The sequence below is a fragment of the Equus quagga genome, chromosome 11 (assembly GCF_021613505.1).
Source record: "Equus quagga isolate Etosha38 chromosome 11, UCLA_HA_Equagga_1.0, whole genome shotgun sequence".
In the NCBI taxonomy this organism is placed as follows: Eukaryota; Metazoa; Chordata; class Mammalia; order Perissodactyla; family Equidae; genus Equus; species Equus quagga.
The window spans coordinates 58,208,517-58,327,298 of NC_060277.1; the positions used below are offsets into that span (position 1 = coordinate 58,208,517).

Here is a 118,782-nt window from a genome sequence, read left to right on the forward strand (position 1 = left end):
TATGTGGCACAGAATTCAGCTCACATTTTTCAAGTAGCCAAAGAGCTAGGCTGATAGCATAAAACCTTATACGAAATTGTTCCAAGGGGCTAATAAAATGTTTTTAGGGACAAACATGAAGTTATCAGATAATGGCAAGTGTCGTGTCATGCCTGGGGCTGCTTTTAATCATCATGGCCACCATTTATTGAGCACTCAGAGTAAACTGGAGGCATGGAACCTTTCATCATAATCCTAAGCAAGAAAGAAGATATCACACCTATTTCACCGAAGAGAGAATGGAGGCTTGTAAGAACTTTTGTCCGGGCTCTCGCAGTTCATAGGTGGCAGAATCAGGACTTGAACCCATGCTTGGCAGGCACCAAAGTGCAGGCTCAGTCACCCAGTTGATACCATCTCCCTGAGAAGTGAAAGGCACACCAAAGCTACCCAACAGGAAGCAACATAGTCCATGGCCGTTCCTCACAGCAGAGCCCCCTCCCAAACGTCCTGAATCTCATTACACAGAGTGTTCTAACCAAGCTGGGGATCTGGGTTCTCAGGCCAGGGCTGTTTAGACATGTAGATGGAAAGAGGTAGGATGAGGGAGAGAACTGTGGTGGACAGCAGCAAGGACAGACGCTGATTAGAAGAAACAACCCAACTCACAATAGCACCCAAAAGAAGAAATGAATTTAAAAATAAATTTAACAAAATTTAACAAAAGAAGTGCAAGACTGTACACTGAAAACTGCAAGAGATTGTTAAAAACTAAGGAAGATCTAAATAAATGGAAAGAGACCTCACAGCCATGGATTGCAAGACGCGATATTGTTAAAATGACAATACTCCCCAAATTGATTTACGGATTCAGTGCAATTCCTGTTAAAATCCCAGCTGGGATTTTGCAGGATTGCAAAAGCTGATCTTAAAATTTGTATGTAAATGTAAGGGACCCAGAATGGCCAAACAATCTTGAAAAAGAGGAACAAACCCGGAGCGCTCAATTCCAATACTTACAACAAAGCCATATAATCAAGATTGTGATGCTGGCATAAAGGCAGACATGAAGATCTATAGACTAGAACTGAGAGTCCAGAAATAAACCCCTACGTTGTGGTCGGTTGATTTTTGACAAGGATGCCAAGACAATCCACTGAGGAAAGAATAGTCTTTCCAACAATTGTTGCTGAGATGAGTGGATATCCACATGCAAAAGAATGAAGTTGGACCCTTACCACTGTAAGCAAAAATTAACTCAAAATGGATCATAGACCTAAATGTAAGAGTAAAACTATAAAACTACTACAAGAAAACATAGGAGTAAATCTTCACAGTCTTGGATTAGGCAATGATTTCTCAGATGCAACACTAAAAGCACAAATGACAAAAGAAAATAAATAATTGGACACATCAAAATTAAAAGCTTTGGTGCTGCAAATTATACCACCAAGAAAATGAAAAGAAGGAGAGTGACGTCAGCAACATGGCAGAGTGAGCTGTTCCCTTTGTCTGTCCCCCTTTTAAACTACAACTAAATGGACATTCACTGAACAGTGGAGGAAGCCCCAATAGCACCACAGGACGCCTGAGAGACACATGCAGCTATACACCTGAGGGTGGATGGATTGGCACCGCAGGAAGGCGCAGAGCTAGGTGAGCAGCCCTGCTGACTGCCCGCAGCCCTGTGCATGCACACGAACTCTTTCCAGCCTGGTGCGGGTGCCTGGAAAGTGGGAACATGCACCAGGGTGACCGTAGGAGGAGGCAGTGGTAACCCTTAGCCTTCACTCACAATCGCTCTCCCAGGGGGGATGAGGAGCCCACCATGTCCCTGTGCCTCCAAGGTGCTACCCTAGCTTGGTCCAATGAGGTATGCCCACCAAGCATAGTGGCCCCACAAACTGTAAACAGAGAACGCAGCTGATCTATGCGCTGGGGCAAGGACACCCCAGGCCCGCGTGAACACTCATAGTGCTGCTGAGCCCCAAAAGAGGGAACATGTCCTGGGCAGCTGTGGGGAAAGGTGGCATCAGCTTTGAGCCGGCTCATGTTCACTTTCCTGGTGGGGAGGGGGAGACCACCATGCCCCTGTGCAGCCAAGGAGTAGCCTTAGCTCGGGTCCCAGTGAGGAAGCCCCTCCCACCAAGCACAGCAGCCCTGTGGACCTCAAGCAGAAACTGCAGCAGATCTACACACTGGAGCAAACACAGCACAGGCCCGTGCACAGGCACTCATAGTGCTGCTGAGCCCCCAAAGAGGGAACATGTCTGGGCAGCTGTGGGAAGAGGCAGAGGCAGCTTTTAGGCCTCCAGTGATCACCTTCCTGGCAGGGAGGGGGAGTGCCCCTGATGTGCCAAAGAGTGTCCCTGGCTCAGATCAGAAAGAAAGGCCTGCTTGCCAAGGATGGTCCACACAATTGCCTGAATGCACCCCAGGCTGGGGCAAGCACCTGTTAGTACCCCGACAACTTCCAGCAGATGGAGTGGGGCCAGAAACTCTGCTCCTGCTTCCCCCTAGCGTTGACAGGTGGAATCTGCATCCTAAGAATACCACAAATGCCCTCACAAAAGATTAGCTCATCAAACATCATGCAACAATTCAGACCAGAAGGAAAATGACAATTCTTCAGGAACCAACCCTTAAGACACAGAAGTTTACAACCTAAAAGACAGAGAATTCAAAATAGCCGTCATAAGAAAATTCGACAACTTACAAGAAAACATGGAAGGACAATTCAAGGAGCTCAGGAAGAAAACGGATCTCTTCAAAGAGATTGAAACTGAAAAAAAAAAATCAAGCAGAAATTCTGGATATGAAAAACACAATTAATTAAATAAAATGTAATCTAGAATCATTAAGAAATATAATTGATCTTACGGAGGAAAGAATTAGTTTTCTAGAGGATAAAAATGTAGAAATTCTACACGTGAAGGAGGAGACAGAGCTAAGTTTTTTTAAATGAAGGAATTCTTCAAGAAATAGCTGACTCAATTAGGAAAAGCAACATCGGATTATAGGTATTCCAGAGGGAGAAGGGCGGGAGAAAGGAGCAGAGAGCTTGTTCAAAGAAACAATTGCTGAGAACTTCCAAAACCTAGGGATGGTTCCAGATTTACAAATAAATGAAGCTAATAGAATGTCTAATTTCACCAATGCTAAAAGGCCTTCTCCAAGGTATATAATAGTAAAGATGGCAAAGTTAATGATAACGAAAAAGTAGTAGGAGCAGCAAGGCAGAAGAAAATAACCTACAAAGGAAACCCCTATCAGGCTTTCAGCAGATTTCTTGGCAGAAACCCCACAGGCTAGGAGAGAATGGAATGATATATTCAAAATACTGAAAGACAAAAACTTTCAGCCAAGAATACTCTATCCAGCACAACTTTCCTTCAGATACAATGGAGAAATAAAAGCTTTCCCAGGTGACATCAGCATCATGGTGGAGTGAGATCTTGCATAAATCTTCCCCCTCCAATATACAATGAAAAAACCCCATACTCCAACAGAGGACATCCAAACCCAACACAAAAATCATCGGAGAGATCCATGCAGCCATGTGACGGAGGGCGGAGAGGCTGGAGCCCCGCTCAGAGGTGGAATAGGGTAAGAGAAATCTTCACTCCCTCCCCTAAAGACTGCGATCCACAACCACAGGAGGCTTCCTAGAGGGAAGGAATAGGGGAGGGGACGTTCATTTGTGGGAACATCAAGGACTCCCTAGGACCCTTGCAGCCTAGAGGGAAGCCCTCTACTGAGGCAAAAGCTTTTGCAGGAGATGAAGAGGAGCATATCAGCATAACTGAAGATACACGTATTAAAATGCTCCAGATAGAGGAGGTGAGAGAACTAAGACTAGAAAAAAATGAAGAAAGTCTCCAAGAAATGTCCAACTCAATTAGGAAATGCAACATAAAAATTATAGGTATTCAAGAAGGAGAAGAGAAGGAGAATGGAGCAGGAAGTGTGTTCAAAGAAATAATAGCTGAGAACTTCCCAAACCTAGGGAAGGAAATCCATGTGGAAGAAGCTGCCAGATCTCCTAAATATGTCAATGTAAAAAGACCTACTGCAAGGCATATAGTAGTGAACTGGCAAAACTGAATGACAATGAAAAAATACTAAGGGCAGCAAGGCAGAGGAAAATAACCTACAAAGGAACTCCCATCAGGCTTTCAGCAGATTTCTCTGCAGAAACCTTACAGGCTAGGAGAGAATGGAATGACATATTCAAATCATTGAAGGACAAAAACATTCAGCCAAGAATTCTCTATCCAGCAAAAATGTCCTTCAGATATGATGGAGAAATAAAAATTTTCCCAGACAAGCATAAACTAAGGGAGTTAATAGCCATGAGACCCCCACTACAAGAAACCCTCAAGAAGGCCCTCATACCTGAAAAACAAAAGGGGGAGAAAAGGGTTACAAAACACGGAGTAAGGAGTTAAATAGGTAGACAGACTCAGAGCAGGATAGCAAATACTCAACTACAGCATTAAAGACAAAGGGAAGGAAAACACCAAAAACAAAGACAATCTTGTCATTTTAACCACAGACTCATAACACAAGATTGAATAAGATGTGAGGAAACAACTTAGGAGGGGAAGAGGAAAGGGACTGAATTGGTTTAGTCTAAGGAAATTAGAGGTCATCAGATAGGGGACTATCTTATCCACGAGATCGTGAATACAAACCTCAGGGTAACCACTAAGCAAAAAAGCAGAACAGAGACACAAATAATAAATAAGGAGAAAATAAAGAAACACAACATAGAAAAGTACATAACTTGCTTGGTAGACCAAAATACACAGGACGAGAAACAAAGGAAATGCAGGAGAACCAGAAAACGAGTGATAAATGGCAGCATTAAGCCCTCAAATATCGATAATCACCCTAAGCGTAAATGGATTGAATTCTCCAATAAAAAGACACAGAGTGGCGAGCTGGATCAAAGAACAAGACCCAACAATATGCTGCCTCCAGGAAACACATTTCAGCTCCAACGACAAACACAGGCTCAGAGCGAAGGGATGGAAGGTGATACTCCAAGCTAATGGCAAACGAAAACAAGTGTTGCAATACTTATATCAGACAAAGTAGACTTCAAGATAAGACAAGTAAAGAGAGACAAAGAGGGGCAGTATTTAATGATCAAAGGGACATTCCATCAAGAGGAAATAACACTTATAAATATCTATGCACTCAACACGGGAGCACCAAAGTTCATAAAGCAACTATTAACAAACCCAGAAGAAGACATTAATAATAACACAGTAATAGTAGGGGACCTCAACACCCCACTCACATCAATGGACAGATCATCCAGACAGAAAATCAACAAGGAAACAGTGGAATTAAATGAAAAGCTAGACCAGATGGACTTAATACACATATACAGAACACTCCATCCAAAAACAGCAGAACACACATTCTTCTCAAGTGCGCACGGAACATTCTCAAGAATGGACCATATGTTGGCAAACAAAGCAAGCCTCAATAAATTTAAGAAGACTGAAATAATAACAAGCATCTTTTCTGATCACAATGCTATTGAAGCTGGAAATTAATCACAAGAAAAGAGCTGAGAAAAGGACAAAGATGTGGAGACTAAACAACATGCTATTGAACAGGCAATGGATTGTTGAAGAAATTAAAGGAGAAATCAAAAAATATCTGGAGACAAATGAAAATGAAAACCTACCATGCCAACTCATATGGGATGCCGCAAGAGCTGTATTAAGAGGGAAATTCACCACAATACAGGCTCACCTTAACAAACAAGAAAAACCCCAAATAAATAATCTCAAACTACACTTAATTGAATTAGAAAAAGAAGAACAGACAAAGCCCAAAATCAGCAGAAGGAGAGAAATAATAAAAATCAGAGCAGAAATTAATGCTATTGAAACAAAAAAGGTAGTAGAAAGGATCAATGAAACAAATACCTGGTTCTTTGAGAAGATAAATAAAATTGACAAACCCCTAGCCAGATTTACAAAGAAAAAAAGAGAGAAAGCTCAGATAAGTAAAATTAGAAATGAAAGAGGATAAATAACAATGGATGCCATAGAAATATAACAGATTATAAGCGAATACTACAAAAAACTATATGCCAACAAAATGGACAATCCAGAAGAAACGGATAAATTCTTAGACTCTTACAACCTCCCAAAGCTGAATCAAGAAGAAATAGAGAATCTAAATAGATCAATCCAGGTAAAGAGATTGAAACGGTAATCAAAAGCATCCCAAGGAATAAAAGCCCAGGACAAGATGGCTTCCCTGGAGAATTCTACCAAACTTTCAGAGAGGATTTAATACCTATCCTTCTCAAGCTATTCCAAAAAATTAGGGAAGATGGAATGCTTCCTAACACCTTCTACAGGACAACATCACTCTGATACCAAAGCCTGACAAGGACAACACAAAAAAGGAAAACTACACGCCAATATCACTCATGAACATAGATGCAAAAATCCTCAACAAGATGTTGGCAACCCGAACACAGCAATACATCAAAAGGATCATAGATTGTGATCAAGTGGGATTTATTCCAGGGACACAGGGATGGTTCGACATCCGCAAATCAATCAATGTGATACACCACATCAACAAAATGAGGAATAAAAACCATATGATCATCTCAATAGATGTAGAGAAACCGTTTGACAAGACCCAACATCCGTTTATGATAAAAACTCTGAACAAAATGGGTATACAAGGATATTACCTCAACATAACAGAGGCCATATATGACAGACCACAGCCAACATCATACTCAATAAGGAAAAACTGAAAGTCCTCTGAGAACAGGAACAAGACAAAGATGCCCACCATCACCACTCTTATTCAACACAGTACTGCAGGTTTTGGCCAGAGCAATTCGGCAAGAGAAAGGAATAAAAGGAATCCAAATACGGAGTGAAGAAGTGAAACGAAACTCTCACTGTTCGCAGACGACATGATCTTATATATAGAAAACCCTGAAGGGTCCATTGGAAAACTATTAGAAATAATTAACAGCGACAGTAAAGTTGCAGGGTACAAAATCAACTTACAAAAATCAATTGCATTTCTGTACTCTAATGAACTTACAGAAAGAGAACTCAAGAATACAATTCCATTTATAATTGCAAAAAAAATGAATAAAGCACCTAGGAATAAATTTAACTAAGGAGGCAAAAGATTTATACAATGAAAACCATAAGACATTATTGAAAGGAATAGATGGTGACATAAAGAGATAGAAAGAGATCCCATGCACATGGATTGGAAGAATAAATATAGTTAAAATGTCCATACTACCCAAGGCAATCTACAGATTCAGTGCAATCCCAATCAGAATCCCAATGACATTCTTCAGAGAAATAGAGCAAAGAATCCTAAAATTCACATGGGGCAACCAAAGACCCCAAATTACTAAAGCAATCCTGAGAAAAAAGAACAAAGCTGGAGGCATCACAATCCCTGACTTCAAAATGTACTACAAAGCCATAGTGATCAAAACAGCATGGTACTGGTACAAAAACAGACACACAGGTCAATGGATCAGAACTGAAAGCCCAGAAATAAAACCACACATATACGGACAGCTAATCTTCGACAAAGGTGCCAAGAACATACAGTGGAGAAAAGACAGTCTCTTCAATAAATGGTATTGGGAAAACTGGACTGCTACATGCAAAAAAGAGTGAAAGTAGACCATTATCTCATGCCGTACATAAAAATAAACTCAAAATGGATCAAAGGCTTAAAGATAAGTCCTGAAACCATAAAACTCCTGGAAGATGATATAGGTAGTACACTCAGACATTGATTTTAAAAGGATCTTTTTGAATACCATGTCTTCTCAGACAAGGGAAACAAAAGAAAAAATAAACAAGTGGGACTTCATCAGACTAAAGAGCTTCTGCAAGGCAAAAGAAACTATGATCAAAACCAAAAGACAATCAACCAATTGGGAGAAAATTTTTGCAAATCATATATCTGATAAGGGGTTAATCTCCATAATATACAAGGAACTCACACAACTGAGCGACAAAAAAACAAACAGCCCAATCAAAAAATGGGCAGAGGATATGAAGAGATTTTTCCAAAGAAGATATACAGATGGCCAACAGACACATGAAAAGAGGTTCAACATCACTAATCATCAGGGAAATGCAAATCAAAACTACACTAAGATACCACCTTACACCTGTTAAAATGGCTATAATCACTAAGAGTAAAAATAATAAATGTTGGAGAGGGTGTGGAGAAAAGGGAACCCTCATACACTGCTGGTGGGAATGCAAACTGGTGCAGCCACTATGGAAAACAGTATGGCGATTCCTCAAAAAACTAAAAATAGAACTACCATATGACCCAGCTATTCTAGTACTGGGTATCTACCCAAACAATTTGAAATCAACAATCCAAAGTAACATATGTACCCCTATGTTCATTGCAGCACTATTCACAATAGCCAAAACATGGAAACTATCCAAGTGCCCATCGACTGATGATTGGATAAAGAAGATGTGGCATATATATACACACAATGGAATACTACTCAGTCAGAAAAAAAGACAAATTCATCCCATTTGCACCAACTTGGAATGACCCGGAGGGAATTATGCTTGGCAAAATAAGCCAGACTGTTGGGGCCAGCCCTGTGGCTGAGTGGTTAAGTTCAAGTGCTCTGCTTTGGCGGCCCAGGGCTTCACCGGTTCAGATCCTGGGTGTGAACATGGCACCACTTATCAAGCCATGCTGAAGTGGCATCCCACATGCCACAACTAGAAGGACCCACAACTAAAACATATACAACTAGGTACCGGGGTGGTTTGGGAAAAAATAAAATCTTTTTTTTAAAAAAAGAAAGAAGCCAGACTGAGAAAGACAGACACCAGATGATTTCATTCATATGTGGAATATAAACAAGCACATGGATGAAGAAAACAGTTCAGTGGTTACCAGGGGAAGGGGGGTGGGGTGGGCACAGGGGGTGAAGGGAAGCACCTATGTGGTGACAGACAAGAAATAATGTACAACTGAAATTTCACAATGATGTAAACTATTATGAACTCAAATTTTTTAAAAAAAGCTTTCCCAGATAAACAAAAGCTGAGAGAGTTCATCGCCACTAGACCTCCCCTACAAGAAATAATCAAAGACGCCATCACACCAGCAGCAAAAAGGCAAAGGTCTACAAAGCTCTGAGCAGAGATAAATACAAAGACATGATCCAAAACCTGCAGCTCTCTACCAGAATATGGAGGAAAGACTCAATTACAACTTAATAGAGAAAGGATTAAGAAAGCATCAAAAGTAATACTACAGAAATACTGTACTACAGAAATACAAAGGATTATAAGAGAATACTATGAAAAACTATATGCCCACAAATTTGATAACCTGGAAGAAATAGATGAATTCCTACACTCATACAACCTCCCAAAACTGAATCAAGAAGAAACAGAGAATCTGAACAGACCAATCACAAGTACAGAGGTTGAAACAGTAATCAAAAACCTCCCAAAAAACAAAAGTCCAGGACCAGATGGCTTCTCTCGAGAATTCTACCAAACATTCAAAGATGTAGTGCCTATTCTTTTCAAACTATTCTGAAAAATTGAGGAAAATGGAAATATTCCTCACACATTCTACGAGGCCAACATCACCCTGATACCAAAGCCAGATAAGGATGACACAAAGAAGGAAAATTACAGGCCAATATCGCTGATGAACATAAATGCAAAAATCCTCAACAAAATATTGGCAAACCAAATACAGCAATACATTAAAAGGGTCATATACCATAATCAAGGGTGATTCATACCAGGGACACAGGGATGGTGCAACATCTACAAATCAATCAATGTGACACACCACATTAACAAAATGAGAAACAAAAACCACATGATAATCTCCATAGTTGCAGAGAAAGCATTTGACAAGATCCAACATCCATTCTTGATAAAAACTCTCAAGAAGATGGGTATGGAAGGAAAGTGCCTCAACATAATAAAGGCCATATATGACAAACCAACAGCCAACGTCATACTTAATGGGGAAAAACTGAAAGGCATCCCTCTGAGAACAGGAACAAGTCTCAAGGGTGCCCACTCTTGCCACTCCTATTCAACAAAGTACTGGAGGTATTGGCCAGAGCGATTAGGCAAGAAAAAGAAAGAAAAGGAATCCAAATTGGAAAGGAAGAAGTGAAACTTTGGCTATTTGCAGATGATACAATTCTATATATAGAAAACCCTAAAGAATCCACCATAAAACTATCAGAAAACCATTAGAAATAATTAACAACTATGGCAAAGTTTCAGGGTCCAAATTAATTTTAAAAAATCAATTGCATTCCTATATGCTAACAATAACCTAGCAGAAAGAGATATCAAGAATACAATCCCATTTACAATTGCAACAAAAAGAATAAAATACCTAGGAATAAACTTAGCCAATGAGGTGAAAGACTTGTACACTGAAAACTATAAGACATTACTGAAAGAAATTGAAGAAGACACAAAGAAATGGAAAGATATTCCACGTTCATAGGTTGGAAGAACAAACATAGTTAAAATGTCCATACTTCCTAAAGTAGTCTACAGATTCAATGCAATCCCAATCAGAATCCCAATGACAATCTTCACAGAAATAGAACAAAGAATCCAAAAGCGTATATGGAACAACAAAAGACCCCAAATAGCCAAAGCGATCCTGAGAAAAAGGAACAAAGCTGGAGGCATCACAATCCCCAACTTCAAAATATACTACAAAGCTACAGTAATCAAAACAGAATGGTACTGGTACAAAAACAGAGACACAGGTCAATGGATCAGAACTGAAAGCCCAGAAATAAAGCCACATATCTATGGACAGTTAACCTTTGATGAAGGAGCCAAGAACATACAATGGAGAGAGAAAAGTCTCCTCAATAAATGGTGCTGGGAAAACTGGACAGCTACAGGCAAAAGAATGAAAATAGACCATTATCTTGCACCATACACAAAAATTAACTCTAAATGGATTAAAGATTTGAATGTAAGATCTGAAACCATAAAACTCCTAGAAGAAAATATAGGCTGTACACTCTTTGACTTTGGTCTTAGCCACATCTTTTTGAATACCATGTCTACTCAGGCAAGGAAAACAAAAGAGAAAGTTAACGAATGGGACTACACCAGACTAAAAAGTTTCTGCAAAGCAAAGGAAACCATGAAGAAAATGGAAAGACAACCCACCAACTGGGAGAAAATATTTGCAAATCATTTGTCAGACAAGGGGTTGATCTCCAAACTATATAAAGAACTCATACAACTCAACTAAGAAAAACTAAACAACCGAATCAAAAAGTGGGCAGAGGATGTGAACAGACATTTTTACAAGGACAATATACAGATGGGCAACAGACACATGAAAAGATGCTCAACATCACTAATTATCAGGGAAATGCAAATGAAAACTACAACGAGATATCACCTTATACCAGTCAGAATGGCTATAATTACCAAGACAAAAACCAACAAATGTTGGAGAGGATGTGGAGAAAAGGGAACCCTCATACTCTGCTGGTGGGAATGCAAACTGGTGCAGCCACTATGGAAAACTGTATGGAGATTTCTCAAAACATTAAAAATAGAAATACCATACGACCCAGCCATCCCACTACTCAGTATTTATCCGAACAACTTGAAATCAATGATCCAAAGAGATTTATGCAGCCCTATGTTCATTACAGCATTATTCACAATAGCCAGGATGTGAAAACAACCCAAGTGCCCATCTATAGATGAATGGATAAAGAAGACGTGGTGTGTACAGACAATGGAATACTACTCAGCCGTAACAAAAGAAAACTGTCCCATTTGTCTCATATCCACAACTGGGATAGAACCGGAGGGTGTGATGTTGAGGGAAATAAGCCAGACAGAGAAAGACAGATACTGCATGATTTCACCCCTATGTGGAAGATAAACACATGGATAAAGAGAACAGATTAGCAGTTACCAGAGGAGAAGAGGGTTGCAGATGGGTGAAAGGGATAAAGGGGCAGATACATATGGTGATGGATAAAAATTATAGACTACTGGGGGTGAGCATGATGAAGTGTATCTAGGAACTGATAAACAATAATGTACACCCGAAACTACACAATGTTATAAGCCATTATAATCCTGATAAAATTACTTGGAAAAAAAAGAAAATGAAAATGAAAAGAAAAGCCACAGAATGGGAGAATGTATTTGCAAATCACATGCCTGATCAGGGACTTGTATCACAATATATAAAGGACTATTACAACTCAATAACACAAAGACAAATAACCCAATTTAAAAATGGGCAAAGGATTTGAACAGACATTTCTCCAAAGAAGATAAACAAATAACCCATAAACACATGAAAAGATGCTTGCCATCATCAGTCGTTAGGGAAATGCCAAATAAAACTACAATGAAATCCCACTTCACATCCACTAGGACAGATATATATTTTTTTAAAAGACAGACAAAAAATGTTATTGAGGACGTGGAGAAATTGGAATCCTACATTGCTGGTGGGAATGGGAAATGCTGCAGCTGGTTTGGAAAACAGCCTGGCAGTTCCCAAAAGAGTTAAACATAGAGTTACGTATGACCCAGCAATCCTACTCCTAGGTGTGTACCCAAGAGAAGTGAAAACATATGTCCACATAAAAATTTACGTGTGGGTGTTTACAGCAGCATTATCCATAATAGCCAAAAAGCGGAAACAAGCCAAATGTCCATCAACTGATGAACAGATAAACAAAATGCGGTCCATCCTTACAATGGAATGGTATTCAGCCGTAAAAAGGAATGAAGTTCCGATACACACTGCAATGTGGATGCATCCGGTAAACAGTATGCCAGGTGAAAGGAGCCAGTCACACGCGAGTACACTGTATGTGATTCCGTTCATATGAAATGTCCAGGAAAGGCAAATTTATAGACGGAAAGTAGACTAGGGGCTGCCTAGGGCTGAGGCAGGGGACTGGAGCGGGAAGTGGGAACTGACTGCTAATGGGAATGGGGTTTTTTTCAGGGGGGCCAAAAACGTTCAAGACTAGAATGTGGTGATGGTTGCACAAATAACTCAAAACGTTAAATTGTGCACTTAAATGGGTGAATAATATGGTGTTGAATTATATCTCCATAAAGCCATTAAACTATTTATATTACATTCAGTCTCTTCACTCTAAGAAAATAGGAAAATAAATTGAAAATACTTTTAGAATCTCCCTTATAGAAGAATAGTTTACATAGATAGTTTACGCACTTTACTATAAAAAATTACATACTATCTCCGTAAACTACAAAATAGTTTACGTAGATAACGCCCCCTGAGGGAAGCAGAGCACAGCCCGTCTCCTTAAGGGTGGGATGCGTGTAGTGACTTCATTCCAAAGAGGACGGTGTGGACAGGTCAGAGGAGTAAGTCTACGCAGGAGAAACCTGACGAACACGACCTCAGCCGGGCGATCGAGGTCGACACTATCAGTGAAAGTCATGGCGGCAGCATGTTCCCTGGAAGGGACGTGAGGAGGATGGCATTGTTCTGTGGTTCTCCCCAAACTTACAACCTCAGTCTAACCAGGAAGAAAAAATCAGACAAACCCGAATCGTGGGACAGTCCACAAGACACCTGCCCAGTACTAATCAATACTGTCACGGTCATCACAAATGAGGAAAGTCTGAGCCAAGGGGAGCCTAAGGAGACGTGGCAAGAAACATAAGGTGGTCTCCTGGATGGGGTCCTGGGCCAGAAACAGGACGTTAGGTGAAAACTAAAGAAATCCAAATAAAGCATGGACTGTAGTTAATAATAATGACCAGTTCAGTAATGGTGACAAACGAATCACACTGATGAAAGATATTAACAATAGGGGGATCCGTGTGCAGGCTACACAGGAACTCACTGTAACGGTCTTTGCAATTTTCTGTAAATCTGAAACAATTCTAAAGCAGAAAGTTTAGTTAAAAAACTCATTTGGAGGCAGCATGTAGCATCTAGCTTCACGGCTCTCTAGCTGTGTGAACTAGGAAAGATATTCACCCCCTCTGGACCTGATTTCCCCATCATCAGTTAAAACAGTTATGTCAAAATCTCAAGCAGTTGTTGCAGGATCCTAATGAAGCAAACTGCAGGAAAGAACTTTGGGAAGTGAAATTCCTTCCAAAATAATCCACTGAAAGAGGCTTAGCTTCGGTGAGCTACAAAAACACGCTTGTTTCCCTAAGTTAGTACATTCAGCGGGCCTATGCCTCCAGCCACCTCCAGGCAGGCTGCCTTTCTCTTTCCTCCTTGCCGTCCATACACACAGCCTTCCCTCTCAGGACCTGCGGTGGCTTCCCCTGCAGTCTGCTCTCCCCACATCCTCACTGGAAGCCAGCTGTTGCACCCTCCAGCTGGTCGGGGGGCCTTCGCATATCAACTTCTGGACGAGGCACCAGTGGTGGGCTTGCTGCCCCAGGCTGACGGCCAGGGCTTGCTGGAGTGAGGATGGTGAGGGATGGGCTGGGGTGGGCTGAACTTGGCTTCACCCAGCTGCACGTCATTTCTGACCTAGGAGCACCCCCGTCCTGGGTCCCCTCCAATCCCTGCAGTTGGCAGGCAGGGTCCTGGCCTGCAACTCTTAACTGCCCAACGGTGAGCCACAAGAGGACACTAGTTTTCCCCAGTCAGTCAACTGTCTACAGAACCTCTCCTTGGAGAGGAATAGAGTGAGCAGAGCTGGCCCTGTCCCAGCACCTGCCCCAGCTGCAGCTGCCCCTCCAGGGTAGACGCGGGGAAGGATGCCCAGGGTCTCTTCATCTCTCTTCTGCTGCTCCTCGCTCATCACTGCGCCTTGGGTCGGAGAAGCTGCAGGTTTACTGCCCAGGGCATCAGCGGGAGTGAGAGGGAACCTCCCCCAAGGATGCGGCAAAGGTCCCAGCTCTCCCTCTGACCCCCTGGCCTTCCTGCCATGCCCACTCCCAGGCAGCGCCCAGGAAGCCAGGGCGGAGTCAGGACAAAGGGCCACGGGTGCTGGCGCACCAGCTGGGGAGGCAGTGCCAGGGCTTCCTGGCGGAGGCTGGGCTGGGCAGGACACCAGCAAAGTGCAAGTCACGGTGAGCTGGGCACTGGCAGCCTGGCAGCAACCCACCCGAGTCACCGCCTGGTCTGGACCCAGCCGCGGAGCCCCCCGCCAACCACCCCACCGCCAAGAAGGGAGACAGCTGGGCACGCGGAGGGCACTCCGAGGCCCGCCGGCCACTGCTCTCCTGCCCTCCCCGAGTTTGGGAACCACACCAACTCACAGCAAACCTATCAAGTACGACCCCATCACACTTGAAGTATATTCACTCTAAAAATGGCAAGAATCTTCCCATTTTATTTCTGCACAATAATCGCACAAATATAATTCTACAAACGTGCATAAATGTGATGAATGTTTTTTAGAGCAGCCTTTCTTTTCCATGCTCAGCTGCCTCCTCCTCAATGTCAGTGCCTGGTAAAATTCTAGTATGTTTTCCCTGAGTTTTTCTCAATGCTCCTATAATGTACGATGATAAAATTAAAATATACGACCCATTGGGGTTGTCATTCTTTTCAAAAATAGAGTCTGATCAAACTCACGCTTCTGCGCCTTCTCTTCCCGTTCAGTGGTGTGGGCACAATCTCTCCAAGGCCGCTGGACAGCGGGAATCCACTCCACCCATTCTGGCGGCTGTTTAATATTAGTACTAATAGTGTTTAATAAGCACATGGCCGTAACAGTCTCTGCTGATGGGAAAACACTTTGCTTCGGGTTTTTCACCAATGCTCCATCAACTGCCTTGAGCTTACCGGTTTTTATTTCTTTGTAATAGATTCACAGGGAAATTGGCTTTTTAATTTCACAGGTGCTGCCAGATGGCCTCCCAGGAGAGCACCCCTCTTCGGGGCCCGCAAGGCCGTCAGGGCCCACGGAGGCCCGGTCAGCCCGCCGGGTGCCACGTGCTCCCTGTTCCCTGGCCAGGGTTTCCCCGCCCTGGGCGAGCCGAGCCGTCCCACACGTGCCTTCGTGCCGAGACGCCCGGCTGGCCCGCATCCTCTGGGTGCTCTGTGCTATCCTCTGGGTGCTCTGTGCTGTCCTCGCCAGTGTTTAAGAGCTCTTCGGACTATAGCCCTCTGAGTTACTGGTATTTTCCTTACTCTGTCATTTGTCCCCAGACTGTGTCTGTGGCTCCGCGCGCTGTAGAGAGTCACACAGAACTCTCCGACCCTAGTTTGGGCAAGGAGGGCCCTCTGCAGTCCTAGGCTGTTCCTCCCATCTCTAGATGGCCTGGTAAGACTTGCATCATTTTATTATTTACTCCGAGCTCATCGAGAAATTGTTTTACATGCAAAGCAAGATGGAAATCCACGTTTATCTTCTTTTAGATGGATAACCTGTTGTGCCAACACTGTTTAATAAAAACACTGCCACCAACAGTAAGGACAGTGCTCACTGAGCCTTCATGCCGTGCACCTTCCAGGCATTCGTTCTTCTAATCCGCACAACCACCCAAGAGGTGGGAACTGTTATTATCTCCATGGTATGGAGGAGGAAACTGAAGCACAGAGAGGCTAAGTAATTGGCCTAAGGCCACACAGCTCGTCGGTGATAGAGCCAGGTTTGACCCAAGGCATCTGACTTCAGCGTGCCCCTTTGGGAGGCTCAAACGCTTCTGCCTCCTCCATTTCCTCCGGCTTTTCTAACTTGTTGCCAAAGCGTTGAATAGTTTCCTCAAAATTCTTTTAATCTCTCCTGAATCTGCAATTATGTCTGCTTCTCATTGCTAACCTTGTATGCTCCCGCTATCTCGTTTTCCCTTTACCAAGAAAAGTGCAAGTCACGATGAGCTCGGGTTTTCCTGTTTATCACATTTGCAAAGCCCAGTCCACGCTCAGCCTTTCTAACAGAAAGATGAATGTAAACTTGAATTTGGTTTTCTAATTCATTAATTTCTGTTCTTATCTTTATCAATTCCATCTCCTTACTTTCTTTTCGTACTTAAACTGAGTAAGTAGGTCTTTTTATTTTTGTCCTGTTTTAATACCAAAGGCATTTAAGTCTTTAATTTTCCACTGAATGTGGTTTTGCTGTATCCCAGAGGTTTGGGAATGAAGCGTTCTTATTTTCATTGCTTTCCAACAGTTTTCAATTAATTTCCCTCTTACTGTCCTCTCTACGTGTTTTCTAGAGGTATGTTTCCTAATGTCAAAGCAGTTAATATTATATTCACATCTTTATTATCTATTACCAATTTTATAAGATTATGATAAAAATATGGTCTTTTTCTTTACTTTTCTGTATTGGTTCGGGTTTTCTTTGTGGTCAAACAGATAACGTTTGTAGCAGGTCCAGGGACCTATGAATAGGATGTCTGTTTTCTCTTCATAGAGGAAAGAATCCCCACCTATTAAATCTAATTTAGTGACCATTCCTGCATATCGTTCCTTTTTATTGACTTGGCCTAATGCTGAGAAATGTGTATTGAAATCTCTCACTGTAAACATATTTTTGTCCAACTCTCTGTACAATTCTAGTACTTTTGTGTGTTTAACCACATTTTGCTTAGTTCATACAGGTTTAGACTGATCTTTACAACTTTTGCTTTTCATGTTCACATGTCCGCCTTATCTGATGTTAACGCTACTGGCCCCACCTGATTTCTGTTTGCTTCTGTCTGCACACCTAATTACTTCCAGCCTTTCTTCATCCTGCTGCTTTGCATGCATTTCTTGTAAACAGCTTAGAGCTCAGGTTTGTTTCATCCGCCATTCTGACAGGCTCTCCCTTTCAGTGGAATGACTGACATACTTGATACGATTCTTTCTGTTTTCTTCATCTTTACTACTTACATTGTTCTCTTCTCTCAGATGGGTACCACTCATTTCCGTTCCCCTTGTTAATTTGGAAGCTATTCTCCACTTTCCTATGGCACAGATGGTTCCCTCCCCTGTCCTGCTCTCAAAATCAGATGCTCACTTTTCTACAATTACGTGAAAGCAAAATACCAACTGTTTCCCCGCTCGGCTGCCCTGTGCCTCCCCTGACCCAAGAGAGGGCTCTAGGATCCCCTCCCTGCCTCCTCCTCTCCCCACCCCAGGCCAGGGTCATGACATTACTGCTCCCCAACCCCACATCTGTACCTTTGGTTTCTCATCTCCCCTTGGAGAGTTTCGTATTTTTAATTCTAGATGAGTATTTGGACCAAGAGAAGTATGAATACAAAATGAGTTTCAAAAATTTGTTTTCAATTACTGCCTCCAACTGTGCCTCATCAAATCTTTATTTTCCATCCCTTCAAATATTCCAAGCAGCTCCCATCACTTCCTGGTCAATTTCCGGTATCAAAAAGCTCAGTCCAGACTAATTTAACACTAATCCCAGCAAATGCTCGTCCACCTAGCTTAGGTCTGGCCTGTGGCCCCAAGGACGGGGTCAGGGTCTCACATCCCCTCCTCACACCATGCCTCCCCAGTCTCCCTCTCCCCCAGGCCACCGGGGCTGGCAGGAGGAAAGTGGACAGGGGCCAAGTCTTCTCACTTCACCGGTGCTCCTGACGGCCTGTGCAGGTGGACGTCCCCGGGCTCGCAGGAGCCCCTGCAGCTCTTGCCCACTGCACAGTTCCCACGAAAGGGAGAGAGCTTTCCGCAGTCCCTCAGCTCCTGCCCCACGCTTCACAGTCCCATCCACTGGCGTCCCCTCGTCTGGCCAGCAGCTCCCCAGGATCAGGAGGACAGTCAGCCCCAGCAAGAGCCGGCACCTCTCCTTGCCCAGCCATGTCTCTTCGGTACTTTTTTCCTAGCTAAAAGACACAGAGGGGAGCTCAGCAAGTCTCCTGCATGAGGAGACATCCCAGCAGGCAATGCAACGCCACTCCCCTTCTTGTAGGCACCCCGATCTCTATCAGGGACTCTCTTGGAGCCCCCTCAGTTGGCCGGGAGGGGTGGCAAATCCATCTGTTGAGGGAGGGCTGGGGAGGAAGGAAAAAGGCCACAGCACCCTCCCCTTAGCCTCATGATTCCCTCAACTCTTACAAATGCTCCAATGTCTAGTTTTCTGTTTGCACGGCAGAGAGATGCTGGAGATGGAGGGAGCCAGACCTGCTCTCTCACCCTTGGGAAAGGTCTCCACAGGGAAGAGGGCCCAGAGCTCACAAAGGAAGGATGGAGCCCAAGAGGATGGGGCATTGCAGGCCCTGGGACCCTTGGTTGGGGCTGGAGAGCTGGTGAGTCCCGCAGGTGACTCCCAGCCTGGAGCATATGCCATTTTCTCCTGTGTCTGAGGAGCCGGCAGCTGCTTGCGGGACCACTGAGACACCTCCAGAGCACATGGCCCATTCCAAACCATGCGCACAATATACACACAACGGAATATTACTCAGCCTTAAAAAGGAAGGAAATTCTGACACATGCTGCAACATTTGAACCTTGAGAACACTCTGCTAATGAAATAAGCCAGTCACAAAGGGACAAATACTGTATGATTCGCTTATATGAGGCACCTAGAGTCGTCAGATTCACAGAGACAGAAAGTAGAAGGGTGGGGGCCAGGGCCAGGGGGAGGCAATGGGGAGTTAGCGTTTAATGAGGATAGAATTTCGGTTTGGGAAGATGAAAAGAGCTCTGTGAACAGGTGGAGCCGATGGTAGGACAACAGCGTGACTGTGCTTAATGCCACTAAACTGCACATGTTAAAATGGTTAAGATGGTAAATTTTATGTTGTGAAATAAAAATTTAAAAAAAAATTTTTTTTAATCCCATCCACATGGACCCAGTAACGCAGTGAATCCGTCAACACCATTCACTGAGCTCCCGCTGGGTGCCTGTTGCTCAAGCTACAGTGGAAAACAGGGCAGAGGTGGCCCCTGCCCTCACGAACGTGCCACCCAGCAGGGAAGGCAGAGGTGGGTGTGCCAAGAAGTGCAGAGTCACCCAGGGAAGGGCCGGAGGACCAGCACCACACCGCCAGCATGCCTAATACAGAAACCCAAGACTGGAGAGATGCACCAGAGTCAAGGAAGTGGCCCAGCACATATCCAGGTGCAACCCAACTCCAGCATTAAGGGTGCAAGGCTGGACTTGCCAAAGACACGCGTGGAGAATGATACAGCCAGGACAGTGGGAACCTCAGGGGCAGGGAGCGAACAGACCAGGGGGACGCACAGAGGGCTTTCAATGTATTTAATTTCTAAAGCTGGGTGGAGGGAACACAGGTGTTTGTCAAATATTTTTTATACATAGTCGTACGCCCGAAACATTTCATGTTTTATAATTAAGATTAATTTTAGAGCAGTTTTAGGCACAGCAAAATTGAGGGGAAGGTATAGAGATTTCCCATGTACCTCCTGCCCCCACGCATGCACAGCCTCCCCCGTTATCAACATCCCCCCCAGAGCCGGGCATTTATTACAGCTGATGAACCCACCTGGACACGCCGTCATCACCCGGAGTCCGTAGCTGACATTAGCATTCGCTCTTGGTGTGCACATTTTGTGGGTTTTGACAAATGTATAATGACATGTATCCGCCGTTATAAACATCACACAGAGTATTTTCACACCCGAAAGAAGAAAAAGGGAGGTTTTAAGGTGTGTGCAGGATGTCCAAGTCTAAATGTCCGGACACGGTCATTGAAGTGTGAGCTGAGTCAGAGCCCCAGCATGAGAGCAGAGACATGGTCTGCACTGCGGAGTGAAGCCAAGGTGGGGCAGCCTGAGAGCCAGAAGAGAAAACAGAACAGAATTACAAAAGCCAGGGAGAGAAAAATTCCCAGGGCCGGGGTGTCAACTGGCTGGAAATCTACTGGTGGGCCAGGTCAACCAAGCCCAGAGAGGGTGCACAGAGGCAGGTGCACAGAGGCCGTGGGAAGAGCGGCTTCAGCAGACCAAGCCTGCGGTGATTTATCGGATGGAACCCAGGAAGTGAGAGAAGACCCATTTAGGCACCAGCAGCCTCGCTGGGGCATCACTTATGCTAAACACAAAACTGGAGAAGCCCTCGGGCAGGAGAGGACGGGTCATTAAATAAATGAGATACAGCCACTGACGAAGCCTTCAGACCCTTAGAAAGGGCAGGTGTTGTTCACAGTATGTTCATTCGTAAGAGAAGCAGGCTTTAAAGTAGCATATTTTCTATGATGCCATTTTTGTAAAAATGTTTCCCACAGGGGAAAAATAATGTGGGCAAGATGAACTAAAATGTTAATACAATCTCTGAGATTATGGGAAGTTTCTTCTCTTTTTGCTTATTTGTACTTGCAAAGGTTTCTGCAAGGAACACAAAGTGCTTAGAAATGGAAAACGGAGGAGGAGGAGAAAGGGGAGGAGGAGAGCCTTCCAGGTGGAAGCAGGCCCCCGAGGGTTCCCGCTGTCAATTCCCGGGACGCTGAGAGAAAGGGGGCCCGGGGTGGAGCGGCGCTGTGCACCCCGCCAGCCAGCGCCCGTCTCCCGGGCCCTCACGACGCGCCGGGTCCTGGCAGAGCGGACCGGTCAGCTCTGCACAAGCCCCACGGAGGCGGGCAGGCCGGTCAAGAAGCGGCGATCTGCGGAGGAGGGGCCCGCGGGCAGCCTGGGGTGGAGACGCCGAGCGCAGAGCCGCAGGGGCCGGGAGGCTTGGGGCTGGGGGCGGCGGGAAAGGGGCCTGGGCAACGAGGGCACCTCCGGGGAAGAAGCGGGGGCGAGGCCGCTGGCCACACCTGCTGGGGCGCCGTCGGGGGGCGCGGGGACCCGGGCGGCCTGACGCCGCGGGCGCGCTGCCCTCCCTCCCTCTCCAGCCGGCGGCTCGGCCTGTCCGCGCCCCGCACTTCCCTCCTCTCTCCTCCGCGGCTCGAGGGGGACACCAGCCACTGACCTCCCCTACCTGTGCTCAAGACAGCACGCCCCAGACACACGCCACACACGCAGACACACACTCACACAGACCCAAAGACACACACCACACACGTAGACACACAAAGACGTGCACACACCACACACACACACACAGATGCATACACATGCACACCCACACTCAGACCACTCATGCACACATCACACATATCACACTCATACACCACCCACACACACCCACACACACCATACACAGACATGCACAACAGACACACCACACACAGACATACACACTATACACACATAGACACACACCAACAGACACACACACATAACCCAAACAGATCCATAGACACACATACCACACACAGAGACACACACAACACACACACGCAGACCCGTGCACAAACTCACTCGCACACCACACACACAGACCCACACTCACACAGATGCCCACACACAACAGAGACACACACAAACACACATAGACACACACCAGATACCCACACCCAATACCCATACACCAACACCCACAATATACACACACACAACACAACACATAGACACACAGCACACACACAGGGCCACTTGCCCTGAGGCCCTCTTACCGTCCAAATGAGGACTCAGACACCACTTGAGCTGTTCACCTCCTCATGGCCAAGTATCCTTGGAGCCCCAGCTCATCCACTACCCTGCACCCGCACCCACCTGCTCAGCGCTGCCAGCCCCCTGCCCAGCCCAGCCGCCCAAACCTCTCTCCTGGGCCCTCTGGAGAGCACGGGCCCCCTGCTCCATGTCTGAACCGGAAATCCAGTTTGCCCCCAAGGCAAAGAACACATCCCCTGCAGCCCTCGCACCCTTGCTTCGGGGGAGGGTGGGGCTCCTCCTCCTGGCTCCTCCCGTGCTCCAAACCTGGGTTAGTGCTCTTCTCCCTCACAATCCCAGCTCCTGGGCAGCAGCCTTCCCTCCCTCTTCCTCCCAGGGTCGGCCGTCTGGGCTCCGGGGCTGCGCACCGCGGGGGCTCCAGCCAGCCCCTGGGCGCTGTGGCGGCTTCCATCTCCACCCTAGGGCTTCTCGGTTCTTTCATTGCATGCACTGACCTGTTCCTCCATTCCATCTTCGCCTCTCACTATCACAGTCCTACTTTAGAACGTTTCTCTTTTTACTGTGAAAACTAGGATAAAAAGAAAAGATACGTTTTGTTCTCTCATAACTGATGATGCCTATCTGGGACCAGGCTGGAGCCAAGGGACCAACACTGGGAAACAAGCACCCTGTTTTTCCATGTATACCCACTGTGTGTGCCTGTGTGGGTAAAGCACACAACATAAAATTTACCATCGCAACCATTTGAAAGGTACTGTTCAGTGCTGTTAAGTACATTCACATCATTGTCCAACCATCACCACCAATCCGTCTCCAGAACTCTTTCCTCCTTCCCTGACTGAAACTCTGTCCCCATTAGAGAACTCCCCTCGCACCCCGCCAGCCCCTGGCCCCCAGCCCTCTTCCTTCTGTCTCTATGAATTGACGACTCTAAACACCTCCTATAAGTGAATCATACATTGTTTGTCCTTTTGGGTCTGGCTTTACTCACTCAGCATAATGTCCTTGAGGTTCATCCATGTGTCAGGATTCCTTCCTTTTTAAGGCTGAATAATATTCCAGTGTATACATACACCACATTTTACTTGTTCATCTGTTGATGGACACTTGGGTTGCTTCCATGTTTTAGCTACTGTGAATAAGGCTGCCATGAACATGGGCGTACAAATACCTGTTCGAGTCCCCACTTTCAATTGTTTGGGGTACACCCCCAGAGCCAGACTTGCCGGATCGTATGGTAGCTCTGAGTTAAACTTTTTGAGGAACCTCCATACTGTTTCCCACAGGGGCTGCCCTGTTTCACATCCCCACCAGCAGCGCCTCGGGGTTCCAACTTCTCACATTCTCACAAACACTTGTTTTCAAGCAGATGATTCACTCATTACAGTGGACCGGTGGGGCTCAAGCTATTGAAAACCGACTCTCCTCTCCTTTCCCCACCACCCTGGGGAGCTGGTTCTTCCTGGGGCAAGTCCCGTGACGTTCGCGGTTACTCTGACCATGAATGACTACCCCATTTCAGTTGGGTGGGAAAATGCCAGGTCAGGTAATCCGTTGGCCCTCCGTTGTTGGTGGTTGTGACAGCCATTCCCTTGCACAGCGTGGGCCCACCTCAGCCGCAGATACTGGTGTGCGGAAGGGGGCCGGGTGGGCTTCTCAGGCATCCCAGCTCGCTCCTTCCCCTCCTCCTCCACACCCTGCTGACCTCCGGCCCCACCAGGATTGCAGAGTGAAGACAAGCAAGGAGTCAGGGAGAAGCTTTCTTGTCTGCACGGTCTGAGGGGCTTTCCTCTGGCAGATGTCAAAAGCTTGCTTTCTCTCAAGTGGCAGATTTGGAGTGCTCCCTGACCCCCTCTCCCGGGGACCACTGCTCCCCTTTCCCTTGACGGAGGAGACTCCATCTCTCTGGCAGATGGCTCTACTCCTCCCCCTGCCCTTAGCCTCCGACGGAATGCCTCCATTTTATCTGCCAAGGACCCCTTACACCAACCCAGACAGGATCCCAGCTCTTCCCATCAGGCCCACAGCCCACATATCTCCGCGTGACACGCCCATGCAGCCTTTGGCCATACGAAGTATTTCAGAGCAGCTGGCCACGTTATGAACTCCTGGCCATTTGATTGCTCAGGTGTCAGACACTAGCATGTCCCCCAAGCTTCAGAAGATACACAGGTCCCCCACAGGTCCTGCTGGACAGGGGTGCGAGCAGCCCTCGGGCCTCCATCTGTGACAGGTACTCAAAGCAGTCTTGGCCGAAGCTCCCTCCAAAGGAACCTGAGATAAAGGCTCATGGGCAGCGACTTCACTGCGGACCATGATGCCAGGGGGAGGGCGGGCCAGTGAGTCAGGGAAGGAGGAGAGCCGACCAAAGGACGAGTTGCTGAGTTGGTGACCACTTGATCCTGGCTGCTGGTCTCTGTGGGACCATCTGAAGACCACTCTTCTTGAAATGCATCAGGACCAGCCTGGCTGGCCTCCTCAAGGGGTGTGGCACACTGAGGTCAGCGGTGGTCCCTGCTGCTAGCAGGCTGAGCAGTAGCAAAATCGGCCTGCTGGCCCGTGGATACCACCACCAGCTTGTTATGGGCTGATGGTGCAAGCACCAGGCAGGCCAAGGACAGAGGCTGGTTGACCTGCACCAGACTCTCTACTGGTTTGGTTACTGCCCCCTCTGGTGGCCACTGACATGAAATACAATTCTTCGCGCCCACTTCCTGGGTTATCCATATCCCCCTTCTCCAGATCTCCTTGACTCCAGTTTTCCAGTCCTGCTTCTTCTAAGGCCTCTGACCACTCAGTAAAGCCATTCACCACTGTCCATGTGTCTGTGCGGGCCCTTACCTCAGACCTCTTCTCTCTATATACAGAGACAATGACCAGGCACGCTGCTCGAAGCTCTGCCCACCCTGCAAACAGGGTCTTACCTGTGACCCTGTCACAGAACCACACTGGACCTTAAAGGAGAAGCAAAGAAGTGGGGACCTCAGGGGTCTTCCTCACTGGCACCAGCAGTGGTTGCCACAGATCAAACTCCCAGAGCCGCTGTGGATGCAGGGTACAGCAACACGATGATGTCCTTCCGATGGCAGTTCTGTGGCCCAATCTCTGCTTTTGTTCCCAGTTCCCCAGGCCTCCCCCAAATATTTTTTTACCAATTCCTTTCTGCTTAAATCAGCCAGTAGTTTCTATTTGTGGTCAACTGCAAAAATGGCTGCAGGACTTGCTCCCATCGCTGTGTGCACACAGTTTTGCAATGTATCATTGCCACACTTCCCACCAAGAGATGGAATCTATTCTTCCACTCCTTGAATCTGGATTTGGCCAATGGGTCATTAGCAAATATGACTCAGCAGGGGCTTGAAGAGTGCTGGCATGCTGTGGCTTGCTCTCTTATCCCCTGGAACATCACCACGTAAACGAGGCTAGGCTAGCCTGCCAGATGATAACAGACAGGTGACCAAGTCATCCTTGACGCCCCAGCTAAACATCAAGCAAACCTACAAACACAAATGAGGCCATCCCAGACCACTGAGCACCAGCCACACTGAGCCAGACCAGAAGAACTACCAAACCCCACCACAGAATTATGAGCCATTAAATTTTGGAGTGGTTTGTTACACAGCAAAAACTAACTCATACACCACCTCTAGCAATGGAGAACCATCTGATACACTCCCACATCCTATTCCTCTCCAGGTCACATTGATTTTAACTCTTCATTCTCTCTTGAAACCATTCATTTTCCTCATTTGAGTAAATTTCAGCTGCTGCCCCTGCCTCCACGTGTGTCCCCTCCAATCTTTACTCCAACCTTACTGTCGGCTCCACCCGCCAATTTAATCCAGCTCCACCTTCTACTCAAAGCCTTTTAATGGCTGCAAGATGACCTGCCTCAACATACCTCTCCCTCTCACTTTCCACCCACTCTGACCCTCAGTCACACAGTGGTGGTGCCTGAGAGCAACATTCCCTCATGGATAGAACCCCCTCCTTGCTCACACATGCACAGACGTGTGCACAGATATGCCTGAAACAGTGTACGCATGTAAGCAGTCATCAGCTTTATTTGTGCTGGGCTGGGTGTGAGGGCCTGGAATATTCACTGAGCACCTAGTATTTACCAGGCACGATCCTAGGAGCTGGTGACACAGTTAACAAGACTTAGTCCTAATTAATAAGATTCCTGGCTTTAGAGAGCTTACATTTTAGTGAGGTGAGTAGAATAATAAACAAGTAAAAATATAAACAAGATAATTTCAAAAACAGATTACTGTGCTTTAAAAAGCACCAGAGTGCTGGGATAGAGAATGACTCTATTATAGCTTTATAATCTTCATTGTTGTATGTTTCCCCTGCCACAGGGCCTTTGCACATGCTAGTCCCTCTCTTAAAACACTCTCCCCTCCTTTCTTAACCTGGTTAACCCCTACTTATCTTTTCCCGACTTTCTCGAGCCCCCAGCACAAGCTTCCATAACAATAACATCATCCATCTCTCTTTTGTGGCATAAATCACAATTGTCATGTTATCAGTCTTATCTAAAGTACGCACCCTGTGAGGGGAGAGCCAATCCTCTTTTGTTCACTGCTATATCTCCAGTGGTTAGCACAGTATCAACGGCCCAGTAGGGGCTTAACAAACAGTTTCAAATGCATGAATGAAGCAGGAGAAAAGTCCAGATTTGAAGCCAAACATTACAGTTCCTTGAAATTTATCCATCAGCCTCTGGCATAGGAAACATCTCACAGGGGAGGAACTCCTTCCCTAGACCCTGCCTCCCACCAGACCCCTCTTCCCTAAATTCTAGGCCTTCACTTCTAAATTCAGTCATAGAGCAACTTGGGGTTTCTCCTTCTACACCCTAGTTGGCTGGAGGCCTTGCCTTTCTCCCCTAGGAAAGTCCCCCCAGGGCTTTGTTTTGTCCTCAACGCAAGAGCATCCCCTGCCTGACTGAAGAGATGAAGGTCCTTGGAGGCAGAAGGCAGAGGGAGATGTCAGGGCAGCCCTCTCCCTGGGGGACCCTCCGTTCCCTCCTTCGGGACCAGCCCGACTCGCTACCCGCTTCTCAACGGAATCAGCCCAGGAGGAGATTGGGGGAACCTGTGGGGTGAGTTTCCTTGAGGGAAGGGGGCGCTGGGGCCTCACCTCACCACTTCCCTTAGGAAGGGAGCTGGGCTTCTGGGGAGCCAGGTGACGCGGGCACCAAGGCAGTTCCCGCACGGCGCCTCGGGCTCACGCAGTCTCTGAGGTTTCCCTGGGCTATCAAGGGGCCCTGACAGTGACCAAAGCCGTCGCCTTACTGTCCACTTCACCTGCCGGGCTCCCCTCACCCTCACCAAGACTTTGTTCCCCTCTTGGGGGGCAGTGCAGGAAGCCAGACCCACCCCAGGACCCCACGGGTGCCAAGGAAGCCTCATTCCTGAGGGTGGGCGCCCTCTGTCAGCCGAGGACTAGACTCCCCCAGTGGGATCTGGTCCTGCTCTCAGCCCCGGGACAGGGGAGGTGGGCACCCGCAGAGGGCTGCTGTAGGGACCAGTGGGCGAAGGTCGTCTGGGTCTGGCACAAGCTCCTTCTCCAAGACCTGAGAAGCTGCCGAGGTGCGGCCTGCTGCTGACAGTGTGTGGCTGTGGGGATCCAGAGACATATGCTGTCAAAGGAAATTGTTGTTTCAATTTACATACACACCAGGGCTAAAATATACATTTACTTCATGTTTTAAATGCATCAAGAAAATAGAGCTAAGATGTTTATGGAGGATGCGCCCCACAGCAAGGCACTGGAGCTGCGTTCTGCAAAGTCAGTGCACCCACGCGGCCCTGCTGAGACGAGGCAGGGCCTGAGGACAGGCTCCCGGCCGCGTCTGGAACAGATGCTCACCGTAGCAGTCAGGGCAACTCCAGGCAGCTGTCTCCAAGAACAGGGCACCCAGTCCAGCCCGAGAGAGGAGAGCAGTGCAGATTTTCAGTATTAAAAGCAAAACTATCACCACTGATTGAACATTTGGTAAGTGCCAATGATTATGCCGAGGGTATTTTCCCCAAAAAAATTGAATTAGAAGGTACTACTTTGCTTTCCCTTAATGAATGAAAAAAAAAAGAGGCTCAGGAAGGTGAGGTGACTTGCCTAAGGCCACACAGCAAGAGTAAAAAGTAGAGTACCTCACTTGTCAAAGAACCAGAAAAACAAAATTGTTCCAAAACTAAGGATTGTGCAAATTTTGCACCCTGTATATTTGCTAACAGTTTAATGAATTGTTTAAAAGCAGAACTGTCACCCAGTACTCTGCTTCTGACCCACTGACACTTCACATGCATGTTGACGGGACCCACTGGACACCATGGATAGGCAGGGAAAACCGCCACCAAGAGGGTACCGTGGACGCATCCCTGTCATTCTCACTTGCCTCTGGAGGCCTGTCTCTTCTGCTAGTAATCTTGTGCCGGGGGCCGGGAAACTGCCGTACAAATTAACAATAGTTTTTATATTTCTAAATGGATAGAAAAAGTAAAAAAGTATTTTGTGACACCTGAAAATCATATGAAACTCAATTCCAATGTCTGTAAATGAAGTTTTATTGGAACACAGCCATGTTCCTTTGCGTGCTGTCAGGGCTGCTTTTCACTGTCCAACAGCAGAGCTGACTAGCTGCAACAGAGACCAGACGGTCCTCAAGTCCGAAAATACTATTTGGTCCTGAACAGAAAAAGTTTGCAAACACCTGCTATCTTGGACTGTCCTGTCCCAGATTTTCTCTGCAACATAATGTTATGAGGAACATATGATGTTTTTGTGACCATGTGAAAGGAAACTGATTTTTACCAAAAAACTGCTTACGTAATAAGCACCGTTTCCCAAATATACTTGTTTTCATATCCTTTCTGAACTGACATGCTTTCGTCACACTGCTAGCTCCTTTGTTAGCGAGTTAATAAATGTTGGTATGTGCTTGAGAGCAACTTGTCTAAGAAATGTTATTTTTGCACATTCTCAGCAGAAAGGCGGGTTCACATCTCCAAAAACCAAATGCGACAAAGAGAACGCAGCATGTGACTGATGAAAGGAAGAAACAGAAGTCGCTTCTGACCAGTCTTTGTCGTCAGTGGAGAAGAAAGGATGCACCCAGGTCCCTCAGACCTCAGCCTCACCCCATGGCCGCCATGACGACCACCAGTCACACCACCAGTGTCTATTCAGGGCTCAGCACGTGTCAAGAACTTGTGTAAGCACTTTCCATGGACTGTTTCATTTAATCCTCACAAGAAACCTGAGAGGCAAGTTCAATCACGGTCTCCATTTTACAGACAAGGAAAGTGAAGCCCGGAGAAGCTCAGCATCTTACCCATGTCACAAAGTCAGTACACATGGGATGGTGACACGGGGACATGTGGCCAGGGAAGACAGGGACACCAAGGCCTCTTGAATCCACTTCTCTATCCTGAGCTGGGTGACTCAGAGGGTTATTCTCGGGCCCGTTGGCCCGTCCATGCTGGGGGCTTATTTATTCTGCTGCTCACCACTAGGCTTTGACCGGTGATGGGGGGGGAGGGGGTCAGAAGCAAAGGGAATTTCCTTATTTTCTCCTCACATCTCCCCCCACCTTAACTTCCCTTCATATGTTCTATTTATTGCAAATACCTTTCCTAGTTGCTTATTTGCCTTTTAGAGCTTTTTTCCTATACCTAAAAAATCTTGTTTAAAAAATTACATAATTATCTAAGCTCACGTTTAAAACTACCAACATCATGGACTATAAAGTTAAACATGAGGTTCCTCCATCCCCTACAACAATCTCTACTTTTCAGGGAAGGAGAATGTTATCCCGTGGGACAGCCACAGATATGCATCTTTATCATCTCATAGACACTTCAAATGTATTCAGATCTTCTCTTTTCTAAGTTTTTTCATCATATTTAGGTTTAGAAAAGTCCTACCTAGGGTACAGGTGTGTGGGACTGCTGTTTTCTCTTCACAGTAAAAGGGATTAAAAAGAAAAAACTCATGCCCAAAATATTCTGGGTTTCCACTAGAAACTGTAAATCTACTTTCTACCTTCGATTCAAGGCATTCTATCCCAATTCAGCTGCCTACGCTTTCTGCCCCTATGGGAATTCCTAAATTAGCCATCATCTGGTTTATTTCCAGTGTACAATCCATTCACCCATCGCCTCTCCAGAGACCCTCCAGCTGGCACAGAGCATAGCCTCCGTCAGGGCCCATCAGAACCCCGTCTGCAGGTTTCCTATGGCGCTTCCTAACAGGTGCAAATGTGCCAGGTAGGAAGTCATTTTGTTGCCCAGATGGATGATTCAGGAAAGGCCTTCTGGAGGTCTGCCCCTGCCCAGCCCACTACCTTCCCTCCCCAACCTCTCCTTGCAGTAGGGGCGGGGCCCAAATGCTAATGGGTACTCCTGCAACAGACCCTGTGGGCACAGGACACTCAGAGCTAAGTAGGCTGAGGTGGGGAGGGCAGGACAGGACGGTGGAAGGAGCAGCAACTGGTGGTTTGAGACAAAGAAGGCTCTAGTGCCATCCTCCTCCTGGTGCACGCAGGGTGCTGGTGCTGTGTGCTGGCAGGTCTGAGTTGAGAGCGTGAGGCTGCATGGTCACCGTGGGGGCAGACTAAGGAGTTCCCTGTGGAAAGGTCTGTATCTGCCGCCATCCGGGAAAGAACTGCTCCCAGGACGTGGCCAGGGCCTGTGGAGGTCCCCTTGGCAAAAGAGGGGTTGAGGCTCCTCCCATCTGGGACTTGCCCAGTTCCCTGTTCAGTCCCCCTGGCACATGTAAAAACAAACAGGGACGCTGCAAAGTGGGTCGGTCAAACACACAAGTTTATTGATCTGTCGAGGAAGCCCTCTCACTGGGGGTTTCAACGGTGGTTTCTGAAACCGACTGCTCCTGAGCTCCAACTCCAGTCCGACAAGCGAGCGGCTGCACAGAGCTGCTGACCTCACCTGCTCTTGAAATGTGCTGCCTTCCACTAGCGAGAAGATGGGTCCGGCATCAGACATCTGCGCACCACATGGCATAAGACTGCCTTCTGTCCCTTCTTCCTGTACACCACGAGAAAGCCGGGACAGAAGGACGCGGGAGTGAGCACATGTGGGACTCCAGGCACACGTGCAGAGAGGACAGCGCTCCCAGCCCAGCAGCGTGGCTGTCCAAAGCCTGGTAGCAGGCTGCTTCCAGCACCATCGGCCCTGTGGCCTTTCTCTTGGGGAAATTACTCTCCAAGACTGTTTTTTCCATCTGTAAAATGAGGCAAATTAGGGTTAACATGAGGATCAAATGAAGTAACAAACATTAGATTAATACAAACATTTCATTAAACTGCATTTCATTAACTTAAAAGGGTAATTACAGGATGTCTGAAAGCAGCGTGCCTGGTGGGTCAGCTGGAGAAGGAGCTCTGTCCTTTCAGAAGTTATCTGAACGAGATAAGAGCAAATATGGTTCCAGTGAGTCCTAAATCCAGGCCTTGCCCCAAAGAAACGCAAGACAAATTGTTCTCCTCCTTTCCCCCAAACAAAACAGAACAGCAAGGAGCTGCAGACCAACGATCCTACAACAGCTAACGTCACCAAGGACGATGTGCCCAGTGCTGTTCCAACTTCACACTTGCTTCATTTTCACCCCTACTCTATGAGCTCCGTGCCGTTCCCACTGTCTGACAGATATGGAGAGGTCAGGGAACCTGTCCACGGACACACAGCTAGGCACAGGGGAGCTGGAGCCCCAGACTAAGTGGACCCTTACGCCAAGGAGGTAGAGAACAGTTTTCCACAAACGAGTGCTCAGCTGGTCTGTCTTGTGATGTAAGTAAACTCTCAAAGAGCAGGGCAGTCTCAGAGCAGGATGGTCTCAGCGCTGGGCAGCGCTCATATGGTGCACCCAAGCGTTCTTGCCCAGGACAGGCCAGCCCTGTGTCTCCCTTGTGTACGGACTTCAGGAAAGCCCCTAGGCCAAGGGCAAGGGGAAGGCCCAGTGCTCAGTCACCTCCACAGCCTCCACAGCTCAGATCCACTCCCAGGAAGCTCCTTGGAGGCTGTCGAAAGAGGACACACTAAACAACAAAGATCCTTATGGCACGTTAAAAACTGGGCTAAGAGGCCCTCTGTAAAAAGGGGAAAACCTACAGATTAGTTTCACCTGCACAGAGTGCAGACCGGCCTCACTCGGGACCACGTGTGCCCGTGTCCTTGCCCTGCACAGCCTCTGCAGGTGGCTGTGTGTGGGGCCACGCTGCCAGCAGGCCCTCAGCCTCTGATCTTTTCTCTGCTATAGTCTGGTCACTGAATTCACATCGACCCTGCACCTGTTTGACTTCGCCTCTTTCACAAAATCTGAGATTTTAGGGCTGTTGTCAGTGTCCTGTAGCGCAGGGCTTTTCCAGGTGGATTGCTTCTGATGAGGTTTCCTCTGATTCAGGTGAGGAAAATACCATCTTGACCCCTCTCCCAAAGAAAGTCTTCTCACAAAGGCTTTGACAAAGAAGAAAGAGACTTGGGTAGGCCTCAAGAGCTTCCCTGGCTGAAGATTCAAGGGTCTAGGACCCAGAAGTAAACTGTCTCAAGGCTGTGGAGAGGCGGGCACACATGCTTCTGAGGACATCAGGAGCTCTGAGCAGCAGCTACTCCCAGTCAAGAATGTCAGCAGGCAATCTTCCTAGAGCAATATGATTTGGCTTTGTTCCAGAAAGAATTTAAGACTGATGATGGAAACTACAAGGAGGGAGCTTCCATTAAAAGTGGAAGTCTTGCCCCAAGGCCTGTGCTCAAATGACTTCTATCACCTCAAGGATTTTTTCAGGTACTGAGTCAATGGCCTCAGGTCCACTGTGTCCAACTCAACTTCCTCCTTATTACACTGTGGAGATTGAGGCAATAAACTCTCCTAGCTCCTCTCACGACTCCAGGAGGGGCAGAATAATCGCTCTCTAGTATTCCTCATGGCCGGGAGAAGGGAGCATGGGACTGTGGGAGGCATCAGATTCAGCACAGAGCACGGCACAGCAAATCCTTACAGCAGGAACAGCCACTGAGCAAATCCACTGATTACTCCTCTACTGAGATGCATATGGTCAATAACGTTCCAAGTTATGGCTTGAATGTAAGTGTCAACTCACGCCTGTGTGGACTGGCTCACTTCTATTTTATGAAATACATGATACGAAATTAAAAAATACTCATGGAAACATAAAGCGTTTGTTTATTATTGCTATAATCAAGGCAAAATCTCTTAAAACAATTGGCCTTGATAACGGAAGTATAATCAGAATCATTATTCATGAATTTACAGTTTGTTCTCCTCTGCTGTTCAGACTTCTCGGTTTCACACACACTATCTACCACAGACCTTTATTACACAAGAGGAAGAATGAACTTGGAAGTCACAAAGCATGGCTTAACCACTTCCCCAGTTACCTGACTTCAGACCAATCACTTACTCTCTATGAACCTGTTTCATCCTGTGTTTAAAAAAAAATGGAAGGGGAGGAAGGGTCAGAATCAACCCACCCACTTAAAGGATCCATTGAGATAACATGGGTGATATCTGAGAGAAAATAAAGAAAATTGCCCTGTAGACTCAAAAAAAAAACTATACAAAATAGAGTATCACTAACAACAGTGCTTCGAACTCTGAGGGAGGGGCAGGAACCCTCACTAGTCTACATTCCTGGCAGCCTGTGTGACAGTCACCGAGAACCTGAAATCTGGAGCAGGACAAAGAATATTAATGACCAAGCCTCCAAACTCACTGAGGAAGGACCTGGCCTAATAAGCCACGTAATACGGACCCAGTATTACCCTAGAAACACTTTGTCAGTTTTATTTTACCTTAATATATATCTGTACAGGCAATAATAAAAAGGTTATTACACAACAATTCAGTGAGTTTTACCTAGTTTCAAGAATAATGCATGCAGTTACAAATGAGAGGTAGAAACACTGTATTAAAGACCTAAAAATACAAACATCATATAAATAAATGTTCAAATTAATTGCTGGAATTTCATAGAGATAAATAAGGTAAAAATTACATTACTTCGTCAAAGTAAAGGAAAACCATGTTTTTGTTTGTTTTAATCAGTACACTAAAATTAGATTAATGCCAAAGAGCTTCTGTGCAATTTGTCAGAGTTCAGATTATATTACCTAAAAGGATTAAAATAAAAAGATTAAAACTGGAGAATGGTTTATTCAAGTATTCAAGCAGATAAGTAAAAAAAAAAAAAAAAAAAAATCAAACAATATACAATGGAGGAACCATTCCTGGAGGGGTGTTAACTGCCTGCATTCTCCATGACTAGCTATTGGGTGAACTGTCAGGATCAACCTAAAAAATACACAGTAGGCTGAAGAGAGCTGCCCGCTTTCCTAAGAGAAAACAAACTTGATTTTTCACTAACCTCATGTAGAAACTTCACATCACCAACAAGCCTTTTAGATCACCAGCTTTGTTTTGGCCCTATACAATTCTTGAGAGACTCTCTTGATTGGTATTTTTTCTACTACTGCCCAAATAAACCTAGAGGTCACAGCATCAATGCACATTCTACATGCACAAAAAATGCAACCAAAAGCAAACCACCAGCAACTCAAAAACATCACTTAGCAGATTTGCAGGTGTAGATGAATAGGTCAAAAAAATTCGAAGGTTCACATGAACACAAGCTTTTACCAGAGAAAAGTCCATACAGATTACATGTGAATTCTGGAAAGGGGATGTGTATATAACCAAGTAAAATATTTTAAACAAGTCTATTGTGCCTCAGTTAGTTTCAAACTGTAAAATCCAATACACAGTTGTTTTAATAAATTAGTGCAATATGAAAGATTCTGGAAGATTAACGTGTGTCCATATTAGATCAAATTGAAGATTTCACAATTTCTTCCAAGAGCCATCTTTCGCTGCTTCTTAAGCTATCTCTTCCTGAGCTGGTTAAGGACGCGTGCTCAGATTTAGACAAACTTACCCACGTATCAAACTGCCTGGATGAGATGTAGGTTTTTTCACTTTTATCCCTCAGTAAACATGTGGAATTTCACACATTGCTCTGGTGAACTGAGTGAAGAGCCACTCACTTTGTTTCATTCTTAATTATCCTTAAGCATAACTGTACTGATAATTCTAGTTCTAACGTACATTTATTTACCAAGTTCAAAGTGAGAGCCAAGTGGAATACTCTTGCTTCTGCCGCTACAAAGAAAGGGAAGGGGTAGCATCTCTGATAAGGCAGATTTCCTACAAATATGTAGTTTTTGAATTGTTTTTCCTTTTTGAAATGACTGCTTGCTCTTTGGTAATCACCAGGTAAGAAACTACAGTTTCCTGGGGATGGGGCAACCGAATCCAAGCTATACTCGCAGACGCATCCCTTCACATCCCACCACTGGTCTGCGGACAAGCCTGCTGCCGCTCACATGGCCGAGGCGCTATAGCAGAGTGCCGACAATCTTCTTTCAATACTAGATTTATCTGGAAATAAAAAAATTAAATTCATAATAAAAACCATTATATTTTTTAAACCAAGGAAAGAAGAACTAATTTTAAAACATCACTATTTCTCTACCTACATCCTCATCTCTGTTCTATCTTTGCCCCAGAGTTAACAGGTCTGAATATTCCTCTTCTTTCTGCCTGGTAATTGTTTAGATATGATTTCTAGCTTAGTGCTGCACAGTAGTAAAATTTAGATTAGCAAGTCAAATAAAGAACATTTAGATTTCAACAGCTAGCTTGCTCACAATTGCAAATAATTTGAGACCTACCATCCCCATGTGGCTCTTCAAAATGTGGTATGACCACATATACTCCATGGAGTCCACCACCTCCTCCTCAAAAATCCTATCACTGGGCTTCTATGTGATAAGTAATAATATTATCCTGGTACGCTATCAATCTCCACTCTGCAGTCTACCTCAAATCTGAAGTACCTAGGCTCTTCATAGGATTCTTCAGTCACTAAGCCCATGAAGCTTAAAATAGTTGCATTTATTGTTATTTAATAACAAAGTTCTCTACATACACGAACACACACCCACCACCACAGTAACACAGTGTAGAAATCTAAAGACTGATGACAAAAGCCATCAGCACTTTACCAGCATTCTAATTCTCACTACAACTATGCAAGTCAGGCATTGTTCCCTCATCTTTTAGAAGAAGAAACTGAGACCAAAGAAAGGGTAAGTGATTTGCCCAAGGTTGGAAATCCAAGATTCAAACCCAGGCAGTATGATTCCCAACTCCAGGCTCTTCCTACTCTACCTGTAGGAGACAACTAGACTGCAATCAATAAACACACTTGGTTTATTGGTACGTCAACTTACATTTATGTACATTTTCAATATCTGCAGGGTCCTGGAGAATCTTAGTTAGGCCTTCCAAAAGAAGGGCTGCTTTATGGTAGCGATAAACAATATCTTCAGTCTGCTGAAACATCTCATCCAGGGCTGCAGACTGAACCTGGAGCCAGTCAACAAAAATGAGAAGATTCTCAACTTTTCCAAGAAAAAACAAATCCATTTGGTCAATACAGCTTTAAATGGAATCTATCCAAAATTAACACACTTTGACAAAATGATATAATCCACTGAACTATATAAAAATTGAAGATTCATCAGATGAGTGATATAAAGAAGGAGCTTCCTGACAACAGTTATTCTGTGTTTAAACAGCCTTTTCATACTCAGAGATTCATGACTCATAAAACTTACTTCTGAATTGGCTCTTCTATGACTTCACTAAAAACCTCGTCTTAAACATATACTTTTACACTGGAGTAACTAGAGCACACTAGAGCATTTCATTAAAGTAGATTTTGTTACAGTAAAATAATTAAGTAATGTTAAAAGCCACTTATCAGCCTCTTCTTTTAGTCAAAGGATTTTCTGCTGTAGTCATTCATTCATTCAGAGATAGTGACTGAGCACCTACTGAGTTCCAGGTGCTGAGCATACAATGAAGGAACGCTCACAGTCTGGAGGGAGATACAGGCCTGCAAAACATGCCATTCAAATTCCAAGGGATACATGGCATTATAGGAGGAAACCCGAGATGGTACAGAATACACAAGAGGTGCAACTAACCCCACTATGGAAGGAAAAGAAGATTAGGGAAAGCCTCCAAAAGTGATGCTTAGGCCAAGTCCTAAAGAAAAAATAGGAGCTATCTAGGTGATGGAAAAGGTGGATGGGGCTTTCCAGAAAGAGGGGACAGCAGTATTATTCACAGGGTTATCAGTATTTCAGGAGTTTTCCCAATAGCTTTCTAATTTTCTCTTTAATCATTAAATGCTAGGGACTGTCAATAATCCAGTATCCTAATTTACTTGTCAATATGCTCTGTCTCTTGGAAAAAATAATTTGAAGCCACCTACAATAAGATAAATAAAATGGACACAGAACATCAGAGCCAGGAGGAAGAGAAGGAGAAAAGGAAGGAGAAATAAATAACATAAGTGTTAATATCTCTAAGCATGCTTACAATGGGGTTCAGGGCAGGCTGCCCTGAAATATGCCACTTCAGCACATTGATTATTTTGAATTAAAGTTACTTAAAAAACAGCCAGTGCAAGGCCACTCTGACCCTCCTTTATCCCCCTGGAAGCAGGAAATAGATCTCCCATGTGAAGGTACCCTCTCTGCACCAGGAGGTAGAGAGACATCCGTATCATCAGAGACAGGGAATGCAAGGCCGACAAGGCTGTGTAACAAACTGCTTAGTCTCTTCGCTAATTAGCGCCCAAGCCTAAGTCTCCCTGTCTCGTCACATCTTCACATATTTATTGCTTGTCTAAAAGGTATAAAAGCTGCCTGCTTTGGTCACTTCTTTGGGTCTCATATTCTTATGGAGCCCTTGTACGTAAGAATTAAATTTGATTTTCTCCTGTTAATCTGTCTCATGTTGTTTAATTCTTAGACCAGCCAGAAGAATCTAGAAGGGTAGAAGAAAAATTTTTCCTCCTCACCCTAAGCAGCCAGAGCAAAAGGGGGAACTTATTGAAGTTACATGGCTCCATCGTCAGAAAAGAAAGACGCATCCTAATTCCTTACGAGAGGGCATTTTTCCTGGCACAAATTTCTAAAAAAAAAATTTATCATATGAAGCCGTAATTCGGTACACAGTGATACAATGCATATTATTCACGTCAATAGTTTGTAGTAAAATACTGTGTACTATTCTTATCAATAGTTTATATTCCAAAGTTGTTTTCACATAACTTTTTATTATAACGGCTTTCAAAATAAGACTAAGGGTGTAATATAACAGTACAATTCAAAGTAGACAAATTTTGAGGGGAGGAAGGAAGTTTATGATGTTAATGTGGTAAAAATAAAGTTGGCCAATAATAAATTTTTCCCCCACTTAATACTTCTTTAACAGTCCCTAATTTCATCTATACTTCAGAGGAATTTTTTCCCCATGAGACAGAAAAATTATTTCCAAACATACAACTAGATAATTGGAAGAGTAGATTTTACTTTGTGTCTATATTTAAATAAAGTCAGTAAGCAGAATCTGAGCACATGAATTTTTGTGGTTAACAGGGCAGTATTTTTTCTAATGTTTTATCAAGCCAAAATTTCTCAAATAGTAGAAAATGCAGAAAGAGATTTAGCTAAAGCTTTTAGATGCAAACTATGAAAAGATTAATCACACCTAATTTAGCAATTTTTAAGAGATATAATATTTTACGAAATGTAACCAATGTTACTTAATGTGCACTTAAATGTTAACTAAGTCCAATTACTCCTTTAGTAAGAGGTAATCACAATACTTGGGACTTGGGAGCGGTAGGGCATGAACTCTTTTTAAAAGGATAGATAATGTCAAGTAGGGATTCAATTCAAAGGATATTCTTAAAGATAAGTAGTACTATAGAACCTTAAAGTAGTGCTATCAAAACCTTAAAAAGGGTTACCATTTCTACAGCACAATTATAGATGAGTTTCTCTGCAGTCACGCTGTTGATTTCATCAATAAATCTCTGTTTGTCAGAGAAGAAACGATTCAGCTTTTCTGTAAGCTTCTTGCACATGGTGATGCAGAATTTATATCGTTCATTCAGATTTTTGACAACTGAAAAAAGTTGAGATGAGAATTTTAATTTTCCTCCAGAAATAAAGTCACAGTGACACGCACCTTTCCTACTGATTTAAAGAATGTGACCCTAAATGATCACTGAAAACTATGACTGGAAATCAGATTGTTTCATATGTCCTCTCTTTCAGTTATGAAAAGATTGAGAATAAAAGCACTTCTGGACTGCTCTCTATATCAACTAAATGGCAAAAACAAAAACCAGAAAAGCCAGCATCTTTTCTCATTTAAGAATATTTAATAACACAGTGATTCCTCATCAAAAATTTTCTTTCTTAGTGTAATGGGGAAAGGGGCAGCTCCAGCACCCCAGGAGTCGCGTGTTGTCACGCTCCACCCTCACCTTGTTTCACAGCTGTGGATGGGCTCAGTTTCCCGGACTTGATCTGGGCTTTGGCGAGATGCAGAGATGCTGCCAGCAGCTGTGCTGCTTTCATGTATAACACCAGCTGCTCCACTCGCCTGCACCCAGAAGACAGCAAGCTGAGTGTTATCCTGTGAACCATTATGCCAGACTCGGCTCTCTACACATCAGGTCACCATTAAAATAGCCTTATCTAAGGGAATATCATTATCCTTGATATTTTTAATGCACAAATAACTCCTGAAGGGAGAAGGTTTGGCATGTAAAAAGACATGTATATTTTGAATACAACAGATACACTGAGATAAAAATCAATACAATCTCTCTATTGTCAAGTATCTCCAACAGTATAAATTACAGGGAAAAGGCAATGCTAAGGTTGAAGAATCTCTAAGTCTTGGCTCATACAGTGAAATCTAGCACAATGGAACACCATGGACTCCCTTGAAGCTTTTAATAATGAGATATGATCTCCAGTGGATGACAAGGCCTCTAACTCAGACATGAATTTACAGAAGGCAGGAAGAATCTGGAAACGAATGACAAAGGGGCACCTACCCCCAGTCTTTGCTCAGTTGGCTGATCTGGTCCACAACCACACTCTCCTGAATCTGGTACAAGGAGACAGCGGATGTGCACAGCTCTGGGTTCCCTCCCCGCACAGCTGTCAGGTCCAGCACACACTCAGTGAACATCAACATCACATTCAGGTGGCGTAAGGTGTCTGTGTGTTCTCGCTGTGGCAAAGCCAATTTGTCTTAGAAACTTCCAGGTTAAGAAGAGATGCATACTCATTTCTGCATATAAACCATGGCCACTGCTAATGTTTTTCGATACTTATGAATATCAGAATGATCAAAGGAGATTGAGATTTTTTAATTCCAGAAAACTAGTGAGAAAATAAACACAAATGAAACCAAACGTAGGCATGTGCATGTGTTTGTGTGTATGAGAGCACCCACAAAATTAAGCTTCAAAGATATGAAGTCACTGTGCTTTTACCAGAAACAAATCAAGTACGGAATAAGTAAACCAACATACATGAGACAAAAACATGACAGAATAGATACCAAGATTATAAGGATATTCTGCACACTAAACCATACTTCTTGTTTAGTGAATTCCACTGAGTTACAATTTCAGAGATGCTTTATTTTAGTTTCTGCTGGTTTTTCAGTTAACAATGATTCCTAACACCAAAACTTCTGTGATCTTTTCAGTTAAAGAGGGAGTACAGACAGACAAAATAGTATGCATTAAAAACGGGTATTCTAAAATTAATACTGAGATTTGTTTTTAGCTACAAACTTTTTTTTTAAGATTTTATTTTTCTTTCTTCTCCCCAAAGTGCCCTGGTACCTTGTTGTATATTTTTAGTTGTGGGTCCTTCTAGTTGTGGCATGTGGGATGCCACCTCAGCATGGCTTGATGAGCAGTGCCATGTCCGCGCCCAGGATCCGAACCAGCAAAACACTGGGCAGCTGAAGCGGAGTGTGCGAACTTAACCACTTGGCCATGGGGCCGGCCCCTATAAACGTATTTTGAAATCTTAAATAAGACTAAGTTTCTCATTCCCCTTTCATGGTTAAAAAAGGATGAGAGGGCCGGCCCGGTAGTGCAGCAGTTAAGTGTGCATGCTCCGCTTCGGCAGCCAGGGGTTTGCCAGTTTGGATCCCAGTGCAGACACGGCATCATTTGGCACGCCATACTGTGGCAGGCGTCCCACATATAAAGTGGAGGAAGATGGGCATGGATGTTAGCTCAGGGTCAGTCTTCCTCAGCAAAAAGACGAGGATTGGCAGCAGATGTTAGCTCAGGGCTAATCTTCCTCAAAAAAATAAAAATAATAAATAAATAAATAAAACATGTTTGAATTTTAAAAAAAAGAAAAAAAGTATGAGAATCATATTCCTAGAGACTTTTGAAAGCTCTCTGTTCAATGACACAATATTGGCCTGTATGTTCCAATGCACCAGAACACATAGTGGAATATAATTTACGTCTAATTTGATGCAGATTGAAAAAACTCTCAAGATTGTTTTTCCAATCTTAAATTGGATTACACATATTTTCAAAATTGCTACTAAACTTACTACAAAATGACTACTAAAATTTTGCATGCAATATTTTATAAATTTTATGTGAAATATTCCTCATTCACACAAAATAGAATGTTAGAGGTCCAGCATGGAGAGAGAATTTGTTCTTTAGTTGGTCTGGAGAATTGATCATTTTAATTTAAAATGTAGGCTAAGTTAGCATTGTACTCAGGGACTGAGGATACAATGTAATCCACTGAATGCTGTCCTAGAGTCAAGATAGAGGAACTGAGCTGGCAGAGCCTTTGGAATCATAAAATTAACTTCTCCTGTTCTGGATTTGCGCTCAGTATGCTTCAGATTATAATGTGTTTTTCCTTGCAGAACCAGCTCCATGGAGGGAAGGTACTGGTCTACAAATGTGAGCATCTAGTCTGCTTGGCAGGTTTCTTTCTCAATGTTAGTGACTAACATGGCACTACGGCTTACTATTTTTTTAAACCTAAGTTTAAGTGTATTATTTGTATCTTATGAAGAAAAGCAAGCTTTGAGAATAAAAAGTTATGGTTTTAAGACAAAGATTATGCATTACAAGTCCAATAAGTAGTACATAAACTTCAGACAAAAAAATTAAGAACCCAAAATCTCTGTATGTCACTTCCTATCAACCAAAGCTTGTTATGGATGAGTGTCAATGTCAACATTATTCTGAAAATACATCAGCAAAGTTTTTCAAATAGAAGGAAAGATAAGAAAGGCAATGTCAACATTATTCTGAAAATATATCAGCGAAGTTTTTCAAATAGAAAAGAAAAGGTAAGAAAAGCAAGGAAAAAACCTCAGAACTTTCAATAGTATTTTGCTCTCTCACCATCACTAGAACTTTCTCTTAGGGTATCAGTATTACAATGACATGTCACAGTGGTCATTCGCTACCTCCATCAGTGTCTCCTCTGGCAGTTCCGGGGCTTCAAAGGTGATGAGCCCCTCTAGGCTAGGGGGTGAAGCACCATAAGGCATGTATCTCAGGCTGGGAGCTATCTCTGCTCCTGGAGGGGAAGACCCTGGGCATGGCCCAGGCGGGGAACCCACACACACACGGCCACTTGCAGAGCACAGGGAACCTCCGGAGCTGCTGGAGCCCACTGCAAGGAAACAGGACAGGCAGCACCATGCCCGGGTGAGTGCACAGAGTTAAGGACTTTGGTGCCCACTCCTACTATCAAAGAAACAAAGGAAATGTTCAAAGAACAGTCACTGACCCCCATTTGAGCATATGGACAGGTTTTATTTTTCCATGTTCACTTTTATTTCTTTCTATATGTTTATTTTATAGACATCATAGCTAGTTTTAAACATTCTATTTTAAACGAATTTATAGCATATGTTTCTCCCCATTGCTTCACAGTATTCATAATTATAAAATTCAACGGATGCCTAGTAGTTCACTAAATTTATACATGTAATGTTTATCTGGAGGCATGTATACTATTTCTGATTTTTTATATCAGAAATAATACTGTAATGAAATCCAAAGTTTTCCTTTGTTTGAATGATCTGTGATAAATACTCCAAGTGGTATCATAAACAGGAATGGGATTACCATAGATTAAATATTATACACATTTTTATAGGTCTTTGTAAGAGCTGCTACACTACTTTCTAAAGTAGCCATGAGTAAGCACACAGATCTCACTAAACCTCAACAACACTGGGCATTATATATTTTTAATGATAGCTTAGTTAACAGGTATAAAATGTTACTTGCTTAAAACGGTATTTTCTTATTAATACTTTTAATAATCTTAAAAACAAGATTATTAGCTCTACTTCCTGTCTTATTATCTATTTATACTCTTTACTTATTAATCTACACATATCTTGATTAATGACTTATTTAGCATAAGAGGATTTAAAGGACACAAGCTACAATATATAAGATGATGTCAAATTAGACTTATTTCAAGTCTAATCTAAATACTTTCTTAATTTTTGGTGTTAGAAACCTACTTATAGAGTATGGATGATAAAATCAATCTATTAGCCTGTCTAAATATATACAGGATTAAGTGCAAAGACTGAAACCCAAAGTACAAAAAAAGTTAAAACTTAGGTTTCTTATAAAACAAAACAAAGATAAATAACCACCTACCATTTTCAAAAAATTTACTGGCTGTGCACACCATATATGCATAGCTACTTCATCATGGAGAAGTCACATTGACATTATAATGCTATAATATTATACATTATTATAAATATACAATGTAGTACTTTTATAAAGTTTTTTTCACCCACAAATATTGCCTCATTTACTCCTTATAACCCATTAAGGTAAAGAAAATAGTCACATCCACATCATCGGTAAAGAAACTGAAATCCAGAGAGGTTAAGTGACTCGTCTAAGTTACATCAAGTCATTATCAGAACGCTACACTCCAAACACTAGCCAAAGGCTGTCATAAGACAATTCCTCACCTGACGTTGTTCTAGTTCGAAGGACCATGTGGGTACAAGTGGGGGCAGTGGCACTGTGTGGAGGAGATCCTACAGTGAAGAGGACAGCCCTGGAACTTGCTGCTGTTCCTACAGGAGGTGCCAGTACAACACCACAGGCTCCTGCAGGGGCTGCAACAAAAAGTTCACAAAATGCTTCATTACTTTGATAGTGCTTATATGTGAGGGTGGGATTATACCGAGACCTTCACTTTTATATTAGGGTCGGTTTCTTTTTTTTACAATAAGCATTTATTACTCTTAAAAATCAGAAAATTCAACACAGATCTCCATAAAAAATATTTTATAGTACTCTCTTCATAGTTGTGAACCTTCTTGACACCAAAGCCTAGTATTTAGAGTTATTTCTGTATACTCCTAAAATACACAAACTGCAGTCACATCTGTTGAGGATAATTTGAAAAAGTGGAAACCAAGAACTGGGAATAAAAATGTGAGGTAAAGCTGAAGGGAGATGAGCAGTTACCACGGCAATAGAGCTTTAGAAAGAGTCCAGTACACACACTCCTTCGAATTGCACTCTATATCTATCAGGAAGAAAAGGAGGTGGGAAAAACGTCACAAGGGCCCAACAGGCTGAGGCTGGGCAGGATGAAGAGAATGTAAAAACCCCCATCTACCCCTCCAGGTTGAATCAATAAAAGCTGTCCAAAGCTTTTTCACATCAAGCATCTGAAAAACATTCCATTTCTGAGACTACAGAATGGAGGTAGGAGTTAATAACACAAACCATAAATTTAAAAGAAGAGCCACTGAATCAGATATAGAAAAAATTGCCTCTCAGTGTCCATGTTATGTGCAACAGAGTATAACAAACTCAAAGCATCTAATTAACAGCAGAAGAGAGAGTTCATAAAAAATCTTCTAGTGAGCAAGCGAACAGTAAGTGGGAATTAATTAAATAGTACCCATTGTTGCACAAGATGTATAAAGTGACACAGATATTCTCTTTATTTAATGTAATATCTTTATGATTTTATTTTAGTATTAGCATAAAAGTATAGCATTAGTAAAAGTAGTAAAAGTATTAGTAAAGTACTAGTAAAATTATTAGCATAAAAGTATTTAAAGATGTTCATGGGTATATTTTAAGAGACAATGACTCTATTTTTTCCCTACGGTCTTAAATGTTTTTCTTACTATCAACAGTTTTTATTTTCAGAAACTGAAACTTCAAGATTAGAAAGAGAAATTTATAATTTCAAATGATGATGATAAAGTTCATGAGGAAAACAGAAAGGAAAAAGACAATAAAAGTAATCAAAGATGTACTTTATGCCTTAACATTCTTTAAGAAAAACACCTGGTTTCACATCCATAAACTTGGCCTTAAATTATAACACATATTCACATAGAATTTATAAGCTCTAAAAAATTTAAATTTACTTCTAAAGGAGAATGAGACGTAATACGGTCATTTAGGCAAGCTGTTTTGAAAAATTATCCTAATTCCTAGTAACTTAGTGACTTTTGGTAAAAGGTACATGGAAGAAGAATGACTTCCAGAATAGCAGTGTGAGGTATGGGGAGCACTGCAGACCTGCTCCCCAGTGAAACAACCATAACTGGTGACAATTATTTTTTAAAAAAACCATTTAAAGTCTCTGGAAATTGTCCTGAGGCCATACAGGAAATGAAACATTTATTCAAGAATATCTACTACATCTCACTAAGAACTGTAGGTGGAAGTTCTAACCTAAGCCAGCAGATCAAATACTAGGGCTCTTGTTGCTCTCATACCAGTTCACTTGTCTGGCAGAGGTTCCATGCCAGTAGAGACAAGCCATGAAGACCAGAGGCTTCCAACCTATCCAGCACCTAGCTCACAAAGCAGGGGTGTCACTCTAAGAAAAATGGGCCACTATTCTCATGCCCAGCTCTAGCTTAACAGTGCACAGGATTTCCCCAGGGGGTGGAGGAGGCAGAGAACAGAGAATTCTAAAACTCCCTCCAAGGCAACTGACCTTATTTGAAGCAGATCATGGGGAAGTTCACGCCTAAGGGCATTGTCAAAAACAATGAAGATTTTGGTGGCAAGCAAGTAAGAGGAGGCTGTTAGTTCCAAGAGAGCAACAAGCTACAAAGAGACCATCCAGAAGTTTAAAAGAGAGAACCAGGGAAAGAGACAGCTAAGAAGAGCCCTACTATGTGCACAGATCAATGGAAAATTGAAAGCCCAGAAATAAAACCACACATCTATGGACAGCTTATCTTTGACAAAGGAGCTGAGGGCATACAATGGAGAAAAGAAAGTCTTTTCAAAAATGGTGCTGGGAAAACTGGAAAGCCACATGTAAAAGAATGAAGATTGACCATTCTTTTTCACCATTCACCAAAATAAACTCAAAATGGATCAAAGACCTAAAGGTGAGACCTGAAACCATAAGGCTTCTGGAAGAAAACGTAGGCAGTACACTCTTTGACATCAGTATTACAAGGATCTTTTCGGATACTATGCCCTCTCAGAGCAGGGAAACAATAGAAAGAATAAACAAATGGGACTTCATCAGACTAAAGAGCTTCTTCAAAGCAAAGGAAAACAGGATTTAAACAAAAAAACAACCCACTAACTGGGAAAAAATATTTGCAAGTCATATATCTGACAAAGGCTTAATATCCATAATATATGAAGAACTCTCACAACTCAACAACAAAAAATCAAACAACCCAATCAAAAAATGGGCTGGAGACATGAACAGACATTTCTCCAAAGAAGATATACGGATGGCCAATGGGCACACGAAAAGATGCTCATCATCGCTGATCATCAGGGAAATGCAAATCAAAACTACACTAAGATATCACCTTACACCCATTAGAATGACAAAAATATCTAAAACTAATAGTAACAAATGTTGGAGAGGTTGTGGAGAAAAAGGAACCCTCATACACTGCTGGTGGGAATGCAAACTGGTGCAGCCACTATGGAAAACAGTATGGAGATTCCTCAAAAAATTAAAAATAGAACTACCATACGATCCAGCCATCCCACTACTGGGTATTTATCCAAAGAGCTTGAAGTCAGCAATCCCAAAAGTCCTATGCACCCCAATGTTCATTGCAGCATTATTTACAATAGCCAAGACATGGAAGCAATCTAAGTGGCCATCAACAGACAAATGGATAAAGAAGATGTGGTACATATATACAATGGAATACTACTCAGCTGCAAAACAGAACAAAATCATTCCATTTGCAATAACATGGATGGCCCTTGAGGGAATTATGTTAAGTGAAATAAGCCAGCTAGAGAAGGATAATCTGTGTATGACTCCACTCATATGAGGAATTTAAAATTATGAACTAAGAACAGTTTAGTGGATACCAGGGGAAAGGTGGGGTGGGGGGTGGGCACAAAGGGTGAAGTGGTGCACCTACAACACGAATGACAAACATTAATGTACAACTGAAATTTCACAGGATTGTAATCTATCATTAACTCAATAAAAAAAATGTTAAAAAAAAAAAAAAAAAAAAAAAGAAGAGCCCTACTATGAATACCAGATCAGGCTCAAAGAAGACTGGCTTCAAAGACTACTTCTGCAAAAGGGACAGAATTTAATTAGACAAGACTGTGGAACAATTTTTGCCTCAATAATTTATTGTCAAAAACGATAGAGCAATCAGCTGGCAATTAGTGGAAGAGACCAGCCAGGTGTGATACCAATAGAGGCAGAGAGCCTGAGAGGTCAGAGAAAGAGTCAAAGAGAGTCCTGTTAAAACCACTGTCATCCCAGGGTAACTGGACACATGCCCTAGCCTGTGCCCACTGAGGAATGAGTAGAAGCTTCACATTACAGCGCAAATAGCCACCAGTGAAATAGTCCAGCCAAGACCAAACCAATAAGTCAAAAACAACAAGCCAAGGGTTAGGGAACAAGAGGGATCAGCATCCAGAATTGCTACAAAAATATTACATATCTACATTCTTACATACATACTTGTCCCACTTCCATCAAAAATTTATGACACATGCAAATAAAAAGTAAAGAGTGGCCATACACAGAAAGAAAAGCAGGCAACAGAAACTGCCCTTGAGAGGGCTCAAATGTCAACATTAGCAAAGACCTAGACCTCAAAGCAACTATTTTAAACATGTTCAAATAACTAAAGGAAACCATACTTGAAGAAGTAAAGGAAAGCATGGTGACAAAGTCTAATTAAATACAAAATATCAATAAAGAAAAAAATTATAAAAAAGAACCAGATGGGAATATTAAGAGTTAAGAAGAACAGTAACTGAAATGAAAAATTCACTACAGAGCTCAACAGCAGATTTGAAGTGGCAAAATAAAGACTCCATAAACTTGAAGATAAATCCATAGAGTTTATGCATGCAACCTGGAGAGAGAACAGAGAACAAAGCAAAATGAACAGAGCCTCAGAGAAATGTGAGATACCATTAAATCTACCTATACATGCCAGAAGCTCAACGAACTCAAAGTAAGAGAAACTCAAAGAGATCCAGACCCGGAAACATCACAGTCAAACAGCAAAAGCCAAAGACTAAGAGAAAATCTTGAGAGCAAGACAAAAATGACTTTTCACATACAAAGGAGCCCAGTAAGATTAACGGCTAACTTACGATCAGGCTAGTAGGCAGTGGGATGACATATTTAAAGTGCTGAAAGAAAAAACTGTCAACCAAGAATCTTATATCAAGCAAAACTCTTTCAAAAAAGAAGGCAAAATAAAGACATTCCTAAATAAGCAAAAGCTGAGAGAATTCATTACTAGTAGACCTAATTTATTACAGGAAATACCAAGAAAAGTTCAACAAGCCAAAAGCAACCGACCCCAGATGGTAATTCCAATCTACATGGGGGAAGAAAAGAGTGCTGATAAAAGTAATTATGTAAATATAAAACATAGTATAATTGCATATTTCCTAACCATTCTTCTCTTAACTGACTTAAAAAGCAACTGTATAAAACAATGTGTTTATAACTGTATTGCTGGGCTTATAAAAGATACAGAAATGTAGTATATTTGATAATGACAGCACAAAGGAGGCAAGTGGGGGCAAAGTTGTATTGGAATAAGGAAGTGACACTAGGTGTAACTCGAATCCACAAAAACAAATTAAGAGAAAAGGAAGTGGTAAATAAAATAATGGTTAATATATCTATAAATAGGTACTTGATTCCCTTTCTTACCTCAGCTTCTTTAAAAGACAAAATTATAAAAGTAATAATTATAATAACGTGCCACTGGGTTTCTAACATATAGAGAATATGTATAATAATATTAGCACTAAAAAGGGGAGAGAATAGAGCTTTACAGGAGTACTGCATTTACATTTCACTGTAAATCTGAAGTACATTATAACTTAATATGTATACTGTAAGCAAGCACCAAGCAAATAACTTTAAAAAATTAAAAACATCATTAAAGGAACAAAGAGTTACACTAGAAAATATTCACTTAATGCAAAAGCAGTAAAGGAAGAATGGAGAAACAAAAAAGACAACATATATAGAAAACAAAAAGTAAAATGCACATATAAATCCAACTACATCAATAATAACATTAAATGTGAACAGATTAAACAATCCAATCAAAAGGTAGAGATTGTTAGACTAGATTAAATAAACAAGACCCAACCATATGCCTTGTACAGAAGACATACTTTAGATTAAAAAATACAAATAGGTTGGGCCAGCCCCAGAGGCCTAGTGGTCAAGTTCAGAGCACTCTGCTTCAGCAGCCTGGGTTCAGTTTCCAGGTTTGGACCTACACTCCTCTGTTAGCAGCCATGGTGTGCTGGTGGCCCACATACTAAAAAATAGAGGAAGACTGGCACAGATGTTAGCTCAGGGCGAATCTTCCTCACCAAAAAAAAAACGGAGATTGAAAAAAAAGGATGGGAAATGATAGATGATGCAAATAGCTACCATAAGAAAGCTATAGAGGTTATATTAATATCAGACAAAATAGACTTTAAAACAAAAATTTGTTACTATAAATAAGGAAATTTTATAATTTTAAAAGTATCATTTCATCAGAAAGATATAATAATTATAACTATATATGTACCTAACAACAAAATCCCAAAATGCATGAAGCAAAAGGACAGACTGAAGGCAGTAATAGACAATTCAACAATAATAGCTGAAGAATTCAATTCCCTACTTTCAATAATGATAGAACAAGTAAGCAGAATACTATCAAGGAAATATAAACCAACTAGACCTAAGAGACATCTATAGAACACTATATCAAACTGCACCAGAATACATTCTTCTCAAGCACAGTAAGACCATATTTTAGGCCACAAAACAATCCTTAATACATTTTAAATGACTGAAATTCAGCAAAGTATGTTCTCCAACCAAAAGAGAATAAAATTAAAATCAATAACAGAAGGACATTCAGTGGACTCACAATTATGTGGAAATTAAACAACACACTCCCAAATAACCAGTGGTCAAAGACAAAATCACAAAGAAAATTAGAAAATAAAGATAAATGAAAATGAAAACACAATGTACCAAAACTTATGGCATGTAGATAAGCAGTGCTTAGAGGGAAATCTATAGCTTTAAATGCATCTATTAAAAAAGAAGAAATATGTCAAGTCAGGAAACTAACCTACCTTAACAAACTAGAAAAAGAAGAGCAAGCAGCAGGAAGGGAATAATGAATGAAATAGAGAATAGGAAAAGTAGAGAAAAATCAACAAAATCAAAAGTTGGTTCCCTGAAAAGAACAAAATTCACAAGCCTTTAGCTAGACTGACTAAGGAAAAAGAAAAGACTCAAATATTAAAATCAGAAATGGGAGGGCTGGCCCCATGGCTGAGCGGTTAAGTTCGTGCACTCCGCTTCGGCAGCCCAGGATTTTGCTGGTTCATATCCTGGGTGTGGACATGGCACCACTCATCAAGCCATGCTAAGGCAGTGTCCCACACAGCACAACCAGAAGGATCTACAACTAGAATATACAACTATGTACTGGGGGGCTTTGGGGAGAAGAACAAGAAGAAAAAGAAAGACTGGTAACGCATGTTAGCTCAGGTGCCAATCTTTAAAAAAAAAAAAGAAAAGAAAAAAGAAATGAAAGAGTGGATATCACCACTGAATTTAGAGAAAGAAAAAGGAGTTTAAGGGAATACTATGAACAGCTAAATGCCAACAAATGAAATAACTTCGATGAAATTGACTCAAGAAGAATTTAAAAATCTGAATAGATCTGTAACAAGAGAGTAAACTAGTAATCAAAACCTTCTCACAAAAAAAAGCCCAGGCTCAGACAGCTTGACAGGTCAATTCTACCAAACATTTAGACATACCAATTCTTCACAAACTCTTCCAAAAATCTGAAGAAGCGTGAACACTTCTCAGTTCACTCTATGAGGCCAGTCTTACCAAGATATCAAAACCAGACAAAGACATCACAAGAAAACTATAGACTAATAACTCTCATGACTATAGATGCAAACATCTCCCAGAAATATTAGCAATCTGATTCTGGCAACATATAAAAAGGATTATACAAAATAAGCAGATGAGATTCATCCCTCGACTGCAAAGTTAAACACGCAAAAATCAATTAATGTAACAAGTAACACTCAATACACTAGGAATAGAAGTGAATTTCCTGACCTAATAAAGAGCATCTATGAAAAACCTACAACTAACATCATACTTAACAGTCAAAGATTGAATGCTTCCCCCTAAGATCAGGAACAAGAAAAGGATGCCTGCTCTCACCTCTTCTATTCAACATTGTATCAAAGGTTCTAGCCAGGGTAACTGAGTGGAAAAAAAGAAATAAAAAGCATCAGATTGGAAAGAAAGAACTAAAACCACCTCTATTCACAGATGGCATGATCTTGTATATAGAAAATCCTAAGTAATCCACTAAAAAACTATTTGAACTAATAAACAAAATCAGCAAGGTTGCATGGTACAAGATCAATATATAAAAATCAACTGTATTTCTTATACCCCGGCAATAAACAATCTGAAAATGACATTAAGAAAACAATTCCATTTAAAATAGCATCAAAAATAATGAAATACTTAGAAATAAATTTAATAAAAGAAGTGGAAAACTTGTATTCGGAAAAACTAGGAAAGAGTGAAAATCTAAATAAATGGAAAGAAATCTCATGTTTATAGATCAGGAGATTTAATAAGATGGCAACACTCCCCAAATTGATCTATGGATTTAATGAAATACTTACCAAAATCATAACTGATATGCTGAGACTGACAAGATGAATGCTAAAATTCATAATGGAAATTTAAGAACCCAGAATAACCAAAACAATCTTGTAAAAGAACAAAAGTGGAGGACTCCCATTTCTTGGTTTCAAATCTTACTAAAAAGCTACAATAATCAAGGCAGTATGGTACCAGCATAAAAACAGACATATAGATCAATGAAATAGAATTAAGAGTCCAGAAATAAACATATTATGGTCAACTGATTTTTTTACAAGACTGGCAAAAAAATTCAATGGGGGAAAGAATAGTCTTTTCAATAAATGGTATTGGGACAACTGAACATCCACACACAAAAGAATGAAGTTGGACCCCTACATTGCATCATCCACAAGAATTCATCAAAGCAGATCACAGAACTAAATGTAAGAGCTAAGCTATAACACACTTAGAAGAAAATATAGTTAGGTTCAGATGTTATTTAAACAAGGCTATCTAGGGAAACTCAAAGAGAACAAGGGGAGACAAAAACAAGGACACCAGAGAAAAGGTTAGCCTCTGACACCTACAGCTACAGTAAACACTAAAAACAGCCTCTTAGCCAGATAAACAAAAAAACTCACAGTATTTAACTCAATTTCTTTTATCCAGTGCATCCTGTCTAGCTTTCAACAAAAAATTAAAAACCAAGCTAAAAATAATTTGAAGAGACAGAGCAAGAATCACCACCAGACTAAAATATAACACAGATATTGAAATTACCCAACCATAAATTTAAAATAACTATGATTAATAAGCTAAGGGCTCTAATGGAAAAAGTAAACAACGTGTAAGAGCAGACGGGTAACACAAGCAGAGAGATGGAAACTCTAAGAAAGAATCAAAAGGGAATACTATAAATCAAAACCACTGAAACAGAAATGAAATGCATTTAATGAGCTCATTGGTAGACCAGACATGGGTTGAGAAGAGAATTACTTAGTTTGAAGATATGTCAATAGGAACTTCCAAAACTGAAAAGCAAAGAGAAAGAAGAATTAAAAAACAACAAAAACAGAATATCCAAGAACTGTGGAACACTTACCTTATACAAAGGTATAACATATGCATAATGGGAATATCAGAAGGAGAAGAAAGAGAGGAACAGAAGAAATAACTGAAGTAGTAATAACCGAGAATTTTCCAAAATTAATGACAGAACCAAACCACAGATCCAGGAAGCTCAGAAAACACCAAGCAGGAAGAATACCAAAAATTCTACACCTAGCTATATTCAAACTGCAGAGAATCAAAGACAAAAAAAATCTTGAAAGAAGCCAAAGAAAAAAACATCCCACCTCTAGAGAAATAAGAGTAAGAATTACATCAGACCTCTTCAGAAACCATGCAAGTAAGAAGACAGTGGAGTAAAACAGTAAGTCCTACAGTATTCCCTTTGGATTAGAAACCATGTTCAATAAGATATTTGCTGTTCCAGATATTTCCTTCTTTGGACGTTCACAGGAGAGTCAATTAAAAAATTATAGAGAAAACAAGAACCGAGAGATTATGATAATGACTCTCAAATTTAAGTGTACATAATAGTCATGTGGGAACTTTGTTAAAAATATAGATTCCTAGAATCCATTCCCAAAAAATTTTATTAAAGGGGCTGGCCCCGTGGCCAAGTGGTTAAGTTCGCGCGCTCCGCTGCAGGCGGCCCAGTGTTTCGTTGGTTCGAATCCTGGACACGGACATGGCACTGCTCGTCAGACCACGCTGAGGCAGCATCCCACATACCACAACTAGAAGAACCCACAACGAAGAATATACAACTATGTACCGGGGGGCTTTGGGGAGAAAAAGGAAATAATAAAATCTTTAAAAAAAAAAAAAAAATTTTATTAAAAGTCTGAGTTAGTGTCTGGAATCTGCTCTTTGTTTTTATTTTCTGACAAGCAGTCCAAGTAATCTAGATGTTAGTCTTCTATGGGCACCTAACAGTCCCTGGAACAACTATGAAAGGGCCACAGATCACAGTGACCTATGGTTCCTTATGGGATCTACTTGCTATATAAGAAATGCTCAAGAGCATGTGTATTTAAGCTAACCAGTATTATCCTACTGATAAAAAACAATCTCGATCAGAATTCCTTCTAACTCACAAGCTGAACCAGCCCTTGATTATCAACATACTGAACCAGCCCTCGTCTTGATGGGCTACTGAGAAAGAAGATGAAAATACAGGGACTAGGTGAAGAAATCCGGGTCAGCTGGTTCATGAACAGTCAAAAGAGCAGATAGGTAGAATCATGACGCTCTGCCCCCTTCCCCTCGGCCAAGGACATCCATGTCCTAACCCCTGGAACCTGAGAATAGGCTATGCTGCATGACAAAAGGGAATTAAAGTTGCAGATGGAACTAGGGTTGCTAATCACCTGATTTTAAAATAAAGAAATTATCCTGGATTACCCAACAGGTCCAATGTAATCACAAGCTCCTTTAAATGTACAATAGAGAGGAGGAAGGTCAGAGTCTAGACTGCTTCATTCCTGGTTTTCAAGATGGAAGGGGACCATGAGTCAAGGAATGAGGCAGACTCTAGAAGGTGGAAAAGGCAAGGAAATACATTCTCCTCTAAAGCCTCCAGAAAGAATGCAATGCTGTCACACCTTGGTTTTAGCCCAGTGAGACTTCTGATCTGCAGAACTGCAAGATAACACATTTGTCTTGTTTTAAAGCACCACGTTCGTGGTCATTTGTTACAGCAGCAATAGGAAACTAAAACACATGCTAACGAACTACCTGCCTAAAAAGAAACCAGATTTTTCTTACCTATATCCATTGGTCGTTCTGTATTTAAACTATCCGTGCTCCCTTGATGTCCACCTAAAGGCGTCTTTACTTGTTGATCTGATAATTTCCCAGTACTGACAGATCTAAAAAGAAGAGTGATGTTAATAATAGAAAAGTATACTTTAAAAAAATCCAGACATTTAAATAATAAGGGTGATTTAAGCCAAGTCATAAAAGGGTTAATGGGAAGTCAGAGAATAAGGAGACAAAAATAGATACCAAACAATTCAAAGTAGAGATAAACTTCAATAACCAAAATAAACAAAAGGCAGAAATAGAATGTTCAGGAAATTCAGGAAGAGCTCTTTATTTACAGAGTTACAGGAAGCATCTATGGTTTTCAGAGATTCTAAATGTATACAGTTCATATCGTTAACCATGTGGCATAAACCAGCTACTAGGCTAATTTGGTCTGGCTGTTTTTGTAATAAAAACATATGTACTGTCACAGTTTTCTTGTTTAAGGCTGGAAGGAACTGGCATCTTTTACCTGCCAAACACTGCCTTGTTCTGCTGCTCAGGCTTCTGCCTCTCACTTCCTTGCACTAAGAGACAATGAGAGCATTCCCGCGGGTCATTCTCATCTTTAGATTGCTCTTCAGAAGGCCCATGACGAGTAACCAAGGCTAGCAGGTTGGAAGATGCTTGCGTTTTAGGGATTTTGAAAGGAGCCGTGGTCTAAAGAAACATGTAAGCTAGTTATTATGATGTAAGCAGCACTCAGAATTGTCAGGCCACGTGGCACAGTAGTCAGAAGCATAGACTTCAGAGTCCATCAGACCTGGATTCAAATACCGGCTCTTCTACTTGCAACCTCTGTAACCTTGGACAGTGCATTTATACTCTCTGAGCCTCAATTTCCTTTTTTCAGGATTAAATGGGATAACGAATATAAAGCATTCGGCAAGTAAAGGACTTACACTGTGCCTGGAGCATACCAAGTGGTCATTTGTTATAGCAGCAACAGGAAACTAATGCACATGCTAACAAATTGCCTGCTAAAAAGAAACCAGATTTTCCATACCTATATCCATAAGTCAATCTGAATTTAAACTGTCTGTGCTACCCTGATGTCCACCTAAAGATGTCTTCATAACTAAATTGTAGCTATTCTCATCATGGATCCTTTCCATAAGGTACTTACTATACCAGTTCATGAGCTACTGTCAAGCATTCAGCTGCGTTACTCCAGGGTATTACTGCCTCTGCATCCATTTTTTGTGGCCAAGCAGCCTGCAGGGACCTTAAGCTGACACTAGCCCTCATGCAAGCACATGCCCTAGATAGCAGCCCCCACAGCAAAACTAAGTTCCGGATATGACTTCCCCAACAGCCCTGGTGACTGACAGACTCCTCCAGCTCTCAGGGCCTTCCCCCTGTGCCTTTAGATATGATCCCTGTGGAGCTTACCAGAACCCCACTCTTTCAGTTTGAATTGAACAATCTGGCCTTAGCTCAGGAACCCCAAAGCACTCCACCCACGGACCCTAAAAACAGCATGTGCCCCAGGTCCTGTCTCTCTGTCTGAGCTCTGCCTTGACATCCCTGTGTGGCCCCTTCAAGCATGCGGGTACTTCCTCCAGGACATGTGAGTAATAGACTTCTCTGTTTCAACTTGTCCTGTGGTCTGTTGTTGAACCTCTGCTCACCATCCAGCACCCTGCGTTCCACTTAACAAATATTAATTTAACAAAGTTATTACACCTACAAAAGAGTTTAATAAACACACCTTAGTAGGAGAGCCAATAATTGTTGGTAATGGAGTTTTAAAGAACCAGTCAGAACTCCGCGGAGAGGACCCCATGTGCTTGGTGGGAGAGGTCCCAAGGCTGCCAGGCCGACTGGGCTGAGGTGAGTAGCTGTACCCAGCCCCGGCATGGGACGGGCACACGGGGTCAGAGTGCTGCTTTCTAAGCTTCTGCTTGTTCTGGTAGATGTCAGTGAGGGTGGGGGCGCTCTGTAGTCTAGCACCCAACAGGAGAGGCTGTGGGGACTGAGCCTGTGGCACTGGAGAACCTACAAGAAAATGGATGCCATGTCATCCCAGAGTGAAGAAGTACCGGGCGAAAATTTAAGAATTAGGAAGACAATTCTTAAAATGAGAATTCTAATGAACATCTTGTTTTTCATGAGATATTCTACAAGTTGTTTACTTGGCAATAGACTATTTGTTGGCATCCTTTACAAAACAGTGACAAGTCACTGTTGTTGGCATTCTCAAGAGACAGAAGTTGATGATATACGGTATACTATCTGTTTTTATCAGCAGCTATCAAATAACTCAGATTAATGCAAGGTCTATTTGCCACCAAAGACAACTATACAGTAAATGGCTAAAGTTAATGAAAACAATAAAAATCTGTGCTGAACAAGATGATTTCTACTCTTTATATGAAAACATACTTGGGTGTATCAATGAATATTCTAAATCATTCTCACAACAACTAAAAGAACTTTCCAAACTAACCCAGAATGACCCCTCTTCAAAATATATATATAATGTGAGAAAGAAAATTAGAAAGATAATACACCTTTCCTGGATTTTATTTATATATCTAAAAATAACAAGCATTTTAATAAATTTATGTCAACTTCATTAACGAAATTCATTTAAAACCTGAAGTATCCATATTCTCTACAAAGGAAACACTTGTCCATCCAGATATTCTTGCCTCTTAAGGGGACACTATATCAAGAGCCTGGGAGACAGGGTCTTGATATGGTGAACAGTTGGCAACTAAGGGAATTCTCCCACACAAACCTTGTTGCCAACTTAAGGTCCACGAAGCCCTGAGCTCCAGTGACAAATTCTTTGCAGCTTCTTGCAAGCCAGACTACCACCAATAATGTTAAGGACATACAAATCTTCTTAGTGACCTATAACCATCAGCCTTCCAAAAGCAGCACCAATGAGAGCTTTTGCTACCAATCACTCCTGGCTTAATCTCATCCTAAATCTGGTATTTAAGTTTTCAGAACTGGGTTCTGCCACACTTATATATATATGTATATATTTGTGTGTGTCTGTGTGTGTATATATATATATATGTATACGTATATGGGTGCGTGTGTGTGTATATACACACACAAATGAAATTAGTGGCAAAATGTTATGATCTGGAGAAAGTTATCTAAGCTTCATTTTTAAGGAAACACAAAATATGAAAAACTAAACTTAGGAAAGAGTGCTTTTATAAAGTAACACAGGATTCCTTTAACTAGCCAACTCCTCAAATGCACATACACTAAGATTTGACTTATAAAAGTATGATTTACACATATCTTTTCAGATTTATATACATTATATAATAAAGCAAATATATTTCTTTTTTATCTGATGCTAACTGGCAGTTCTTATCAAGAATAGTATTAATCAAAGTAATGAAATCTCATTTTCTAGATTGATTTTTATTATCTGTGTCAATGACCAAACTTTAGCTAAGTTACTTAATTCTTAAGACCTACTTTCATAAAAGAATCATATATCCAAAAGGAGATATCTGAGTGGCTGTATGAAATGCTAAAATATATTAGACCAAGATTCTAAAAAACAATAGAGAAAATATTTCATATCATTCTGTTCTTTTGATGAGTCTAGAAAAACTTAACTCAAATCCACTTATAACAGGATTAAAAATATTAACATACCAAATGCATCTCCTACCTGACGAGTTTCTACTCCTGGATTCATGGCCCTGAGGATGCCCACAGCAACACTGACTCAACTGCTCAGGAATGGTACCAACTATGAAGAGGGAAATGGGGAAAGGAAGGAGAAAAGATTCAAATCCAATAAAAGATGGAAACAGGCAACACATACACAAAATGGCATAGTACATTATAGTTTAAAAAATCTAATTAGCAAAGATCTAGTTCAGCTAACACTTACCGAGCAACCAATGTGCTGGGTGCTGGGCACACTAAGATCAAAAGTATCGCACAATCTGCCTTCAAACAAGAGTAACTGGAAAGAAAGCCATGTAAACAAATCGATGCCTGTAACAGGTGTGTCTTTAAGACAGAGAAGTACAAAGAGTTTGCACAAAGTGTTTGGGGCTTGTGGAGCCGCAGGGGCACAGCTGACTGACAGCCCTGCTGCTGTCCCTCTGGATCCACACGCTCCTGCTGAGGTGTGCTCCCCAGGGCTGCTCCCAGATGATGACTGTGTGTGGACGATGCACTAACTCAGGCTGCTTCGAGCAGGACAACTTAGCGCTTGGGAACACTCCTTCAGCCTAGCTAAAACCTTCTGGAACTCACTATAGTCAAGACTCCTCTGGCCCACTCCACCTTCCTTCCCCTGTCTCTTATAGGGTCAGACTTGCATGGAGGTCTGAAGTGACTCACTGCCGACTCCTGTTTCCTCCTTTTTATTCATCACAGGTGTCTCCCCAATCACCCTCTTGCACATCTTCTTTGCATCTACCTCTGAGAACCCAAACTAACAAGAGGGAGAGAGTTGGGAAGTCTTCAAGGAGTTTAAGCAGACAGGAGACACATGTCTACAAAAAAGAAGAGGCACTGACCAAGTGGTTGGGCAGGCAGGCAACAATGAGATCCTGAGGAAGGGCCTTCTCCTTGAGTGCAAGGATAAGGACCTTGTCTCTGGAGACCTTGGAGAGCCTCAGGGGCTGCTGGGGGTTGAGGGAGGGTCAAGATTTTATTGGAAGTAGTTTGTTCAGCTAAAAATAGCTTCAAAATCATTGCAATAGGTGAGGTGGTAATATAAACTTTTTTTTAAAACACTATCATTGTGATTTTTCTTTTTTTTTTCAACCAAGGCTCCTGGCCACTACTTCAATCCTTCCTCCTCTGCCTCCCTCCTGAGATTTCTTCCCATTCCCTTTTAGTCCTACGCCAGCAGTTTTGACTGAGGGTAGGGGTCCGCTCCTTTGGAAGTAAATATATGTATATAATTTTTTTTCCCCCAATTTTGAGATCTGCCACCACTGGGCCTTCTCTGTGCCCCCTGTTCTTCCCCAGCACACCAATGCTGTTCCTCACAGGTGCTACAATCCAGTTGCTTTGGCCTTTCTTACATGTATTCTGACACTGGAGCATTTTCTTTGTCTTTTTGTTTCACTAAACATGTGGTTTGAGGTTTGTTTTTCCATTTGGCTGGGTTTTTGTTGTTGCTGTGGTTTTATGGTTTGCTTTTGTTTGTTTGTTTTAGCATTCTCCTTGTTGCTGTATATGGTATGGGGAGAGGTGGGAGCATCTGTAATGAAGCTGCCACCACATGCCCCCTGGACCTGAAAGGCCTCTGGTGAATGTACCCAGTGGTGTTATGTACACTATTGTCTTCTGATCCTCATAAATCTGAGTGCCAAGCAGGGTAGGCATTTTATGTTCTTTAACCTAGCATTTCTGATTTTGTGTTTGAAGTCCAAACCCAACAGAGATGCTTTTTAGCCATAAAATCTATTTACATTATTTTATTTCCATTAGAGGTCCTAACAAATTTCTATAGCGATTCTTAAGAGGGAGTTAGCAAGGTAGAGTTGGAGGGGTGGAAATGCCTCCCAAGCAGCTGAGACTCACTGCCATCCTGAGCCAAAGTTCCTAAAGAGAACGCCATATCAGATTTGTCATAGTGAAAAAAGGTTGAAAACAACCGCTTTAAACTCTCCTTACCCAAAGGGGATGGTGAGTAAGGCCTGGAAGACCCAGTAGAGAGTCTTCGTCCAACTGTCTGTACTGTGTCTGCCGGTGCCGGGGAGCAGGATCCCAGCCGGAGGAAGCCCATTGGGCTGGTGTTAGACCTTCGTACCACCGTAGATCTGAAAAGAAAAAGAAAATTATTCCCTCTTTGACAGGTTCTAGAACTCTCTATTTATTTCTGTCTTTAAAAAAAAATTTCCTAATAACATGCCATGGAGTAGATTTTTAAAAAATATGTAACATAGTCATGTGGAACAACAACAAAATGAATGAAAACATATAGAGTGAAGTCTCCCTTCCCATCCTTGTATCCTACCTGCCTAATTCCCAACACTTCTTCAATCCTACTCAAAGGGTTACCACCATTTTACCATTTTTAGTTTCTAATGTATCCTTCGAGAGCTCCTTAATTCAGATAGACCAAACAAACTGAATACATAATCTTATTTTCATCTTGTTTTAACAAAGGTAATATATACCATACCAACTACTTTCAATTCTGTTGGTCTTGGGTCCTCTTTATACTCTTAAAATTACTGAAGATTCCTGAGGGTTTTTGCGTATGCCATGTGGTAGCAGCATCCCACACACAAGAACTAGAAGGACTTACAACAAAGACATACAACATGTGCTGGGGCTTTGGGGAGAAAAGGAAAAAATAAAGAGGAAGATTGGCAACAGATGTTAGCTGAGGACCAATCTTAAAATATATACATATATATCACCACCAATCTTAACAGAAATGGCTGTCAAGAGGTAACCGAAGCTATCAAGATCACAGTAGTGAATATAAGTTTTCCAAAATTCTAAATTTTGCTCAAGACAAGAGTTCAAATTTTATGTCACTATAGTTTTCTATGAAGTGACAGACTGACTTAGTTCATTTTCAGCAAAATGGCTGCTAAATACCCATAACCATAGTTTGTCAGTTGTTAAGTAAAAATGGTATTCCATGAAAAAAGTGGCTAGTTTAGCTTGCAATAAAACAATCATACAAGTGCTTTTCCTTAAGAGAACTCCTTCAACGTGCAGCAAAAGTGCTTTATGCCTACACTCCACTCAAGGTCAAGATTTTCAAAGAAAAATAATAATTTTTATTGCTTCATTAAAGACAGTCCTTGGTCCTGCAAGTGTGTGGTGGTAAAGAATACAAAGACTAACAGTACAATTGGGTGCCACTCCCTTGATGCATTTTAAGGCATGAGCAGTTTTGCCATCATTGCTTTTGCACTCTCAGCGCATATGTCAAGACAGTGAAAAAAGCAAACAGTACCTAGTATTATTATGAAAACAGTTTTGACCTCATGGACCCTCTGAAAGGGAGCCATAGACCACGCTTTGAGAACCACTGCTAATACACTGTTAAGCACTTTGCTTTTTTCATTTTATAATATACCCTGGAAATTCTTCTACCTCAGGACATGGAGAGCTTCTTTACTCTTTTGGAAGGTGTTCCATTGTCACAGACAGACCATAACAAATCAGTCCCTTACTAGTGGGAACTGGGCTTATTTCTCATCCTTTCCTATTAGAACAATTAACTTTGTATGCATGCAATTTCATACACAGGCAAGGATGGTATATCTGTAGAATAAGTTACCAGAAGTTGAAATGCTGGGTCAAAAGATATATACATTAATAATTTTCATAGATATTGCCAAAATGCCCTTTGTAGAAGTTTTCTCAATTATATCCTACAAGATCATGAGGATCTTTTTCTATTCATTGAGCTATTCATTTGGTGGGCCCTATAATCTAAAATCTTATATCCTCCAATTCTGGAAAATTTTTTCTTGATTATTTCCCAGAAATTTTCTTCCTCAACATTTTACTTGTTCTCTCTGGAATGCCTATATTAATTAATCCTTGAAGAATTTTTTTCATTCATATTTTCCATCTTCTTTATTTGATTCACCTATTTCAGATACTTCCTCAACTTTGTCTTCCAACATTTATTTTATTTTTATTTTTTTTAAAAGATTTTATTTTTCCCTTTTTTCCCCAAAGACCCCCAGTACATAGTTGTGTATTTTTAGTTGTGGGTCCTTCTAGTTGTGGCATGTGGGATGTCACCTCAGCATGGCCTGACGAGCAGTGCCATGTCCATGCCCAGGATTCGAACCAGCGAAACCCTAGGCCACCGAAGCAGAGCGCAGGGACTCAACCATGGGGCCAGCCCCCCCAACATTTATTTTTATTTATTTCAGTTACTATATTTTGTAATGTCCAAGAGGTGTTTTTTATTTTAATGGTTTTCAATAGCATTCTGTTTTCTGGGGGAGGTTTTTTGGTGAGGAATATTGGCCCTGAGCTAACATCTGTTGCCATTCTCCCTGTTTTTTTATTTTTCCTCCTCAAAGCCCTGCTACATAGTTGTAAGTCCTTCTAGTTCTTCTATATAGGATGCCGCCACAGCACAGCTTGATAAGCAGTGGGTAGGTTCGTGCCCAGGATCTGAACCAGCGAACCCCGGGCCACCAAAGTAAAGCACGTGAACTTAACCACTCGGCCACCAGGCCAGCCTCAGCATTCTGTTCTTATTTATGGACGCAGTCTCTAACCTATCTCCAAGGGTACTAATTTTTTAAATAAGTTTTATTTTCTTTGGATTTTTGCTATTTCCTCCAGATTCAGTTTTCCTGTTTTTTAGCCTTATGCCTCCATCCTTCCACTCTACCTGAGTTCTCTGAGATTTACGTCTCTGAGGGTACAGTCACTCTCATCTTGTCAGAATCTCTGACTGCATGCACACTTATACCTGCCCTGATACACCAGGCATCCCTCTTCCAGAAATTTACTGAAATCTCTCATCCACTGAACACTTATTCTTATTTTACTTGTCTTTGTGGACTTTTACCTTTGTCATTCCTTTACTACCTTAGTGTGGTTTCAGGATGTGGAAGAAATAAATAATATGGAAATAATCTGCTACAATTGGAGAGATTTCATTTTTTAACAATTTCTTCCTCTCTTCTTAAAAATAATTACATGTGTGGACAAATATATACATATCATGCTATGTTATCCAGCCAAGCTCAAATATCATTTAAATAAATGCATTACAAGTTTTTTTTATTATTCAATTTTGTACACCTCTACTATACACATATGTAAGAGACTAAGCCGACCACGGAAAGTAACAACAACAACATTGTTAAAAGAAAAGAAAAACAATTAAGAAAGGAAAAAATACTAGCTTACCTTGGAGAACCATGCAGATTTGTGCCAGAGCTGGCAGCAGATGTAAGATTCTGCTCGATGCGCTGATAATTCCTTATCTGAGTAGGAACTGGAATTGGTGCTGCTTCACTGTGAGGTGACACAGTAGGCTGACACTGCCTGCAACCATAATTTATTGAAAAAGGAAAGAAATCCAAGTAAGACCCTTTTTCTTTCATTTGACTCGTTGGTAATATTTAAAGAAAAAGACAGAAAAAGCCAAATGATCACTCTTGTATTTGAAAAGAAATGATCATCTTAAAATATATCTATAAAGCCAAAAAATCATACCTCTCATTTAAAGAACTCTTCTGGCATTCATATGCATATCAAGGACTAAGAATTGTAACAAGAAACTAGAAAAATATTTCTCTACAACAATAGGTCAGCAAAACTCAGTTTCCGCCCACAATCTGCTATTCGTTACTGTGTGAGAGAAAAAAATATTTCTAGGAAAATACGCTGGGTAAAAGAACAGGAAGTTCAAGAGCAAAGATGACTGGAATGTTTACAAAAGTTATGAATGCAGTAAACGTTCCCAAGGAACTCTGACTTTTATGAAGATTGAAAGATACATTGTGCAACTCTCGTAGCATATTACTGATCTGAGGTCCACATTTTGAAGTGTTAGTATTTGGTTTAATAGCCTCTTTCCTTGCTTTTCATAATTTCAGAAACAGTATATCCTTAGATGACTTCAATTCAATTCAATTTACAACATATCTTGAAAGATCAGGGACATTACTGCCCTTAAGAAAGATGACTCATTTCATTCTTCTGCCCTTCTATAATTCTAAAACAGCCACACAAATCTCCCACTCTTTCCCAATTACAATATTACAGATATAAACAAATTATATATTTACTTATCCAAACAAACAATATGATTATCTTCTAAAGCGCCACTTTAGAACTTTTTGAACTATTAGAACTATCAGAGTATTTCTTTTTTTTCTTCTTCTCCTCCTCTCCATAGCCCCCCAGAGCATAGTTGCGTATTCTAGTTGTAGGTCCTTCTAGTTGTGCTATGTGGGACGCCGCCTCAGCATGCCCTGATGAGCAGCGCCATGTCCCACCGGATCCGAACCAACAAAACCCCGGGCCACCGAAGCAGCCCGGGCCAGCCCGTTTCATATTTAAATGAAAAGAAAATCTTATCTGTAGCAGAGATGTTAGCTGCTTTCCCAATATTTATTCACCCATTGTTTCTTACTAACAGAACTCAAATTTTATGGAAGGTTAGTGATTCGTCCAGTTAAATTATGATATATCCCAGACTCCCTTGCAGCCATGAGTAGTCATATGTCTTTCTTTGTCAATGAGATCTAAGTGGAAGTCTTCTATTCATTCTTCCTCCTTCCTCCCACCTGGAACGTGGGTATGCCTGCTGGAGTTTCAACAGCTACCTTGGAACCACAAAGAAAAGGCCAAAAGAACTGGAGACACAATTTCCTTGAGCCACAGAAACAAAAGCAACAACTATTTATCTTGACTTCTCCTCATGCAAGAAAACTAAACCTTTAGTGTTCAACTACACTATGGTTAGCCACCCTGTTGTTTATAGCCAAGTGGAATTCGTCACTCATACACCATTTAGTGTGCTTCTATAAGCTCTCTATTTTTCCTTTAGGTAATTCCATTAAGTATCCTTTAAATACAATGATTTATGTTTTTACTATCTATAGATCTGATTATGAAGTTAATCTACAACCTGAAAACAAATCAAAACAAAACAACTTCTACTACTCAAAACTAAACAGCTTTACAAGACTTCGCTAACCAACTGAGGTACCTGCAACCCAGTGCACACACAGGCCCAACAACCTAAGTTCCTCAGTAACAGAACAACCAGCACAGCCATCAAATATCAGAATATGAATGAACAAATGCCATCTTTCACTGTCTCAACTTAATGAGTAAATAAAGAGTTGATGAAGCAAGTACATCTCGGAAATTTTTTTAACTTATACATTGTCAAGTTCTAATATTTTTCCTGTACTTGTTAATCAACACAGGGAAGTTAAGAAGTTGGACAAAGGTACTCTAAGAAGTAAACTTAGCAACCTCATAATTCAAAGCACCTCTCTCAGGGAATCCTAAGCAACCAGCTGGCTTCTCTAATGACTCTGGCTTCCCCATACACCCAGCGTATCAGATGAATAGCCACGGCAGGCGTCCTGTAAATGTTGTCTCAGAATCTCTGGACAGGACCTTCAAGCAGGCATGCTCAGTCCAGAAAGTCTTCCCTGGACAAATTCCAAGAGCTCCAGCTTGCTAAGACCACTGCAGCCAATTCTCTGTCTAGTTTTATATTAACAGTGATATTTAACCATTACCCAACTCCCTAAGCCCAAGGTGAGGAAAAGGAAGGTCTATGTATGCCCCGAGTCTCCAGCATGTCCTCCTCACCTCCACTAGGTCCTGCAGTTCAGAGGATTCTCTGTGGAAAGTCATCTTTGCCCTGCATGTAAGACTAAGCATTTGCCCACGTCGTAACACAATCATATGTCGTTCTATCTATCTTCTCCCACAAATGCAAAAGGACAACTAAAAGACTAGATTGCACGACAGCTTCTTCAAATTCACAATCTTTACAACAGGAGAGTCCCAATCATTCCCTCTGATTTAGGAAGACTCCATGAGACAACCCCAAGAGGTTAACAAGTGACTGGATGGCAGGACACAGCTGGAATGTAATACCAAGACGGAGGGTGAGAAGAGGGAAGGATCTATGCGCACACGAGTTCCCAGGAAGCCCAATCCCTGCACCACATGCTGAGCCACAGCTGTGAGCTCAAGCTCACAGGGCAGCACCAAGTGAGAGGGAGCAACAAAGACTGAAGGGCCTAGCCTAGTATACAGGCCCATGGCTGCAGATGGAAAGGTGACAGGTCCAGCAAGAAAGGGGTCAGCGTCTGTGAGAAGCCATCACAGAAGTAGGAATCCACTCAGAGAAGACACACCCCAATGCACCACAGACTGTGCACACAGTTGGCCTACATCAATGGCTGGTAACAATTAGTCTTCTAAATTCTGATAACCTAAAACTAAAAAAAAACAGCAAACAACGAAGAAAAAGAAAAAATACATATATAGAAAAAGAAAAAAATTTTTTAAACATTAAAAAAATGCGATATCCTAACTCCTATGGCTGTGCCTACTTTCCGTCTGGGTGGACAAGGAATGGATATTACACTCCCTGCATGTACTGGAGACTGTCATATGGGTACTGAAAGAACTAGCACTAAGAAGAGTTTCTTTAGGTGAAAATGCACTTATCGGTGAAGGAAAGAAAAGTTAAAGAATTACACCATAGGAAGAGAAGCTGAGAAAGGAGCCAAAGACTACTCAAGAAGAAAACACAGCAGCAAATCAAAAGAAGTGAAAACATGGAAACATACAATTCCTATATTTAAAACACATCTGCAAAGAAAGGTAGCAAACAAGTCTGTACAGATGTGCTTATTCCCATGGTTCCTCAACCATGCACGACGGACTCCAGGGGGCCCCTGCTGCTCAAACGGTGCCTGGAGGACATTAAACTGTCTAAGTAAACACACAGACACTTTGAAAACTACCACCACCAACAGAAACTAAAACTGCTGTTAAGTTGTTCAGGCTGAACTACGTAACCAATGGAACTGTTAGGTATTTCCATTAGCATAGAGGCATCACCAAACATTACTGAGACACTAAGAGAACTTCCGGATTTAGACATTTTACTGATAAACGACCACATAGTTCCAAAATTCCTGGTCCCAAATTGGATTTTTTTCCATAGCATTTTATTATTTTTCCTATAAAAAAATTCCTTCAAAGTGCTAAAATGCATCGACACTGTTAAGGAGCAGTTCAGCAAGATCTGACAAGTCTTTGGCAAGCTTTCACAAGTAACCTGGTAGGCACGTACTATCCAGCTGACATTCAATGAAAGATCAGGAAACTAGGCAATAATGTCAAGAAGTATAACTTTCTAAACCTGTTTTAGAGACAGACAAAATGAAAACCTCAAGAGAGTTGGTACTAACTCGGGCATTTCACTATTAATATATCTAAGAAAAATAAAAGATTCATTTAAGTGTGGCTCACAATAGTGTCTAATTATCTTTGACACCACACTGTAAATTCACTCAAACTCTTAACCTAAGCAATGCTTTCCTGAAAAGGCAGACTAAATTTGTGCCCAGAAATGCCAAAGGAGCACAGGCCAAAAACTTGAGATCCTAAGACTTTAAGAGGTTTTTGTTAACATCAAACAACATGTACATATAGTTCCCTCAATATATGTTCCCTAATGGATACTAGAAAGTAAAATTCTATATCCTGAGTCTTATTTTTCTAGTATATTCTTATAAGACTAGATTTAGTTTTCCAGGAAGACTTCTGATCTTTAGAAAAAAATTACTCATTTCAATATAATAAAACATTTCAAAGTAATTTCAATAAAAGTGAGGTAAATATACTACTAAAATTACAGGGTATATCATATGAAATGATAGCACTGGGATATGGAGATATGAAATCTTAATGGCTCCACAAAGAATAAGCTTTCCACCTGCATCAAACCATTTTAATTTTGCATTCAGCTGTGGAAATTAATAAACAGAAACCTCATTAAATTGGAGTTGGGAAGCCAAAAGTGGGAGCTCTCAGGCCCTACGTCGACGGGAAAGATCAACAGGAAAAAGAAAGACTTCCTCTTCTTGACTGGAAAGAAGCTCAGCCAGTGAGAGACTGTCACAACGCAGCCAGTGAAAAGCCAGTACACTACAACTCTCTGTTTCCAACAGCTCTGCCAACTTCCTCTTCCCCTCTATAGAGTTTCTGCTCCCTTGCTGCTGGGAAACTTGTATGTGGCTCACCATGGTTGCAGACCTCGAACTGCAATTCTTTGCTGATCCCATATAAACCCATTTTTGCTGGACAAACAACTAGCTGTCTACTTGTTTAAGGTCAACAGCATAATTTTTAGTATTCTTTTTATATTTATGTTTTCACTGCACTTAGTATCTTGTGATAGAGTGTATTATTTTTTTCCAAATATTCATGACCTCTCCCTGGACTCATTTTTACACTCCCTAGTGTACTCCCAGCCACAACGCCTGGGAAGCAGGTTGAAAGAGCAGCTCCCATTTGGGACACGCTGTTGTCAAAGCAGAAGGAAATAGTCTGATGACAGAACAGAAGCTTTCAGAGCCATTATGTAGTTCTGCCACCACTCTTTTTCCCTCCTTTGAGATGAGCATGTCTCAAATTCTTATATAGAATCTAGGAGACAAAAGGACTCAAGAAAATCCTATAAATCTATCTTAATGGGTACACAATAAAGATGCAAATTGTGACACCAATAACATAAAGTGGAGGGGGCAGTATACTCCTATACTCTCTACAGGAGTAGAGTCTTGTATACAATTGAAGTTGTTATCAGTTTCAAATAGATTGTTATAACTTTCAGATATTTTATGGAATCTCAATGGTAACCACAAAGAATATACCTATAGAATAGACACAATAGGAAATGAGAAAAAAATTAAAGCACGTCACTACAAAAAAATCAACAAAACACAAAGGAGGGTGGTAAGAGAGGAAATGAGCAACAAAAAACCCCACAAGACATAACAGAAAAGCAACAAAACAGCAATAATAAACCTTTCTCTATTAGGCTGAAAGGGAGAGGATAGAAAAGATATTCCATGCAGATGGCAACCATAAGAGAGCAGGGGTTGCTACATTAGTGTCAGACAAAATAGACTTTCAGTCAAATACTGTTATGAGACAAAAAAGGACATTAAACAATGGTAAGAGGGCCAATTAACAAGGAAGATATAACAATTATAAATATTTATGCACCAAACATCAGCACTCCCAAATACATGAAGGAAATATTGACAGAATTCAAGGGAGAAATAGACAATTCTACAATAGTTAGAGACTTCAATACCCCACTTCTAATAATGGATAGAACAACCAAATGAAAGATCAATAAAAAAAAAAAAGTGGGCTTGGGCCCAGCCCGGTGGCATGGTGGTTAAGTTCAAGGGCTCTGCTTTGGCGGCCTGGGGTTCACAGGGTCAGATTCTAGGCCTGGACCTATACATCACTCGTCAAGCCACACTGTGGTGGCATCCCACATACAAAGTGAAGGAAGACTGGCACAGATGTTAGCTCAGCAACAATCTTCCTCAAGCAAAAAGCAGAAGATTGGCAACAGATGTTAGCTCAGGGCCAATCTTCCTCACCAAAAAAAAAGAAAGAAAGACTCAAAATCAGAAATGGAAGAAACGGATAAATTCATGAAGGAAAAGAAAATCTGAACAGACCCATAACTAGTAAAAAGATTGAATTGGTGATCTAAAACAACCCAACAAAGAAAAGCCCAGGACCAGATGGCTTCAACTGGTGAATTTTACCAAACTTTAAAAAAATTAACACCAACATTTGTCAAACTCTTCCAAAACATTAAAGATAACACTCCCAAACTCATTTCATGAGTTCAGCATTACCCTAATACCAAGATAAAGCAAGACATAGAGACTATAAGAAAACTTACAGAACAACATCCCTAGGTGAAGTTTGATGCAAAAATCCTCAACAAAATACTAGCAAACCAAATTCAAAAGCACACTAAAGGGATGATATACCCCCACCAAATAGGAATTATAATACACCATATTAACAAAAAGAAGGGCAAAAACCACATCATCATCTCAATTGATGCAAAGCATTTGACACAATCCAACACTCTTTCATGATAAAAACACTCAAAAACTAGGAATAGAAGGAAATTACCACAACATAATAAAGGCCATATATGACAAGCCCACAGTTAACATCATACTTAATGGTGAAAGATTGAAAGCTTTTCCTCTATGATCAGGGACAAGACAAGAATGCCCATTCTCACCACTTCCATTCAGCATGGAATTCCTAGCCAGAGCAATTAGGAAAGGAAAAGAAATAAAAGGCATTCAAATAGGAAAAGAAGTGAAATTATCTCTATTCATAGTTAACATGATCTTAAATGCAGAAAACCCTAAAGATTTCACACACAAAACAACCCATTAGAACTAATAAATTCACCGAAGTTGCAGGATACAAAATCAACACAAAGAAACAAGTTGCATTTCCATACACTAACAACGAACAATCCAAAACGGAAATTAAGAAAACAATCCCATTTACAATAGTATCAAAAAGAATAAAATACTTAGGAATAAATCTAACCAAGAAGGTGAAAGACTTGTATGCTGAAAACTACAAAACTTTGCTGAAAGAAATTAGAGAAGACATCCTGCATTCGTGGATTAGAACACTTAATACTGAGACGGCAATATTACCCAAAGTGATCTACACAGATCAATGCAATCCCTATCAAAATCCCAAAGGCATTTTTTACAGAAATAGAAAAATCTATCCTAAAATTCATAAGGAATCTGCAGGAACCCTCAACAGTCAAAACAAATTTGGAAAAGAAGAACAAAACTGGATATCTCACACTTCTGATTTTAAAACATATTACAAAGCTATCATAATCAAAACAGCGTGGTACTGGCATAAAGACAGACGTACAGAGCAACAGAACAGAAGAGAACCCAGAAACAAATCCCTGCATATTGGACAAACGATCTTCAACAAGGAGCCAACACCACTCACTGGGGAAAGGCCAGTCTCTCCAGCAAAAGGGACTGGGAAAAACAGACATCTACATGCAAAAGAAGGAAACTGGACCCCTACCTTACACCATATACAAAAATTAACTCAAAAAGGATTAAAGATCTAAAAATAAGACCCAAAACTATGTGACTCCTAGAAGAAAACATAGGAGAAACACTTCATGACATTGAATTAGGTGATGATTTCTTCGATATGACACCAAAAACACAGGGAACAAAAAGAAAACCATAAAAATGGGATTATCAAATTTTAAAACTGCTGTGTTCATAGGACACATTACAGAGTGAAAAGACAACCTGTGGAATGGGAGAAAATATTTGTAAATCATATATCTGATAAAGAGTTAATATCCAAAATATATAAAGAAATCCTACAACCCAAGAACAAAAAAATCTGATTAAAAAGTGGGCAAAGGACTTGAATAGACAATTTCTTCAAAGATGATATACACATGTCAAATAAGTATATGAAAAGATGCTCAAAACCACTAATCATTAGAGAAATGCAAATCAAAACCACAATGAGATACAGCCATGCCTCATTTTCATTGTATTTCACTATATTGTGCTCCACAGATACTCTGTTTTTTACAAATTGAAGGTTTGTGGCAAGCATTATCAATGTCATTTTTCCAACAGCATTTGCTTACTTCGTGTCTCTGTGTCGCATTTTGGTAATTCTCTCCATATTTAAAACTTTTTCATTATTATATTTGTTATGATGATCTGTGATCAGTGATCTTTGATGTTACCATTGTTAACAAGGATCAAAGATCTGAAGGATCAGATGATGGGTAGCATTTTTTACCAACAAAGTATTTCTAATTAAGTTATGTACCTTGTTTTTTAGACATAATGCTCTTGCACTCTTAATAGACTACAGTATAGTGTAAACTAATTTATACATGCACTGGGAAACCAAAAAATGCTTGTGACTCGCTTCATTTCTGTCGTCTAGAACCGAACCAACAATATCTCCAAGGTATGCTTGTATCACCTCACGCCCATTAAGACAGCTTTTATCAAAAAAAAAAACAGAAGATAACAAGTGTTGACAAAGACGCGGAGAAACTGGATCCCATGTGCACTGTTGGTAGGAATGTAAAATGGTGCAATCGCTATGGAAAACAGTATGGCAGCTCCTCAAAAAATTAAAATAGAATTAATTATCATATCATCCAGCAACCCCACTTTTGGGTTTATATCCAAAAGAATTGAAAGTAGGGTCTCGAATAAATATTTGTACATTCACATTCATAGCAGCATTATTCATAACAGCCAAGAGGTAGAAGCAACCCAAGTGTCCATGAACAGATAAACAGATAAACCAAATGTGGTATATACACAAAATGGCAATTATTTAGGCTTGAAAAGAAAATTCTGACATGCTACAACATGGATGAACCTTGAAGACACTATGCCGAGTGAACTAAGCTAGTCACAAAACGACATATATTGTATGATCCTACTTATATGAGGTATCCAAAATAGTGAAATTCATAGAAACAGAAAGTAGAATGGTGATTATCAGTTCCTGGGGGTGGGGGAAGCAGGGAGTGCTGTTACATAATGAGTACCAAGTTTTGGTTTTGCCAGATGAAAAAGTTCTGAAGATCTGTTGCACACTACTGTAAATATACTTAACGCTACTGAACTGCAAACTTAAAAAATGGTTAAGACAGCAAATTCTATGTTTTTCACCACAATTAAAAATTTTAAAAAGAAACGATAAATTGTGAAACAAACAAAACATACCCTCCACACACCAAGAACTCATTTGAAGCACGTCTGCCAACAGTTCCCACTGGCATATCATCTAAAGGAGAAAGAGAAAAATACAGTCAGTTCTGCTATACCACCTGCTTAAAAAACAAATTCTTCCAATATGATTACTAGAAAACAATTTGAGCACAACACAAATTACCATTTGCTTATGATGCAATGTTGTACATGAGCAACAATAGGTGAACACAGAACATTTCACCTAGCTGAATTCACAGGCTGCAACCCTTTCACCATGCCCGCTTCTATAAGCAAATGTCAGGTTTTTTCAAGGTGGCATATTTAAGTGGCATATTTATTGCAGTGTTCATGTATTTCTCTACCATTTAACATGTGCAAAAACTTTGCTACTGTCTTTATCATGCTCCTTTTAATATATCAATGACAAAGGCTTTGAGTGTTGTGCCCCTAATCCCAATTTGCCCATAAACTGTGGTTTTTATTGAACAATTTTGCAGAGTGTGGTGATTTTTAGGAACACATGTCACATTCCAGCACAACTGACTATAAACAAAGTCTAGTTCACTCTAAGTTTGGAAAACCCCCATGCTCCTGCATAACACTCTCTTATGTGTTGAATGGGCCATTGAACAAGATGTCATGGAAGCTGGGGCCTCTCAGACACAGCAGCACATGCCACAGGCCATCTTCATCTACTCCTACATCATCTGTATATGGGAATAGAGCACAGCTCAGGAATGCAGGGGTCCCTCCATTCCTTGTCACTGTTATATCCACTATCACATTGCTCTGTGTGATTTTAAATGGCTATAAAGGTATAATTAAGACGTGTTGATGTGAAATAGCAGTGCTGACTAAATAATATACATTTAAAACAAGAAACTATGCTGTTAACCTATACTCAAAAAGGGAAAAAACAATCAGAAATATCCCTCTGACTGGCTCTAAACAGGAATAAGGAACGCATTTACACTCATGCATTGCTTAACAACAGGATGTGTCCTGAGAAATACGTTGTTAGGTGATTTCATCATTGTGCCCACACCATAGAGTGTACTTACACTAACCTAGATGGTATGGCCTACTACACACCTAGGCTATATGGTACTAATCTTACGGGACCACCATCATAGTTGCTGATTGTCACTGACTGAAATGCCCTTATGAGGCTCATGACTATATTTTGGTATATCTCAGGTCCCTGCTCTCAGGAAGCTTACATTCTAGTAGTGAATAAAGTAATAATGTCAGGGAGTGATAAGAGGTATAAAGGAAAATAAATCAGGGTAAGAAGATAAAGAGAAGTGGGGCAAGGAAGGAGTCTTTAAAATAGACTCCTTAGAAGGACAGAAGCTAGGTTTCACTAAGTATACTTCATTTTGTAGCTTTGAGTTTGGAACTATAAATAATGATGAAACAAAACTAAATCAAAAGAAAAGAACAATCTCTAGAAACCAAAAGTAGAATGAATCAAAGGAACCTAATCACACATCCACTTGGTAGCATAATCGCCAGAGAATTCTTTCAAGTGACTTTAAAACTCAGTAATTTGATTGGACATCCCTAATGGAATTTAACTAAGGACAAAAAGATCCACAAAAAAATTTTTAATGGTTTTTAGTAATTATATTGTTATTTTGATACCATATTGTTATTTTGACACTATAGGGAAAGAAGGAAGGAGAGAAAAGAGAAGAGCCTAAACTCACAAGAACAGAAAATTCAACAGCCACAAAAATTTGGAAGCTAGAAAGTTGATACAAGTGGTATTTGACCTAGTAGAAGGAAAGCCCAGAAGTATACCAATTTACATCACAGATTCCCAAAAGGCTGAGTAATTACCAGTACCACACAACTATCAAAATGGCATTAAGGGCAGGACTGAAAGGATTCTTTTAAAGTCAATGTGGAAGCAGTCAGAATTTTATATCCTTTCCCCAGCTCTATGCAGACAGGCATCACCCATCCCTCCCACTACAGGAGAAGACTGGATGTTTATACTTGGGAAAGAATAAAACAGAAGGTCTCTGGACTGCAGAATACCAGGCGGAGATGAAGGCAGTGGTATATGGTGAGAACAGCTCGGAGGAAGGGGGCTTAGTAAGCAAAATTTTACACACTGACTACTGAGGTTCCCAGCTTTCTTCTTCTATTTGGCTCCCTCACATGGTATCAGGTATGTACTCTTTAGGCAGAAGACTGGTTAAGTCTACTCCAGGGGATCTGAGCAGCCCTTTAAAAAGGAAGCAATCCAAGGCAATGACTCAGCCACATCACCCAGTGTGGAGGCTCACTGTCCATAAGACCCACCACACACAAAGCTTTCCAACAATGTTTTAGTTTTCCACTCTTAATTATGAGCACACAACAATCACCAAACACTCAAGGAAAGACTCTAATATGAAAAACAGACTCCAAAACAAACTGGGGAACAAAAAAGAACTAAACAAATATTTTTCAGGGGAACGTTAAAAAGTATGTAATTAATGTCCTCAGATATAAAACAAAATATTGCACCCTGAAGTAAGAACAATACTCAGATGGGGAAAAAAATAGCTTCTGAAAATTAAAAATATGAGAGCATAAATGAAAAACTCAATAGAAGAGTTAGAAGAAAACAAAGGAAATTTCCCCTAAAAGAGCAATAAGACAAAAAGATGGAAAATCAGACAGAAAGATAAGAAAATCAGAGAAGCATACTCAAGTAGTTGTTATATTATTACTTTTAAATTGTACAGATATTCTAAACATCTTAAATGGAGACTTCCAGTTCCTGGTCTCACATGTAAGGAGCTTGGAAGTCAATGTTTCATTCTAATAACAAGTAAAAAGCTGAACAGACTGAAAAATCAACAATTCTTGGATCCAAAAGAGTGGGGAAGACACAGGGCAAACCAATGCCCCCAAGCCTGGAGAGACAGGCAAATACAGGGAGCTGTGGCTTACCCGAGAAGAGACTCACCAGCAGAAACCACCACAGAAACCAGGGTAGAAAAATCTGAACTGCAATTGACAACTTGTCAGAGGCTCATTGCAGTCAACTCTGAGAGTTAAAAACTCCAGGAGGACCCAGTCATGGGGGGCTCACAATATCGCCAGACTTACCTCCAGGAGCTCAATCTGATTCCCACAGTAAATAGAAGAGAAAAAATCTCTTCCTTCTTCTGGCAGGGGGATGGGAAAAGGAGCCATTTTTAAATATGTCAGAGCATTCTGTTCTTAACAAGGCCTGTCCTCAGGAGAAACTAGTTAATCCGAGCTTAATCTCCTGGGGTTAAACTCAGAGCCTAACTGACCTGGGGGAAGGGAAATACCCAACTCCAGCCCCCTCTGGCCATCCTGTCTGACCTAAGGCAGGAGGAAGAAACTCGGAAACACTTGTGAAATTCACAGACCAGAAGCATATGCTCCCTAAAAGACTGAGACCTAATCCTGGGACACAAGGATGCTCCTCAGCCCTTGCCCCTCAACTACCACACTACTAAAGGCCTGTTTACAGCAGTTTGTTTTACCCAGTACATGATGTACCGCTATCAAGAAAAAATTACAAGGCATTCCAAAGGCAAAAAACCCCTTTAAAGAGACAGAGCATGCATCAGAACCAGACATGGCAAGGATGGCAAGGATGTTAGAATGATCAGACTGGGAATTTACAATGATGATTAATATAGTAAGGGCTCGAATGGAAAAAGTAGACAGGATGCAACATCAGATAAGCAATATAAGCAGAGAGACGGAAATACTAAGAATCAAAAAGAAAGGCTAGAGATAAAAAATCACTGTAACAAGAAATGAAGAAGCCTTTGATAGGCTTATTAGTAGACTGCACACAGCTGAGGAAGGAACAACTGAGTGAGAAAAGATATCAACTGAATCCACGGAAACTGAAAAACAAAGAGAACAAAGACTTTAAAAAACAGAACAGAATATCCAAGATCTGTGAGACAACTACAAAAGGTGTAACATGTGTAATAGGAATAATAGAAGGAGAAGAAAGAGAGAAAGGGACAGAAGGAATTATCTGAAATAATAATAACTGAGGATATCCCCAAATTAACGTGAGACACCAATTCACAGATCCAGGAAGCTCAGAGAACACCAAGCAGGATAAATGCCCAAAACAACTATAACTAGGCATATCATTCTCAAACTACAGAAAATCAAAAAATAAAAATTCCTGAAAGAAGTCAGAAGAAAAGAAGACCATACCTATAGATGAACAAAAATAAGAATTACATCACCTTCTCAGAAACCATGCAGGGAAGAAGAAAGTGGAGTGAAACATTTAAAGTATTGAGAGAAATAAACCACCAACTTAGAATTCTGCACCCTGAAAAACTATCCTTCAAAAGTGAAGGAAAAATAAAGACTTTCTCAGACAAATAAAAACGGAAGGGATGTGTTCTCACTAGATCTGCCTTACAAAAAATTTTAAAATAAGTTCTTTAGAGAGAAGGAAAATAATATAGGTCAGAAAATTGGATCTACAGAAAGAAAGGAAGAGCATCAAGGAAGGACAGAGTTAAGGTAAAATAAAAACTTTTCTTTTTCTTATTCTTAAATGATTAACAGTCTGTTCAAAATAATAATAGCAACAATGTACTTGGTCATGTACACTCATGTATATATCTTGTGTGTGTGTGTATATATGCTTAAATATAAGTGAAATGAAAGACAGGAATGATACAAGGACAGGAGGAAGGAATTAGGATTATTTTGTTATTATAAGGTACTCACATTACCCAGGAAGTGGTATAGTGTTACTTGAAAGAGGACTTGTATTAGTTATAAATGTATATTGCACACTCTAGGGCAACCACTAAAAAAAAGCAAAAAAGAAGTCTAATTGATATGCTAAGAAAGGAAAGAAAATGGAATCATATTAAATGCTCAGTTAAAACCACAAAAGGCAGAAAAAGAGTGGAAGACAAAAAGAGGAACAAAGAACAAAGACAATGAACAGAAAACAGTACAAATATGGTAGATCTTTACATCTATAATCACTTTTAATGCCAATGGTCTAAATGCACTAATTAAAAGACAGACATTTCAGAGTGGATTAAAACACATAACCTAACTATATGTTCTCTTAAAAAAACCTCACTTTAAATATAAAGACACATAGAGGTTAAAAGCAAATGGATGGAGAAAAAATAGACCATGCTAACACTAAACAAAGAAAGCAGGAGTAGTATATTAATTTCAGACAGCAGACTTCAAGTAGGAAAAGTTATCAGGGATAAAGAAGGGCATCATATAATGATAAATTTATATTTAAATAAATATAAATTCTCCAAGAAGACATAACAATTCTTTTTATTTATTTTTCTTTTTAAAGATTTTATTTTTTCCTTTTTCTCCCCAAAGCCCCCCCGGTACATAGTTGTATGTTCTTCGTTGTGGGTCCTTCTAGTTGTGGCATGTGGGATGCTCCCTCAGCATGGTTTGATGAGCAGCGCCATGTCCGTGCTCAGGATTCGAATCAACGAAACACTGGGCCGCCTGCAGCGGAGCGTGCAAACTTAACCACTCGGCCACGGGGCCAGCCCCAAGACAGAACAATTCTTAACGTGTATGCCCCTAACAACAGGGCATCAAACTATGTAAGGCAAAACTGACAGAACTGCAAGGACAAACAGATGAACCTGCTATCATAGTTGGAGACTTCAACACCACCCCCCTCAGAACTTGACAGATCCAGCAGACAGAAAATAAGGACTTACTTGAACTCAAGTACATTATCAATCATCTAGATATAATTGACATTTATAGGCTACTTCATCCAACAACAGCAGAATATACATTTTTCTCCAACTCACATGAAACATTCACCAAGACAGACTACATTCTAGACCATAAAATACACCTTAAAGAATTTAAAAGAAAAGAAATCATACAATGTCTGCTCTCAGACCACAGTGGAATTAAACTAGAAATCAGTAACAGAAAGATAACTGGAAAAATCCCAAAATATATGGAGATTAAACACACTTCTAAATAATACATAGGTCAAAGAAGAAATCTTAAGAGAAATTTTAAAATGTTTTGAACTAAATGAAAATGAAAACAATTTATTGAAATTTGTGGGAAGCAGAAAAAGCAACACTTAAAAGGAAATTTAGAGTTTTGAATGCATATTAGAAAAGAAGAAAGATCTAAACTCAATAACCTAAGTTTCCACCCTAGGAATCCAGAAAAAGAAGAGCAAGTTAAATCCAAAGTAAGTAGAACAAAAAGAAATAATAAGAATTAGAAGAGAAGTCAATAAAATTGAAAACAGGAAATTAATAGAAGAAATCAACAAAACCAAAAGTTGGTTCTTTGAAAAGATCAATAAAATTGATAAGCTTTTAGCCGGGATAACTAAGAAAAAAAGAGAGAACACAAATTACTAGTATCAAAAATGAAAGAGGAGGGGCCGGCCCCATGGCCGAGTGATTAAGTTCATGCACTCCACTTTAGCGGCCCAGGGTTTCCTCAGTTGAGATTCTGGGCACGGACATGGCACCATTCATCAAGCCATGCTGAGGTGGCATCCCACATAGCACAACCAGAGGCACTCACAATTAGAATATACAACTATGTACTGGAGGGCTTCAGGAAGAAGAAGGAGTGAAAAAAAAAGAGTGGCAACAGATGTTAGCTCAGGTGCCAATATTTAAGAGAAAAAAATTTTTTTAAAAAGATAGTTCAGATTGTGTGCGTGTAATATAAATATATATTTATAATACATATAAATATTTTCTTTTTAAAAAAATTAGAAAACTCGAATGAAATCAAAGAAGAACTAAATAAAGGGAGAAATATTCCATGTTCACGGACAGGAAGATTCAATATTGTCAAGATGTCAGTTCCTCTCATCTTGATCTGGTAGATTCAAGGCAATCTCAACCAAAATCCAACTAAGTTATTTTGTGGCTATTGACAAACTGATTCTAAAGTTTACATGGAGAGACAAAAGACCCATAATAGCTAATATAATATTGAAGGAGAAGAACAAAGTTGGAAGACTGACACTATGCAACTTCAAGACTTACTCTAAAGATACAGTAATCAAGACAGCATGGTATTGGCAAAAGAACAAATAGATCAATGGAACAGAAAAGAGAGCCCAGAAATAGAGCTCCATAAATATAGTCAACTGATCTTTGACAAAGGAGCAAAGACAAAACAATAGAGCAAAGACAGTCTTTTCAACAAATAGTGCTGGAACAACTGGACACCCACATGCAAAAAAAAGAATCTAGGCACAGACCTAATACCTTCAAAAAAATTAACTCAAAATGAACCACAGACCTAAATGTAAGACAAAAAACTATAAAACTAGAAGATAACACAGGAGAAAACCTACATCATGACTTTAGGTATATCATGATTCTAACATCAAAGACATGATCCATGAAAGAAAGAAACTGATTATTAAGCTGAACTTCATTAAAATTAAAAACAACTGCTCTATATTGACAATATCAAGAGAATTGGAAAACAAGCCAGAGACTAAGCAAAATATTTGCAAAAGATACAGCTGATAAAGGACTGTTATCCAAAATATACAAAGAACTCTTAAAACTCAACAAAATAATGAACAACCCAATTAAAAAATAGGCCAAAGATCTTAACAGACACTTCACTAAAGAAGATATATGGATGGTGTACAAGCTTATGAAAAGATGCTGAACATCATATGTCATTGCAGAAATGAAAATTAAAACAATGCAATACCACTACATATCTATTAGAATGGCCAAAATCTAGAATATTAACACTAAATGACAGTGAGGATGTACAGCAACAGGAACTCCCATTCATTATCAGGAGGAATGCAAAATGATACAGCCACTGTGGAAGATAGTTTGGTGGTTTCTTGCAAAACTAAACATAATCTTACCATACCGTCCAGCAATCATGCTCCTTGGTATTTACCCAAAGGAGCTGAAGACTTATGTCCACACAAAAACCTGCACACAGATTTTTACAGTAGCTTTATTCATAACCGCCAAAACTTGGAAGCAACCAAGACATCCTTCAGTAGGTAAAGGGATAAACTGTGGTACATCCAGACAATGGAATATCATTCAGCGTTAAAAAGAAATGAGCTATCAATCCATGAAAAGACATGGAGGAGGGGCCAGCCCTGTGGCCAAGTCATTAAGTCCGTGCTCATTAAGTCCGTGCTCTCTGCTTCGGTGGCCCAGGGTTTCTCCGGTTCTGATCCTGGGCATGGACATGGCACTGCTCATCAGGCCATGCCGAGGCAGTGTCCTGCATGCCACAACTAGAAGGCCCACAACTAAAAATACACAACTATGTACCAGGGGGCTTTGGGGAGAAAAAGGAAAAATAAAGTCTTAAAAAAAAAAAAAGACATGGAGGAACCTTAAATGCATATTTCTCAGTGAAAGAAGCCAATCTTAAAAGGCTACATACTGTATAATTCCAACTATATGACATTCTGTAAAAGGGAAAACTATAGAGACAATAAAAAAAATCAATGTTTTCCAAGGGTTGGGTGGGCAGAGCACAAAGGATTTCTACAGCAGTCAAAATATTCTGTATGACATTATAATGATGGGTGTGTTATTATACATTTGTCTAAACACAAAGAATATACAACACTGAGAGTGAACTCTAAAGCAAACTGTGGACTTTGGGTGATTATAATGTGTCAATGGAGCTTCGTCCTTGGTAACAAATGTACCACACTGCGGAGTGATGTTGATAATGGGAAAGGCCATGAACTCAGGGGGAAGAGTATATGGGAAATCTCTGTACCTTCCTCTCAATTTTACTGTAAACCTAAAACTGCTCTAAAAAAAATCTTTTAAAAAATATATGTATGTTATATTTTATAACAAGAAACTTTCGATAATTAAAAAGAAGGGTGTGGTCAACCATAACAAATGCTGTGCACACATCAAAAAGAAGAAGACTGAGAAATGATCCCTGGGATTTGGCAACAAAAAGACCTCGACAGGAAGAGTTTTGAAAAAAAATTTTTTTAAGACAATATTTACACAAGTGCAAAAAAACAAAGGTAACTAGAATAAAACAAAAGATATGAATGTCCTTTATGTAGAAAAGTATAAATATGTATCAAAACACATTAAAGAAACCTAAATAAGTGGAGAAACACACAAACATTCTTGGGTAGACAATTTAATATTGTAAAGATCCTAAGTGTCCCTGAAAAGGTCTTATAGAATCAACATAATTCCCACCAAAATCCCTAAATGGTTTTTTTTAGGATTTGTCAAGTTGAAATTAAAACTATTTGGTGGGAAACGGAGCCAAGAATAGCCAGAGTGATTCCAAAGACTACTAGGATGCTCTCTACCATCACCCCTACCCCCATCTCACATAGATACACAAGAATTTAAAAATTATTATAATACAGACAAAAATAGACCAATGGAACTGAATAGAAAACCTTAAAACCCAATCCTTTATATAAACCTAATATGACAAATCTGGAACTGCATATCAGTGGACAAAGGACAATATTCAATAAAAAATGCTGGGAAAATTGATAGATCCCTACCTTATTCCATCTATAAAAACAAATTCCAGGTGAAGTTAAATATGAAAAAAATAATAAAAATCTTCAGAAGGTACCATTATAACATTGGGGCAGCATGGTAGAGACTGTTGCCTACAACTTGTTTGTACCAATATTTTACAGAGTTGAAGTTGTACATATCTAGAATTCCCACTTGGAAGAAATTTTGGCACAAGAACAGCTGTTACAATACATTGTGAATAGTGAAAAGATAGAAATGATCCAATAAACCATCAGTAGGGAAATGGATAAACGGTAGTTTATTGTACCTCAAAATTCAGATATTAAAATGAACAAGACACACATCTAGATACATATCTAGATACATAGCAAAAATATAAATAAAAAACAAACTATAGAAACAAACATTCTATATACCATTTACTTAAAACCGTAAAAACACAAACGTACTGTACAATATTTATGGATACAAGCATACGTAAGAAGTATAAAGTGATCTACGGGAAGAATGCATCTTGGCAAGAGAAGAATGAGAAAAGGGAGTTTAGCTGTGCTGTCAGCACTCTATAGTTTTTAAAAAGACATCTAAAAGAAATACAGCAACACACTGCCATAAATAAAATTAGCATGGTGGGTGATCCGAATATCTGATGTTTATTTTGTTTGAAATATTTCATAATTTTAAGTTTTGATTCCCTTTTAAAATGAAATAAAACCACTGTACTGGATGATGTTTCAAGGTAACCCCCAGTTCTCATAGCACTGATCATCGACTGCCACCTACTGCTGTGTCTTCCCTTCCCTGGCCAAATAATCCTGAAGAGTGTCTGGTCTGGGCATTACGGCCTTCACAACAACCAGCACAGTGCCGAACACAAGCAACTACTGAGTATTTGACAAAAAACTAAATAGACCTCTGGATACAAATATCTCCAACCATCTGTACCTGCACATGGTCAACTTAACATTATTCAATTATTAAGGTATATCAAATATCCAGCTTTTCTGATTCTATTCCTTCACAATCAAAACATGGTTCCTTCTTTTTTAATGGTTTTATCTAACTTCTATTTTTTGCACTTTTTTTGGTACCCTTCACTATTCCACAGAACACTAACTGTATTTAGTCATCTTGGATTCTGTTTCCTTCATAAAAATTCTTTCTACATATTTATGAAGCTCATTCCTGAATGTAAGCCAATATCTTGTGAATTGTTTTTAAGACTCCTTTTACTCTTAGGTTTTTTCCAAAAGAGGTCTTCCTTTAATTCCTTTCCTTAAATTTAATTTTTACTCATTCTGCTAGCTTCTCTATTCCTTTCTTTTTGGATACAAACAGAATTTGAGATCATTTCCTATAAAATTTCCATCTACCTTCAGAATCCAAAGATACTGTTTTACGGAAGATGACTGAGATTTTAGAAAGGTAAGTATATAATTCTGGGAATTCAAACAACTAAATAAAATGTCCATTTGAAAAGGTACCCTACACAAGAGAGCATGATATAAAGGTTAAAAAAAAATGCTAGTCTAGTAAATTAAGATATATAATGTGTATAAGTAGAAAAGATTCTCACATGAGTGGTCTGACGAGATGTTGTGTGGAACCAAAACAAAGTCATCCGTGTCACAAGAAGAGTTCTTGCTACTAGTACTGGCAGAATCTTTGGACACTTGTAGATAGTTGGGAGGACCCAACGGTGGGGAGGATAAGTTTTCTTCCTGAATGTGCTGCATATCTGGAAGGGACTAAAATTAACAACATAAAATTAAAACTGGCCTAATAATAAAGTGCAAGTCAGAACAGCCATTAGACTAAGGAATATTTTTTCATAAAAGTGGGCATAAAGTTCAATTCCATCTAAGATTTCAAAAAATCTCTTTGGAAATCCTTCTCCTTACAAATGTACAGTTTAAAGTGTCTTTGTATAAAGTCTTCTAAAATGTTTTCCAAAAATGATACTTAAAAAAATACATCATACCACCTATCACAGGTGCATGTCTACCTCTCCTGAAATTTTTGCGGTGAGTTGTTATCATCTCAACATCCCCAGTTTCAGCTCATGGCCTAGCAAAGCAAATACTCAATAATTGGTCACTTACTGGGTGAAACAAAATGTCCAGGGACTTTAAATTAATGACACCCTGCACACAGGAAAAGTTTTAAATCTCCAATGAAGAAAACATTAGACAGGAAAGCAAGAGAGTATGTTATGTAAAAAAGTAAATCAAGAAGGATAACTGCATTTAAGCCTAGAAACTTATTTACACTCACAGAAAGATGTGGAAAACCTTACAGGTGTGGGTGTGTTCCTTTTGTCTTTCTTTTGTTAAGGAGAGGAGTCAGTTTGTGGGAGATGGGACAGGAAGGGAAGAAGAGCGTATAAATATTTTTAAACGAATACCGAATACTGAGGCGTAAGTAACTATGTATCTTTTGGCATTTGCCTGGTTCAAAAACTCTAGTGACAACTCTAATTGAATGTCTTTGTATACAATGGTTTTCTAAAACAATGAACTTCATAACGTATTGTGTTAAATCCCCATTACCCTGTTTAACATTTGTTTCTAGTTAAGAAAAGGAAAAATACTACATAATACTCTTTAAACCCAAGTCTTAAACACCCAATTCACTGCTAATGTTCCTTTGAATGTCACTGTGCAATGAAATCAGTCTCAAATCTTCTTATGGCTTCGTGTGTGTGTGACATACACATCCCATAAAATCTCCTGATCACTTTTTGAAGAGAACTTACGTCTCAAGATTATAAAGGGAATAGAAGATGGAAGGACTAACATTACTGAGCACCAACCAAGGGCTAGGCACTGTTAAGAGCTTTCCATGTATTATCTAACTTCAGCCTATTCTGAAATCCATTTCAAATATAAATAAAACAAAATTCAGAACATTAGGAAATTTGCCTGACGTCACACAACTAAAAAGCAGTCGAGTTAAGATGTGATTCCAAGCGTCTAACTCCACAATTTCTTCCAGTGGTTTAGGCAGGAACTTTCTCAATTTCTTCCTCTGCTATTTACAAAATTATCTGGTTGTCATCTTGGTGGAAGAGAGGCTTCTCCTTGCATTCAAAACTCATCTCTCCACCCGTGCTCTAATTCCCTCCTCCCCCACCTCCTCAAGGACCGAGATCAACTCCCCTCTGCTCCTGACACTTTCACCTCTTCCTTTACTCCGGTTTTTTTCCATCTGTGTACAGAAACATGTTTAATTTTGTCACATTTCAAATCCCTGCAACCCTTCAGTTACCATCTTCTCTCGCTCTTTCACTTCTTAATATTTCTTGAAGTGATCAATCTTCACTGACACAAATTCCTCACCTCCCATGTATCCCTTAACCCACTATAATCCACTTTCTCCCTTCAACCCTCCAATAAAATTGCCTTTACTAAAGCTACCAACAACTCCTATTGTCAAGTCCTGCCGACATTTCCCCTATTCTCTAAGTTACTCAAATTCTTTGCTATGCCTGCACTGTGCATCATTTTTTCTTGACTCTCTACCCCTCACTGAATGACCCTGCTCTCTCTTGCTTTTCACCCTACCTCTTAGTCTCTTTTGTGGGTACTGGCTCCTCATTTCTCTTTAAAGGAGGAGTAGGGTATGGAATTCCCCAAGGTGCCACCCTGGGCCCTCTACTCCTCACACTTTTTATACTCATCCTAGTGACCACTCTCCCTCTCCTACCTTCAACTACCACATACATACTGATGACTCCGCAGCCTAGAATCTCTCCAATGAGCTCTAGGCCCCTCTGTTCACTTGCCTGTATAATACATCCATGCCTGTACAACACTAACTCATCACCTTTATACTCCAAGCATGCCTCCCAGGCTCCGTTACTGAGTGACTTTATCCTCATCCATCCATTCAGTCCCCATCAAGGTCTCCCTCTTCCTTAAGTCCCAGCTTCAAGCAAGCTCCATGCTCTGCACACTCTTCACCTTTCTCTTCCCTGGCCCCTCTCTTCTCCTTTCCTACTGCTGCCTTAGTTCAGGCTCTTATCCTCAAAAAAACGAAACGGAACAAAAAAGCTAGTCTCAGGTTGCTCTCTTTCCTCTAGAACAGAGACCTCTCCAGTCTCGTCCTCCACTTGCTTTTAGAAGAATCTAGCTGAAACACACAGTGGATCATATGATGCCTCCACTTAAAATCACTCAAATGGCTGACCTCAGCTTTAAGGCTAAAGTTTGAACTTCTTTGCACAGTGCCCAAATTCTGTCAAGATATAGCCTCTCCCTGCCTTACAGCTTTATTTTCCCCTCACTACTCTACCAATGCTCTCTACATCCACCAGACTGAACTGCTGAGAGACGCCTTGTCCAATAGAACTTCCTGCAGTAACGGAAAAGTTCTCTATCCGAGCTGTCCAGTATGGGAGCCACTAACTGTATATGGCTACTGAGTACCTGAAATGTAGCTAGTGTAAGGAACTGAATTTTCAATTTCACTTAATTCTAACAAATTTTAATTTAAGTGGTCAAGGAGGGGTACAGAATTCCTTCAGTGGGTCATGCTTCCATGACTTCATGAAGGGGTTTCCTCTGCCTACAATACCATTCTTCTACTAATTCACCTTACTCTTTTCAAAACTGAGCTCAATGCCCTCTCTGAGCAGCCTTCCTGAGCTCTGCTCTGATTCATGCCCCTCATCCACATTCCCACAGGCAATAAAGATATATATATACATATACTTCTAATAGTGACTGATTTACTGCCTCTTCTCTACACAATTAAATTAAAAGCCCTTAGTAGGCTTTTTAATTTGACCAGGGACCTGGTCATCTTGTTCATTAATATCAACCAGAACCTCACACAAGGTAGATGTCTAGTAAACATTATGAAACCAATAAATAGATATTCAAGAGATATTATCTACATAACATTTAACTGATAGCCAGTATCATAACTAAAAGAGTGATTTTTTTGTTATGGTTCTTTTGTTTTTGTTTTCTCTTTCCTTTCAAAGATTTCTCTGGAACAAAGTAGCAGCTGGATATTTGTGTGAAAAAGTAAAAAAGAGAAGGTTATAGGTGTGTGCCTGCATCAACCTTCAGTTACAGTCTACTCCAGCCCTAGGAAGGAAGCGGAGGCATGTATGAAATCATCTTAATTTTGGCAGATTACGTTAAAAACAAAGCCTATCAAACCATCCCATCTTTCTATTCTTACTAATGGGAAATTATACAGAAACGTTCCTGCTTTCCTTTTATTCTCAAGCTTTCCTTTCTATGTTCACTTCAAGCATTACTTTTAATAAAGACCTTCTAAAAATGGTTTTCCCCACCAACGTTTCAGCATCTAAATATGCCTCCCCTCTCTCCTGCACCTCCTCACTCCTCCTGCTGGCACTCCATTCTGCTCTGTCCTAGCAGTGCAGGCCCAGCTCCTGTTTTGCTCTCCCTTTCAACGCTTCCCCATCTAACAAAAAACCCCAACATGCTCTCTCCAGTCAAAGCAATTTCCAGCTCAATGTGCCTCCTACTAGCTCCTCTCCTTCTCATCCCTGGGTCATTCTACCATCCCACAGGCTCCTTTATTCTTGCTCTCCCACACTTTTCCCATAATCAGATTCTTCCCTGTTGCTTCTTTCTCTAGCGTAAGTTTTGCTTTTCATGTTATGTGTTACACTATATCCTTCAGAATAAAGCTACAATTTATCAAGTACTAACTATGGCTAGGCAGCTTCCATGTTACCAGATACCACCCTTCAACCAAGAATTAATGAGACCTACCTTACAGATGAGGAAGCCATGGCACAGCTCTGGAGCTAACCTACCCAAAGTTACAGTGAGCAAGCTGCAGGGCCAGCACTGAAACCAGTTCTGCTTGGCTCCAAATAAAGCCTATAATCTTTCCATGTCAATACACGTCCTCTACATTTCTCCCCAAGCACTCCAAACTCAGTGATGTATTTTATTTATTTATTTACTTACTTAATTTTTTGAGGAAGATTATCCCCAAGGTAACATCTGCCACCAAACCTCCTCTTTTTGCTGAGGAAGACTGGCCCTGAGCTAACATCCATGCCCATCTTCCTCTACTTTATACGTGGGACACCTACCACAGCATGGCTTGCCAAGCAGTGCCATGTCCACACTTGGGATCCAAACCGGCAAACTACAGGCCGCCAAAGTGGAATGTGCAAACTTAACCACTGTGCCACTGGGCTGGCCCCTCAGTGATATTTTTTTATATTCCAGACTGAAACAGGGCATATACGACACATTTTTTTTTCCTCTTAGTTTCTTAAATTCATGGGAATACAATGTAGGTCTTATTAGCCCATCTGCTTATTCTATTTGGTTTGAATCTGCAGGATTGTGCAAAAGGTCTTTTGTCCATTTTAGGTCTCATCCATTTGCAAGAGGCTGCTTCAGCACCTGCTTTAGCTATGGGCTATCAGGTTTCCCTGGAAAATAATAGCAGTTGCCACTTCCTGAGTATTTATTGTGTGCCAGGCACTGTAGTAGATGCTTTTGTTCATTTATCCTTAAAAAATCTTATGAAGTAGGTAAATTATACTCCCTCTACATATGAAAAACAGGCTCAGAGAGATTAAGTCACTTGTCCTAGTTAATATGGCAAGTAAGGGATGTGAAAGCTCCCAAGCCCAACTCTTAAACCTCTGAGTTGCCTCAACCCACTAAGCATACAATCACTTCCTTTTATGGCTCCCCCTCCCTTCTGCCAGCAGAATTCAGAAAATTCACGTCTGCCAGGCTAATCCGGAAAATACTCACAATAGCTGACACAAAATCCCTTTGACCTTCAGCATGTGGAAAAGCCTTAAGGTCACAACCCTCTCAAGCTGCATCTGAGATCTAGGGGAAGGGTTAGTCTAGAAAAGTACAGAAGGTAAGGTAAGACCCTAAGAGAGTTCTAGTAGGAAGAAGTAGTGACCAGAAGTGATCAGAAGTTCTCGGGATCAGGAAGAAGTACTCTGAATGGAGGGAAGACAGCCAGGGAGGAAATGGCTTGGGACCCTCAGGGGAAGGAAGAGGTGGGAGTGGAACAACCTTACAGGGCCAGCAATCACGATGACTGACGGGAATCTAAACCAGTGAAATCTGGCTCAGATGTCACTCCTCCCCAGTGGAAATTCCGAGTACAATAAATATCCAAGCTGATGCTTATGACATTCAGATAAAATCACTATGTGCTACCTATCCACATGTAAAAGGTACTCTGTTGGCAAGTATCATCCTTCCCAACCCCGTAGGGCATAAAAAGGTGAGAGCACTGCACTCACTATTCAGAAGAAACAGCCCCAAGGGGTGACATTTCTTGCTGAAGCTTACACAGCTAAGTAAGAGCAGAGGTCCAAATCTAGGTCCATTTGACCCAACAATAACGCTCTTCCCTAAGCCTCAGTTGCACCAGTAAATATTATACATAAAAAGAATATCCACAACATATTTGCAGGCTCCATTTGTGAACAGATGCCAATAGCACTAACTCTGAAATTATTTTTAATAAAACCAGAACTTACCGGTGGAGAGGCAAAACGACACGATGGAGAGCTGCCACAGGAGCCTCCAGAGACAGAGCCAGCATACACAGGCACTGGGACTGGGCAGGCTGGGGTAAGAAACACCGATGAAGAGAAACACCACTTAGTAGTACAAGTACATCACCTGTCTATAGAAAAGTCTGTCAAGACTACTACATCTTTGTGTTGAGCGAAAATTCACGTTCACCTACTTATTACAGCTCCCACTGATGAAACTAAAAACGCGGCAATTACTAAAACTATTTTGACTTGGATTTGGAAGGAAAAACAGAACTGTTATTAAATAAACACAACTACAAGTATTTAAGAAAACCGCAATGAAATCTTGAGAAGCACCATAAAAAATTAATTTTGTAATACAAAATAGTAGTTTTTCCTTAAGCTTACATTCACTCTTTAAGTAAAAATTCAAAAAGTGGATACTCACATTTTTTTACTGGAACTTGCTCAAGAAAAGGATGGCTAAAAAATGCTTCTGTAATGAAAAATGACAATGCAACCTTTAAGTTGGCATTGACTAGCATATAGGTTAATCTTGTCAATGTAGTCAACGTGTCTTTGAGATCATAAATAATTACTAATTCCTTTATGTAGCCTCCATTTCCTTTCAATGTTGGAACACACTATTTTTATAAATACATAAAAATTATCAAATTATAAGTATTTCTTAATCAATGTAAAATTTAAAATAACAACTGTGAATTTTCAAAACCTACATTACCAACACAGCACACCCGAGGCAACGCAAGGAGGCATGCTCTCCACATGTGCTGTCCTCAGCAGACAGTGCACGGAGTGCAGCCACCAGGCCCTTGCTAAGCACATTTCTGAACTATGGCTGTTAATCGTCCTAAAAGGAAATCTAGGCAGCTGATTTGTAGGATAAATTCTATCCTTCTATCCTACAATAAGTATTCCTGCAGCTGGTTTCACATTTTTTTTAAAAACTATTAATTTGATTTAATTTATTCAGCTACCCACCAAGGATAAAACCTATACAATAAGCCTGCTAATTAGATAAATAAGTGAGTACATGACAGTTCATTATTTTGCTCTTTTTATTTTCCTGAATGTATAAATTATTTCATTATTTCTACAAAATAAATAGGAAAACCTACAAAAATGATCTCATTTATCATTAAATCTCAGACTTGAATGATATTAAATATCACAGAGCCGGCAGGGAGAAGAGCACAGTACCCACATGAGGTTTACGAGGTAATACAAGATCAGGAATCAGCTTAACTCAGGTTTAGTCTAAATTATCTTCCACTCTGAAGAACGTCATGAGTTTCGCTGAAATAAATAGCCAAAGCCCCTCAGAGTAAATATCAACCACAAGACTTGCTAAGGAATGGAAATGTGGAAGGTTTTGGAAAAAATCATGAGTTTTCTACCTTAGATCTTTTTTAGAACAAAAATCAATATACATATATACATAAACCCTAGTTTAACATGTAAGATTTTTTTATGCTTTTACAAAGCACATTATAGGGATGAAATAGAAAAGATATAAATAAACTAGATTGATCGAACACAAATACTCTAAAACCACCTTCCAAACCAATTGCTATGGTATGGGAAGTATATAAACATTTAACACAATCTATAATTTTAAAACTATTATCCACAAGTGTGTTGTGTCACTATTGACCCATCTTCCTCATGGTCATAGAGCAACTCAGTTTAATTTCTCCTTCTGAAACATAAAAAATATTTACCAGCTAGATGAACTGAAATTTAATTCCAATTTTACAAAACTTTAAGAAAATATATATTCAGACTATTCATCTTTCCCCCCTACAGAAGCTTTCAGAGCTATCGTCTACTGAGAACATTTCCTAGAACAATGAACTCAGTGCTTCACATACCACTTCCTCATTTAATCCTCACAAACTTCCACTCAAGATATTATTGTCTTCCTCTTATGGATAAGGAAATTGAAGCACATAAAGGCCATGCATCTTCTCCAAGGTGAAAGAGCTGTAAGTTGAGGGACCAGAATTCAAACCCCAGTTTGCCTGATCCAGAAGCCTTGTGGATTTGCCAAATATACATTAACAGTCCAAAATTCTGCACTAAATTTTTGCAAATCTCTATTATTATTACAACTATTACTACAGAAAAAAAGTGTTTTAACTTTTTTCTAAAAATTTGAAGACCAGGGTTAATTTGATAAGCGTTTTTATAAAACATGTCTTATGGTTTTTCTGGTCTGACATCTTCAAGTCTCACTGTTTTTACATAAGATTGATAAGAACAATCTTTTACAGAAGATTGATAAGGACAAGCTAACAAACTATCCCCCAAACAGGTGGGGTTGCCGAGACCCTAACAGTTTCAGGGATAAATGTTCTTTCAAGACCTTCAACAACTGGATAATCTCTACAATATTAAGCATTCCAAGTCCTTTCATTACACATGAAGTGGTAACATATTATCTGAAGATACACTGTGATAACTTAAAGAAAAATGAAATGCTTATCTTATAAAAGAAGAAAGGCTCAACATCAATGACATCAGCTTCCACCTTAAGAATCTAAAATTCTTAAACAGAGGCCATGGCCTACAAGAGGCAACCATCACCCACTCTCCTAAAGCCACAGTTAGGGCCAAGCTGCCACAAAGCACATGTTCACGAGGGTCACCACACATGGAGCTGCCCCTCCCTGTCTCCCTAAACCCCATCTTCAAGATTCCGGACTTTTCTACCAGGATTCTAACATTTCTCCTCCCAGATCTTTTCCCAAATATATGCCCAGCCTAGACCTCTCTTCTGAAATCCAACTGCCTTCTGGTATCTGCACTTAGATGTCAAATAGACATCTTAAATTTAACATGGCCAACCTAAACTCCTCATCTTGCCCCCACAGCCTGCTCTATCTGCACGGTCTTTCCTATCTCTGTAACCGTCAACTCCATTCGTTCAGCTGCTCAGGCCAAAAATCTTGGGAGTCATCTTGGAGTCTTCTCTTTCTCTCACACTCTATATCCAATTCATCTGTAAATGCTGTTGCCTCTACCTCCAAAAAGATCCGGAATTCAACAACTTCTCGCCACCTCCACTGCTGTTACCCTAGTGTAAGCTACTTCATTTCTCACCTGGGTAACTGCTAGTCTCCTTATCAGTCTCCCTGCCTCTGCTCTCCTCTACCTCACCACAGTCTGTTCTCAACAAGCAACCAGGCTGATCCTTTTTAAAACACTAGTCAGATCATATCATTCCTCTGCTCAAAACCCTCCACTGGCTCCCCATCACACTTTAAGCAAAAACTGAATTCTTTAACAGCCTGTCCAGCTGTTCCTCCAGCTTACATGGCATGCCCACCTCTGTACATTTGTACTGGTTCTTCACACTGCCTGGAAAGCTCTTTCCATAGAAATCCACATGGCTCACTACCTCACACCTGTCAATCAAGTCTTTGTTCAGATGTCACTTTCTCAGAAAGATCTTCACTGACTACCTTATTTAAAATTTCAATCCCCATCCCACCCCCATTTCTCTTATGTTTTTTCCACAGTATTTATTGCCTTATAATCATATAATCATATGATGATATAATTATATAATGCCTTATAGCATATAATCATATTTCATAATTGTTTCTCTCCTCCACTACAATATATGCATCATGAGGACAGGGATTTTGTTTATTACTCTACCCACTGTACCTAGAACATAGCAGGCACTCAATAAATATTTACAAAATAAGTGAAAGAAAAAAGAAAAAGAGATAGAAAGAAAAGTGAAATTGACTTTTTCTTCTGAAACCTCTATAGTATCTTTTTAAAAAAATATTTTCAGAATACACAAAAATGATATTAGAAAGCATACAAAATTTGCAAATATTACTTACCAAAGTCCATTCTATCTTTTTGGTTTCTCTGAAGCAAACCCAAAAGGAGATTAGCCAAATAAGGTGATGTTTCCCTGGGAATGCTGGGGGAAAGAGAAAAAAACAAACTAAGTGGTGAGTTTATGTATGTTAACCACATGACTTTTGCCTTCACTATGGCAAATGAACAGTATATGCAGTTTCACAAATACTACATTTTATACCAAGATGACCATGGTAAAGCCTCATTCTTTAAAGGAAAAAAAAAAAAAAAACATTAAGCAATTGCCTTTGAGAAATAGCATCAATTTGGGAAGATTCCTATATGTGCTTATTACTGTTTGCTGGACTATCTGCAAGAATAAAGCACTTCACAAGCACAGACAATCTGAAGGCTTAAGACAACTTCAACCTTGCACTAACAGTTGCTGTGGAGCTCTCTACTGGAAAAAGAGCCACCTCCAATCCTGTCTGGAAAGGGGCAGAGCTTAAATAAATGCAAGTGAGAAATAACACAGCTTCCTGAGATGCAGTAAGAAAAAGACAAACAAGGCATTAGAAAAATGAGTAAGTAATCAGAATGTACAATTCACAGAATAAAAACTACAAAAGGACATTAAACAAATAAAAAAGAACCAACCTCAATAATAAAGAGAATAATGCAAATTAAATTAATAACTAATTGATCCTCCCCTATTTGTGAGACATCAAGTCTGATAACATCCCACATTGGTGAAATATGAGGAAAGGAGCACTCTCTCATGCTGCTGTATCAATAGGATGGCCAACCTGGAGAGCATACTTTTTGGTTCAACAATTCCATTTCTAGGAGTCCATCCTAAAGAAATGCACAAATGTGTACATACACATACACACACACACACACACACACACACACACACACACACTCTCTCTCTCTCTCTCTCTCTCTCTCTCTCTCTCTCTCTCTCTCTTACTCTCTCTTCACTAAAGCCTGTTTGTAGTAACCAAAAAATGAAAACAGGGATCCGATTAAACAAAATACTATACCTCTAACCATGGGACTCTATGTAGCCATTTAAAAGAATGCAGTAGTTCTCTACATACTATTGCAGAACAACCTCTATGCTATACTGCAGAGTAAAAATACAGTTGCAGAACAATTTGCAAAGTATGATGTAATTTGTATTGAACTATATGTGTGTGTAAATACAAACACAAACAAGTACTCAAACGTGTAAAAAGAACTTGAAAAAAAAAAGATTTCCAAAGATACACTGCAAACTCTTGTTTTCCTTTAGGGTTGGGGAAGGCCTAGGGAGAATTTACTTTGTACTTTACACACGTTTTGTTTTCATCTCCCTCCCCTCAAAGAACACATATAACTTCTGTAGTTTTTTCTTTTAATACACTTAACATTTTAAAAAAGAAAGAAAATGGTGCAACACTACACAGGCACCTATGCTGAGCTAATAATTTTTTAATTTCCTGGGTTTTTATTTATTTATTTATTTTTTTAGATTTGTATTTTTTTTCCTTTGTCTCCCCAAAGCCCACCGGTACATAGTTGTATATTCTTAGTTGTGGCATGTGGGACGCCGCCTCAGTGTGGCTCGATGAGCGGTGCCATGTCCACACCCAGGATTCAAACCGACGAAACCCTGGGCCGCCTGCAGCAGAGCGCGTGAACTTAACCACTCCGCCACGGGGCCAGCCCCTGTGGATTTTTATCCTAATAAATGCTCTCATTACTATCAATTGAAAAAAGATTCAATAATGCAAATACATAAAACACAGAGTTCAAATAAACAACACTGTATTCATCAATAGCAAAAACCCAGTGCAATCAAAACACATACCTAGGCATTAAGCTCCTGTTTTTTTCATAAAACATCCTTAGGTCTTGAGGGCTACTGGCCTGTTAAAAAAAAAAAAAAAAAAAGGTTTAATTTCCTAAACAACAGGGGCAAAAATTCCAAATCATATGATCAATGCTCACAGATTCTGAACTTGAAAGTCATGCCTTGCTGCAGGACACAGATGGGCACCAGGAACTTATATAACCTCTGAAATCGCATGCAAATTCTCCATATCTGGGCATAACGTATCTTTTCTGAGGTCAGACTCTCTGAAACTTAGGCACCACTATTCTGGAGATTATGTGGCCTACCCAACAGGTACATTTTTTATTGTGTAAAGTCAGGGTATATCTTACCTTAGGACTGTCAAGGGATTCAAGAAGAGAATTAAGAACACTGCTACTTTTCAGTCACTCCATAGCAACAGTTAGTACCCTCACAATAAGAGCTGCTGAATCAGGGCAGCTGCCTCTACATACAAACTAGACTGGGAAATTAAGTGTTTAACCTGGTGGTGGCACTGATTTTTAATATCATCTTGTGCAAATAATTTCACTTTGTTCCAGTTTTCAGATTCAAAAAACCTCTTTGTTACCGGGAAATATGAACTCAAGAGGAATCGTCATGGTTATATTCTGGATGGCTTCTTTTTGACAAGACGTTACGGGAGAGGAAGAGAGCGAGACCCACCCCAAGTAATTTCCGTAAAGCCTAAACCATTAACTCCCTCTCACTCAGCAGTGACAGGCATAGAGAGCTGGAGATACAGCTTCCAGTGACCTTTCAGACCAGCTCTACTCCTCACTTGGATTTCAGGACCCCAAAACCAGGTTAAGCAGGAAGCCCTAACACCTTTTCATACCCATTTCCCAGCAGGCTGCTAGCCCCAACCCTTGCTAGTTTTCACTAGTCTGGAAAACATATCACAGGCTTCATGCCCAGTCCAGCTACCAAGGGAAAGCAGATAAAAAAGCAAAAGATGCTCTGGCTCACTAGTACTACAGCAGTGTTTGCCTGTAACAAAATCAAAGTAAGTCACAAAGGAACCAAAAATGCTGCTTCCAAAGCATTCCCCATTTTATAAGTCAAAGGCAAGTGCAAAAGGAGAAGATCCCAAAACTGAGCACATAAGAAAAAATCAGGCTACCTGAAAAGGTGGTTTTCCAACTAGGCACTGATATATCACTGTTCCTATGCTCCACAAGTCTGCCTTAGCATCATAATGTTGAGACATAATAACCTCAGGAGCCTGGGGATAAAAAAATTCAAGACATGCATCATGTTATTTACATAATTAACATGCATATATTAGTTAGCTGGAAAAGGTCACACTCCTAACAAAACTACTTAAATAAAAGCAATGCATTATGATATTTCCCTAATCAAATGATACTGCAATGAATACAGGACCACACTTTTACATTGAGATTTACTGATAAATCTCAAAAACAATGTTGCACAAAAAGAAGCAACTTGCAGAAACAAACATTTCTATATATTATTATGGACACATAAAATACACGTGAGTATTAAAATAGTAATAAAGAAAAATACACACCAATTACAGGATAGAGGTTACTTCTGCAGTAGGAGAGGGGGAAATGAGAAAAGAGAGAAGTACAAAAGGGACTGGGACTGTCTCTGAAATATTTTGTTTCTAAAAAAAATGATTAAGGCAAAGATGGCAAAATGCTGACTTTGTTGAATTTGGATGGTAGGTACACAAGTGTTTGCATTATTATTCCCCTTTTTTCCTGTCATTTAAGTGATAAAAACACAATAAAAATGGTCTTAAAAGCAAAGGCATTTCTCCACTGCTTTGTTACAGCTATTTTCCCACCTCTCATTAGACGTTGCTTTTTAAAAATACCGTCAATCAGGAGAAACACTACATAGAAATGTCAAATATACTTTGAGATAAAAGTGGAAATTTTATTTTCCACTTTTATTTATTGTCCCTAGTAAATTCTTATTGACTCAATTTCCTTTAATAATCAGCCGAAGCACACTCTCTATCCTCAAGGCTAGTAGTTCAAGGCTTAACTAATTTCATACTCAAGAAGTGCAAAATAATTTTTAAATTATAAAATTTATAATATAAGCAGTAAAAGTACAATCCAGAAAGTAAATATAATGCAAAATTTTTTTCTTGAACTTTGATTACCAGTTCCCTTAATCTCAAAGTTGATTTTAGATTAGAGGAAATCCTAATTGAACATAAATCCATTTTAAACTTAGAAGTGAAATAGGCACATTTATTTACTTTGCTGGATTCTGAAGTTCCAGAATTACAGCATTTCCTGGCTTAGTACTTCACATTAGTTCAGAAGTTTCATTGCCTCACTCTATCAGACATGACAATATCCATATGAAAGGATAAAGAGGAAAACTAAGATTTTTTTCAACTTTAGTGTGACGCTGATTAAAAAAACTTCTACAAAATAGGGATCTTGTCAAGTGAGACGACATGCAAAAGATGAGATATCCTATAGCTGACGAGGTGCCCCCAAAAGTTTTTTTTTTTAAGTAGTCCTAAGATTAAACAACAAGTATAGCATGACCACACTTCACCAATCTTTATTTTCAGTTTAATCTAATAGGGGATTTCTACCATAGTAACCAATTTTTTAAAAAAATAAAAACCAACAGGCAAAGATGACTGACTTTTACAGTCCACTATGCTAAAGCAAAAGACAGGTCTGTATTATAGCAATATTGGTAATATAATTAACGTTAGTAATATTATAACAATTCAGACTATATATAAACCACATCTTACTTGGAAACAAGATTCTACTTAAATTCCAATGCTTATGGTGCTGTGCTGTAAACACACAAGGACGCAAACACTCACTCACCATGTACATTGGGGACCCACACAGAGTTGCAGCCATCATGTTACTATGTAGGTAACGAGCAAAACCAAAATCCGCTATTTCACAAAATAAAAAGGAGAAAAACAAATGATACCTTTGCTCACACTTAACATAGATCATATAATTCTTCAAGACACAAGAGGGCACAAATGAATTGTCAAGAAATTAACAGCTTATTGAATAAGACTCTCCACCCAAGAAAAAAGTAGCTACTTCGATTTGACGAGCTAAGAAACAGTAGTAATCACCAATTGTACAAGTCACTGCTCTGCCAGTTTTTTAACCAAGGAGGGAGCATCAAGCTCTGCAAGAGAAAATGCTAATTATAATAAATGATTCATTAATACAGCTCTCATTAAATATCACTACAGGTATAGAATTTGAACTGTTTTTGTCTTCCTCCACATAACAGATGTAATCTATATATCAGAAATTTCTTAAAATACTGTTAAAAATTTATTTTTCTAACCATCAAGAGAAAAACTTTAAAAAAAATCTAGCATTACAAACTGCTTCGAATAATTTTGAGATACACAAGTGCTAAAAAACCTGCCAAATAAATAAACTGAACTAAATAGTCTCTTAGATCCCTTATGTTAAAATCCCATGAGCTGTAAAGAATCAGGGTTATTAATTTGCTGCCAGCAACCATAACACATCAGCTTCCCTCTGATGAGAAGAAGCAAGATATACTGCTGTGGCTCATACTAGAGTTCCTAACATGGGCCCCTTGGCCCTCTCTGAAATTTAGCATATGCTGCCAATAATGTAATGAGTTCACATATCTGAATGCACCTCAATGAATGCAATAAAAATTTCAAAAGTGCATCAACAAAATCTATCATTTATTAGAGCTGAAGCAAAACTATCTGAAAACAGTGTGTCTCAAAAATGTTCTTTGCATGAAATACAGGACATTTACCTATTTTGATGCGAATACCACTGACACTTGACTTTCTGCGATTGGCATAAGACAGCAAGATGTTCTGTGGTTTCAGATCCCTATGGATTATTCCTTTGCTGTGCAGAATTCGCATGGCAGCTGCAATCTGATGCAGAAACACTCTGATAGTATCTTCACTCAGAGTTCCTTTAGCTGGTAGAAAAGGAGTCACATAAAGATTTAAGCACACAAAATCAAACTTCGTCTGCATATTCCATCATCAGAATTGAGTTGTAAAGAAGAATATAAAGGGAATAAGAGACTGGGATTCACATTTTTCATTTTTTTACCTTAACAATTTAAGTCTAAGAGATATCAGATATTTCAAAAATTTTAATCAGTCTGTTGTGAAGAGAACTGATTTACATTTGACCTTTTCTTTCCACTGGTATCCGTTTTTGTTTTTCCTGTCCCATTTTTACTGCTGAAGGTGCCACATTACTGTGGACACAGCAGGTGCTCAACAAACATGAGTCTCCTCTACAAGCCAACAAGCAAGCTCCCCTTCACATGGGTCGATATCTAGGATCACTGTCCATGTTTAATTCGAAGCATTGCCTGAGCACAAATTTTAAAAAGGTGAAATTCTTGAATGGAGACTTGGGACATGACTGCCACTTGGACCTTCCAGAGATCTGTGTTCCCACATCTGTCTCTTTTAATCTCCCCTGCTGCCCAACACCCCTTTCCCACCATAGCATCTTTCATAACTAAAGACACCTTTAAAAAATGTTTTAACCTGTTTTTACTACTATAAAGTAGTGTGAATATTATTTGAAGGTAGTCATTATTCAGTAAATACTGCAGTGTTTCTATATGTATGCTGGAGTGTGTAATGGTTAACAGGCTGCCTTTGTTCAAATCCCAGCACCTCCACCTACTTACTGTGGGACCCTGGAAGATAATCTCTCTGTGCCCAGTTCTCGTCTATAAAAAGCTGAAAACAGACTAACCACATGGGGTGGTTGTGACCATCAAACAAGATAGCACATTTAATAATGAAGACTTTAGAAAAAGTCCTCGCACATAGTAAGTACTCAAACTGTAGTCAGCACACAAACATCAACTTTTCATTGTAAGGGATCTAAAAGTCACAAGTGTAATTCCCAGAATCTACATCAAGGATTTAACATCCATGACCCTATCTAAATCCTTTGTGAATATACTCGTGCACATACAACTCTAGAATATGTTCTATACAATCTTTCCATATACAATTAAGATTAAGAAAGATAGAGACCGGCCCTGTGGCCGAGTGGTTAAGTTCGAGCTCCACTCCAGCGGCCCAGGGTTTCGCCAGTTTGAATCCTGTGTGCAGACATAGCACCGATCATCAAGCCATGCTGAGGTGGCGTCCCACATGCCACAACTAGAAGGACCCACAACTAAAAATACACAACTATGTACTGGGGGGCTTTGGGAGAAAAAGGAAAAATAAAATCTTAAAAAAAAAAAAACTGGGAACAAGTGAAATATCAGGATTTTAAAATCATTTTAACGACATCTCAGTGACATTTTATGTCCTTAACATTTTCAAATAAAACAAATCCCCAGGGGGGCTGGCCCCTGGCGGAGTGGTTAAGTTTGCGCGCTCTGCTTCAGAGGCCCAGGGTTTCGCCAGTACGGATCCTGGGCGTGGACATGGCACCACTCATTAGGCCATGTTGAGGTGGCATCTCACATACCACAACTAGAAGGACCCACAACTAAAATATACAACTATGTACTGGGGGGATTTGGGGACAAAAAGCAGGAAAAGAAAAAAGAAGAAGATTGGCAACAGTTGTTAGCTCAGGTGCCAATCTTTAGGGGAAAAAAACAAATCCCCATAGTTTAAAAATCATCAAATACTGTCTTCTGTGAGGGCTGTTCTTAATCTATCCCCTTTTTTTAATTCTTTGGGATTGTTTTCCCGATGCTGACTGTTAAAAAAAAAAAACAAACAAACTCTAAAACACATAAAAAGTGAAATCTTTCATAGTCTCAGCCCTTGGAGATGAACAGTTTAAATTTGGAGATCTACTTTCTCACAGATGGCAACACATAAATTACTGCATACTACTGGGTGCGTCAAATCAACAACTAGAGCTTTATTTTTGTAACGTGTTTTACTTAAATTACATTGCAACAGCTAAAATAAATAGTATGGTTTTTTCCCATTTCATTCATTTACGTTTTCATTCTAGGGCTTAGAAAAATTTTGCTACTTTAAATGACAGCTGCTTAGAACTTGTATCTTTGCCCCATGACACACTACTGAATATACTTAAAATTTATTTGATTCAGAGTCCAAATTCTAACACTGTTCCCATGGGGAAAAAATTAATGATCTAGTTTAGGCTGTTTCTGGGCACAAACTGTAGTAAAAATTCACATATTTCTATGAACATGGATGTGCATTTCTCGACACAATCCCATAAACTGAAATTCCCATTAAAAACTTAATATTTTAAAGGCATTGTCAACATCAAAAGTCTTTCAAATGAACGAATTAAGCAAGTTAGCCCTGAGAGAGTAGATTCAGCCATAGCTGCCACACTTAACGTATTCTGCTAGAATAAATGTTTAAGCACAACTTACCAATTAATTTAGAATTTGCTTTATTTTAAACTTGCAATTGATAGAATTTGTTTTCTATCTTTTGAAAATGTGTAAGGCACCTTATTTGTTAAAGCAAATAAAAGGACTAAATAAGTGTTGTGATATAATGGCATTTGATCTTCTAGACTTTTTAGACATTCCAGATTTTCTCTCCCATAGAAATATAACATGAGCCACATATTAAAATTTCTAGCAGCCACATTTTAAAAAGTGAAAAGAAACAGGTGAAATTAAAAATATATATTTACCTAATACATCCAAAATATTATCATTTCAACTTGCGATCAATATAAAAAACTTAATGAGATATAATCATTCTTTTCTTCTTATTAAATGTTCAAAATCCAATGTGTATTTTACATAACAGCACATCTCACTTCAGACTAGCCACATTTCAAGAGCTCAACAGCCCCATGTGGTCAGTGGCTACCATACTGGACGGTACAGCTCTAGACTATTCCTTGAGAACCAAATTTATTTTATATATCTTTTCAAGTATTTTCAAAATACAAGGGATTCCCTTAAGGACTGTGGCAGACAGGGACAAGGGAGAGGTTAAATAAGTGGACCAAAATCACACAGCAATTAAGCAATGCAAACAGTCAAACTGCTGCAAACCAGCTTGCCTGTCTGACTCTAGCGTTCAGCTAAGCTTCACCCTTTGGTCTCCAAATCTAACACTATGCCCTGGAAGATCAAATACAGAATTCAACATCATAGACAAAACACTGTCAGGGCCAGCCCCGTGGCCAAGTGATTAAGTTTGTGTGCTTCACTTTGGCAGCCCAGGGTTTTGCTTATTCAGATCCTGGGCACAGACGTGGCACCACTCATCAGGCCATGCTGAGGTGACGGTGACGGCCCACACAGCACAACCAGAAGGACCTACAACTACAATATACAACTATGCACTGGGGGGCTTTTGGGAGAAGAAGAAAAAAAAGATGGGCAACAGATGTTAGCTCAGGTGCCAATCTTTAAAAAAAAAAACAACCTGCTGTCAAAGCCAACTTCAATTTGCCATACCAGTAATACTGCCTATATCAGCAAATAGAGGACTTCTGTCAGTGAAGGTAACTGATACTCTTACCGAGGGCTCTAAAGGGCTAAGGTGCCACTCAATCTGACCCCAGTGGAAAGATGCCTTTATCTGGATCACTAAGAACAAACGTCTAGATTCTGAGGAACTCAAGGGTTCAGAGACTGACAAGAAGGCAGAAGCAAGGTATCTTCTGGCTTCAACTCCTTTCCACCAGTAGTGAGCAAAAGTACCTGTCTCACTGCTTTCTATCTACTAATAAATGACATTTTGAACATTTTTTTTTACCAAATTGACATTTTTTTTAAAAAGAATCTCAGTTGGGAAAAATACAAAACACACATGGAACAAACAACCAAATTCAGGATAACAATTGTCTCTAAGCAGGAAGGACAGGAGTGGGACTACAGAATGGCTTACAGGGAGCTTCAAGCGTACTTACCATTTGTTTTTTAATTGGGGGGAGGAGTTATAGCAGCATCATTCTCCACACAGCTTTTGATGTCAGCAATATTTTATATTTTAAAGATTTTTTAAATCTAATTTTTAATTGCACTCTCTGATTACTAGGTGAAATTGAACATTTTTAATATGTTTCTCTCTTGTAAACTGTCCATACCCTTTGTGGGTATATGTATTGATGCCTTCATGTTATTACCATCAATTGGCAGAATCTATTTATAGGTGAATTATGAACCTTTTATATCTTTTTACATATTTCCCTTGCACCTTTAAGGGCTGAGTAAGTAGATGCTGGTCTCACCTAACATCATTAAAAAAAAAAAAAACCATTTTTGAGGGACACAATTTGATCCAAATGCTTATTATCCCAAAAGTACACATTTTGGATTCAGAATTTCAAGCACGATCTAAGATCTAAGTACTAGATTTTAGTACTAAAATCTTATCTCTGTGCCACAAAATAATTTCAATGTTACCTTTAATCCTTAATAACACCTTTTTTTAATTTACAAGAAACATTCACATTAATAAATACATTCTTGGATATATTCTTCCATTATGATTTTTTTTTTTTGAAAGACATGAAAGGGATTAACGTTTCACTGAAGGGAACCCAGTCGAGTCTTCTGAAGAACAGAAATTCTATTTGGTTTTTTCTCAAACACACTGAAAGAGACGCATATCTAAAGTAAGTACTTAAAGTTTAGGAACAAAATCACAACAAACAATAGTTAGTCAGCAAAGTGACCACAATTAAACAAATACACAAATATTTATTGAATGTTCCTATGCAAGTGCAGAAAACAGGGGTAGCATATTTCACAAGTAACTCTCAGGATTAAACAGACTATAGTACGATCTTTATTGAACATTGACACATACAAAAAATTACCTTGCAAATAATCTGCCAAGTCTCCACCATTGCAATACTGACATATAAAAGAAAAAGTAATGAAAATAAGGACACCAATTCAAGATTAATTCAATATACTATCAGTTAATTTTAATTAAAAATTTGTATATATGTAAATCTGGTCTGAAAAACATTTATAAAAATTACACAATAAAAATTTTTTAATTTTATGTTCTTTATGAAGTAAACTCTAAATCACAGAATCAATTTTATTAATTCAAAATTTCAAATAATAAATCTACTGTCAATTTTAAAGTACATACATATTAATCCAAAGGAATTTGGAATACATTAAACAGAAGCTTGTATACTACCTACCTCCATCACCAGGAAGACAGAGTTGGGTAATTCCTGAAAAGTAAACATACTAAATATCATTTAGATTAGAGAAAAAATTAAGCACAAATTTTAAAATAATGATAGCTAATAAAAATACTACACTTGTTCATTATTAAACAAGTAAAATGAAATCACAAAATCCATTAGTAAGTGAAATTTAAAATCCCCAACACAATGATTTAAGCATCTCAGCTTCAAAGCCAAATAAAGTTTTGATGACATTAACGTAGTGATCAAGAAGTTAAATTCTGTTCATTAACAGAACTAAAGAAAGAGTCACCTTTTGGTTATGGTTACGGTAAATTTACCACTTGTGAAAAAAGGGAAGAATTCTCTGGTCCTCAGAGAAGCACTTCCACTTTAAAAAGTTCATGATTTAGAGCACCCTGAGACTCCTCCCCAGAATGCTGAATGCACAACCTGATTTCTGGAACATACGGTCTAGAATGCTTTTTTTCTTTCTGGTTTTTATGTTTATTTGGAGGCAATCACATTATCTGGCAATTGTTGGCAAAGGGAAGACATTTCATCATATGTTTTGGTAAGAGACTGATTTTAAGGGAATGATTCGAGAAATTTTTACCAAGTCTTCCAAAATTCATATAGCTCCAGGTCTGTTGCTTGGGTAAGTAATTCAAAGACTGATTAGCTGATTCTTCAATAATAATTTTCATAATGTTAATTAAATTTTAAAGTGGACTTCCCTTCAGTTTAACTGGAGCCAGTGCCCAAATGTGATTCAAGAGATAGCCCTTCCAAGTAGTACTTCGCTTCACCAAGATCCTAAATTCAAGAATAGAGTGCTCATGGGAAAACAAAAGGAGGGGTAGGGCAGAAACGGGGCCGGTCCGGGGCAGCAATCCTCAGAGGGTGATTCAAGGACCAGTGCTAGTCAGCCAATTATTTGGTACTGGCTCACAATGAGAGCATTACAGAAATTCAGAGTAAGAATTTTAAAATGTTAAAGTAAGTTAACAAAGTAATTTTGTATCTGCTGAACCTCAGACATCTCTTTGTAGGGCCTTTTTTATTTCACTTTTATAATAATTCATCTTTATAGGATTTTCTAAAAGTGTCACTTCACACAGATTAGCAATAAAAACCTGTGCCTCACCACAGGTAGTTTAAAGCACTTGAGTGCAATGCGGAGCATTACAAGGGGCTGCCACACAAGTGGTTTCACCACATTCACCAAGGTTCGGGATGCCACAAGTCAAGACCTGAATTAAATTATGTCCTGCAAGAATTCAGTGACTTAGGATGACTTACATCACTTATTTCTCCAGAGGACTAGATAAAAAAATTAAAATACATCAGGACCAATTCTTTGACCCCCTTCCCAGAGGTATATGGAGGTTCAGGAGAACGGCAATGCCTGGTGCTCTCTGCCAAGGAACAAGGAGCCACAGTCCTGCCCAAGCAGGATCACACACACGGACAGGCAGGCTGCAAGCCTGAAGCGGACGCCTGGCGTCCCTAAGAGCACTCCCCTAATACGTTAGGAAGGAGGCAGAGAACAGTCAGCTCCCAGCAGGCTAGAGGCTCAAGTCTGTAAGAAATAAATATTTATTTCCTTTTATCATAAATAAAAAGAAAAATATATTTCTAAGAGTTCAAGCATCTCCATTGTGAACTAGTCTTAATCACAAAACCTGATCAAATCCAGACCAAACTATCCTACCATCTCTAAAAGTACTGAGAAATCCTTAAACATGATAACTTTCGATAAACTCTTCTTCTCTAGTATCAAGTACAAAAATATGATCCCCAATCAGTATTGTTTAATCATTTAATGGCACCACACCCTAACCACTGAAGAGAAAAGAGCACGAGGAATTCCTGAGGGGAGGCTAAACAGCCACAAAGAACTTTTGTTTACTCAGAATGAAGAAGTCCAAGTCCCATTTTGGTATTCACAATTTGGGGGGTATACATAACCACTGAGTTTTCCCCATTCATTCATTCATTCACCCATTCAATAAATAATAAATAAGACAGAAATAGTTTAACATCCTTAACTTCTCATGCAAACCTTCTTCTGCCCACATTTAAAACAATGAAAATCTCCACAGGTTCAATCATTCTCTCTCATGAACACCCCGTTTCTTAAAGATCCCTTTACAAAACAGTGCACATCTTTTAAAAGAAGCGATTAACTAATCTGGAGCATGAGTAGCTGCAAGAGTCAGAAGACAGTCGGCAGAAGGAAAGAGAAAAACGGTTCATTTTTTTAGCAAAATCTGTCAAGTCATCTATAGACACACTGAAACTCAAATGGTACTGGAGTACCAGGGAGGAACTTGAAAAGATAACCGTAGGGTCAGAAAGGCTGAGAAGTGAGGCCAATATAACCTGTAAGCCAGACCACTCTGGGGTTTCCAAAGCATAACACATATTTATCCTCCTTTCCTAATATAAAGAAACTCTCATTCTCAACTATTCCCCAGCACTTCCATCAACAAAGTTAAACAAAATGAATCTCATTTTACCATTTCCCTACTCAAATTCCTTAATAACTAAGATAAAAATCAAATCTCAAAGGAAAAAAAAGAGGATATTATTATTATGAACTCTATGCCAGTACATGGAAATTTAGATGAAATAAACAAATTAAAAAAAATTTGACGGAAACTATAACTTACTAAAACTGACAAGAAACAGAAAATTTGAAAAGGCTCTTATGCATTAAAGAAATTGAATTATAATTTAAAACCTTTCCACAAAGAAATTCTCCTTAAGTTTCAGTGTAATCCCAATCAAAATCCAAGGAGGTTGTGTCTGTGTCTGTGTGTGTCTGCTGTGTCTATGTGTGTCTGTGTCTGTGTGTGTGTGTGTGTGTGTGTGTATGGAAATTGACAAGTTGATTCTAAAATTTATGTGGAAATGCAAAAGGCCAATAACTAAATATAATCTGAAAAAAGGAAAATAAAAGTTGGAAGACATACTCCTAAATATCAGAACTTACTACAAAACCACAGTAAGAAAGACAGTGGGGTAAAGGCTAAGAGGACAGAAGAGAGCATCTAGAAACAGTCCTACACACACGTAGTCGTTAAGTTAGGACAAAGCAGACACCCCGGTACCGAAGGGAAAGGTGTGCCTGCTCAGTAAACGGGCCCAGCAGCTGCCCACCTGGGAAAGTAATGGATCTACTTCACACCACATATACATATCAATTCCAGGTAGATTATGAAGCTAAATGTAAAGACAAAACGATAAAGACTCTGGGAAAAAACCTAGGCAAATATCTTCACAACCCTAGGGTAAGCAAAGTTTTCCTAAATATGCTATAAAAGCACTAAATATAGAAGGAAGAAAGAATAAACTGGACTATATTAAAATTAAGAATTTCTGTTCAACAAAATAAACCATTAAGACAGTAAAAAGGTGAGTCACAGTATGGGTAAGTCATTTACAACACATATATCTGGCAAAGGACTCATATCCACAATATATAAAGAATTCCAACAAATTAATAACAAAAAGACGACCCAGTGGAAAAACAGGCAAGAGACTTCCATAGGTATTTCAAAAAGAAGATATTTAAATGACTAATAAACTTACAAAAGGTGCCCAAATCAGTAGTCATCAGGAAAATGCTAATTAATATTGTAAGATACCACATCAGAATGGCTAAAATTGCCCAAGTGTTGGCAAGGATGTGGAGCAACTGGAACTGTCAAACACTTAGTGGGAGCAGAAATAAATACAAAGCCATGTACCTGAGGATTACTGTAGATGTTCAATAAGAACATGATGGCGGAGCCGGCCCAGTGGCGCAGCAGTTAAGTTCACATGTTCTGCTCTGGCGGCCCGGGCTTCACCAGTTCGGATCCCGGGTGCAGACCTACACATCACTTGTCAAGCCATGCTGTGGCAAGCATCCCACATATAAAAAAGTAGAGGAAGATGGGCACAGATATTAGCTCAAGGCCAGTCTTCCTCAGCAAAAAGAGGAAGATTGGCAGCAGATGTTAGCTCAGGGCTAATCTTCCCCCCCCCACAAAAAAAAAAAAGAATGTGATTGCCTTTCAGCCTTGTTCCCAACACAGACATAGATGAATCTTGTCGATTTAGTGTTTTCTTGTTTAACCTTGGGGGTGACTCAGGAGTCCCGAGGATTTGTGAGCTTGTTTTGCAGAAGGAAGAGAACGTCTTCAGGGAGGTTGCAACCACCCGGATGACCAGTCCTAGCTGCCATATTCCCTGAAGTCAGATTGCCCAGAGGCTTATTGGGAGTGACCCTTTTGTTTCTCCAAAGCTCTTCCTGCCAAGCCCCTTAGCGGTATAAAACCCTCTTGCCTTCTTCTCCTTAAGGCAGATTTGAGAGAACCTATGCTCCCACCTTGTTTTGGCCAAGTCAAATAAACCTTTCCCCATATCCAAGCACCAATGTCTCAGTGATTGGTTTACTGTGCATCGGGCATGCAAACTTGAGATTAAGAGGTTTGGTATCAATTACACTGGCAGTATCTACTAAAACTGGGTCTACTATCCCCTATGATCCAGAAATTCCTCTCCTAGGAATTGCCCCTTGCAAGATCCATTTCAACAAGGAGAAACGGTAAAAGAGGATCCAAAGGAGAAACCACAACAAACCATTTTTATTGCTTCTACTAGCCTCTTAAATCAAGAAGGCATTACTATGAAAGTAATGAGGAGAGAGCTGGCCCCATGACCTAGTGGTTCAGTTTGGCACATTCCGCTTCAGTGGCCCTGGTTCACAGGTTCAGATCCCAGGCACAGACCTACACCACTCATCAGCCATGCTGTGGCCGCAACCCACATACAAAATAGAGGAAGACTGGCACAGATGTTAGCTCAGGGCTAATCTTCCTCAAGCAAAAAAGGACAAAGATTGGCAAGATGTTAGCTCAGGGCTAATCTTCCTCAGAAAAAAAAAAAAGGCAATGAGGATGTCCTGAGTTGAAAAGATGTCCTCAATATAGGGTCAATTAAAACAAAAAAGTACTTTTGTTTTCCAAATAGGTTGAGTGCATGCATATGTGAACATATGCATTAAAAAAATAAGCAAGTCTTAATATAGGCAGTACACTCTTTGACATCAGTATTAAAAGGATCTTTTCGGATACCATGTCTTCCCAGACAAGGGAAACAATAGAAAGAATAAACAAATGGGACTTCATCAGACTAAAGAGCTTCTTCAAGACAAGGGAAAATAGGATTGAAACAAAAAAACAACCCACTAATTGGGAAAGAATATTTGCAAGTCATATATCCGACAAAGGGTTAATCTCCGTAATATGTAAAGAACTCACACAACTCAACAACAAAAAATCAAACAACCCGATCAAAAAATGGGCTGGAGACATGAACAGACATTCTCCAAAGAAGATACACGGACGGCCAATAGGCACATGAAAAGATGCTCATCATCACTGATCATCAGGGAAATGCAAATCAAAATTACACTAAGATATCACCTTACACCCATTAGAATGTCAAAATTAACCAAAACAAAAAGTAACAAATGGTGGAGAGGTTGTGGAGAAAAAGGAACTCTCATACACTGCTGGTGGGAATGCAAACTGGTGCAGCCACTACTATGGAAAACGGTATGGAGATTCCTCAAAAAATTAAAAATAGAGATACCATATGACCCAGCCATCCCACTGCTGGGTATCTATCCAAAGAACTTGAAGTCAGCAATTCCAAAAGTCCCATGCACTCCTATGTTCCTTGCAGCATTATTCACAATAGCCAAGACATGGAAGCAACCGAAGTACCCATCAACTGATGATTGGAGAAAGAAGATATGGTGTATATATACAATGGCATACTACTCAGCCATTCAAAAAGGATAAAATTACCCCATTCACAACAACATGGATGGACCTTGAGGGTATTATGTTAAGTGAAATAAGCCAGACAGAGAAAGACAATCTCTGTATGACTCCACTCACAAGTGGAAGTTAAACATGTGGACAAAGAGAACAGATTAGTGGCTACCAAGGGAAGGGCGGGGGAGGTGGGCACAAAGGGTGAAGTGGTGCACCTACAACACGACTGACAGACAATAATGTATAAGTGAAATTTCACAAGGTTGTAAACCATCATCAACTCAATAAAAATTAAAAAAAAAAAAAGTCTTGAAGCACACAACAGTGGTTTCTTCTGGAAAAAGGAAACAGAGTTCTCAAAAGAGGGTCTCTCTTTTTTACTTTTTATACTGTTAGACCACTTGAACTGTTTTTCTACTGAGGGCCTATTACTTTTGTAATTTAAAAAATAATAAAGATAAAGTGAATTTAAAAAGTCAGCATGAGTAGATGGTTCTCGCCAGCAGAATTCAAAGAAGCAGAACTCGAGAAATACAAATTAACAAAAGAATTAAGTAAATAGCAAGAGAAAGATTGAAGGAAAAATTCCTGTCTCCTATATCCATACTTCACATTTCTCTGCTACTTTCCCTAATTCTTTCTCTACCCCTCTGGCAACTGCTACAGGTTATCTCACAGAAAAAGAAGAAAGAAACACCACTCTCCTGCAGTCCTAAGACTAAGCCCCCCCCAGGGGGTTACCTCGTACTAAATAACCTCATATTATCCCAAGAGTAAACAGGGTCGGATTATCACCCGCACTTTACTGAGGGGGTGGTGGTAAAAAGGACAAGAAGTGGCTTGCTCGACTTCCTAAATTGAGCTTGATATAGAAATAGTACTCTATGCCCAGCTTTCCTTATTCCCATCCAGGACCCTTCCTCTTAGATCATGCTCGAAAAAACTCAGAGATGCAAAAACAATCTACGAAAGCCAGTCCTAGTTTACTGAACTGACACAAACCAACATAAGTTTGCAGAAAAACTTTTTCCTTAATCTCTATCTCAATAATGCTAATCACACTAAAGATTTCAAAAATATTCAGAATACATACGTGAGGTTGTGATTTATAATAAGAAATATATATTTGGTCTATGCCCCTGTTCCTGGCACAAAGCTAAAATTTTGGAATTTCCTAAGCAATGAGAGTGATAAAGGTCTTTTGCTATGTTAATGAAGTCACTTTCTGAAAGTCCCCAGGTCACCTAAGGACAGGTGCTGGTTCTCAGGGTAACAACCATATGATTAGGGGGTTGCAACTTTCAGTCCTACCCGCTGACCTCTGGAGAGGGGAAACGATCTAGAGGTTCAGTTTCAACCACCAATGGCCAATGATTTAATCAACTGTACCTACACAGTCATGCATCACTTAACCAGAGGGATACGTTCTGAGAAACGCGTCGTTAGGCAATTCTGTCATTGTGAGAACATCATATAGAATGTACTAACACAAACCTAGATGGTATAGTCTACCACACACCTAGGCTATAAGGTACTGATATTATGGGACCACCATCATTACATACTGCATAACTGTATAAAGAAGCCTCCCTAAAAATCCAAACAGACAGGCTTCCAAAAGCTTCCGGGCTAGGGGGCCGGCCAGGTGGCATAGTGCTTAAGTTCACATGCTCCACTTCAGAGGCCCAGGGTTCGTGGGTTCGGATCCCTGGCGCACACCTAGCACCGCTCGTCAAACCACACTCATCAAGCCATGCTGTGGTGGCATCCCACATAAAAAATAGAGGAAGACTGGCACAGATGTTAGCTCAGCAAAAATCTTCCTCAAGCAAAAAGAGGAAGATTGGCATAGACGTTAGCTCACGACCAATCTTCTTCACCAAAAATTAATTAATTTAATTACGATATTTTCCTCACATGAGATGGTAAAAAAAAAAAGAAAAGAAAAACCCACAGGTCATTATTGGTCAAAATAAATTGGTACAATCTTTTGGAAGGCAACATGGTAAATTCTTTGACCAAGTAATTCCAAGTCAAGGAATTTATTCTACAGGCACACTCATACAAATAAGCAAAGATGTATGTACAAAACTTTCTCTGTGCACTGTTTCTAATAGGGAAAAATAAACAACTCAAATGGCCACAACCAGGTTTCAAGTAAATAAATTATCATTTAGCCCTACAGTATTATACTTAATATGAAAAGTTATCCAAGATACATTAAGTTTAGTAAAACAAGTTGTGTTTCTGTAAAAACACTATTAATAAGTCTCTCACAATGAAAAACTTAAAAACCCAAGTATAAATGACTATAAATTCATATATGTATTTAGAAAACTCTAAAAAAAATACAAGAGTGGTTATCTCTAGGAATTGCCATTTCTTTTTGAATTACTTCATTTTGACAATGTTTGATTACTTTAACTACGGACATATATTACTTTTGTAATTAGGGAAAACGTGTTTTTCTTTTTAAGGGTCCTCTAAACTGAAACCTGATGCTTATAAACAATGTCAAAAGGCCTCAATTTATAAAAGTGTGTCCATAAACTTTAGATGGATCTCCAAAATTGATGGCCAGTAAAAACTATGTTCATTTCAAGTTGATAAAATTACTGTACTGGCCTCTACAAACACACTGTACCCCTTCAAGGAAGCAAATCTAAAATATTAGATCAAGACCATTTACTTGATAGCCAAATGCTCAAGAGTACATGTTCTCCCTAACAATATCTCATTCTACAACCAAAGCTAGTACTTAATATTTTTCATTGTGATAGACAAAATCTAAGTATACTCTCTACTCAGAAAGCAAAACCTACTCTGCAATTGACAGGGTTTTCTGTACCTCTCAAAAAATGGGAAATTAAGTGTTAATATTATTTAACAATTTTTGTACCAGGCACTGACTGGTACCACTTGGTGCCCTCTATCTATAGAGACTAAGACAAACTCCACAAATAACTCTGAGGAGAATTCACACATTTCAACTAGAGATTGTGAGATGTGTTTAGTTTTTACTTTAAACTTTTTTTCCCCTTTCTTTCTATGCTGCTTTGAATTTCTCAAATGAAGGAACAAGTTACACCTATTTAAACAGGTATAAAACACACCTGCAGCTCTCACATATTCTGTGCATGGACTTTAAATTGAAATTTTTTTAGAGAATAATCACATGCTACAATCAAAAACTTTAAAATTGTGCATGCTATTTGCCCTGGTAATTCCAATTCTAGAAATTGAACTTAAAAGAAATAATCAGACATATTCAGAAAGTATATATTATCGTCAAGGCATTTTTCTATAATGGTAAAAATCTAAACGTCTTATAACATGGGTGTAGTTAAACACTTTGGTGTGATATGACTACATGAAAAATGACTATATTAAAAAGTACACATGGAACAGTTCATCTTGTCTCACCCCACTAAAATTAAGCACACTGAGAGCAAGAACTTTGTTTTACTCACTGCTTTATTCCTAGCACTCAGAACAATGCCTGGCACATACCAGCCACTCAAAACCTTACAAAACGAATGAATCTGAGTAATGCCAAGTGTAAACAGAAAAGATTCTAGCTAGAAATACATCAGCAGAATCACATAACACATCCATTGACTTTACTGCCATTCAACTGTCCAGATTAAGCAAAACAAAAGAAGGAAGTCGTGTAGACCATGCACCCTGGCGTGCCTCGGTGTGAGTGGAGGGAAACGCGGCACCTGCTGTCTCTCGGTAGATCTCGGAGCCCTCGGAGCCCGGGGCTCTCACAGGGTGAGTACCACACTGGCCAAGTGTGAGTCTAGGGCTTAAAGGAAGTTTTTCTAAGCACAGTATGGCCCCTAAATATAAGCCAACTACTTGCTCTGGTGCTCCACCCAAAAATGGTAACTTTCTCCAAAGTTGGGCTTTTTAAAAGAATTTTCAAAGGTAATTTTGACTATACAGAAATGCTGCCTTAGAAGATAACTTCAGAACTCAGCATTCCCACCTCCAGATAAAATGCAACTCTACTGTAAAGTCCAAGGGCAAAACCACAGACATACCTGGGTGATGAACATGCAGAGTTTCCTTGTTCTTAGTTTATTTTCTAATATCTCTACAATTAGCAAATGTTGCTTTTGCAATAAGAACAAAGCTCTACCTAATTTTTTAATAGCCCAGAATAGTCCTTTCTATATTTATCACAGAAATGCTAGATCTGGTATCAATATTCCTCTACTTGACCTAAAACAACACTACTCCTACAGTATATTAAGACTTAATAAGTTTACTCAGGCAGCACATTATTTATTTTATCCTATTGTTCTATGCTATTTTAAACAATTTCTTAATAAACATGTAACTCAAGTGACATATCTTTCGACAATAAGGCAATTTTCTATTTCCAGTAAGATTCATTTAATTTGAATGAAACAGAAAAAAACCTTTTTTTATTAACAGACATACAATTTTTTTAAATGCAAAATAAGGTACCTGAACATCATAGAGAGCTACAATATTTTCGTGCTGCAGTTCCTGTTAAGAAAATTGAGAATTCAAAACATTTGTATATATTCTGATAACTTTAATATATTTCAATATGCAAATAAAAATTAATTTAAGCATACATACACATATATATACACATATTCTATTTCTAGTTTAGTACACCTTGATACAAGATTAGGACAATTCAATCTACTAAAGAATAAGAAGAAATGTGCCTGATTAAACTTTACTTGGGGCCTAAATATTTTTTCGCCACCATTTTTCAGACTCTTAACAAGGCGAGTACTCTTGTTTACAAAATAAATGTCATAGTTAGTATAACCATAGGCTTTCTGCTGGTCTTTTCAATACAATACACAATTTCTAACAACAACAGAGGCATTAAACTCCAAAGTGGTTTAAAAAGCACATTATTTGCCTGAAAGAAAACAAAGTATAATTCTTAGCTCAAAGAGCTAATTCTTACCAAAGCGCTGCCCACAGATAGTAGTTTTGATGAAAGCTGGTGTTAGATGAGGGTTCCATGTTCATATTAGTTTGGGAAACACTGGGTTAAATAAACCTAAACTAGTTTCTTCATTGAGTAATTTTTCAGACTTTCTTTAATGGGCTAAACACTTTGTGACTCTCTAGGTCCTTAGAAAACAGGATTTTCCACACTTATTTGACCACAGGACGCTTTTTTTCCTCAAAACATCTTACTTGATAACAGTGCTAGTGCATGATCTCAAAAGACCACTTCCAAGGAAAATAACTTTCTTCAGTTTATAAGGAAAAAAGGCCCCAAGTGCTCTCCGTCCCAGAGCACACGTAACACGAAAGGCATCAACAGAAGAGGTAAGTAACATACAACAGGGGCCTGCCTCTTCTCAAACAACACAACTCCGGGAAAGAAGAAAAGAAATTATGAAAAGCTAAAATCAGTTTCCACAGACTCTGTCCAACCACTGACCAAGAGCCACAAACTTCTGTTTTTTAAAAATATCTTCTGAGTACTCAATGTTTCAAAAAACAGCGTGCAAAAATGAGCAACAGGTGAAAACTCTCAAACTTGGCTCCAAATACCAAAATTGTAAAGGATGTCATCATGCATTCATTTAACTTACAGTAAGTTTTAACCTGGTACGAAATATCACCTAAGTAAACATACCTTTAAGATTTTAATTTCCTTCCCAAGTAGTAGTTGTGATTTTGACAAGTTCTTTTTATTAATACTTTTAATAGCTACCTCCCAATCAGTTTTCTGAAAAGAAAAAACAGTGTTACTCCTGAAAATTATTCCACAGAAATAACTCAACGGGAAAAAAAACCTATAAACATAACGATGTTTTCAGCAAATTCATGTACAGCACTGAGAAAAAAAAAACGTTAAAGAAACTGAATCTCCAACAACAGGAAAATGACTTCATAAATTACGATGATTAACAAGCTAACGTCCTACAAGACAGCCACCAAAAACGATAAATATGAAGACCACATAGTAACCAGCGTTGAGAGAAAAAAGAACAGTTTCCAACCATTTAACAGTTACGGAGAAATGCGGAGAAGCTGGAAGATGGTACGGTTAACCGAAAACACATCTGACAGCTTGGCAGGATTAAACGGAGTTTTAACTACCGTTTTCTTGAGTTTTAACCTATTTTCATAATAGATGAAAACTAAGTAGCATTTATTACTCTGAGAAGCAACAAAGCCAGCCCACTTTTAACATGCCCCTTGGCAGCCACCAGACCTGCCACCCCCGTTAGGATCAGTGCCACTCCCGAGGTGCCTCTCCAAATTCTTCAGATTCTAAAACCTCGTGTGACCCTACTTGCGAAAGAGCAAAAGCTTAAAAAAGAAAAAACAAAAATGCCGAACCTGCTTTCGCGTTTATCTGAACTGAAAAAGGGAGCGTCCAACCATCTCCTCCCCTCGGAGGCCGCCCGCCTCAGCCCCGGGGGGGCAGGTGGAGGACCAGCGCTGGGAAACGCGACACCCCCGGGTTCGAGAACGCCGCGGGCTCACGGGAAACCAGCCCGTTTTCCGCTGGGTCTGCAGTTATCGACCTCGAAGGCGACACCCCAGGTCCGTCCACGCCCGAGCCCCGGGCCGTGCAGGGCGCCGGGCAGCCCTCTCGCACGCGGGGCACGTTCGGGAGGCCGGGCTCCCCGGGCAGGCCAGGGGACGAAGCCCTCAGGGCGCTCCGGGTCCCAGGCGCCGGCAGGAGGGGCGGCTCCGGCCGCACAACCACCCCGCCCGACCGAAAGAGCCCGCGCCCCGGCCGGCGCGCACAATGGCGGGCCTCGGCGCCGCGCCTCAGGCCCAGCCCGGGGGCCGCGCCCCGGCCGGCGGCTCACCTGGCGGTGCCGCCCCCGGAAGACCACGGCGAAGGCCCCGTGTCCCACGAGGTCCCTCTTGCTGTACTCGAAGTCGCCCACCACCTCCATGGCCGCGCCCCCGGGGCACACAGCGGGCGAGGGGGCAGCGCAGCGGGCCGGGATCAGCACCGCGGGCCCGCCGGCCCGCAGCGCCCCCGCGGGCCGCCAGACTGGGGCAGCCGCGGCCCCGGGCCCGGGCGGACGCTCATGCCGAGAGGCCGGAGCGGAAACGGGGGAGGCCGCCGCGCGGGGCCGGGGTCAGCGAGGCCTGGCCGGGCCTCGCCCGCTCTTCATGGCCCGGCCGCCGCCGGCCGCGGGCTCCCTGGCGAAGCGGCCTCGGCGCTGCCGGGCCAGGGGCGCCGTCGCCGTCACTGTGCGCGCTCGGAGCCGCACGCGCGCCCGGCAGAGGTGCGGGACCCGGCCCTCCCCATCCCCAGCTCGGCCGGCCGCTTCGGCCCTCTCCGCTGAGGGCGCC

At 40.3% G+C, this 118,782-nt stretch overlaps 1 protein-coding gene across 4 annotated transcripts; it reads right to left on the bottom strand.

Moving 5' to 3' along the window:
- Positions 1 to 33,624: 33,624 nt before the first annotated feature.
- Positions 33,625 to 118,417, bottom strand: ULK2 (unc-51 like autophagy activating kinase 2). Of its 4 annotated transcripts, XM_046674546.1 has the most exons (27): positions 118,287 to 118,417; positions 117,098 to 117,190; positions 115,933 to 115,974; positions 105,635 to 105,667; positions 105,296 to 105,332; positions 100,281 to 100,454; positions 99,341 to 99,414; positions 97,630 to 97,731; positions 96,483 to 96,541; positions 94,666 to 94,748; positions 91,236 to 91,283; positions 90,788 to 90,876; positions 84,854 to 85,025; positions 73,772 to 73,832; positions 64,326 to 64,463; positions 61,098 to 61,243; positions 59,128 to 59,208; positions 57,193 to 57,479; positions 55,954 to 56,141; positions 55,443 to 55,546; positions 44,422 to 44,571; positions 42,880 to 43,088; positions 40,463 to 40,641; positions 39,884 to 40,002; positions 39,362 to 39,519; positions 36,768 to 36,903; positions 33,625 to 35,913 (listed from the first exon to the last, which is right to left on the bottom strand). In XM_046674546.1, the coding sequence occupies exons 1-27, from the start codon at positions 118,374 to 118,376 to the stop codon at positions 35,855 to 35,857; spliced, it is 3,111 nt and encodes a 1,036-aa protein (XP_046530502.1). In that variant the 5' UTR covers positions 118,377 to 118,417; the 3' UTR covers positions 33,625 to 35,854. The 4 variants fall into 4 exon arrangements, with proteins under 4 accessions (XP_046530502.1, XP_046530503.1, XP_046530505.1 ...); XM_046674547.1 differs by lacking the exons at positions 115,933 to 115,974; positions 117,098 to 117,190; positions 118,287 to 118,417 and adding an exon at positions 109,378 to 109,480; XM_046674549.1 differs by lacking the exons at positions 33,625 to 35,913; positions 36,768 to 36,903; positions 39,362 to 39,519; positions 39,884 to 40,002 and having other exon boundaries at positions 40,533 to 40,641; positions 42,815 to 43,088.
- Between the last annotated feature and the right edge of the window lie 365 nt (positions 118,418 to 118,782).

Coding starts and splice junctions, on each gene's coding strand:
- ULK2 (XM_046674546.1), bottom strand. CDS start 118,376: ATGGAGGTGGTGGGCGACTTCGAGTACAGCAAGAGGGACCTCGTGGGA. Junction 117,191..118,286: donor TCCGGGGGCGGCACCGCCAG/GTGAGCCGCCGG, acceptor TTTTCTTTTCAG/AAAACTGATTGGGAGGTAGC. Junction 61,244..64,325: donor AATCTGCATGGTTCTCCAAG/GTAAGCTAGTAT, acceptor TTTTCTTTTCAG/ATCTACGGTGGTACGAAGGT.